This window comes from Vigna umbellata, chromosome 4 (genome assembly GCF_029865625.1).
Source record: "Vigna umbellata cultivar VRB3 chromosome 4, Vumbellata_1.0, whole genome shotgun sequence".
Classification (NCBI taxonomy): domain Eukaryota; kingdom Viridiplantae; phylum Streptophyta; class Magnoliopsida; order Fabales; family Fabaceae; genus Vigna; species Vigna umbellata.
The window spans coordinates 39,369,261-39,511,218 of NC_142168.1; the positions used below are offsets into that span (position 1 = coordinate 39,369,261).

At 32.6% G+C, this 141,958-nt stretch overlaps 9 protein-coding genes and 1 long non-coding RNA gene across 22 annotated transcripts; 8 read left to right on the plus strand and 2 right to left on the minus strand.

Moving 5' to 3' along the window:
- Window positions 1-11,128: 11,128 nt before the first annotated feature.
- LOC124848411 (uncharacterized) lies at window positions 11,129-16,653 on the plus strand. 3 transcript variants are annotated; one of them, XR_015785836.1, is made up of 7 exons: window positions 11,129-11,602; window positions 12,248-12,284; window positions 13,747-13,983; window positions 14,075-14,122; window positions 14,882-15,330; window positions 15,425-15,592; window positions 16,282-16,653. XR_015785836.1 is itself a non-coding variant. In XM_088112375.1 (6 exons), exons 1-6 carry the CDS (start codon window positions 11,304-11,306, stop codon window positions 15,495-15,497), a joined length of 1,143 nt encoding a protein of 380 aa, XP_087968501.1. In that variant the 5' UTR covers window positions 11,129-11,303; the 3' UTR covers window positions 15,498-15,822. The 3 variants fall into 3 exon arrangements, 1 of the variants encoding a protein (XP_087968501.1); XR_015785837.1 differs by having other exon boundaries at window positions 16,311-16,653; XM_088112375.1 differs by lacking the exon at window positions 16,282-16,653 and having other exon boundaries at window positions 15,425-15,822.
- A 5,213-nt stretch (window positions 16,654-21,866) lies between these two features.
- On the plus strand, window positions 21,867-24,062 carry LOC124847958 (S-adenosyl-L-methionine-dependent methyltransferases superfamily protein). The gene is made up of 9 exons (XM_088113963.1): window positions 21,867-22,076; window positions 22,162-22,223; window positions 22,360-22,411; window positions 22,574-22,688; window positions 22,798-22,892; window positions 23,302-23,408; window positions 23,496-23,610; window positions 23,686-23,730; window positions 23,847-24,062. Exons 1-9 carry the CDS (start codon window positions 21,954-21,956, stop codon window positions 23,916-23,918), a joined length of 786 nt encoding a protein of 261 aa, XP_087970089.1. The 5' UTR covers window positions 21,867-21,953; the 3' UTR covers window positions 23,919-24,062.
- Window positions 24,063-25,263: 1,201 nt separating this feature from the next.
- LOC124847959 (cyclin-dependent kinase-activating kinase assembly factor-related / CDK-activating kinase assembly factor-like protein) lies at window positions 25,264-30,485 on the plus strand. Of its 3 annotated transcripts, XM_088111314.1 has the most exons (7): window positions 25,268-25,420; window positions 25,707-25,811; window positions 27,692-27,799; window positions 28,583-28,656; window positions 28,745-28,848; window positions 28,977-29,042; window positions 30,050-30,485. In XM_088111314.1, exons 3-7 carry the CDS (start codon window positions 27,735-27,737, stop codon window positions 30,314-30,316), a joined length of 576 nt encoding a protein of 191 aa, XP_087967440.1. In that variant the 5' UTR covers window positions 25,268-25,420; window positions 25,707-25,811; window positions 27,692-27,734; the 3' UTR covers window positions 30,317-30,485. The 3 variants fall into 3 exon arrangements, with proteins under 3 accessions (XP_087967438.1, XP_087967440.1, XP_087967439.1); XM_088111312.1 differs by lacking the exon at window positions 25,707-25,811 and having other exon boundaries at window positions 25,264-25,420; XM_088111313.1 differs by lacking the exons at window positions 25,268-25,420; window positions 25,707-25,811 and adding an exon at window positions 25,823-26,074.
- Window positions 30,486-33,112: 2,627 nt separating this feature from the next.
- BLOS2 (biogenesis of lysosome organelles complex 1 subunit-like protein) lies at window positions 33,113-38,163 on the plus strand. Of its 8 annotated transcripts, none has more exons than XM_088111284.1 (6): window positions 33,113-33,216; window positions 34,184-34,365; window positions 34,518-34,688; window positions 35,796-36,096; window positions 36,204-36,288; window positions 37,839-38,163. In XM_088111284.1, exons 2-5 carry the CDS (start codon window positions 34,255-34,257, stop codon window positions 36,218-36,220), a joined length of 600 nt encoding a protein of 199 aa, XP_087967410.1. In that variant the 5' UTR covers window positions 33,113-33,216; window positions 34,184-34,254; the 3' UTR covers window positions 36,221-36,288; window positions 37,839-38,163. The 8 variants fall into 8 exon arrangements, with proteins under 8 accessions (XP_087967410.1, XP_087967412.1, XP_087967411.1 ...); XM_088111286.1 differs by having other exon boundaries at window positions 33,116-33,255; window positions 33,368-34,365; window positions 34,518-34,800; XM_088111285.1 differs by having other exon boundaries at window positions 33,116-33,255; window positions 33,368-34,365; window positions 36,186-36,288.
- Window positions 38,164-38,928: 765 nt separating this feature from the next.
- On the plus strand, window positions 38,929-42,515 carry LOC124847870 (receptor-like protein EIX1). The gene is made up of 2 exons (XM_088112052.1): window positions 38,929-42,075; window positions 42,255-42,515. Exons 1-2 carry the CDS (start codon window positions 39,142-39,144, stop codon window positions 42,267-42,269), a joined length of 2,949 nt encoding a protein of 982 aa, XP_087968178.1. The 5' UTR covers window positions 38,929-39,141; the 3' UTR covers window positions 42,270-42,515.
- A 4,735-nt stretch (window positions 42,516-47,250) lies between these two features.
- Window positions 47,251-75,979, plus strand: LOC124833057 (uncharacterized). 2 transcript variants are annotated; one of them, XM_088111352.1, is made up of 17 exons: window positions 47,251-47,578; window positions 47,667-47,785; window positions 48,907-48,952; window positions 49,090-49,162; window positions 49,242-49,299; window positions 52,279-52,374; window positions 53,214-53,331; window positions 53,408-53,674; window positions 53,761-53,862; window positions 62,352-62,709; window positions 62,817-62,930; window positions 65,200-65,828; window positions 65,991-66,187; window positions 69,922-70,129; window positions 71,206-71,325; window positions 71,604-72,374; window positions 72,737-75,979. In XM_088111352.1, the coding sequence occupies exons 1-17, from the start codon at window positions 47,483-47,485 to the stop codon at window positions 75,785-75,787; spliced, it is 6,423 nt and encodes a 2,140-aa protein (XP_087967478.1). In that variant the 5' UTR covers window positions 47,251-47,482; the 3' UTR covers window positions 75,788-75,979. The 2 variants fall into 2 exon arrangements, with proteins under 2 accessions (XP_087967478.1, XP_087967479.1); XM_088111353.1 differs by having other exon boundaries at window positions 62,352-62,679.
- A 1,094-nt stretch (window positions 75,980-77,073) lies between these two features.
- Window positions 77,074-82,250, minus strand: LOC124833058 (amino acid transporter AVT6B-like). Its single transcript, XM_047307430.2, has 5 exons — window positions 81,487-82,250; window positions 81,189-81,341; window positions 80,103-80,306; window positions 78,422-78,887; window positions 77,074-77,541 (listed from the first exon to the last, which is right to left on the minus strand). Exons 1-5 carry the CDS (start codon window positions 81,920-81,922, stop codon window positions 77,406-77,408), a joined length of 1,395 nt encoding a protein of 464 aa, XP_047163386.2. The 5' UTR covers window positions 81,923-82,250; the 3' UTR covers window positions 77,074-77,405.
- Window positions 82,251-90,671: 8,421 nt separating this feature from the next.
- On the minus strand, window positions 90,672-94,765 carry LOC124833060 (amino acid transporter AVT6B-like). Its single transcript, XM_088114331.1, has 6 exons — window positions 94,561-94,765; window positions 93,976-94,462; window positions 93,481-93,633; window positions 92,790-92,993; window positions 91,584-92,049; window positions 90,672-91,256 (listed from the first exon to the last, which is right to left on the minus strand). Exons 2-6 carry the CDS (start codon window positions 94,406-94,408, stop codon window positions 91,109-91,111), a joined length of 1,404 nt encoding a protein of 467 aa, XP_087970457.1. The 5' UTR covers window positions 94,409-94,462; window positions 94,561-94,765; the 3' UTR covers window positions 90,672-91,108.
- Window positions 94,766-96,419: 1,654 nt separating this feature from the next.
- LOC148200144 (uncharacterized) lies at window positions 96,420-99,179 on the plus strand. Its single transcript, XR_015785770.1, has 2 exons — window positions 96,420-96,952; window positions 98,983-99,179. It is a non-coding gene; the product is annotated as an uncharacterized LOC148200144 (long non-coding RNA).
- Window positions 99,180-127,810: 28,631 nt separating this feature from the next.
- On the plus strand, window positions 127,811-132,043 carry LOC124834523 (ATP sulfurylase 2-like). The gene is made up of 5 exons (XM_088113935.1): window positions 127,811-128,569; window positions 129,816-130,221; window positions 130,396-130,656; window positions 131,086-131,172; window positions 131,621-132,043. Exons 1-5 carry the CDS (start codon window positions 128,004-128,006, stop codon window positions 131,753-131,755), a joined length of 1,455 nt encoding a protein of 484 aa, XP_087970061.1. The 5' UTR covers window positions 127,811-128,003; the 3' UTR covers window positions 131,756-132,043.
- Window positions 132,044-141,958: the final 9,915 nt, after the last annotated feature.

Genomic DNA, 141,958 nt, shown 5'->3' on the forward strand with positions numbered 1-141,958 from the left:
ATCAACATTACTTGAGGGGTTGACTGATAAAGTTAATTTATAATAAATAAAATCTATATATTTAAAATGTGTCATTTTATTGTAAACTCAATCCGTCATTATTAGATTAGTTTGTGTTTATCAAATTATTTAGATTTGAATATTTAAATTTATTTTAAAATATTTTATAAAATGGTTTTTAACACCCAACATTATATCAGAGTTAAATATGGTAGAAATACATTCCACGCTTTTTTCTTCTCACGTTGCATCCCCGTAACTTTCTTCCTGCACTTTTATAACTTTTTTTATTTTAATTCTTTTTAGATTTTACATTCCTATATTATAAATAAGGTTTAAATTGTATAATTCAAAAACTAACTTTTAAATTATATAATTTGAATTTTTTTCTTTAAAAGATTTTCTGAATTGCATAATTTAAAAGATAAAAAATAATTTTAAGTTAGGCAATTCAAAAATTATTTTTGACTTCTGAATTTCACAGCACAATCCAAAAAAATTACATTATACTATTCAAAAAGACAAAATAGGATAAAAAAATTTAGATGCCGAAAGAAAATTATAGGTGCAAGAAGAAACTGCCAGTACATTTTCTTCAGTTTTGTAATTTTTCTTTTTGGGCCTTGAGCTCTTGATTAGTTTTGAGTGCAGTCTGTTTGCCCTTTATCTAATATTTTATTTTCGTAATTTATATATATATATATATATATATATATAATATTCTTAATAAAATCTTAGGGCATCAATTGGATAATGGATTCAAAAATTAAATATGCTACGTAACTTGTGTATAAACAAGTTTAAAGTTAGTGAAGTTCAAACGTTTTAAAATAAATTAAACCAAACAAATTGAGTTGGTTTTGGTTTATTCAAGTTTGCCACTTATCAAAACACATAAATCCTTTGAAAAATTATCCCATAATACTTTTATTAGTATTAAGTTTGTAATTAACTTTTCATAACTTACTAGGTATTAAGTTCGTAATTAACTTTTATAACTAGAAAAACTTTTAGATAATACTCTGCTAAACTTGTGAGCTAAAGTTTTCTTTTGTTTATAGACAAATATGATTTTCTTGTTATTAAATTTTAAAATTATGTTTATAGGCAAGTCGTGCAATCCTCACATGAATCAAATGAAGAAGTCATGTAGGAATGTACAACTTCAGGTTAGGATAATTTTAAAAGATAAAGTCATACACTCTCCAAACATTTTTTTGACATTTTTAATCAATTACATAATGTTGAAATCATCAGAGATGCACGACTTCAGTGTAATTAATTACAATAATGTTATAATTGATATTGTAATCAATTATGAGTGAAAAAAATGGCTATAACAGAGTTTATGTAGTTATTGATAATGTGATTTTTCATATGTGGTTTGTACCTTATTAATACTCTTATTAATTTATAAAAGTCAGTAGAAAAACTTAATAATAAAAGAAAAACATAATACAATTAAATTTTAGAGGGTCCTAGCGGCCCAAAGTGACGACCAAGATAATTCATGTTGCCTTCGAGATGTGCAACTTGAGCATTAATGTTGTCAAATTTGTTCCCAACAAATGCCCAAATATCACGAATCACGTTCATTATTTTAGTCAGCATAATTGAAGAAATTGTCGGGTTGGAGATCATGGGCATTCATTATGAATTGGCTGAGCATCATCTCGTTTATGAACCTATTGTCAATATGTGTTTTTAACAAAACCAAATGAACATATAACTCCAACCCTAATTTTGAAAGACCTTTTAACTGGTACATAAGGCTCATTGTCAAAAGGAACTTCAAAGTGCTCCATAAATATGGTAATGAGTTGGGAATATAGTAGAGAAGCATTGTCCTGTAACGCCTTTTTTATTCGATGTCTGGTGAGATGAGCTCGATTCATGTCCCTTGTAGTAGAAAGTGTCCACACCAAAATTAGATATTCTTTTGTTGTCTGTGCAAGGTTAGTTGTGTGAGGAACCAAAATGCGACATATAATATAGTGGATTATTCTACTATCAACCTTCATCATCTCGACAAGTATTCTACCCATAATGTTTACATTCGAGTTACAAATCATTGTCCTAGCATCTAAAGTAAAGTAATTATCTCTCCACTCATCGGACATATTTCCTTCAAAAGAGATTCATTGAGAAGATATGTTTGTCAAAGAATAAAATATTGATGGAGTTATTGTCAATTTGAATTTTTTTTACTTCAGTGTGAATTACTCCATCATAAAAAATATGCATGTCGTTGTAGAAGACTCAAACTAATTTTGGATAATAATGTTTTTTATGAGTGGTAAAATTAACCAAACCAATATTTGTCAAATTTCATAATTCAATCAAATTTCACAAATAAATCATCACATCATCGTACAAGCATCAAATATAACATGTCTACCAATCCAAATCAAATAAACTAGTTTTTTCTATTTGACAGATGACCAAACAGCTCTAAGGGTCCTAAAACAACTCCAAAAGCCAAGGAAGTTCTATATGCTTCTACGAATAACAAAAATACATTCAAGATATACATGTTAGAACCACAAGTAACTAGAGACTTAAACTGAAAACTCAAAGGACGCATGCAAACTAAGCGGGTCCTACATGTAATCAGTACAAGAAAAGACCAAGAAAAACAGTTAAAAACTCAACTTATTCAAACGGAGAAACTGATCAAGCTATATTAAAGAACTCGCCGCAAAAGATCAATCCTACCGTCTCGGTTCTTTAATCAGACTAGCAGGACAGAAGAACCATTAGATAGAAGTTAGAAAACTCTAGAAAAATGATTTCTAAAAAGATTGTGTGTTTTAAAATCATGAAACTCGTTTATAAAAAAAACTGTTTATATTAAAATTATATAATATTAAAATAACTGGGTTTTATTACTTTTTAAACTATTATCATTTATAAAATATCATTTTCTAAGTTTTTACAAAATGGTTAAATGATTCTTTTATCATTAAAATGGTAAACTGGTACTAAATTAGCTATTCAGAAAAAAAATCATCTTTAAATATATAAATAAATATAAATTGATTCTTGAACTTTATAAATATTAAATTAATCCTTGGAAAGCATAGTTTAGTATCTAATTGATACTTAAGTTTAATGATAAATATTGTTACAAAAGTTAAATTAAATTGACCGCATATTCTAATAGTTTAATATAAATATGACTAACTAAAACTGAAATTTAAATATATAGAAAAATAAATATATTTTACTAAAAAAGTTAAGAAAAATAACTTATAAAAGTATTAATTGACTTTACATGTTTTTAGTTTGGATTGGCATTTGAAACCGTGTTTGGGTCATGTCGGTACAACACGTGACAGCACAACGTAGAATCTGCAACAAAATTATTAAAGTTGGAAAAGGAAACAAACAAAGTTGCATTCAAAATCCACTGCGAAATTACAGACCAAACAAAACACAAAGTGACAACTTTCATATATTAGTTTATTTAAAAAGGAAAAGAAAAAACAGCAAAAATAGTTATTAATTAATATACATTATGAGAAAAGGGAGCGTTTCCATTTTCAATCGGACCACAGAAAACCTCTAATATCACACACAAATACACACATATATATTCCAAATACATTTTAGTTTGTTTTTCTATACATTTTTTCTTTTATGAAAAATCATCATATGTTACACTCTATTATGACTTATTGCATGGAAATAAATTGATATCATAAGTAATCTACATCCATCTTCTTTTACTATATGTCAACTGGAGAAAAATATTAACACATGTGCTTTTACAATATGTCTGAACGGGAGAAAATATTAAAATATGAATTGTTATGATTTTTTTATTTAGTGAAATAAAAAAATTGTTCAATTTTAAAATTAAAAATTTTAATTTATCCTTAATATCTTCTCTTTAGTTATAATTTTGGAAAAAAAGATAGCTTCTTTCATGTTTTATTTCTCTCACAGAAGCAGAGGATTAATTTCATGCTTTTGGGATTGTCTTAATAATTAACAAATATTTGTTTACATACCTTAATTTTGAATCTTTATTTTTTTTAAACCATACTATAATTATTTATTGTGTATAAGTTCATATAATTGTCTATTTATTTAACTTTTCCAAGAAATAAAAGTTAGAAAAAATTCATCATATCAATTTACCTATAATTTGCTTCATATGAATAAATAAACAAGTACAAATTATATAATCTTAAATTTTTAATTAAAGAATTAATTTGATATCTATACCTATCCAACTGTAAACAAATAAATTTTATATGAATTTTAGGTAAACTTATATATTCTCTAGTTTTAGTTATAAGAATTTAGAAAATAGAGTATTAGTGTTGATACATATTTTAAAATAATGACATCAAATATTTTAAACTTAAAATAATTCAATAATATAAATAAAATTTTATAAACAGGTTTCATTATCTAAAACACTAATCATCTTTCGCGAATTCTTTCTTTGAGTTTCCTTTTTTTTCTCTCTAAGATTTCTTACTCCTCGATCATCCGTTTGACAGTCAGGAGGCTTCTAGGAGATCACAACAATGTAATCTTCATTATCATCCGATCAAATTTCATTCTAAAGCAAGTAAGTTTCAACTCCTTCTTTCTTTTCATTCTTATTAGTCTAAGACCATGCTTAGAAATTTCTTTGCATGTGTTGTGTTCTTTTCCTGATTCTTTGTTAATCTGAGGTCCCAAGGATGTACTCCGATTATAATTCGGTGATTTGTAGGCGTTACTAGAGTTCTTTGTACTTGAAGAAACAATTGTGTGTGTCTAGAGCTCAGTAGTGTTTCTATTAAGGTAAGGGAATCTAGTGACCTTTCTTGACGTTCTTTTAATTGATGATTTCAGTTAGGTTATGTTGAATTTGGTTAAATGTGGAAATTTGTATATGTCCTAGTATAAGTTGTGATTTGAATGGTTTTAGATAGTTAATTGATGTTTGGTATTGTAATGGATGTGTTAAACTGTAATGAATCTATTTGGAGTTGATCTTAACTGTGATTTAGGTGTGATTGTGAAGTTAGTTATGATATTTGATTGAGATGTTGGGAATAAAAGGGTTAAGCATGGTTGTAAGTCAATTTTTGGTCTAAAATGAGGGTTTTAATAGGTAAATTTTAAAAGTAATGGTCTAATTAGAGATATAGTAATTTAGGAACTGATATGTAGCTGTTGAAACTTGTTTGGATGGTAAATTAACAGAAAATTGATCTAAAAGTGGATGAAAGATAATGAGATGTGTTTAGAACGAATTTTGGTACATTATAGAGGTGTTCGATAGTAAGATTTTGTTTTGGATGGTTTAAGTCAAAGTGGAATGTTTAGGGACTGTTCTTGAGTCATTTAGGACTCGTTCAGTCTCCTTAAGTTGCTACATTGTGCATTAGAAAAGGTAGAAATGAATTAAGGTCTATGAGATGGAATTTTAGTTGCAATGAATAGGATTTTTTGTGATATTGTGAGTTTAAACTATGTTTGGGATGGGTTATATACTCTAGGATAGGTCATTGGCAGCTTAGAACACAAAATGGAAGTAGTAGAAGTTGACAAAAGTACCAAAGATAGGTTATGCTAGGTTGAAGGGTGCAAACTTTGTAGAAATATGCACTGGAGCTAAGTGAGCAGAGAGCTCGTTGGGTGAGTATATAAGAGTTATGGCAATGAGTTTTAGTGGCTAGGCGAACCAGCTTACTAGGCTTATCGAGCTCACTATTTTGGCTCTTGCTGAGTGAGTAAAGACTTCTTGCGGAACAAGTTTTGGTGGGGTTTTGACAGTAAGTTTCAGGGGCTGGGCAAACTCCCTTGCTGGACTGAAGAAGACATTTGTTTAGGCGAGTGGGTTGTGCTCGTTGGTCGATTTTATGCTTGTTGGATGCCATATTTTAGGCGTTGGGCGAGTGAGTTTAAGTTGTTTTATTTTTTTTTTCTATACTTAGTGTTGAGATGGTAATATGTTACATGTTAATATTTAGTGATGTGATCTGAAATGATTTGATGGTATGGAAAATGTGATTAAACTCGTGAATGGTTTGTAAGGAATTTATAGGGTGAAATTCTTAGTGATGGTTTCAAGTAAGCAATGTATTGATGTAGGGACTCAGTCTTGGAAGTTATCTTGACACTCTAATAATCGCGTCATCTCAAATAGAGAAGGGGACTATGTGGTGAGGAGTAACATAAGATCCTAGCCTATTGTCTGGTGTTCTTTGTCCATAGGTGGTACACAGATTAACCTTGTATGGTAGCTTGGGGGACAACTATTTCACCACTACAAGTGAAAAACTTGTCACAGTCCGACATCAATGCATTTTTCTGGATGATTCTATCTAGGTCAATGACATGATTAGGATGATTGATTTATTTTGATTGGAATGAAATGTATAATGAAATCTTATTTGCAATAATCTTTTATTCTTTTTATCATTAGCTTACAAGGATTACTACTTAGAAGTAGTAATGAGTTAGAAATTAGGGTTTTCTAAGTTTTTCCCTTTTCCCTTTGCCTATTTAAGGTTATGGTTTCATTTTCTTCCATGTAAGTAAGAATAATTAGACACAATACACAATAATAGAAAGTAATTTGTCGTTTCTTATCTCTTTTTCGTCTTTCTTTTTTATCCCTTCTTTCCCTCCTTCTAACAACCATGAGAGAGCTTTCTCCTTTTACAACGGGTCTCAAACATTCTCTCTCTATCTCTCTCGGATACCAATTCTAATATGGTATCAGAGAAATTAATGAACCTGCTCTAACCATGTTTCTACTACTTTCTCTTGTTTAAACCAAAATTGGTAGATTCTTGACTTGTTTTGATGGAACAATTATATCAGTCAACTAATCTATTCAACCCCTTTACCTACATCTTGGAGAAAATACAGACCTTACTCTTATCTCTTAGGTTCTAAATGAGACCAATTATTCCTCTTGGAGTAGAAACATGAAAAAAACTTTCCTTTCCAAGAACAAGATCAAACATAGATGGAAGTATAAAAAAACCCTAAAGAACCAATCATTTGTTTAATGCTTGGGAGAGATGCAACATGATGGTTTTGTCATGGATCATCAAGACTCTTTCTCCATAAATTGCAGAAAGTTTGATATACGTTGAAAATGCTAAAGATTCGTGGGATGGACTAAAAGAAAGATTTTCCAAAGGAGATTACTTCAAGATTTCATATTTGCTTCAAGATATTCATTCCATTAAACAAGGAGAGAGGACAGCGAGTCAATACTTTATTGACTTGAAAATTCTTTAGGAAGAATTAGATTCTCTCGAACCCATACCATGTTACACTTGCCAAGTCCCTTGTAATTGTGATTTACAAAGAAGTGGAACATATTATTTGCTTTTTAAAAGGCTTAAATGACACATAGGATACTGTGGTAACAAAAATTCTCTTGATGAAACTCCTTCCCAACATCAACCGGATCTTCTCCGTTCTTATGTTGTAAGAAAGACAACTTATTGGAGTCACAAATTACAATGATATTGTCAAAATTTTAGTCAACACCACTAATAAATAAAACTGGAAATTTCAAGGGTGTGGTACTAACTCATGCATACAAGGAAGAGGAAAAGGGAGAAATCCCAACTATAAAAGATAATTTTTCGCTCACGTAGTATTTTTGACTTTTTATTTTTGGAATATTACACTAGTTAGACAATATAGATGAAATTTTAAAATATTTAAATTTGTTTAAAGAAAGTAGTACTTGTTATCAGATTTTTTTTTATTCAATCACTTATTTTGAAAATTATAATTATACATAATCTTATTTTTCTCTCCTTATTTCTTTTTTAAAAATTTTAAAAAAATACTCTAAATTTTTATTGAATATTTATAACTAAAAAAATTATGGAAATAATTTTTTAAATATATTTTAATTTATCCTTTTGTCTTTATTCAATATAAAAGATACTAAAAATAAAAATTAAATAAAACATTTTAAGAAAAAATATTTTGTGTGTCTTATACTTAGAAATATAATTACAAGTAAGAGAAATTTTAGAGAAAAAAATGTATGTTATAAATTATCCTAGCATGATTTTGATGCTGCTGTCAAAATTTATGTGTTATTGACTAGCTTCTTTTTTATAAGTTGTATTTCCATAGCTTAATATTTTAATTTTATTTAGCTTTGACATTTCATTCTATTTTATATTTTATAAGTAAATGATAATAATCTTAACAAAACTATATTTTTATACACAATAATGCCTGCATTAAAAAATACGAAAAAACCACCGATGAATAATTGTAAAAACACCACTTTAGAGATAACATTAACTATTTTTTTCAAAAGATAATTACTAATTTTATTTTGGTTCAATCACTCATAAAACTGTACAGTTATATACATTGTCTTTTAATTTGGGCAATACAAATTACTAGTTAATTTGTATACATACTATTTATTATTATTTTTATTCTTTATAAAGTAAAACAATAAATATTGGAAATGTTGTATATATTTACATATGTATAATTTTTTTTTCTGGAAGCGAACATATGTAAAAATAAAAAAAAATTTCCCATTTGATAAACTTCTTAAAGAAAAATAAAAAGCTTAAATTAACTTACATACAAAGTAATATAAAACAATACCGGATATCATTTTTAAAACTTTTATTTTAAATGAGAAAGCTATTCTTTTTAATTTAAAATAAAAGTTATATATATATATATAATATATATATATATATATATATATATATATATATATATATTATATATATATATATTTATATATATATATATATATTTATATATATATATATATATATATATATATATATAACTAAAGCTCATTAACTCATTTAAATTTATTTTAAAATAAAAAAATATAACTTTTTAATTTAAATCTAAATAAATGTCACACTGAAATAATTTTAAATTTCAAAAATAATTTTAAATAAAAACAAAAATATCATATAATTCAAGCATAATATAAAAATATGTATAAAATAAGTTTTTAATATTAATAATTTTTGTATCACTTATCCATTTATAATATTAGAGTTTTGAATAAATAAATCTATAATATTCCTTTCTAATATTTTTCTCAACTTACCACGGATTTAACCAAGTGAGTCGAGTTGAAAACTAACTGCATAAAAAATTATATTTTCTTTAAACCCAACTTGAGTCAAACTTATAACGAATTGAATTGACTCACCAGTTTCAATCCCAACACAATATATTATATATATATATATATATATATATATATATATATTAAATACATAAATAAAAAAATAAAAATTTTAAAAAAAGAGAAATTAAATTACTAACTAAATTTGTATTCATAGATAAGAAGAAAAAAAACTAAAGTTATGTGTTAAGTCATAATATGAAGATGATGGTTAACAGGTAGTAATGATTTAAGCAAAAGCTGTAGAATCTTTTATTCGAATCAACTTTCGAAAACAACCAAATTCAAAAATGGACACGTGGCCAACATAGAAGAACTATGGTCATTAATCTCTGAAACATCGCCATTCCACCCAATCATTCCCTCCTTTCTCACGTGCCAGCTTCTTCATCAGTGCCAGAAATCCCTCCCTCCTCAAAATCGACGTTACCCTGAATACAGCTCGCATTCAACATCAAAATCTTTATATAATATATATATATATATATATATATATATATATATATATTAACTTTAATATTGTTTTATCTATCATTTTAGCTTTTAATATTCATCATCATATTATTGCCAAACTCTATTACTTTTCATATTTTTATTATGGGAAACATTATTTATGGACAAGCATTTCAAATTTTCACCTTAGATTCGGTCAAACCATAATTAAATTCTGGTCAAAGTTTATTTGATTAAGATCAAACTCTGTATTTATTGTGACTTTATTTCTTAAAAGCAGTAACTAACTTACTGCTATTTTAATACACAAATTTATGACTTGATGTTAAATTAGGAATGCCAATTAGTAACTAGTTTAAGGAACTTAAATATGAATTTCTGAATATTAGAAAGTACGTTATGTTTTTTTAATTCTGAAATGCTGAAATTACATTTAATGCATTTTTATGAATATATTTAGGAAGTAAAAAAGAAAAAAAAAGTGATATAACATTTTCTAGAAGATAACATTAATCTGTACACAAAGTTTTATAATAATTTTATTTTAATATTAATTAATTTTGAACTGGACTTTTCTTTTTTAAATTACTCACAATTTTCTTGTTCAAAAATATAATATATTTAATTCAATTTATAATAAATTTAGATATTTTTAATCAAATTTTTAAAATTTTATAAAAAAATATATTAAGTTTTCCAAATAATTTTTCATATATTATAAAATATGATGTTTTGTATTAATATAAAATAGAATTAAATGTGTCTTAAATTTTGATAAATTTGTCTCTTTTCCAAATTTTCATATAATTTAGATATATCTTTCTAATCTAAATGAATTAAATTTTTATAATACATCAAATTACGTTTTAAATTAGCTTTTGATTTGTTTTTCAGGTTGAATACGTTTTATGTTAAATATTAATTTAATATACCTTTAACATGAGAAAAAAATAATATAGTTAAATTAAAATTTTTAATTCATTTATTTTATAAATTTTGAAACTAAAATGTGATAAAGATGAATTTAACCCTATAAAATAATATTCTATTAACATAAAATGTTGAATATTCTTTATAGTTTTCACCTAAAAAGTATTAAATAATAAGAATAATCTCATCAATTAAGATGAGTTTCATCAATTTCATCAATTAATACATGAAAACAAAGATAAAATATCATAATAAAATAACACTTATCTCACCTACTTTATGAAAGGAAATTAAACAAAAAATTAATTAAAAGTATAAAATATTTAAATATTTAATAAACTAACAAGTCTAATAAAAAAATAAATTCAAAATAATCAAATATATCAAAATTTAACTAAGGTTAATTTAAAATAGAAGAGAAATATTTAATTCTTACGTTGTTAACATGTAACTAAAGAAGAAAAAGTGTTTTTGAGTTTTGATACTTTTAAGAAATTTAAGTAATAATGAATTAATTTTTTATAAGAAGAAAAGTGAGTGATTATTCAAAAAGAAAAACCCTAAAATAAAACGTTAAATGGCTACTTTCCTTTTGTGTTTGTCTCTCCAACCAAACACTCCCTAGCTCACCACATGAATATAATCACCTCCATTCACTCCAGAACCTTCCGTTGTTTCAGTCTTTCAAAATTAGCCTAACATTTAATCTTCAATTTTACTTTCTTATTTTTAAAATATTCTCTTTATTTACTTTTTCTGTGTTTCAATGGGAGCTGTGACCTCCTCCATGGCGGCCAAGTTTGCATTCTTTCCGCCGGATCCGCCGTCGTACACTGTGACGGAGGAGACTGATGGGAAGGCGAAGATGGTGGAGGTGGCAACGAGGGAAAACGTCGACGTTTTGAAGGTTCGGACTGAGAGAGGAAACAGTGTTGTGGCTTTGTATATTAAGAACCCGACGGCTTCGTTGACTTTGCTTTACTCGCACGGTAACGCCGCTGATCTGGGTCAGATGTACGAGTTGTTCAGCGAGCTGAGTCTTCACCTCCGAGTTAACCTCATGGGGTTACTTTCTCAAACCTCTCATTTTTTTTTTCTTTTACCCATTTGTTCATTCAATTATAATGCTATTTTGGTTATTTGTTGGTGTGAATTTGTTTCCATATTTAGATTATGTTTATCATTTTAGATTTTTTTTTTTGTTCCTTACTTACATCTTCAGTGCAAACAATTCAAGTTTATTTTTTCCATCCACATGTTTGGAATGAAATTTTGTTTAAGGAAACTGAAGCTAGTTTTGGAGGGGGGGCTGTCGGGGGAGGCGGAAATAACTTCTACTTTTTATGTTTAAAGTTCGGTCTTTGAATTATTCAAATTTGTTCTTTCACTAAATTGGCAAAAAGACCGAATAGTTTCTTAAATGGAAAAATTAGGTATTGTATTGTTAGAGAGATAACATAGTTTTCTTAATTTTCCTGAGAAATAGAATTTATCACATGCTTTCTTGAAATAGTATTTGTTGGTCGAGTTATACCTTTGATTAATTGTATTTGGGGACCTAATTTTCTTTTTTAAGGATTGAATTTTAGACTACAACACCCATTCCTCATTTTAGAGAGGCTGAAATGGGATTTTCTTTTTGTTCTATTTGTGCGCCTGACTGGAAACCTATAGAAATTTCTGAAAAGATGGTTGTTTTCCTCTATGTAGTTATGACTATTCTGGATATGGACAGTCATCTGGGAAGGTATGTATGTATACTTTTATTATCTATTTATATTAGTAAGTTTATCACGTATATTAGTAGTGAATATGAGATACATTTTTTTTTGTATAAATAAAATTCAAAATAAATAAACATTTTAATAATATAATTCTAGTGATTACTCTTAAATATATAAAACTATATTTTAAATTTAGAATATCTAATTTAATTTTAAACTGTGATATAAGTATATTTTTCACTGTTGGTACTTTTATTTAAAAAGTATTGAAAATTAATTTAGAAATAGGCATATGTAAGTTAAAAATTAATGTTAATAAAATAAAAGAAGAGGACTCTTGTATGGGAGAAAAAAAGGAAAGTAGGTTGAGATGACTGAAAGATTATTTTTTTGTTTAGGTGCTGGCATTCGAAAGAAAAAATATTGAAAATATCTCACCTGAGAGTCAGAGTATTACTTTCCGAGTTGTGTATCTTTATTTATAATATAAGAATATTTTTTGAGGCAGATTTTAAGAATTTTAAAAGTACTATATTCCTTAGTGTGTGTTAGATACTAGCCAGAAAGTTGACATGAGTTGAACTGACTGGGAGTTAAGAGAAAACAACTCATTGTAACGTTTAATTAAATTAAAGTTTGGGCTGAATTTTTCTTTTTGCTTCTAACTGGATGGAGAAAAAGGAAATGTTAAATATGGTTGACGTAACGTACGATGGAAGATTAAAGTTCGTTTGGGGCTACCAATTGCTATCCAAACGCACCTGTATTTCATTTGAACTTCAAATAGTAACCGTCGTATTAACTATAATTTTAATTTTATAGTAAGCTTTAATTTAAATAAATGCAGTAAATTATTTTTTTATCACTGATGTTTGCATGACTGTTTAATGAATTCTTTATATTACTAACATTTTACTCAGATTTTACAAATAACTTAACAATAAATTGTTTTCTACTCCCTCAAAGATGTTTATATTACATTCTCTTCCCGTTTTATTTTAGAATACACAGCTGAAAGTCAAATATTTGTTATATTTTGAGTTCATTTTAAGGTAATTAGTTTTCCAGAGATTTTACCCCTAATGTCGATTCCTGATACGATGAATAATAAATAGTCTTGAACAGCTACCATCAATTTTTGTGATTGTAGAACTAGTTGTCGAATAGGATCAAATGTCATTAGGAGAACTATTATTCATAATCATTCACTTCTTTCTAAGAAGTTCGAATATATTGAAAAGAATTAATAAGTTTAACTCAGTCATCTCTTAGGGGGACAGTATATTTAAAGGAAGAGAAGGGGCAGTATAATTTTAGAATCTTAGGGAAGAGATGAGTAATTTATTTTAAATTTAAGAAAGATATTTCTACTGAAAAAAATTAATAAAGATAAAAGGGAAAAGGGGAGGAAAGAAATCAGGGGTAGAGATTGCTTCCTGCAGGGTAGCTTGGGTTAACAATTTGATATTTTTTCTTTCTGGACAGCCTAGTGAGCAGAACACTTATGCAGATATAGAAGCTGTTTATAAGTGCCTGCAGGAGAAGTATGGGGCAAAAGAAGAAGATATTGTTCTTTATGGGCAATCTGTTGGTAGTGGACCAACTATAGATTTGGCTTCTCGTTTACCAAACCTTAGGGCTGTGATTCTCCACAGTCCAATCTTATCAGGCCTTCGTGTCATGTATCCTGTGAAGCGCACATACTGGTTTGACATTTATAAGGTTCTACCTTTATCAATGCTAATGGGTGAATCATAATCGACAATGTTCAATTTTTGTCCATTTTAATTTTATTGATCTGCTTTTGATGCAGAACATCGATAAAATTCCCTTGGTGAATTGTCCCGTTCTTGTGATTCACGTGAGTATTCTTCTCATCTCTGACGGTACTTATATTTATAGTTAGAAAGTAGATATATCATTATATAGAAGATGCTGCAATATTGAAGTAATTATATGACTTCTTTTCTATAGTTTCTTGTCAAATACTTCTTTGGTCAGTGAATATTTTTCTTACGTCTACTCTCCTCAGACCTCAATAGAAAAGGAGCCTTGTGCACTAGGTCACTTCCTCCTCCTCCTTCTCCCTAACTTATATTAGTCTCTGGTGTTTATAATTTTGGTTTGGTTTCTGTACATGCTCTTATCATTTCCACTTAATAAATTCATTGGACCATATGAACTAAAATTAGGTTTTTAATTGCTGATTCTCGACCATTGTTGTTGCTGATCACTGATTGAGCTTCCTATATGCATTGTCCATCCACAATTAACTTGTCTGTCTCAAATATGCCAACGTATTTGAAATTCTTGCACCAATTAGTATGCTAGTATCATATGTCATTGGTCAGTATTTCAGCCAGTCTTTGTATTTAGATATTTTTGAAATATTTATGGGTTAGAATGTTTTTTCAACTTTGATGTGAGTGCACCAACTCACGCATATGGTCAGTATTTATTAGATATTTGGTAACATTTATGGGTTGGATTATTTCTTTCATTGCTCAACTATATTTGTAAGTGAGCATACGAATTACGAGATGCAACTAAAGTTTGTGTTTGAACTTTCAGTTACGTTTATAGAGTGTGATTGTTCTTTGTGTTGCCTTTTATATTTTAGGGAACAGCTGATGATGTAGTGGATTGCTCCCATGGGAAGCAACTTTGGGAAAATTGTAAACAAAAGTATGAACCCTTGTGGATTAAAGGAGGAAATCACTGTGATTTGGAACTTTACCCTCAATATATAAAGCACCTCAAGAAATTCGTTACTGTCATCGAGAAGTCACTACATCAAAAAACAGGATCTGGTCATATACCTGATCCACAGGACAAACCTAGGAACAGCATAGATTTTCGGGAGAAATCCAGACCGAGCATGGATCTTAGGGAGAATTTGAAGAGTATTGATCAAAAAGAAAAGCCTGGTGCAAGCACAGTCACAGACCATAAAGAGAAGTCAAGAGCCAGCATAGACAGGAGAGATAAATCAAGAAAGAGTATAGATCGCCCTGAGAAGGCATATCATGGAGCAGATATACCTGAAAAAGCTAGAAATAGTATTGACCGGTCAGATACAAACCTTGTTCAGTGTATTTTAGTGTATTAAAATGATGCATTTGATGATGTTTTTTGACCTCACTTTTCTGTTTTGTGGTTGCAGCTTTGGGGAGATGGTGAGATCTGTTGGATTGTGCAACATCGATTGTTTCAGGCCCACAGCCACTCATGCATAAAGAAGATGGTGGAGCGTATGCATAGCTTGTATTTTTCTCATTAATTATTTCATTGGTTGCCTTTGCCAAGGTCCGTGCCCTTGCCTTGGAAAGAGGTAGCCAACCCTGGCCTTTAACTTTTTCTCTTCCCAATATATATATGATTGGTTGGTGGGTTGTCTGGGGTTAGGTAAATGTTTCATTGTGTCTGATTGATAGGAAAGTAATTTAACCAAGTAGAGATTGTAGCCCAAAAATCACCTTCGAGTTCAACTTAATAATCTAACCTTTGTGGACATGCTAACATAGATGCATTGAGTTTGATTCTATTATTGGTTTATGGCTCTATGAACTTGTTAAGCTTGCCACCATTTTAGTCTTTGTAGTTTACCACGATGATTTTGGCTGTCTGACCAACCGAAGGCCCATATGGGGGATCATCAAAATCTTATAGCAGGGGGATGTTCTACCCAGGTGTTTTAGTTTAGGGAAATTGTGTTTATCAGGTTGGTTTTGTTTAAAGAAAATTTTCAAATCATATGTTATATCCAAAAGGTTTTTTCTATCATAAGAAAAAAAAAATAAAGCTAATCCAAACATAATGCTGTTTGTCATAAGGAAGGAATATGTTTATCAGCTAAGTCTACAAATTAAAAATGTTAATAATCTCAATCCGTGACACCTGCACTGGTCAAGCACTATGATGTTTTATCTCTATAGAATATTTAATATTAATGCACACGCTCAAAGATGTTGCCACTTTGGTTTGGTGAAGCACTAAGAATCCTCATTTCCATTCACACAGTGTAATACAAATCTATGATATATCCTCAGCTGCCAGGAGTCAACAAAGATGACCCGTTTTTTATATCAACTCAAGAGTCAATAAATGAACTGAGAAAACTAGCAGATGGTACTATTTACCTTTGTTCGTATACTGATTTGAGGACTGACATACATACTACAACTACATGTTCTTGTTCTGGTTTTGCCTTTGGCGATGAGGACAAAGAAGAGAGACAGTGAGGGGCATGAAAGTTGTGTCTATTTCAATCGGTATAAAGTTGGTTTCTCCAACAAAGCTTGTATTTACCTGACTTGAACACTTTGGAGTGGCCTTTAATTTCGTTGTTTTATGTTTTTCATTACGATAATGATGAAAAGTGTTTTGCATTTACGAATTAGTTATATTTTATGTATTTATTAAAAAATTTAGAGATTAAGGAAATAGATAGTAAATATTTAAGTTTATAATTAAGTTTTGAATACAATAAACTTGAAAAATAATTTGTAGGTTTAGAAAGTTAATATTTACGTAAAGATATATAAATAATAGATTTTGTAAAAATATAAAAAATAAAAATGTGTAAATATAAAATATATTTTTTAAAAATAAAATATATAAAAAAATATGTAGAATAAATTTGTTAAAAAATAAATTGATTTAATATATATTGTTAGATTAATTTAATTAATATATTGATAAATTCGTCTAGATGTTGTTAGATTCCTAATCAGTATATTAACATATATATTCGACTAATATTGTTCACCTATGAAAAACAACTCTTCTCTCAAAATGAATCTTTTAAAGATATAGAAAGATATAGATAGAACATGTATTTTACATCGGTCTAATAAAAAAAATGTGAAATTTTTAAATCATGGCGGTCAAGAGGATTTGTGAGAGATGCAAAAGGAAAATGAATGTTTCTTTCTACACCTTTCCACATTTTTATAAAATTTAAAACTATCCTTTACATTTCAAAAATCCTACATTATATTTTTTTTCTTTAATGAATTTTAAAATATGTTGAAAAAAGAATTTAACAAATTTTTAAATTTGTTAAAAAATATTTTAAGATTTTGAAATTTGTTAAAGTTTTTAAAAAATCTTTTAACAAAATTTTGAAATATGTTGAATGATTTTTTTTAATGGATTTTAAAATTTGTTGGAAGATTTTTTTCTTCAACTTATTTTAAAATTTATTAAAGGATTTTTTGAAAATTTTAATGAATTTTTAAAATTTCAAAATTCATTGAAAATTATTATTTTTAGGATGTGAAAGTACAGGAGAAATGTGAAAAGATGCAAAGTGAAATATTTAAAGAAAATATAGATGTGAGAATATAACAACCGGCCCAAAATTCTAAAAGTTGTGAAGAATAAAAGTAAAGAGTGTGAATGTTAAGAAAAACGGGTTGAACCATTTCTAGTAGTAAAACAAAATAGGGTGTATAAAAATGAAAATGAGTGGTGTTAAAATCATGAATTAGACCTAAAAATATTGTAAAAATGAACGCTATGTTTTCCTTTCTTTTTTTTCTCTTATCATTATTTAGTTTTTTACCTTTTTCATTGAAATTTGCTATTATTATTTAAAATATTTTTTAAATTTAATTTTTTAATTATCACTTATTTTCAAAAATAAAATTTATTCATTTTGGACAAAATTGATAATCTTTAGGGAGAAGTCCTTTTAACAACACGTTTTTCACAAAAGTAAAATACCACTGGAGAATTGGTACAACACCCTATATGAGTTGTGAAAATGATAAAGATCTTCTTGTGTTTTAATTTGAAAATATGTTTAGAAAAAAATTCCTGAACTTTTCTTAGGATTTGAAATGGAAGACACACTTTAAGATGGTTACCACTAAACATGAATTAATCCAAGTGGATTATATAAGAATGAAGGTTTGCATCCAAAAGAAAAACATGCTTATGTAAATAAAATAAAGAATTTGAAGAATATAGGTAAAGATTGGCATAAACAAAGAATTTAGAAGAAGTGGAATAGAAGATAACAAAAACTAAGTAAACAAAATGGAGGAGATTTACGTAAGATGGAAGAAGGAAAGTGTCACTTGAAGATAGCAAGAACTTGTATTTTCATGATAAACATCCTTTAATTGTATGATCTTAACTCAAATACAAATAAAATTGTTATTTATACCAATTTTATAAGTAAAAGAAAATATAATAAAAGGAAGAATAATTCTAAAAATTACAATAAAATTAATTTCTATTTTACAAACAAGCATTTTTATTTACTTAAATCCAATAAAGATCCTACTTATCCCACAAAATTATCAACCTGATATTAAATACTTAAAAATGTGGATTTGGTTAACTAAAATAATATTGTCTAATTCTTATCAAAGAAAAATAAATTAAAAGACTTTTAATTTTACACCATGTAGAATATATATTGCCTTGTAACTTTATTTTATTTTATGGAATTAAGAAAGCATGGAATGATGGTCACATGGTTTGCAAGAATGATTCAAAATCTTCATGGGAGATGGTTGATAAAAAAAATTAGCAACTTTCATACATGGAGCTACCCATCGCGAGGAAGATGTGTCTTTGATACCATTGGTCACATTACCCTTTTACCATAGCTTATACTGTGCTTGGAGTCACTCACTCACATTAGGTCTTTAGAATATATGTATGAAAGACTTTAATAAGAATATATATATATATATATATATATATATATATATATATATATATATATATATATATATGGGTTTGTTCACAAAAAAAACAAGAAACCCTAAACCCTTACTCACCTCTCTCTCATTCCTTATTTCTCTCAACCCTTTCTCTTTCATCTCTCTCATTCCAACATTCTCTATATCATTCTTACCATAGCTCTAAACGAAAAAATCAGAAATACTCACATAACCCTAATTCACCTTCCTTGCTTATTTAATTTGTTTCTCTCTCATCTCCGCCCTCTCTCACATCTACACACCAATCCACAACAACGCAATTTGTTGTTCTTGCACTGTTCGTCCATTTGTTTTCCACTTTAATAATAAAATAATTGATGATGTTGATTTTTTATTAGAGGACTGTGTTATATCTTTTTTTCTTTTGATTGTTATTAAATTTGTAAAAAATTAAAGTCTACAATAATTTCAAAACTACAAAAAACCAACAAAAAACCCCCACGAAAAGGACGTTAGCATCAACCCACAAATAGTTGCAAAACATTTAGTTTATACAATTTTGATAAAATCATAAAAATGAAAAAAAAGTAGAAGTTATTAAGTTAAACTATGAGCCTAATTTATTCAGTTTAAATTCCAAATTTGAAATTCAGTGTGTTTTGTTTTTCTTAATTTCACTTATGCGGCAAATGATAAATGAGAATGATAACATCATGTTCATATTGACCAAACAAGTTGGAGATGTGTATTGTTTAAAATAAACTTACATGATGTGATATATATCTATGCGGTTTTTCTTGGAAAGTGCTTAATATTCTACAATTTGCTCAAATCTAGAAGATGAGTAATTTGTTAGAATATTTTTCTTTTTATAAAAATGAAATGAAAATATGCTTATCAATATGACACATTCGAAAGGGAGCGAACATTGGTCTCTTTTCTGAATAAGGGAACATAGTCAACAACAACAATTTCTGTGTTTATAACTCTCTTCAATAACTTGTTCCTGTTAAATCATTTAGTACGATGTGTAGGAGTTTCATTTTTTGATGTGTTTTGACTTTGGTTATGTGCAAAGAGGTGAAAAGTATAGTCCAAAATATTGTTTTCAGCGGAAAATATGTTTTTAGAATTATTTTTAAAAAGACTTCAGGAATCGATTTTTTGGACAATGACTTATCCCTTCCGGAATCCCCTAGTAACGGGTTTTCTCTTCTGAAAAATATTTTCGGACAACTTAATAGTCAAAATATCAAACCTCTCTATAGATAAACTACTAATTCTAAAATTTAAAAAGAAATTTAATAACAATCACACAACCTTCCAATCAAAAATCAACATCAACATCAATTATTTTATTTTGTTATTAAAGTGAAAAACAAATGAACAAACATATTTTGTTATGTAAGCCACACACGTGTATATATATATGTATATATGTATATATATACATATATATATATACATATATATATATACATATATATATATGTATATATATATATATATGTATATATGTATATATATATGTATATATGTATATATGTATATATATATGTATATATGTATATATGTATATATATATATGTATATATGTATATATATATATATATATATATATATATATATATATATATATATATATATCATGGATTCTAAGTTTTAATGTTAAGGGTATTTTAATGATTTTCATTCTCAAAACTAAAAAAAAAAACTCCAAACCCTTACTCACCTCTCTCATTCCTCTCAACCATTTCTCTTTCATCTCTCTCACTCCAACCTTTTCTCTGTCATCCCTACTGTAGCCCCAATTGAAAAAATCAGAAACACTTGCCTTTAAACAATTTGCTTTTGTAAAGAGTTGAGTCATTGACATATTCACCTCAATTTCACCATCTTCACTAACCTCTCAACCCTCCCGGCCAATTATCAATATGTCATTATGTTTGTGAAAATTAAATAAAATTTTATACGACAAAAATTATAAAATGAAAACTCATTATAAAATCATTTTTTGAAAGAAATTGTTTAAATACGAATGTTTTTTTATTTTTTCCAGGCCAATTATCAATTCCTTTTTGATGTCATTATGCTTGTAAAAATTATATAAAATTAGATAAGACAAAAATTATAATATGAAAACTCATTATAAAATCATTTTTTGTAAGAAATTGTTTAACAACGAGTATTTCTGATTTTTTTCAGGTCAATTACCAATTCCTTTATGCTTGTGAAAATTTGATAAAATTAGATAAGACAAAATTTATAAAATGAAAACTCATTATAAAATCATATAATTTTTTGTAAGATTCTTTAACGGCAACTGTTTCTGATTTTTTCAATTGGAACTACATACCCTGAACCTTAAAACTTAGAATTCATAATATACAAAGGTGTTTTTGTCTACTAAAACTAAAATCCAGTACACATTTACAAAACGTACCAACTAAAAACAAGCCTACAATGTATTAGAAAACTCCATATATATATATATATATATTATTTTAAAAATATTATAATTTTAGTTCAATAATATATGAATAAAGATATATTTCAAAGACTTATTGATTTATTTAGTCGATTAATGTTTAACCTGATTTTAGTTTTTTTTTAATAGATTGTTACAAAGTTGTGATATAAAAATTATAAAATTCATAAAATCAATATCGGTTTTATTTAAAAGGTTTAATTCATTAATTTAATTGCAGATACATTTATTATAAATGTTTTCCATTATATTATATTTTTATGAATTAAAAATTGTTAAGATATAGATAAAAAAGTAAATTTTGAAGAAGATGCATGATATAATTCATTTTTACAGTAAATATATATATCCGTTAACAAAATTAAGTGAAAAAAAAAACAAATTTGATAATGATAAATCAAGGAACTTTTATTTTTAATAAAAGATAGTAAATTTTTATTTTCAATCAAAGAACCCTAGCACCAGTTTGATAAGCAGAGAAAAAGTGACAGAAAAAGGATTTGCAGAGCTAAATCAAAATCTAAGCAATGGGTGAGAATAAGAAACGAAAGAGACGAGGAGGGAAAAAGGGTAAGGAGGAACAACAGGCTATTCCTTCCCCTTCTGCGAAGCGCACAAAGTTGAAGGAACCCTCCACCTTTCTGGAAAAGGTACTGCATAATCAAAACACAACCTTTTATTTGTAAATTTATGTTTTTTTTTCTTGATTTGATGGGAATGGTTTGTTTGTCGCAGATGCGAGCGAGGTTGTCTGGTGGGCATTTCAGGATGATCAACGAGAAGCTCTACACTTGCACGTATGTTATGTTGTGTTGTCTGTTCGCCTGTTTTATTTTCTTCATTGGTTTCTGCACCTCAAACTTAGATTTTCTGTTATATGTTGTCTGTTCGCCTGTTTTATTTTCTTCATTGGTTTGTGTCATGTCTTTTCAGTGGAAAGGAGGCTCTAGATTATTTCAAGGAAGAACCATCGTTATTTGACATGGTAAGGGTTCTTTTAACTCACATTCTTTAGATATAAAAAGGAACTCATGATTTCTTGTGTGATTGAACCAAATTTTGTTTCGATTTTTCTGGCATGGATTTTAGTGGTTTCTATCTCCATTCTTATTGTCTGTCTCAATTTGTCTTTCATTTATCTGGCTAGTATCATGCAGGATACAAATCGCAGATGTCAAATTGGCCTGAACAGCCGGTTAATGTAATTATCAAGTGGCTGAAAAAACAGAGCCCTTCTTTTGTTATTGCTGATTTTGGTTGTGGTGAGAAGTTACTCTGATCCTATTGCAAATTTTCACTTTTACATGATGCCTAATGCCTAATGCCTAAGTTCTTTTGCTCATTTTTAGTGCCTTCATGTTTCTATTCCAGGGGAAGCACTCATTGCTAAAACTTTGAAGAATAAAGTCTTCTCTCTGGATCTTGTCTCTAGTGATCCAAATGTAATTGCTTGTGACATGGCAAATGTATGTTTTCCTTCTTGTAAGCCTGTGCACATTGGAAGTTACTTTTAGAGCATCAGTAGTAATTTTATTTGTCATCCATCCTTGTCATTATTCATCATAATATGTGAAAAGTCAGTTTATGATTGGTCAGTTTTTGGCATTCATTTCACAAAAGTGTAATGTTTCATGTATTTGGAAAATAAACATTATGTGATCATGAATATTTTTATTGATATGAATATTATGATATGCTATTATTACTGGTAACATTGCAAAGCAAATGCAACTGGTCAGGCTTCAGGTTTGCATTTTTTGTTAGTTTCAAAATAAACGAAGTAGAGTCCTAAACTGAGAACTGTCTCAACTCAAAGCACTTGTTTGAAGGTTATAAACCAGATTACTTACAAGTGCTTCTGTGAAATATTGGCAGACTCCCCTTGCCTCCTCATCTGTTAACGTTGCTGTGTTCTGTCTTTCATTGATGGGAACCAACTACCAAAGTTACATTGAAGAATCAAATAGGGTGCTAAAGCCAGGGTTTGTTTCCTTTTGCATGATCTTAACTTCTCTTGGTGGACATTGTATCCCTACTGAGAATCTGACTTGTATAGTTTTCTTTAACAGTGGCTGGCTTTTGATAGCAGAAGTTAAGAGTAGGTTTGATCCAAATACTGGAGGAGCAGACCCTGAAAAGTTTTCAAATGCTATTTCTGAGCTAGGTTTCAAATCTGTAAAGAAGGTGTGGATATGTTCATTTCGTTACTGTAATTAACTTGGATTTGAGTTTTGCTAACTGGTGTTTACACCCATGCAGGACTTCTCAAATAAAATGTTTATTTTGTTTTACTTTACAAAAAAGGTATGCAGCAAATTGCAGTGAATATATATGATTTCATTTTTTTTTTCTCTTTTGTTCTTTATATATTTGCAGGATATAATCATCTCTACTGATTCATCTTACTGTTATGTGTGTAGGATAAGCAAATTTCTAAGAGGAAGGAGATTGAATGGCCAACACTTAAACCTTGTTTGTATAAGCGTAGATGATGTTATAACATTTATTTTTTTCCTTTTCTCTGTACTCAAATGTTATCTGTATCAGTTAAATCGTTCATCTTTTTTAATTTTAGCATACTGTACCATTTTTTATAATTTTAAACGTAATAAACAATTATTATTACAATTTTCCAACTTATATTTGTATGAATAAATGTATAAATTAGTTATTTGTTAAAAATAATTATAGTTTGTAAATATATTGGTATGTATAGTATCAAATTGTAATTTAAACGGTTATTACTTAGGCAAAAGAATATTTAGTGTGAATGGGAAAAGAAATATTCAATGTAAATGAAAACAACTTTAAATAAAAATTAAACAATTTTTTAGTATGAAAAAGCTTAATAATAATATGTATATCACAAAACAACTTGATTTCGGGTAAAAAATAACACCTAGTTAGGTAATTTAATTTAATTTAAATAAAAAATTATTTGTAACAAACCTGTAAAATATAATTTAATAATAATAATGATTAAATTTTTAAATTAATAACAATGTTTATCATAATATTTTTAACATTGATATTAATAATGCACATTTAATACTATAATTGAATTTAGCTTAATGATAACAACTTTATAAAATAATTTGAATAAATAACAGCTACAATGCCATTTTTTTTTATTTAAGCATAAATTCTAAATTCTTTAAGTATATTAAAACTTCTAGTTCTACTTTTTAATTTAACATTTTACATTTTAATTCTATATGTCCATAACTTTATAATAATAACTAATTTAAAAAAATATTTATCAGCCATATAAAAATTAATTAAATCAATAATTATGTCAATAATTTTAAAATAGTTAAGTCAATAATCCTTATTCAACATAAAATAATTACTATATAAATATGATTATATAATAATACTCTATATCTATATGTAACAAATTTTTTTCATTTTTTGTGTTTATATTTATTTTTCAATTTTATCTTTTAAATAATTTTTTAAAATAAAAATTAATTATTTTATCATTTTTTATTTAACCACTTTTTAAAGTTAATTATTTTTTAAATTAAAAAATTACGTACAAAATAAAAAACTATTTATAATAAAATTATAAATTTATTTACATTTAATTTTATAAATATAATAATAATAATGATGATGTTTAAAATTCTGAACACTAACATTATATGAAAAAAATATCTATTTACAAAATGTATTATTATAACTTCTTAATGTTAATTAAATTAAATTAAACTATTCTAATAATTCAACTACATTAACTAATTTTTTTTAAATTTTATTTCAGACATAATGATGAATATTAAAAATCAATAAGTTTATTCAAAGTTAATTCAGTTTAAAATCTAGCTGAGAAAAAGAAAGAGGTGAATTGAGTAAATCTGGGTTTGGGGGAACTTTTTGAAGAAAAAGGTTTATCTGAGAGAAAAATTCGAGGGTTTAATGTGGCAGATGCCTAAGTGTTGATTTTGCAGGATCTAATCATCTCTTCTCCCTCTGTCCGAGTCTTCTTTTTTAGGTTTGTTTCCGTCTATGCTTGTTTCTGTAATTCCCAATAAACATGGATAATATACTGAAATGATTGGCAGTAGCAGTATATGGTTTTCTGGTGGTATCATGGTTATATTCTTACATTATAGAATTTGTATGTCAAATTTCTTCTTTTACTTCATTGTTTGCTGCTTCTTGTGTTGTTGTACACTTTAAACATGTGTGTGTGGTGGGGGAATGGATCCCCGAATGCTCAAGTTGATTGAATTGTTTTTTTTTTCTCTGTTTGTGCCTATGTATTAATTTTTTTTCAGGTGAGGGCAAAAAACTCAGGCTGGATAAGATGCTGGCGGATATTTTGTAGTGTGGGTGCAGATGCATTTTTTTCAAGGGAAAAAACCTGAGATAAATCAGGAAGGGTTAGGACAAGGATTTGTTAGTGCGTTGTTTAATTTTGTAAACCATGCGTCTGGTGGCAGTGGACAGTGGAACTTGTCGGACTTTGACAAATTTCTGAAAGGAGAGGCATGGGTGGGATAACTGCGAATAACCTCCTGTAAACGCCCATGAGGCATTAGAATCCATGAAGTGCGGTGGGGTACTTGGGGTGAGGTCCGGTGGTGAATGCTGAGATCTTTTCTGGGTCGAGGGACACTCTCCCATCTTAGGTGATGTGGCCTAGGTAGGTAACTTCTGAAACTCCAAAGATACAATACTTAGATAAAAAAACTTGTTAGAAACAAGTGCGTCTAAAACTAAGCCGAAATGTGTTTTATGTTCAGGGAGATAAGAACTGCTATAGGAATATTATCTAAGAAACCAAGGGCAAATTGTTGGTTGAAATTAATGAACCAAGTAATTCGTTATTGATTTGAAGGTGGATAGAAAATTAGTAAACCCAAAAGATATTGATTAGAAGTTGATCCACATTAGGAATATGGAATTGGGAATTTATCCTTGACTTAACAACATATAAGGCCCTATAGTTAACACAAAATTGCCATGACCTACCTATCTTTCTTCTTAACAAGGAGAATAGGGGAGGAGGAGTAGGGGTTGTGGGTAAGAATTGTGATTCCTTCTTGTAACATTTTGTGGATGGTGGTGGTAATGGCCTCTTTATGGGACTGGGATAGCAATAGGGTTTGACTATCATGGGAGGGGTGTAGTAGGTGCGATAGGGTTTGTTTTGTTTGTTTTCGCAAATGTTCTAGTGTTTCACTTTCAATTGTCATTACCGTTGTTTATTTTGTATTGCTGATATTTTTATCATATTTTCTTTAGAATGTCAGCTTCCCATCTCCCTATTTATTTCTATGGTGGGAATTATGAATATGAATTCCCTTTTGTCAACTCAAAATGGGAATGTGTACGCATAAAATAATGATAAAAAATTTAAGGTAGAAAACCCTCTCAGTGTGAGTAAGGAAAATCCTATATGCATCAATGGAATTACCTGCATGTGATTCCTTCTAGCTCCTCAGAACTCAGTACATCTTTGCAAGTCCTATGCATTAACAAGTGTATTTAATTGTGTTGTGGCTGCTGTTATGGAGGAATCTCCAAGATTTAGCAGTCACAGATCACAGTCATAGATTCACAAGCTAACTGATCATGTTATGGATCTGTTAGTAAACCAAAATAGTGAACATTTTTATTCATTAACCTCAGTATACACGTTCAAGAAACAAGTGAGGCTCCCTGAATTATTTGGTTGAAGCTTTAACAATTTGCAGTCAGATGACTGCAGAAACAAAAGACTTCATTCACTAGCATTTGAAAGTATGAATTCTACTATTAAGTGAGATTTTTCAATTTGAGTTGTTTTTCTGAAACTAGGTTTTTTATGCGTACAATTTCAAATTTTGCACCAACCTTTTGCACCCTGTCCATTCTCAAAGCTCATTTCTTCTACAAAGACATGGAGAAAATGTCAATCAATTTTTTAGTGTACAAGACATAAGCAAACTCAGAACCAGCCTGAGTATCGGGTATCATAGGATGAATAAGTATACGTTCCCCGTGAACTTTACCCATATAATTTCACAATTCCTAAATCCATCGTGGGCTTTTGAACATCACAAATTTGATTCTGGAAGGTATGTAATGGGAGGAAGGGGAGTTATTCGGGATTGTATGGCCTGATTTAGTTGTCAATGTATTGTGCTCTCCTTTTTTGTTAAATAGTTGAGGCCTTTGTTATCTATATTATTATATCTTGATTATTTTCATTTCATTTTAATAGACAGAAAAAAGTATTTCTATTTCACTAGCAAATTTTTTAATGCTTAATATTCAGGTGAGAAATATAAAGTTGGCAACAAGAAGTTCACAGTAACAGTATGGTGGTCTCCAGTACAAATCCCCACAGCAAGGAGATAGCCATCAGAAGGAGGATTTCTAGCATGTAATTTTTTTACTTTTTTTTAATCTTTTATTGTATTGTAATGAATGTATCTTTGCTTGTTTTGTATATCTGACATGCGGAATAATAATCATCATCGTATGTGATGTGTCTTTTTGGTTTTCATCTGGTAGTATGAAAATCATGCAAATACATCTAATTTAAACTAAAATAATCCTGCAGAATTTGCAGGATAAATTGTGCCTTTTTTATGAAAAAAATATTGAAGCTGCAGTAGTTGGAGAAGTTAATATTCGGCACATTACTATAATGTCATCGTTAGTGGGTAGTATTGCATTAGTTAATATAGGGTACATTACTATAATATGCTGCACTACTTCCCCACCAATTTTCACATCAAATAATTCCAATTAAATTTTGCAATTCAAATAGAAAAACCTGGGTAGTATTACAGAATATGTTTACTCATTGCTGAAGGGTCCAATTGAGCAAGGCATTGGACCATATGTTTAGTTTCTTTGGTTGGTTTTGTGGCTGGGAAAAGAAGAGCTGGGATGTTGGCACGAAGTGTAGAGTTTTTTGGTTTCTTTCGAGAGCCATGCCCTCTAATCCACATTATACTAGCAAGTGTAGCTGCGATATAATGTCAATTATATTTAGAGTTCTTAATGAATACGTATACTAAATTACACATGTTTTGTGCAATAGAAATAAGTATCATGATCATTGCACTATATTCGGCACTTTAATTCTTAGCGTGTTTGGCCGTTTTATTTCAAATTCAGTCAGTTATATAATTTTGCTAACTAAACTGTAAATTTATAGATTTAACAAACGTGAAGACGATTTCCCATCTTTGAGGGAATATAATGATTACTTGGAGGAAGTAGAGGACATGAGTAAGCTTTTATTGTCTTGTTAAGAGCTGTTTCACTTGATAACTTTTGCTTTCTTTTCGTGATTTACCTACCTTTTCCCCCATTGCAGCATTTAACTTGATTGAAGGAATAGATATTTCAGCCATTGAAGAAAAAATTGCTAAATACCAGGAAGAAAATGCCGAACAAATAATGATTAATCGAGCTAGGAAGGTACATTTCAGTAATAGACTTTTCATTCATGGTCTCAATCACAAAAAGAGTGCAACTTAAGTGTGTTATATAAGTACAAGTTTCCTGTCATTTTTTAATCTGTTTTTATGCTGATATTAATTAATCAGGCTGAAGAGTTGGCTGCTGCTCTGGCAGCAAGTAAGGGACAGCCTGCACTAACTGACAACGATGCGGTGAGCATTGGACTTTTATAAATTGATTGCTATTACTTTCTGGCACAGTATTCAAACTTTATTTAGTTTAGACTGTTATGTGATATTGGGCTTTAGTCTTATCATGTTACTGCCTCTATTATTATTATTATTATTATTATTATTATTATTATTATTATATATTTATTTATTACATGCACAAACTGATTATTAATACAACTACTTATGTTTCATTTGTGAAAATTGTTGATTGTTTTTCCTTAAGTCAGCATTTGATATCTTTTTGATCCACATTTGACTGAAAAAAAAATATGAATCCTTGAAATCCAAAATAAATTAATAAATCGTAATCAGATTCTCTTCAAAAGAAAAGGATACGGCTGTAAAGTTAAGAAGGACAAATGAGCCAAAAGTTTCACTACATAACAAGCTATGGGGCATAAATGGGCCAGTAGTTGCGTAACAAACTCTTGGACATTTGATGGTTGATGGGTTGCTTGTGTCTGTCTATATATGAAGCAACTGTGAAGATGTGGATTCATTGTAGATGCAATTGTGTAGAACAATAACATACATGATAACTGTGGTTTTTCTGGCAGTTTGTGATACTTCAGCTGTGAGATTTTTAATTTGAGACTTTTATAATAACCAGTATGATTAAAGTTTTGATTGCCTTAGCCTTCAATACCAATAAAACTTTGCTTGAAGCCTTTTTCTTTCTTTTAGCAGTTTTATTTTGGTTGGGATTTAACTATGTTTGAATTAGCCAATACAATTTGCACGTTAAAGTGTTTTCTCTGTTTTGTTCCAATATCTAGTTTGTGCTACAAAGTCATGGAGCACCCTTTCCAAATATAATATAAATATATGAAAGATTCTAAGAGTGTTTGTGTTGTAGTTACATTGAAGGTAAACCTAATCTAGCACTACTCTGGCCTCAACTCTTTTGCATTGAAAAGAGGAAAATGTCCTTTCAACGGTTTTAAGAACACGCCTAACTTTCTCTATTCTCTATACTCTTGATGCAGGCCACAAACCAAAATTCTCAAACAGGATTTGGAGCTGTTCCTCAGGGACAGTATGCACCTACATTTGCAGGAGGACAGCCAAGACCCACAGGCATGGCTCCACAACCTTTACCACTTGGAGGAGGTGACATGCTGGGCTTTGCAGGTGATGATGAGGAATCAAAGAAGCTACGAGATGAGAGAGGAGCAAGAGCTGGAGGATGGAGTGTAGAAATAAGTCGGAAACGGGCATATGAAGAAGCCCTTGGAAGCCTCTGGGTTTGTTGAGACAATACTAATAATATTCATATAAGGTAGGACTTGTCTATTGCTGTTCATGCTAATTCCAGTGTCATGAAAGCTATTTTTTTTGCATGGATATTTGATGTATATTATGTAGAATGTAAGATTTATTGCATTTTTGTTTCGTCTAACTATAATGAATCATGTTTCAAGAGACCTTGTCTATGATTGGCAAAAACTAGCTGCAAAGTTTGTTCAAAACTAAAATGTTGATATGCGGCAAGTAATTTTGGTATATTTGTTTGGATGTTATATATATGTTAAAGTAGCTGGAAAATATAAAATGATGTAAATAAATGTATTGATTTTAAATTTTATGTAATTTTCATTTACGAATATATTATATACTTTTTATTTTTATTCTACTATTCATGTTAAACTATATATATATATATATATATATATATATATATATATATTATCGGTAAAAAATGAACATAATAAAAATAAAGCACTAGTGGTGCTCAAACACTTTTACAAAAAAAAATGTACAAGATACTAGTACTAAGAAAACAAAACCTGAATCGTGTTTCCAAATTGAAAACAAAACATAGAAGAGATAAAATCATGAAAAGCTTAATAGTACTAAGAAAATAGAACAACAAGATAAGCTTTTAGCATAAGTCGTCTAATAGCTTCAGCAAAAAATCTTAAACTATATATTAAGATAATTTTCTTTCAAATTTGAAGCAAAGCATAATGCCATACTACTGCATAGACATAATATTTTCCTCATGTTAATTAATGTAACAGTTAAAAGAATGTAATATAAAAAAGTGCTGGTATATCAATATCTACAAGTTTAATGCCAAACAATAAACCATAGTAAATGGTTTAAATATTAAGATAAGAAATGTTATGTAGAAAACTATTTATTATTTATCCTTATAAACATTAGTGTGATAAAAAGTGAAAATATAATATTGTCATAAAAAATGATAAGTTTATCTTATGGGAAAATATTATAACAATAATAAGAACAGAATACCCTTTACATAGAAAATATTAGGAACTAACATTTTAGAGTAGGTTTGCGAAGCAAATACTTCTCTTGTAAGCTGAATTCAGCTAGTAAAAAAGTTAAAAGATAACTGAAAAGTTCCCTTTGGCTCATCTTTTCATTTTGAATTGTTTCTCTCTTATTCTTTCAGGATGTTAATTGTTCAAAGAAAGAATTTAATTTAAAGTGAAGGATTTGGAAATAACAAAAGAAAATTGCCATAGTTTCCAAGAATAAAGATAACTCTGAACCATAATAAAAATAAAAAGAGAGTTTAATTGATTTTTGTAAGATATACTATTTTTATCTTTAATTAATTTATTATTATTTTTATTAAGGTTATATTTTTTTATTATAAATATAAGGAAGATTAATCTTGTTTTTAGTATATTTAATCATTTATTTCTTAAATTCAAAAGTGTAAGATGTAATAGTTTTTTTTTTCTTATTCTCTTTTGCTTTATTATATTTTAATTTCTATATTGTGAACTTTTATTATAGCTTTAAAAATGTTATTAAAGATTAAATAAATAAACAATCTGTATATATCATTAATTATTTTATTTATATTTTGTTTTTAAATAAATAAGAAAAATCTAAAGATGTTTAACTTAGTTGATTGAATGTCATGACTGAATTGTTATGAACTCCTGTCAGTCTCTAAAAATATAAAGAGTTACACGAAATGCGTAAATAAAAATCATGTATATATTTTAAAACTAAAATTATTTTAATAAAATTGTTTCAATATAACGATAGCTGATTTATATCGAAAAAATTCTTAAACTTTAATGATTTTGCAAGTAAAACTATAATTTTCAGCCTGGTATAAAAACATCCATTAAAGACTTTTTTTTTTAATTTTATTTGCTGAAACAACCTATCTTTTTGTTTTGAACATACAATTCAATGATCTTCTTATTCTTAACATTGAACATTTAGATAAAAATTTTGTGTTTTTTTATCATGTGTGTGGCATTAATGTCAATTTTGATTTTTACTTAAATTGGAGACAACTATTTGATTTATAACTTAAAGTGGATGTTAATGGTTATTTTTGTGACCTCTTTACAATTTCAATAATCTAATACTTGAATAACCTTGTAAAACAATTTAATTGAATAAAAGAAAATGTAAATTGAACAATGTTCTAAAATTAAATTTATAAATAAAATCATCATTAAAACTTTTCATGATGATAAGAAGTTAGATAAATTTATAATATTGAAAGTTTTAAAATAACTTATTTGTTTAAAAATATTATAATTTTTAGAGTAGATATTCAATAGTCAGTTCATCGAGTTAACTCGTGCTATTCAAAAGGAAATTGGAACTCTACGTAATCATATATTCAGCATTAGTTAAATATTTACTTTTCAAATAGCTGACTTCTCATTGCATAGAATATATTGTAGTTTCATAATTTATTTTAAAGATATAGAGTATTTCAGTAAATAAAAATATAAAATAGAATGTTCAAAAAAAGTCCAAAAATAAATGAAATATATTTTCTTTGAAAAGATAATTAGTGAATCCTTTCTGATTTCTAATCTGCAATTTAATAATAATGAGATTCACGATGATGAGAAATCTATTTTCCAAGTAATCGATTTTTCACCTTCAAACTATATATGTTACTTTTGAAAATTAATTCAAAACTAGGTTATATTCAGTAAATAGAATTAAAAACAATATATATATATATATATATATATATATATATATATATATATATATATTTTAAATAGTCTCCATTAAATCATCACTAAAAACCCCACATACTAAAAAGTAAAAATTTATAATAAAATAGAAAACGCCAACAAGGGTGGACAAAAAGGAACAAAGGAAAAATTAGCTTACTGATTGAACAAAACCTGCAAACAACGTAAGTCTCCTTCCAATTGCACTGTGTTCATCCCATTCTGTGAGTGTTCCTTTTCCCTGCATTTCATAGTATAATCAATTTTCTCTTTTTCTGAGACTGATTTAATTGATTTCTGCTATATGCACGTTCATTTCTGATATCATCGTTTTAGGGAATGAATTTCCTTCAGTTTGATCTATTGGGTTGGAAGCGAAGCCTTTGTGGATCACTGATTGGATTTCAAAGATCTGTTTTTTAAACAATTTTAATCGAATTCCTTCCTCTTTTCTCCATGTATCCCTCACTCCCCCTCCGTCGCGACAGGCCTGCCGCCGACCGCCCCCTCGCCGCCATGGCCAATTCCCCAACTCAGATTTGGGTTTTTAATGGTTTTCAAATTTGAGTTCCTCTCCTACTTTTTTTTATCCTCGTTCTTTTATTATTTCAGTTAAAGAAGTTATAATCGGCAGTGAGATGTGTTTTATACTGTTACCAATATATATGAAATATTATTATTATTATTGTACTGATTAATATTTTTTATTATGTATATTTAGTATGAGATATGCTACAGCATTATTGTCACAATTCCAAGGAGTAAAGTTTACAGGTTCCATAAATATCTAATATTGGTATTGATAGTTGCAAGGCTATATAAAATATATGTAGTTGTTTTCAATTTGTTAGTTTTGTTTTTTTGTTGATGGTGTCAGGCTATATAATCTTTTTAGCTATGCTTGACTTACTTCCTTTGCATCTTATTAATCACTGAACTTAAATGTTTCCTTAACTTTTCTCTGGTGTTGTCTTTCTGAATGCTGCTTAAATTTAAGGTAAGAAAAATAAGGGGAAACTGGATAATTTTTAGAGGCGGAATGGGGGTCTTTGGTGCAATATGGAAACTCTTCATCCAATTTATGAGAAGAACGTTAGTGTTTGATTTCTGAGCTTGCAATTACATTGGGTTGTTGTTTTCAAATTACTGCAGTTTGGACCTGAAAACCAGCTCTTGGTTGATTGTGACCTTGTCAATTGGTGAAATATATATGCTCTCCAATTATGGATAACATGAAGAAAGATGAACCTCAAGATGAGAAGCCAGATGAGCTTGCTGAATCTCTGGATGATCTATTCTGTAGCATTTCCACCATGATCAAATCCGAGCTTCAGGTGAAACTCCAAATTCTTTCTTCCTTCCCTCTGACATCCTATTTTTATATGTTCAATGAACACTCGGTGAATCGTAATGTAGCATTGCTTGAAAAGTTGATTGTGATTTTTATTTACTTGTTTTGTTATAATGTGATGAGATTTTGTGTTAGGGGACAAATAATCACCTAGAACTGTTGGAGAAGATGAATGTAAGAGTGGCAGAAGAATACAAAGGGTTTGGTGACTTGGCTTCAGGGTTGAGGGTTTTTGTGGAGCAGCTGAAATGCAAGAGCGGTAGCTTCAATGAATATGTTGAGCAGATTGATAACATAGAGAAGCAGGTGACTGAGTTTGAAGCTGTTGTGTCTATGCTTGATAAGTATGTTGCTCTGTTGGAATCAAGAGTGCAATATGTGTACCTTCCCAAAATCCATCTTCCTAATCAACAATAGTGTAAAACTTTTACTTTTCATTATTAACATTTACATTATTTCCTCATCTCAAGTGAATGAATTGCTAGATTTACCATCTTGTAGATTTACATATGTTCTCCTTTGTCAAAACAAAGGGTATTGAAAGGCCTACCATGATTTCTATGCATAAATCTTTAAACTCATTCAATCAGCATCATAATTAAATACTTCAAGAAAATCATGTTTATATATCAATTAATGTAGGTCACCAGACCAAAATTGTACACTGGTTAGTCAAACCATGTATTACAATCTTTCATTTTTTTTTCTTCCTCCACTAGTGGTCATCCTTGCAAAAACAGTTAAACTCTTAGAAGATGAATAGACTAACATATGTACATTTGAAACAAAAAAAATAAAAAATTGATATCAAATTAATAAATCTCTTACATTATAGTGAATACACCAATATTTGTAAACTTTTGATTCAAAACTTTGTTGTGAACTTTTGTAATGTAAGATTGATCTCAGTTTGAACCCTTCTTTTTTCTTCTAGTAAAGCTAGTAAAATTTATAATGAAAATATAGCTCAAAATAAATTTAAAATGAGGAATAAAATTTTTACAACAATATATAATATAAAAGAAAAACATCAAAAACATGTGTCGACATCATAGTACTGATGCCAACTTTGTAATTGTAGTCATATCACTAAGCATGTGTCGACATCGCTAGTGAGTTTAATATAGATGTCGATGAGAAAGAATGTTGACTGAGCTATATTTTTGTAATCTCACATTGATTATATATTCATCAAATTATAATTTTGCAAATGTGAATGCAAATCATATTTTACAAATTGGATGGTATGATTAAATTAGATTTAAGGTATACTCTTTAAGATAACAGTGAAGTCTATATGCTCATTTATTAGAAAATTTTTATGAGTTTATGTGTCAGGCCTCAGAAATTTAACCCAAAATCTCTGCTCAGATTCATTTAAAACGCACCTAAAACTCTGTAAATTGATGCCAGGTGTCAAGAATGGAAGATTCGAAAATCAGTAGTGGAAGACAGATGTCTACAGGAGAGTGTACGTTCGTTGGACGTGGGGTAGACAAAAATGATTTTTCTGAAGAACCCTGCTCACTCTCCTCTGCATGCACCTTCTCCTTCCAAACTCTAACTTTCCATTTCTCCTTCTTCTCTCTAGAAACTTCCCTTCTCTCTACTGTAACTCATCTTTCTCTTCTCCGATCATCATTCAAAAATCGTAGAAGCGTTCCCAGCGTCGTGAGCTTCATTCTGAACCGAACAGCTCCAGATCTTGAAACTGGTAAGTTTCTCGTCCCTAGCTGTTCGTTCGTATGAACATACAAACCAAGCCCTGGTTGCATGCAATCACCTTGTCTGAATCAATCTTAGTTCTGTAACTTGTTTTAGTTGGAAGAGTTAAGTGACCGTGAGGGTAGAAGTTGTAGTTGACGAACCAAGTTGCAGTCTGTAGGACGTTCTTTCACAGATCCAGGTAAGGGAAGCTTATTAATTTAATTCATATGACTATGTGTTGCATGAACGTTCGTTGAATTGAGTTGGATATGAAAATTGATGGTGCTATGTTATGATGCATGAAATGTATGAGATTTCTGTGATTTGATGATATAAGATATGATAAATTGAATATGGTATGAATGTAGATGGGTGAGACTATATGTTAAGAACTGAAATTTAATAATATTGACTATGATAAGAAATTCCCCTTATGAGTGTGTACGTACGTTGCTGGACGGTCCTCGACCGTTCGGTTTTCTAGTGAAATTGAATTGGTAGTGGATTCTTTCATTTGGGAAGGATTCTAGTTGAGGACGAACGTCCACACTTCGGAGTACTATGTATGAGCGTTCGGCCAAACACAGTTGGGTATTGCCGTTCGTCCACACTTCGGAGTACTTCTAAGTATATAAGTAATTGTATATTTTGTTGTTCGTAATCACTACATCAATAGTATCGTATTATATTTATCAAACCTTTTATTATAAATTTATCAGTGCTCGGTCTTACACCAAGAGCTCGTGCTGAGTAGTGTTTGGTCGTACACCAGGCACTCGTCCTATCTCTTTAAGTTAAATTTCTTGATATGAGCGTTCGTTCAGACCCTCCAGGGTCACTCACTGTAGTGTCCAGTATTAAACCCAATTAAACTAAGCATTCACAAACGTTCGGTTTCTTCATATGAGACAATTCTAAGTATTAACCTTCGTGTTTTGGAATATTCCTATTCATTGGTTTCACCCTAGAGTCCACATCCTTGGTTTGGTCTTTTATTGTTCTGAGTGTGTTCTCAAGAGTCAGTTGACTTAAATTGACTCAACTTGAAATGTACGTTCGTCCCATTTGTCCTTGGAATATTTTGCTTGCTATCTTCCTTAAAATCCAATGTCAACCCTTGGTCTCAAACCATTCTCAACTTTGAAGATCCCCGGACTCGCTCTATGTGTTCTGCCCAATTTTAAGTTCGGGTTGAACGTTCGTCCTTTTAACGTTTGTTGAAATCGATGTAAGAGATAAGATCACCGAGATGTTTAATTACGAATGATGAATGAAATGTGAATTTGGACGAGTGTTCCGGGGAGGAACGACTCATGTATGAATATTGGAAATGGGTAAAGTATGACTGTGGGCATGCTAATGCTGGCTGTTCATCCTGATGTTTCGTGGGTACTCGTCCTCACGTAGAGGAGGGTAGGTCATGTGTGGAAACGGCAGGAGGTCCCGTCCTTAGGGGTACTTTGGATGAATAGGACTAACCTCGGGTGGCAGCTGATGAGAGCATTCCAGTTACTACACCACCCGGGTGCACGAACGCCTGTAGCTACGCAGATTTCATACAGTCCGAACAGTCAGTCTAGTAATAGGCTTTGTGTGATACATATGTTGAATTTCTCTTGTGTGTTGAATTGTTTAACTTATATGTTGAAGCATGAATTAAATTACATAAGCTTACCCTGTGTTTCCTTGTGTTGTCTTGTTGTACGTCCGTCTTGTCTTTGCAATGATCATCCGTGTGGATGTGAGCAGATGGAAGCGCGCTACTTGAAGAGGCGCTGGAAGAAGAAAATTTGGAAGATGCGAACCTCGTAGACGTTGAAGTAAAGGCCGAACCGTAGGACGTTCGGTCTGTAGTTAGTAGTTTAGCGTGAAGTGACCGTTCGGTCACTCCCTTTCCCCTTTTTGTAATTTGACCGATCGGTAATTTGACTTTTGTAAGACCGTTCGGTCATGTTTCTCTAAATCTTATTCAGTTTACTTTTGGTAACTCTATGTAGGCCGTTCGGCCAAAGATTGTTAGTTTGTTTAATATAAAACTGAACTGATTTATTATTAAATGTAATTAATTCTATTATATGGTTTTTAGTGTATTTTTGGGATGTTAGATTATGATTGAGGAAAACATTAATAATACACAAAAAGAAGGCATGTGAAATTGGGGCGAAGACTGCAAATCTTCCTGCCACTAGTACCAAGGCTAGCTATAGCAGAAGGCATGTGAAATTGCTTACAATACTTTAGCCATATTTCAAAGGAAAAATAACAGTTCACACACTTTTGTAGAGAGGTGATCATGACAGGTTTTAAAGAAACTTAGTATTTGAGCCACAAACTTATAGAATCCACAAATCAAATATGAAAAAGGACAAAATAAAGCGACAAATTTAATTTCATTAAAATATTTTTGTGCGGACGTTTCTTTTATTTGCTCTATCTATGTAAATGGTCCAAACTACCTTAATTAAATTTTGTTTTAAAAAGAGATCCTGCATTTAAATAATTTTCTGACTGGGTAGTGAATAAAAAAAATGATTTGATATAGTTACAAAATTATCAAAATTAAAAAAAAATGGTAACCAAAAGAATTAACTTCAATTGAAGGTGTGATCTTATATTTCAACTGTTTTCATTGAAGTATTTTCTAATAGGTCATTATTTCATGACATATGATTCCTCTGTTCATTTCAATGTTATTATAGAAAAAATCGAAGTAAATGCAGTTTTTTTCTTAGTACTTTTTAAAACGAGGATTAAACTTTTTACCACAATATACAATATAAAAAGAAAAGTGGTCTGAAACATCCTCATCGATAATAAATGCAACGTGTTTTTTTGTCACCTATCAATGTGTTGCAGAAAAGTCTTGACCCTCAGCTCAAGTTTGGATTTGTATTATAATTAAGTAGACTTGGAAAATACTAGGAATGAGCTTTTGCCATGGACTTGAAGTCTTCTAATTGTTATCTATAAATGTTTTAACTTCATATCTCCTTCTTACATTCTTCACATTTAATATCCCAAAACATTTTCAAAAAAGGTAGAGTTCATCACCATGCTTCGCAGCAGACTCTATCAGCTTTGTGTGACCACCTTTTTATGCATCTTTTTATGTCATGGAAGTTTGCATGCAGAGATGTGTGCGGAGGCAGAAAAGCAAGCTCTTCTCAAGTTAAAGGAAGGCTTTGTTCATAGAATGGAACTTCTGTCTTCCTGGAACGGTGATGATTGTTGCATATGGAAAGGAGTTTCATGCAATAATTTAACAGGTCATGTAACCTCTCTTCGTCTCAGATTTTCAAATTCTACACGTGTTGAAGATTTAAACTATCTTTTAGACACAATGCCAGAGATGGAATTTTTCGGTGCCCCTACAGAATTGGGAGGTAAGATAGATTCTTCAATATGTGAGCTGCAGCATCTCACTTTCTTAGATCTCAGTCATAATTACTTACAGGGAGACATCCCAAAATGTATTGGTTCACTTGGTCAATTGACACATTTAAAACTTGCATGGAATGGTTTGAATTACATTCCTTATGCTCTGTCAAATCTTTCCAATTTACAACATCTTGACCTTGGGAAAAATAATCTTGTTGCAAGAGACCTTGATTGGCTTTCTCACCTTTCTACTTTGAGATACCTTGATCTCTCAAGAAACAATCTTGGTGCTGTTACTGATTGGCCGTCATCAATAAGTAAAGTCCCTTTTCTATCTGAACTATATGTAAATGATTGTGGACTCCCTCAAGTCAAACCTAAATCAATCTCCCACATCAATTCTTCCACTTACCTCCAAATCCTCAGTCTATCAGGAAATCACTTTGACTCTTCAATCATGTCATGGGTGTTGAATGTCAGCAAAGTCGTCAGAGTTCTTGATCTCTCACATAATGAACTTGATAATGGCATCATAAAGACCTTTAACACTTTGTGTCAACTTAAGAAGTTGTACCTCGGTTCCAATAAATTGTCTGAACAGCTCAGTGATTACTTACCAGAATTTTGTTCTGCAAAAGATTTAGAGGTGTTGAATCTTGACCATAACCCATTTGGTAAAGGGTTGCTTCCTGATTTTTCATTATTTTCATCCTTGGAAAGACTTTCACTTCAGAATACCAGTACTGTGGGGCCTTTATTATTTGGTCACTTGCCTCGTCTTAAAGCTTTGGATCTCAGTTTAAACAATTTGAATGGATCATTGCCTGTATTCGAAGTGACGAAATTTGCCTCATTGCATTTTCTGGATCTTTCTCACAACAAATTGAGTGGGAGACTTCCATATAGTATTGGACAACTTTCTAATCTCTGGTTTTTGTCCATTTCTTCAAATGAGTTGAATGGGGACATTAGTCAAGAGCATGTATCAAACCTATCTAGATTGAAGATCTTTGATGTGAGTAAAAATTCTCTTTCGTTTAACTTGAATCCAGATTTGGTTCCACCTTTTCAATTGGTGGCATTATATGCATCATCGTGCATTTTGGGGCATCAATTTCCATTGTGGCTTAAACATCAAAAGAAACTTCAGGTGCTTCAAATCTCTAATACATCCATTATGGGTTCGTTTCCTGAATGGTTAGGGGACATATCATCAAGTTTGTTATACATAAATGTTTCCCATAATAAACTTAGCGGAGTCTTACCAAAATCACTATCACAAATTAAGACAGGGCTTATGAGTACATGGGATTTTAGTTTCAACAATTTGTCTGGCCCATTGCTTCCTTTTCCTCCAAGTGTATTTGAGCTCTTTCTCTCAAATAATAGGTTCTCAGGGTTTGCATCTTCCTTTTGTGAAACATCCTCAGTAACTTATCTTGACCTGTCTAGTAATGCACTCAAAGGACCCCTTCCAAATTGTTGGGAGAAATTTCAAAGATTGGAAGTTCTAAATTTGGCAAATAACAGTTTATCAGGGAGAGTGCCAGAGTCGTTTGGCAATTTACAAAGTATTTTGTCGATGCATCTAAATAACAATCACTTCTCCGGTGGGATACCATCTCTGACTCTTTGCAAAGGAAGCTTGAGATACGTTGATTTTGGGGATAATAATCTTGAAGGAACATTACAAACATGGTTAGACTTGGATAATTTGATTGTATTACGTCTACGAGGTAACAGGATCCAAGGAAGCATACCCACAAGTCTATGTAATATATTATCTCTTCAAATATTGGATATCTCGTCAAACAACATTACAGGGGAAATACCACAATGCATTGGTCACATAAGTGCAATGTCAGATATGGAATTTCGAATTGAAACCGTGTTCTATGGAACATCTGCACCTTTAGTATTTCATGACAGTGGAATTGGGCTTTATTTTGAGGAAATATCATTGACATGGAAAGGAAGAAACCTCGAATTCAAGAGATTTTTAGGACTTTTGAAAGCCATTGATATTTCTAATAACAACTTAAGAGGAGAGATACCGAGAAGTATAACATCACTAGATGGTTTAATAAGCTTAAATCTTTCGGGAAATAATCTTACAGGATTCATTCCCGACAACATTGATCGTTTGGGGATCTTGGAATCACTTGACTTGTCAAGAAACCATCTTCATGGTAGGATTCCAACAAGCTTTCCAAAATTATGTTTTCTAGAAGTGATGAACTTGTCTTTCAACAACTTATCAGGAATGATTCCGACAGGCGGCCAACTAAATTTCTTCGATACGACTTCTTATGTTGGGAACATTGGGCTTTGTGGCTTCCCACTTGAAAGCCGATGCCCACATGTGAGTCCAGAGAGAGGAAGAAGAGGTCACAAAAAAGAGGATGAACTCTTAAGCTTTGAGTTTTGTCTGAGCATGGGGTTGGGATTTTTTGTTGGATTTTGGAGTGTTTGTGGAACTTTAATAGTAAAAAGTTCATGGAGATATGCTTATTTTAAGTGGTTCATCAATGTAACAGATTGGATGTATGTCACAATCCTTGTCTTTACTGTCAGAATGAAAAGAAGATTCCGAATTCAAGACCTCAAGGTAAAGTTTTTGGCATCTCTTATTATGTTATCATACCATCTTGTTTATTAATTTTCTACCGCCAACCGTTCAAATTATTTTTGAAAAGCTTAAAATGAAGTTGTAAACTTGCTCATCATGAGTGATGCTTGTTTAGAATTTGAATTTATGACATTCCATTTGTTTTTATTATTTGGTAGGGAAATCTATGGTGAGAGTAATATGATGCAATGCTTTGCTTAATTTGAAGGACAACATCAAATTCCATTTCAAGTTCGTTTGGATTATAAATTAAATTTTAGTTGTGGCAACTCTTTCATTGTTGAGAGAGAATATATATATTGATAAGGTTTAAGTATATCATTCTTACTTTTATGAATGAATACTCAAATATTTCTAATGTACTTGTTATTATCTATGTGGTTAAAGCATTTTTAATGTAATTTCTTTTTATTATTTGATATTAAGGAGAGAGAGTAAAATATGAATAATTTCAATACTAAATTCTCCGTAATAAAGCCATTCTTATTTTTTTTAAAAAATATTCAATGATTTAGACGAATAGGAACATAAATACAAATATATATGTTATTTTGAGAGTGAGGATTAGTATAGATTTTTATATAAAAAAAACGAAAATAAATATTGTGAAATTCACAAATGTTATATCCTCGTCTTCTCATTGTAAACATTTATTTATAATCCTACATTCTCATATATTGCTAAAATAATAAATTTATTTTATGATTAAAATATACGTTGTATTGTTAAAAATGGTTAAAGATGTTTTCAAAATAATATATCTTGTTGTTGGCCATTGTTTTAATCAATACTTATTATACTAGTGCAACTTCAATTTGGAAAAGGGATTGTTTAAACAAAATTGATTTATTTAAATTATTAAAAAAATCTAAGCCTATTTAAAGATTTTCACCCTGTTATACATATCATAATTTTGTTTAAGATGAACTCTCTATTATTGGCCAAATGAAAAAAAAAATTAATATCTATTTTGTTCTTCGCTTAGTTTTGTTTAAGATGACCTCTCTATTTTTTAGTGGTTCAAAGTGATTCCTTTTTTTATAAAAATGGTTCAATTAAGTCTTTTTTACTAACAACATTTAAAACGTTAAGGTGTTCACCTTAACCAATACTTAATGAGTTGTCCAGTTTTAAAATAAGTGTCAAGATCAACCAAGTGACATGACAATGTTAAAAGTCATTTGCCTTACTTAAACTCTTTCTATTACAATTAAATTTATTTTACCTTAATTAAATTCTCAATTCACTATCATGAAACTCTTGATAGAAACTTCTTTTCCTTACTCTTTTCTGGTTGAACTCGTGAATCCCGGTGGTTAGGTAGGAGGTTTCGTCTTCTCCTTTTCTAGTTAGGAGTCGTGATTGACTATGTTGAATTTGGGTTCTGTTATTTGGGGTTTTTGTTCTTGATTCTTCTCTACATGTTTTAATCTCGCAATTTGGGACTAGGGTTTTGATTTGGGTTCTGTTATTTAGGATTTTTGTTCTTGATTATTCTCTACAAGTTTTGATCTTGCATTTGGAGCTAAGATTTAGATTTAGATTATGTTATATGGGGTTTATGTTCTTGATTTTTCTCTACAGCTTTGATCTCGCAATTTGGAGCTAGGGTTTTGATTTGGGCTTTGTTATTTGAGGTTTATGTTCTTGATTCTTCTCTACAAGTTTTTTATCTCACGATTTGAGACTAGGATTTTGATTTGGGATTCTAAAGTTTTTTCTGTCTAAAGGGTGATGGTTGTGGTTTGTGGTTTTTCGATGGTGGTTTGATTTCGGGTTTTCGGTGATAGTTTGGGTGCGAGCAATTGTGGCTGGCAATGTGTTTAACTAGAAGAAGATGATAATATATTAAGAACAAAATAAAAAAATATAAAAAGTAAAATAAAAAATTTTAACATTCTAATGTCAATGATTAGGTATTTTAAAACTAGACAAATTGGCTAAGGTGAACTTTACACCATTAGCGTTTTAAACGCGGTCAACAAAAAATACCAAATTGAACCATTTTTATAAAAGAATGACCATTTTAATAACTCAAAAGTATAAATATTATTTTAAACAAAACTAACTAATAAGAAGACCAAAGTATTAAATAAAAAAATTGTAAAATATACCAATATACATCACTCAAATTATTCATCAGTTTAACCTTCATAACTACACTTTGACTGAAAATTTTGTGAAAAACAAATGCTTGAAATAATTTTAGAAAAGACAAAAATGTTCAATTGGTATTTATTTTTTAAAATAGAAATATTTAATTATTTTTAAATATTTTTGTATTTAATTTAGTGTGAATTTTATTTAATATTGTATAATATTAATCTTTCTATTAAGTTCATGTTAATGCTATTGGAAGAATATTAGGTATCAATATCTTAAATTTTTAATTGCTTCATCTCATTCCTCAATATCTTAAATTCTTCCTAATTTTCTTTTGGAGTTGTTTTTAATTGCTTCATCTCATTCCTCAAAATCATCAAAATATAATTTAATGTGTATATATTTACTTTAACTTTGAAAAGGTTAGAGACAAATTGTAAAATATTTCTTTATTTTTTATGTACAATATCTTACTATGATGTATGAAAAATATATTTTAGTTATAATTTGGTTGTGTAAATTTAATTGAGCTTTGATTTGGTTACGTTAATAAAAATATTTTTTTTATCATATTTTAAATAATTCATTGAAAATGGATAGATTGATTTAGACATGGTAAGATATACTAAAATAAAATATAATTAGATAATGTTATATATATTCAGTTATTTAGTTTTTTCTTTAATTATTGAGTTTTGCTAATGGAGTTAATTTTCTTTTGTTAGAAAATCACTAAGAGAAGCTCTTTTATATAGTTGGATCTGAAATTAGCCATTTGAAAAAACAAAAGTTTTATAATATTAACAATTTCATACTATTTATGAATAAAAATATTTAACTAAGGGAAAATTTGGAGGATCAAAAGTAAATTCAGGATACATTAAACTAAAGGTTTTCTATCTCTCATCATTCCTTAAATGTTTTATAAACTCATTCTTATTATTTAAAGAATATCATTTCATATGCTCCATAGTCACATCATAAATAATCTTTGCAATCTTGGTTTCAATAAAACTAACACAACTTTTGTAGGTTGTTTCGTTTTTCTTCTTTGAATTCCATCTAGGTATACCAAAATGTTTGTATATTTGCAAGTTTTTTCATCATCTCTTAAATATAACATACAATCAGGTTTGAGCGAACTAGTATAAAAATACTTATGTTATTATTTTTTTTATTAAATGTTTTCCTAAAAGCTTATTTGAAAACACAAGCGTCTAATAACTATTGCATATTATCTAACACCTACAATAGTCATTAAACGTTATCTTACAAAAATATTTTAAAACATTATTCGAACCCCATCACTTTATAATGTTTTCATGTATTTCACATTTTTTTGCTCCGTGTGACAGTATATACATGCTCCTATCCAACAATGACAATTAACACTGATATCACCTCTTTCTCCTATTTCAGGATTTGTGCTTCTTATCTTGATTAGAAAACCTTAGATTTTTAGGGTTTTTCACTCTCCTAGTCATCTATGGCTTATTCCGTTGTTGTTTTGTCCATTTTTGTTATATGGAACTAATTAGGCGACTTGGGTATCAAACGTTAAACTTTGGCTTGAGAATTAAGGGTATTTTGATGATATTATTCAAAAAGTGTTTGTTATTGCTTTTGTTGATCTTCCTTGTTGCAAGAAAATTGATGCTAAGTTATGTATCATTCTCAAGGGTACCATTCATTATTCTTTAAAATAAATGTTTCTTGCCTACAAAATGTGTTTTAAAGTCTAGAAACAAGCCAAATTATTATACAATGACACTCGACATCTTTATGTTGTTTGTCGCGATCTTTTTAGTGTTGTTTTTCAACAAAATCAAGGCTCCATGAATGATTAGTTGGGTTAAAGTCATCCTCTTTTTTATGAATTTAGTGAGTTATTACCTCTTGCCTATACTTCTACCCAAGAAATAAAGCAGTTGTTAAAGTTCTTCATGGTATTGACATTACACGGACTTGGTGATACATATTCCTATGTCTGTAAACAGATTTTTAGTTCACCTGTTGTCCCCAATTTGACTTCTACTTGTTCTACTTTTTTTGCATGTACCAAATACACCCATCAATGATACACCTATTTTTGTTGATGATTCCTTTGTGTTGACATCTCAAGTGATGATCGCAATCGCTTTAACAAGCATAGAAAAAGACATCACAAATGTAATACTATGGCAAGTTAGGTTGTAAGATTGACCAGTATTATACATTACATGGACATTCTCCTTGATCTGCTACCGTTGTTCAGACTAATCCTCCTTCACAATCACCTACTATGAATCCTTCTTCATGTGATACTATATATAAGTCTATTACGATTAATTTTCTCAAATAGTTTGAGGATCAACAACCTTACAGTTTCGTTACATATGTAATTTTTGTTCATAACTCAATCTTTTTCTCTGGGTCTGTGGGCATATTATGTAATATTTAATTTATATTTAAATTAATTTCAATCAATTTACTTGAGAAAGAAAAACCACAAAGTTTAATTTATTTTATAATATATGATTTTCGATTCAATTTTTTAATTCTATTTTGAACATCGAATTACTTTCTAAGAAAAAATCTCCTATAAGTTATGACATTTTTTCACATTAAAAAAACTCTTTTTTAAAGTATCCAATAATTTGAAAAATTTAAGGAACTAAATTAAACTTTTAAAATTTTGAAAACCAAAATTAATATAAATAAATTAAAAGGCTAAAACTATAATTAAACCTTTTGATAAGGTTATAAATAAAGAATCATATTACTAATGTATAAACTACTCTTATAATTTTTAGTGATATAAATGTTTTTATTTATTTTAAAATGAACGAGAGAGAACACGGATGCGGTTGAAATTAAAATTGTTTGAATGAAGACATATTAGAGTAAAAAGTTATATTACGAAAACTTTTAATTATTACTATTTATTGATATTAATAATAAGACTGAATAGTTATTTTTGTTAAATGATTTTTCCAATTTTATTTTACTATTTATTTTTTAAAAACAGACAATACCATCTCTTCATCAAATCTTCCGATAACAATTATAATAATTTGGTTTTGGCGTAGGCTCACAGCGATGGTCACGTCACAGAAGCCATTACCTTCTCTTCTCACAATTCAGATCCTTATTTTTGAACCCTCAAACCCTTCCCTCAAATTCACCCTTTCGTTTCCCTCTTTCTTCAATAGCCCTTCTTTCTTTCTGGTCGCAATCTCAATTGGTATGTGATTCAGAATCAGAAGAAAATCGAATGGTCCTTTTCTTCCTCTAATCGATTAAAATGAAGGCAGGGAGTGCTGCCAAGTTGATCGTCGACGCTCTGCTTCAGCGCTTCCTCCCCCTCGCACGGCGTCGTATCGAAACCGCTCAAGCACAGGTATTTGCGTCAACACCTCTTTTCGCTCTGAAACCAACTTTCCAATTTCGTGGTTTGAATTAACGGCTGTGATGGGGATTCACCGTAGGATGGGCAATACCTGCGACCATCTGATCCGGCCTACGAGCAGGTCCTTGATTCCCTCGCAATGGTCGCGCGCCACACTCCTGTTCCTCTGTTGGAAGCTTTGTTGAAGTGGAGGGAGAGGTTAGGATAATTAACTCTTCCTCTTTTTTTATTTTTGTTTTTCACTTCATCTTAATTAATTAGCCCTTTTTTATTTTTGTTTTCAGTATGTTTTTTAACATAGCTGGTATAGTTTAGTTTAGGCTGAACTGCATTGTTGCTCACCCTTTGATAACTTAAGTTTAGAAAGTTTTTCTTTTGGTTCTAAGGTGTCTGTGACCAAATGGGTTTTACACCGACGTTTCCTAGACTATGTTTGGATAAAAGTTAGGTTCGTCTTAAACTACATTCATATTAATAGACAAAGAGTATGCTTGAATGGATTTCTGAAGTCCTTGCAGGAGAATAAAATAAGAAAAGAAATTAACTCATGTGTCATTTGTAAACTAATTTCTGGAAGCTCAAGTTTTAACTCATGCTTAGACTAATTTTATGGAGAAACTTGTTTCGCCTTTTCTTTTCTTTGTCCTAGAAGTGTTTACGGAAAAAATTGCCGAAAATATTTATGGAGAAACTTTTTCTCTTAGTTTGTGCATTGGAGTGTGTGTGTGTCTCCATTTGATAAGCTTCAGACTGCAATGCAAGAACTTTCAGACTTTACCATATGTCACCAAGTTAGGGTGTGTCATGAAACTCATTTGATTGATATCAATTTTTACACTTTCAAGGCATAAACGGATAAACAATGTATAGTTTAGTTTAAAATAAAGTTTTGGTTCTTCATCTTAAGTTTTTGGTTTCATTTTGATTTCAATTGGTTTAAAAAGTGTTTTTTGGTCTTTTGAAGTTTCTAGCTGAGACTGTACAGGTCATTCTGACAGTCTATTTTACACTGATGCTATCAATTTTACTTGACATGGCAAACGTGCCTGTGATGTAACATCTATCACATTCACTTTGGCAAGTGTCACCAAGTAAGTGTTTGTGTGGACTGGTGGAGCGGATCTTGGTCTGACCTAGGCGCTTTAAAAGACCAAATTGATAATCTTTAAACTTAAGGGACCAGACTAAAACAAAAAAATGTACAAGTGTATTCTAGTCTTTGGTCTATGATGTGAAACTTTGCTTATACTTGTACGTTTTCAACCCTGTTGTAGTTAAATTACTCACTGAAATAATTAGTTTTTTTTTTTAACTTGTAGTGAATCTCCCAAGGGTGCCAATGATGCATCGACATTCCAAAGAAAGGTTTGTGTGCAAGAATTTTGATAGGCTAATTAATGCTTGTATAATTTAGAGTTTTGGCATATTTGCTTTGGTTTTGTTTTCAGAACAGTGGTCAGTTGGTTTGGAGGTTTATGTAGCATATTTTTTGTTGATTTCAGCTTGCAGTGGAGTGCATATTTTGCTCAGCATGCATACGCTTTGTGGAGTGTTGTCCACAAGAAGGACTTACTGGTTTGTATTATGTATATGTGATTGTGTTTCTTTTGTTTTGAACATATGATGGACATTAATTATTCGTTTGTTGTTACAGAGAAACTGTGGTCTGGGCTCGAAAATTTTGTTTTTGACTGGTTAATTAATGCTGACAGGTATTTCTGTTGTCGATGATAATAGGAACATTGTAGTATGTTCATAGTTGGTGAAAATATTTTTTTAATAAAGCAAATGATTGATGTCTGAATTATAAGATATAGGGTTCTCCTAAGAATTACTTTTCCACTTTTTTCAGTTCATAATGTGGTTGTCAATTTTAGGTTCTTAATTGCTTAAGACTTTCAGTATTCAAGATTATTTCAATCTAAATCCTCAAAAGGTTTAAACTTTTGCTGCATTGAGGCTCACATTTATGTAGAATGCTTCAGTAGTGTGAAAAGAAAGAAAAGTCAGATACATAAGCTTTTGTTTCTCTCCAATGATTGTTAACCATTGATTCTGGGAAGTTATCTGAGCATTTAGATGGCTGGAGTCATTCTAAAACTTTGTAGCCTAAGATAAATGGCACATTCACTCAAGGATCAATCAAACTTATGTAAAAATGCATTTTTGATGTCAAGCTGAAACAAAGTTCAGTGGTGAATAGTTGCAATGGAAAAGAGAAGTTGAATAGATGTTAGTTTGACAACAAGAGAGAGAGAGAGAGTCAATATAAGGTCACAGATTTGTGTGTTACCATTAGGTCCTCTTTTAAGTGTATACAACTATCAAAACCCAACAATTGATTTGACAATTAGGAGAGGAACCAGCTCCCGAGTACCACTACTTTGAAGGACATACATCTCATCTCTAGGTGAGATAAAGCTTCACATGGAGACTTAGGAATAGGAATAGAAGATAACGAGGACAAACAAGTATATTATATGGGGGAAAGTCTATGATAACTAAAGTTTGATGAAAGATTCCATTGGATTGCAGGAATAGCTGAGACAAATATTCACAAGCATTGTCACTACATAAAGCATGTATGGAACTAAATTGTGTTTTGATTTCATTTAAAAATGTCTGAAATACAGAAAACACTCCTGATTGATTCTTTATTAACCAAATCCAAGTATATCTAAAAAAAATCATTAATAATGGTAACAAAATATTTAAAACCAATGGTAGTGCTACTCTTGCAAGCTTGTGTTTGTGAACCATTGACAACAATTATAAAAGACAAATTAGCTACTATTACTAGATATTTTGTCAATTGCACCCTAGTCAATAACCTAGGGATCAAGAGATGGAGATTGATACAGACAAGCAGATGAATTACGGCGTGTCACTGAAATTGTGTTACTAGAGGATTGACACGTCAGACACCATTGGATGAATTCTTCAAATGTTGCTAGATCAGCCGATCATGTAGGAGCAACAAGTGACTCAATAGCAAGAATATAACTAGAAAAGATGGGACAATCTATTTTGGAGGTTGATGTAGTGTTGGAAGACATTTCTTTAATAATACAACAGAAATATTTATAATGATATCATTGATCCGCTATTCCTATACTTGTTTATCCATTCATGTAGGTGGAGGATCAATGTGCAAGTCCCATGTCTTGCATTGCAACCTTACATCCAACTACAACCCAAAGCCGAGCACCCATGTGAACTCGCATGTAAAGGAAACTGGAAGCTAGAGTTGAAAGGGCTTCATCTCCCCAAAGTTCTAGGTAAAACAATGGATACACTTTTCAAAGTTGTACCTTGACAAGTTGCACAATGCTTTTGGTAGTCATTATTGCAAGAACAAAAGGAGATTCTCTAAAACAACTTTGCACCAACCCACTATCAGAGGACAAGGGGTTTTGCTTGTTGGCCTGTCAAGTTCATTAGACCTCTGTTGATGAATGATATGAATAATTCAAAGCAAAGGAAGTGGTCGCACTCTGGAATAGGCGATGCTATAAGAAGATAAGCCCCTTGGACTAGTACTTATTATCTCACAAGCAAGTAGGTGACGACCCTAAATCACATTGATCCTTGTATCAGCCAAAAACCAATAGGTCTTCTTTCCTACAAGGGCAAGGTTTGGAATGCTTACAAAATGGAAAACTGTTCTGGTAGGGCATTGAACATTGCAATGTTGGTATCACCATGTGTTTGCAGATGGTAAACATGGTGGAAGTCCATGATATCAATCAATAAAATCTTGAGAGAAGCACACCACAAAAGCTAGCTATTGTAGTTGGAGAGCCAAAGACCTTATAAACCCTGGACTATAATCCTATACTTCCTATGTGGGACTCAAGTTCCATCCCTTGCAACTGAATCCTAACATAAAGCAAACATAGCTGAAATGTCCATGTGGTGTCTTATGTCTAATAATTTTAAAATCTCAGGAAACTCTTCTTTTTTATTTGATTTTTGGAATGCTTAACATTGGATGTGTTTTAATATAGTTAAGCTGAACTATAGATAGAAGTGTATATGAATTGACCGAGTTGAGCATTTGAAGCTTGAGTTTGGCTTGTGAAAAGAATTGGATATTCAAGCTTAGGTCATCTATTTAAATGAGCTTAATTGAAAGCTTGAGTTGGACTAGCATAAAATGTGAGCTGTCCGTTTCAACTCATTTATAACTTAATTATTTTTTACTATTTTCTTTAACATTAAGCGATAAATAATAAATGAAAGGTAGTTTTATAAAAATTATTAGTAGAATAATATATGTAAAACTGTTTTCATAAAAATTATATTTGTTATATATTGTGTATATGCATATAATATATATATATATATATATATATATGTATGTATGTATGTATATATATGTATGTATGTATGTATGTTTGTATGGACTCTTCAACTTGAGCTTTTAAAGCTTGAACTCCACTCATTTAAATATTCAATCCAATTATCAAGTTTGGGTTTGTTTATAAACATAACTTGAATGAGTAATTGATGAGTTGAGTCCAAATATTTCATGAATATTTTTAAAGTGTTGTTAAATCAATTATTATTCAGACTAGAATGTGGTTTCTTAGTAGCAAAACATAAAGATTAATTATTAGGTTTCCATAAACTTTTTAATTCTCTTATTCTTCTGTTAACTTTGGTGTGAACTTAGTGAACTCTTGTTGCAGGGTTGTTAGCCAGGTTGAATATCCCTCACTGGTTGATCTGAGGGGGCTTCTTCTGGACTTAGTTGCTCAACTCTTAGGTGCTCTGTCCCGTATCAGGTATATCTGATTTATCAGGGTTGTGTATAAATTATCCAGTATGATTGAAAATTATTTGACAATTATATTGTTGACACATTTAGTAAATACTTCTTCATATCAGTCACATGTATTATTCTTTCTTTAGGAATTTAGGTATCGTCCTGTCTTGTGCCTTTTAAGGGTATGTATTGTTCTCAGTCCTGAAAAATGTAGACTGACGGGGCTATAGGAGAAATTCAATTGTTTTATTATCTAATTCTTGGTTGGTGCCTTATACCTTTATCGTTTTTCTCTGATTTCTTAGTTGGCGCCTTTAGTACTAGTTTTGAATAAAACAAGGCAATGTATAGATTCTATACAAAAAGCAAATCACTAGCACTTAAATTTTCTAGAGATGTGTATCTGCTTCTAGTGTGCTTGGTGCTGGCTTTCCTCGTTCAAATATATTTTCCTTGTGACTTTGTATTGACATAACTAATGTTCTATCTGTTCCTGCTTTCATTTGTTGAGTTAGTTGCAGTACCACAACAAAAAGTGTATGGAGATACTTTTAGAATCTATTTACCAATTTAGAAAAATGAATTTTACACTTCAGTTCTCCATTTCAGGTGGAATTCTGTCTCCCTAACTATTAAAGTTTTGTTAGTTTGAGATGATTAACTTTGGTAGTGTTTGTGTGTTAAGTTTTAAAATTTGATGGGTGATTCTGGTTCAGTCAAGTGGGATAGGGATGATGTTGTTGGGTGATTCTGCCTCATCCCTTTACACTATTGTTCAGTTAGCCATAATTGTGTTGCCTTTGTATCTCAACTTTTTTTTATTATTATTTCACGGTATTGCTTTTCTTGTTTTTATAGGTTTAGTTCTGTTACTGAGCGTTTTTTCATGGAACTCAACACCCGTCGAATTGATACAAGTGCTGCTAGAAGTGAGACACTTAGTATCATTAATGGGATGCGCTACCTGAAGCTTGGGGTATGTGTAAAACTTAAATATTTCATGTAAGGTATTATATGGTACTAGTATTATTTAAATATAAGCTTCATCTCAGGTTAAAACAGAAGGTGGATTAAATGCCTCGGCATCCTTTGTTGCAAAAGCAAATCCTTTAAACCGTGCTCCTCATAAACGGAAAAGTGAGCTTCATCATGCTCTATGCAATATGCTCTCAAACATCCTAGCACCTCTTGCAGATGGTGGGAAAAGTCAATGGCCACCTTCTGGTGTAGAGCCCGCACTTACATTATGGTATGAAGCTGTTGGACGTATAAGAGTTCAGCTAATGCATTGGATGGATAAACAAAGCAAACACATTGCGGTAAGCTGTTCTCTTACCAATTTCAGTATTTTTCCTTGTTTATTAATGTTAATTTTGCTAAGTTTTTATTTTGTGTTATCATCTAGGTTGGGTATCCATTGGTAACTCTTCTTTTATGCCTTGGTGATCCTCAAATATTTCACAACAACTTAAGTCCTCACATGGATCAACTCTACAAACTTCTTAAGGTATGTTTAAATTCAATTGGCTCATTCTTGGATTCCATTGGAATTGTGGGTAGGCAAACAATATACTATACATGGTAAAATGCTCATGTTTCAGCTAAGTATTACTCATGATTGCTAAACTTTTTGCGGTAGAATCTTTTTCTTTTTTAAATTGTTTTGTTTATGTTCTTTTGTGGTGGAGACCCCACACTTACTAGAGATATGACCAAAGTATAGTATATAAGTAGGTACAACCCACACTATATAGACCAATTTTGTAAGGTTTAGTTAAATTTAAAGTCCACTTTCTAAGATGGTATTAAAGTCTATGCTAACAAGTTTTATTAGACCTATTATATCACCGACTATCTTATCACTATTGAACTACCCACAAATATCTTGTTCCATGTTTGATATATCTAGTTCTCAACGTGAGGGGTGTGTTGGATAATTCACATCGATTAGGGATATGACTAAATTATAATATATAGTTGAATGTAAAACTTACTTTACAAGCTAGTTTTGTGAAAGCTAGTTTTGTGAAAGGTTGGGTTATGTTTAATTTTCACTTTCCAAGACTTTGCTTAGTGTGTGTGTTTGTGGCACTTTTCTATTTAGATATTTATAATCTAAATAGAAAAGTTTTTGTGAACCTTTTGTATATTATTTAACAGACAACTAGACCAATTTATAAGTTACAAGAATACCTAACTAATGGGTAGCTGACTAATTAACACTGAGTTGACTGGTAGGACTTGAGCATTATTGGGAAGCAAGTTTAAATCTAACTTGTCCTCACATAATCGGCTTGAAATGTTAGGTTTGTCCGCATTTATACATTATAAATTGGTCTTATCTCTGGTCGACGTGATATTTCCAACTCATATGTCATATGAAGGAATTGATATCTTGTGTGTAGGATTAGATATTTGTGGGTGGTTCGATAAAGGGGATATGATAGACTCACAAAATCTTACTAGGATAAGTTTTGATACCAACTTGAGATGAATTCAAAAGAATAGAAAATGAATTAGAGAGGTTGATTCCCCTCTCTTAGGTCCTCATATTTATAATGACATTGGTAATTTAGATTCAATGGATGAGAGGAAAGAGAAAAGAATAAGAAATGTAATATTTAGAGACTAGGTACAATACAAAGCACATAATAGCTTTTCAATAAAGTCTAGTTAAGATGACCTATTCTAACAAGCACCAACTTCTAGTCCAACCTAGAAGACTAGTCCACCATGTGGGAGAACGACAAGTCTTAAGTACTACACCAAATTCCTCATCTTACTCCATTTGAGACACCTTCATTGCCACTCCTTTTAAGGATTGGTGTCCACAACAACTTCATTCTATGGACAAAGACCTGGTGGTAGCCCTTTTCACTTTGATAACTATCAGTATTCAGTTTACACCTAAATTCAGCCTATATGTAGCCTTTTATGTGGCTCAATTCTCAATGAAAGTATCAATTGTTAGGACTTATGAACATGATACAAAGACTTGTCCATTTGGTAGGAGAGCCTCAAGGCTTAAGTGCCACATCAAGTAGCTCATCCTACCGGTTAAGAAGTGGACTTTAAGCCTAACTCAACCCCACAAAACCGGCTTGTAAGGTGAGGTTTGCACCCATTTATATATATTATAAATTGGTCTTATCTCTAGTTGATGTGGGACTTTCAACACCCCCGTCATGTTGAGGTATAGACATCATCTCGAGCGTGAGACTAGACATTAATGGGTGGTCCGATAATGGCCCGATAGTGGGTGAAATAACATGTCCAACAAACAACAAATATCGCTAGGATAGGCTATAACCATAACTTTGACCATATTTGAAAGTGTGCATTTCCCTCTCTTAGGATTTCATATTTATAATAACTTTGGATACATAAGATTCAATGTATGTGTTAGAAATGGAGAGGATTGGGAGAAAATATCCCCTTGTGTTTTGAATACACATAGGGTAGTTTTATTTATAGTGAAATATAAGGGCCAATGCCCTTAATACAGAATGGGCTAAGCCCAACTAACAGAAAATAAATCCTTAACATCTAACACTCCCCCTCAAGCTGGAGTATATAAATCATATGTTCCAAGCTTGTTACAAAGATAATCAATTCTAGGTCCTCGTAAGGACTTAGTGAATATGTCTGCCAACTGGTTGCTTGAGTTAACAAACTCAGTCTTGATGTCTCCGGATATGATCTTTTCTCGAATAAAGTGACAATCAACTTCAATGTGCTTGGTTCTCTCATGAAAGACAGGGTTAGAGCTGATATGGAGAGCAGCTTGATTATCACATATAAGTGTCATTTGAGTGACATCTCCAAATTTCAATTCACTGAGTAATTGTTTAAGCCACACGAGCTCGCAAGTAGCTGATGCCATAGCTCTATATTCTGCTTCTGCGCTGGACCTTGCCACAACACTTTGCTTCTTACTTTTCCATGATATTAGGTTGCCACCAACAGAGACACAATATCCAGAAGTAGATCTCCTATCAGAAGGGGAACCAGCCCAGTCAGCATCTGAATAACAAACGATTTTTGTATCGTTGTTAGGACCATATAGCAAACCTTTTCCAGGTGATCCTTTAATATACTTCAGTATGCGAACAACCGCATCCCAATGGTCTTCACATGGGGAGTTTAGGAATTGACTCACAACGCTAACTGCGAAGGAAATGTCAGGACGTGTAACAGTAAGATAGTTTAATTTGCCAACTAGTCTTCTGTACCGTTCAGGATCTGAGAAAGGCTCCCCCTGATTTGGTAGGAGTTTGATGTTAGGATCCATAGGTGTCTCAACAGATTTAGAGTTCATTAACCCTGTTTCCTCCAAGATGTCTAACGCATACTTCCTCTGAGATATGACAATACCGGTGTTGGATTGTGCTACTTCAATACCCAAAAAATACCGGAGTTTGCCAAGATCTTTGGTTTGAAAATGATGGCAAAGGTGTTGTTTCATCTTAGAGATGCCAAGATAGTCACTTCCTGTGAGAACAATATCATCGACATACACTATTAAGTAGATACATCCAGCATTTGAGTGGCGATAGAACACTGAATGATCCGCTTCACTGCGAGACATACCAAATTGTTGAACAACACAGCTAAATTTACCAAACCAGGCCCGAGGAGATTGTTTTAGGCCATATAAGGATTTGCGAAGACGACATACCAATCCAGATGACTCCCCCTGAGCAACAAAGCCCGGCGGTTGCTCCATATAAATTTCTTCATGCAAATCACCATTAAGGAAAGCATTTTTGACATCAAGTTGGTGAAGAGGCCATTGGCGAAGAGCGGCCATGGCAATGAATAGGCGAACATAGGTCATTTTTGCCACTGGAGAAAAGGTATCACCATAATCCAAACCAAAAATCTGTGTGTAGCCTTTGGCAACCAGTCGAGCTTTGAGACGATCAATAGTGCCATCAGGACCAACCTTGATAGCATACACCCACCTGCAACCAACAACAGACTTTCCAGATGGTAATTGGACAAGCTCCCAAGTTCCACTTTTCTGTAAAGCACTTAATTCATCCAGCATAGCTTGACGCTAGCCAGGATGAGTTAAGGCATCACCCACAGAGTGGGGAATTGACACAGAAGAAATGGATGAGAGACATGTGTAAAAAGATGGTGATAATCTGTGGTAACTAAGAACAGTATAATGGGGAGAAGTGTTACGGGTAGAGCGTATACCTTTACGAAGGGCAATGGGCAGGTCAGACTCATTTGCTGGAGCCGGAGGAGACACAGGAACCGGCACTGGAAGTGAGTCATGAGGGAGACGATTGCGACGACTATACACCTGAAGGGGTGGTGGTGAAGGACGATCTTGTGGTGAATGAGAGTCTAAAGAAGGAGGAGACAAAATGGGTGGAGCATCACAGAAAATAGGAATATCAACAGTAGCAGGTGGAGGTTCAAAACTCGAAGATAGATGTGAAAAATAGAAAGAAGATTCATCAAAAGTAACATCAGCAGAGATAAAATGACGATTGAGGGAAGGGGAAAAACACTTATAGCCCTTTTGTGACCGTGGAAATCCTAAGAAGACACATTTGTGAGACCTAGGAGATAACTTATCAAGACCAGGACTAAAATCATGAACAAAACAAGTAGACCCAAAAACTCTAAGAGGTAAAGGATGTAGAGGATCTTGAGGAAATAAGATAGAATGAGGGATTTTGTTATCTAAGACGGAAGATGGCATGCGGTTTATAAGATAACATGCCGTGAGAACGGCGTCACCCCAAAAACGTGAGGGTACTTGACCATGAATTAGAAGAGTACGAGTTGTCTCAATAAGGTGTCTATTCTTGCGCTCAGCCACCCCATTTTGTTGAGGGGTATAAGCACATGAGGTTTGGTGAAGAATGCCATGAGAAGCCATAAAATGTGTAAACGATTGAGAAAGGTATTCACGACCATTATCACTACGTAAAGTTCGAATAGAAACCCCAAACTGTGTTTTTATTTCATTGAAAAATGATTGGAAAATAGGAAACAACTCAGAACGATTCTTCATTAAAAACAACCAAGTACATCTGGAGTAGTCATCAATAAAAGTAACAAAATACTGAAAACCTAAATTGGACTTAACACGACTAGGTCCCCAAATGTCAGAATGAACCAATGAAAAAGGGGACGATGCCCGTTGTGAGACACTACGAGGAAAGGAACTACGAGTATGCTTTCCTAACTGACAAGATTCACACGACAAACTTGATAATTGTGACAATCTCGGGACAAGTTGTTGTAGTTTGGCAAGACTAGGATGACCTAACTGAGCATGAAGAAGGGATGGTGACTCCATGATTACGCCAACATGTGGAGAAGGGCGGAGATGGTATAGGCCATGAGACTCACATCCTGTGCCAATCATGTGTTTCGAACTCCGGTCCTGCAACCAAACAGAATCTTTAGTAAATGAGATAACACAATTAAGGGTACGAGTTAGACGACTTATGGACAATAAGTTGAAAGGAGACCCGGGAACATAAAGTACATGATCAATGGATATGGACGGAAAAATATCAACAGTACCAACACCATGAGATGAGACTCTAGACCCATCAGCCATTGTTACCGAGGGTAAATTATCCGGACATGACAAAGAAGAAAATAAGGACTTGTTACCAGTGATATGATCGGTGGCGCCTGAGTCAAGGACCCAAGATCCGAGGGAGTGAAAGTGAGTCAGACCAACAAAAGGTGTACCTGTACGTGCAACAGATGCAGATGTACTGGAACTAGAGTGCTGACGATCCTCATACCATCTGAGAAATTCGTTAAAGATTGCAGGTTTCTCTACGATATTAGATGAAGTAGGAGGGTCTCCAGATGGATCAGAATTGGCCATTGCTACAGGTCGAGGAGGTCGTCCATGAAGTGCATAACATTGATCAATTTTGTGACCTAACTTGCCACAGTGGTCACATTTTGTAACACGTCCTTTATTTTGCCTGCGAGGCCGACTTCGATCATTACGTTGGATAGCCATAACTGAGGAGTCATCAATATGAGGAGATGTCTCAGTGACTGGTTTGCTCGGTATACGCAGAAGAGCTGAACAAGTAGAAGTAAAGTTGGGTATGACAGGAGAACCCAAAATCTGATCACGGACATGAGAGACATCATCAGAGAGTCCGTATAAAGCCAACAACATGAAGAACTTTGATCGTTGTTCCAATTCTTCAGCAGGAGTGGGAGCAGGAGGTAATATATCATTAAAATCATGAAGAAGGGCATGAATTTTACCCAAATATTCGGCCATGGGACCATGATTGCGTGGACCAATAACAGTTAATAGGTCCTGACAAACACCATACAGGCGTTGAGTGTCATTTGTGTACAACAACTTCGCCTGTGCCCAAACTTCTGAACATGTTTCATATGATCGAAACATTTGTTTCAACGAGGAGTGAATGGTGGATTTTATGACAATGCATAGCTGAGCATCAATTTTCATCCAGCGGGAAGTGTCATCCGTTGTAGCAGTAGTCACATCTTGAGTAAGGTGATCTAAGTACCCCTGACTCTTCAACCAAAGTTTGATGTCAGACGCCCATGTTGCATGATTTGTGCCATCTAACTTGTCAATAGACAAGTGTACATTCACATAATTGGTGTATATTGAAGGATCAGAAGAAGAGCCACCAACATAAGTGTTCGTAGAAGAGGAAGATGCCATGGAGAAGGAGAAACCCTAAAAATCCAAAGTGCTCCGATTGACGCAACGACCACAGATCCAGAAAGAGGACGAGGAAGCGATCACGGCGGTTCAGATCGGCGACGGAACTCTCCGGCGACGCGCCGTCACGCGCGGTGGGAAGCGGCGGCTCCGGCGATTCTGGCGGCGGCGCGTGGAGGCGCGTGACTGGTCCGTTGGCTGCGATATTTGTACCACGGTGGTCGCCCGGGCGAGACGATGCCGATGGTGTGGTCGTCGGTCAATTCTGGAACTCCGGCGACGGCGGCGGCGGCGACGGCGGCGGTGGCGACAGCGGCGGCGGCGGCGACAGCAGCGGCGGCGATGAGTTGTGCCGGAAACTAGAGTTGGCTGGACCTAATCCTATGCTCTAGATACCATGTTAGAAATGGAGAGGATTGGGAGAAAATATCCCCTTGTGTTTTGAATACACATAGGGTAGTTTTATTTATAGTGAAATATAAGGGCCAATGCCCTTAATACAGAATGGGCTAAGCCCAACTAACAGAAAATAAATCCTTAACATCTAACAGTATGAAAGGGAAAAGAAGAGAATTCGAAAAGATACATCTAGGAACTAGGTCCAGCAAAAAACACAACACCTTCCAATAAATCCTATTAAGACTATTTATTCTAACAAAGATAACTAACTATGCTGATGTGGCAGAGAGCCAATCAACTTACATAGCAAAGGAGAACTCTAATACCCTAGTACTTCCCTAGAAACTAAGGATTGTGAAGAACTCAAAATCTTGAGTTTGACTTTGAGATGAGTGAACTGAGTTATGGCGAGGAGCTTGGCTAGAATATTAGCAACCTGAGCTTGAGGAAGCACATAAGAGACAACTAGAGACTTGTCGAGAATTTTTTTCATCTTCTAAGAAAATGTCCAGCAGCTCCATGTTTTGTTATGTAGTGCAAAACTGGACTGTGACTTAAAGTAATGGTGCTTTGGTTGTTACAGTAGATGACTGGTGTTGGAATGCTAATTTGAAGCTCATGAAAAAAGAGTCTCTACCCTTAGAACATCAGAAGCAGTCATAGCTAAGCTCCTCTACTCAGTTTCAGCAGTTGGTGTTGCAACTAAGTTTGCTTTTTCTTTGACTATCAAGAAATCAAGTTAGGGCAGAAAAATTAGATATGCCCCTGAAGTGCTCTTTTGTCATCTACATCATATGCCCAATCAACAATTGAAAACACTTGTCAGCTTATTGTGCCACCAATTATAAGCACAAATATCTAGTCTCACATTTGAGATATTCATTGTCCAGCTTGACGAGAAGTATTGGAGATTCCACATCAACTAGAGATGAAAAAAAATGGCACAAATCTCACCATAAAAGCAGGTTCTTGTGAGGTTGAGATAAATTTAAAATCCATTTTCTGAATAAATAATATATATATATATAATATTGTATTTAGACTTCATAACAGAGGTCATCTTGCTATAGTGTTTTTGGGGTTGCCAGCTCCGTGCTGCTATATGTGATTGACTACTTAGCTGCCTGAATCTTGAAATCCTGAGTATAATGTTTGCTTGTATTGAGATAATTAAGTACGATAATTAGGTGACCATATTAATGGTACATGTTTGTATTTATCATATGCCAATAGTTGGTCCTTCTTTATAGGAATTAGCTCGAGTTATGAGAAGATATTATTAGATGCCATATTTATCATACCTAAATAATTGATCCTTATTTATTATAAGAATCAGCTCTTTTGAGTTACAGGAAGATTTTTTTAGACAGTGTAGTAATTGGTATTAGGATATTGTAGGGATACGAAGAGTTGTTATTTTATTGCTGTGAGTATTATTTCTAGGATGATGGAGTTCTATATAAAGTAAGCTCTTGTACTCTCTTTTTTTTTATCAGCGTAAGCTCTTCTACTTGTTTAAAACTAAGAAATAATAAATATTAAAATAGACAAGCCATGTGAGATACCAATGGATAACCTCTAAAATCAAGGCTTTTTATTACCAAAATGATATGATCCATATTAATACTTTTATTACATGTATTGTAAATATTCCTAATCTGTCTGACATAATCCTCATTTAGCGATGCATTTAGTCCAAGGAATAGGCAAGTCAGAGAAGGGTGGGTAAAATATCCTTTTTTTCCCTAGTGAAACACAGATAGTTTTTTGCTACTCTTTAACTCCTAATATCTATAAATGGCGAACAAGAGCTCGTAGTTACTTCATTATTTATGCGGTTTAGGTTTTTTCAATTATTTTAACTATACAAAGAATCCATTCTATTGTTGGTCATGCAGGATAAGAATCATCGGTTCATGGCTTTAGATTGTCTTCATCGTGTTTTAAGATTTTACTTGAGTGTCCATGCGGCGAACCAGGCCCCAAACCGGATATGGGACAACTTAGACAGTGTAACTTCACAACTTTTAGCAGTTCTAAGAAAAGGATTGCTTACTCAGGATGTTCAACATGATAAACTGGTTGAATTCTGTGTAACTATAGCTGAACATAACCTTGATTTTACCATGAACCATATGATACTAGAATTACTCAAGCAAGACAGTCCCAGTGAAGCAAAGGTTATTGGTCTTCGTGCATTGCTTGCCATTGTCATGTCACCTTCAAGTAAGCATTTTGGTTTGGATATATTTAAAGGTATAATTAATTACATGTCTAGAATAATTGTACATTGTTATGTTTAATTGAAGTACATTTTCAGAGCTTTATTTTCTTCAGTAATGACAATTTTGTTGAATGAGCAGGTCCTGATATTAACCACTATATTCCAAAAGTGAAAGCTGCAATTGAGTCTATATTAAGGTCATGCCATAAAACTTATAGTCAAGCACTTTTGACATCATCACGTACCACAATAGGTAATTACTTCTATTATATGCTAGCTGGATTGAAGGTGTTTAAGTATAAGAATTACAGTTTAAAAGCTGAATCAAACCTCTATATTTTGTGGAAAACATATTTGTCTATTATGCACTGATATTTCAATTTGTGTCACGTATATATATGCAACAAGTATCCATATCTGATATGGTAGGAGACTTTACCGATACTTATTAATGAAGTGTCTAATTTATAAAATACTAACACTTTTATGATGATAATAATTTATAGTTTTTTGTTTTGATAATATTTAATACATGTTATTATTAGTTTGGATTCACACTAACAATCAAATATTTATCATGTTTTTAAGAATTTTTGTACATTTTTTCAATATGCAAATAATATGTATCATATCCTATTATTTTCAAATTAAACATATTGTCATATAAAATGGGTGTCACATCTGATACACTTATTTATCCGTGCATCATAGATATTTGTTAACTATGTAATGTTATGTGGATTTATTTAATAAAGAATTTTGTTTCAAGCATGCTTTATGTGTTTAAAAATCTACTAAAATTTTAACTTGTTTTATGATGTACAAATAAGCTTCTTTGTGCATTCAAAGTATTGTTTGATAGATTAGTTTTTGTAAAAAATGTATGAAAGGATGAAGGTAGCGACAATATTTAGCATTAACAAAAAATATATTTTTATACATTACAGTTAACAATAACATCACAATATTTATTTGATTAACATTGAAGTGGTATACATAACACATGTTGAACTGCTGAGACTTTTAAGAGGTGATTTCTTGTATGGTATATAAAGTGCATATGATCAAATTTGAAGAGTCGAATCCTTACTAGCCAATTAAATTATGCCACCTATTCTTCACAATTAAATTAACATTTAAAATTAGCACAAGGTAAATTGACTCTATGCATGGGTTCATCAAGCCTTGGGATGTTTTTTGGAGCTGAGTTCCCAGGGAAAGGGAAGAGGGTAAAATTTTCATTTTTAATGAACATTAACTAATTGATAACTTTTCAAAATAGAAGAAATATAATGGTACAATACTTTTGAAAGTAATAACATTTTTTCTCCTCTAAGAGTACTATTTATCTACTTTTTTGTTTTGATTGTTTCCTAAATCTTTTAAAGTGAAATGAAAGTTGTAACTTAATTCTCCCCTTGGTCTTATGTTTTAAGAATATTTTTGATACTTTTTTTAATGTTGTAAAACCTTTTCAAAATGATGTGTACTTTTCTATTCTGAAAGCACACTTCTTTACAGATGTGTATATTTGAAGGGTTTCCTTGGCTATTTTACCATTCACGACTAATGTGTTTAGTTACTCAAATAGATTTACTGAGGTTGGGGAAAATAAGTGTCTATTTCTTCCACTTTTTATTTTATTTTATTTATTTATTTTTTATTTTTATTTATTTCATGTGCTACATTTTATTATCTGCTTCTCCAACTTTCTTCTGTCTCCAAACTACTTTTATGGCAGTTAGTGGAGTCTGTTAGAAAAATTTAGAGTCTGTAGGCTTTTACAGCTGATGAGTAGCTAAGAAGTTAAACGGTTAACATTTCCTAATTATAAATATATTTCTGATCTTCCCTTCGAAATTAGCCATTTAATTTACTTACCACCTTAGTTATAGAACACACAAATTCTTTTAATTCTTGCACAATATTTTTCTCGCACTTTTCTTCTTTTTCTTGCAAGTACTTTGGAACACTGCTGGACTTGATAAAGTACAAACAAAATTTGAATAATAAATATTTAGATTTGACGACTTGAAGTCATTTAGTCTTTTCACAAAGTCTGAGTAAATTGTATGTGAAATAAAGATATTTTCAGACTGGTCTGCCTTTCAGTACGTTCATGCCTATAGGTATTACAAAATATAATAGGATTGAAATGATGCAAACTGGAAAGTACTACTCATTTCCTTAGGATGGGTGTTCCTTTTGTAATTAATTTACTTTTTTCAAATTTAGATTTTGTATTTTGTTAACTTTTGAAATTCTGCTTGCCATCATGACACCGTGATGTGTGAAGAGAAAGTATTTTCAGATTGGTCTGTCTTTCAGTATATTTCTATGCTCACTGGTATTCCAAAATATGATAGGATTGAAACTATAAAAACTATTTATTTGTATAGGATGGGAATTTCTTTGTATTTGTAGTTTTTAATTTTTTGAAGTTGAAATGTGCATTTTGTTAATTAGTTTAGTATTGAATTTCTGCTTGCCATCATGATGACACCATAAGAATTCTTTTGTAGATGCTGTAACCAAGGAAAAGTCTCAAGGGTATCTATTCCGGTCTGTGCTGAAGTGCATCCCAGATCTAATAGAAGAAGTTGGGCGAACTGATAAAATTACTGAAATAATACCACAACATGGCATAAGTATTGACCCTGGTGTTCGAGAAGAAGCAGTGCAAGTGCTAAACCGAATTGTGAAGTACCTACCCCATCGTCGTTTTGCTGTAATGAAGGGAATGGCCAATTTCATATTAAAACTTCCTGATGAATTTCCTCTTCTCATTCAAACATCGTTAGGACGCCTATTGGAACTCATGCGCTTTTGGAGATCTTGTCTAATAGATGATAGGATACTACTTGATGCCGATTCAACATCTTTAGGGCATGAAACTGAGAGATTGAGAAAGTCTTCCATTCAACAATCAGGCGAAGCAATTGAGTTTCGTGCATCCGAAATTGATGCAGTTGGCCTCATATTCCTTAGTTCTGTTGATAGTCAAATTAGGCATACAGCATTAGAGTTATTGCGTTGTGTTCGTGCATTGAGGAATGATATTCGGGACCTGAGGATACACGAGCAATCAAATCTCATGTTAAAATATGAAGCTGAACCAATATTTATTATTGATGTTCTGGAAGAACATGGGGTACACTTTTGCCTATATTATTCAATTTTGTTTGAATGATATTTTTTCCTGTTATCTGCTACACTAATATTTTATGCATTTTTCATTTGTGTATTTTTTGAATTTTATCTTGTCATAATAAGCCTTGGTCCCCTTAAAGATGTAAATACCTTGGCATTGCAGGATGAGATTGTTCAGAACTGCTATTGGGACTCCGGGAGACCATTCGATTTAAAACGAGAACCTGATGCCATTCCTTCGGAAGTGACACTTCAATCTATAATATTTGAGAGCCCTGACAAGAACAGATGGGCTCGGTGTCTTAGTGAGCTAGTGAAATATGCTGCTGAACTTTGTCCAAGTTCTGTTCAGGAAGCAAGGTAAGTTTCTATATCTTTTACCTTTTTCTGTATTCACTGAAGTCCAAACATTGTGGAGCTAAATATATTTAGTAGAAAGATACAGAAATGATTGATTGTAAACCAATGGATTGTCTTATGAATCCAAATTAGAAATTAATGCCAGAACAGTGAGAAGTTTCCTCTGACAGAAATATATGGAAGACTGATTAGAAAACTTATTTATCTCGCTATTACTAGGCCATATTTGTCTTTTGCAATTGGCATTGAGTCAATTCGTGCAAAATCCTTGTATTGATCATTGGAATGCTATCATTCCTACTGAGATACCTTAAAAAGGCTCCAAGACTAGAACTACTTAATGAAGGGAATGCCCAAATCTTTGGATATTGCGACACTGATTGTGTTAGTTTTCTTATGGATAGACGCTCTAGCATAGGATGTTGTATTTTTCTAGGAGGAAATATTATCTCTTAGAAAAGTAAGAAATACAATATTGTTTGTTAGCCATCTGCTGAAGTTGAGTATGGAGCAACGACATCCCTCACCTCTGAGCTTATATGGGTAAAATAAGTCTTCCAAGAATATAAATTTTTGTGATAACCAAGTTGTTCTCCACATTATTTCCAGTCTAGTGTTCATCAGAGGAATAAATATATTGAAATTGATAGTCATTTAATTCTAAAGAAGTTGTTGTCCAAGGAAATTTGCATCTAGTTTGTCAGATCAAGTGATTAAGTTCTAGATGTACTAATAAAAATCCATGAGAGAATCTCAAATTGAATATATTTGTTCCAAGTTTGACACATACAATTTGTATGCTTCATCTTGAGGGGAAGTGTTAGAATAAATAGTCTTAAATACAATTTATCTATGTCCATTGTGTTGCACCTAGTTCTTAGATATATCGTTTCAAATTCTCTTCTCTTCTGCCTCATATATTGTATCTGATGTATCTAAAGTTGTTATAAACATGAGATCCTAACAGAGAGAAATTCACACTCTAAGATTCGTTGTAAATCCTTTGTATTATTCTCAGGTATGAGCATTATGTCCCAACTAAATGCCCATATAGTAGCATAGATGTACATTGCCATGAAAGTTTAGCCTCTCCCCTGTAACAAAACTACTGCCCTATTATGTATGTAGGCAGTAGACAAACATTGTAGGAAGGCACGAGGAACCAATTCTGAACCAGGACCACAAACCACACATCTGGATGTGGATTGTGAAGAGGCAAGATATTAAAGAAAGTTTTTTGAAAAGTTAATTTTGTTAATTTTTCTACTCTTTTTGCTTGAAATTCCAACTTTAAATAAATTTTAACCAAAGAAAAAAAAACTAAATTACCAAATCGACTTAACTTTAATTTTGAAGTTCTTATTTCTGTAAAGAAAAAAAGTTGGGCAAAACACAGGAAGATAATAAAGTCTTAGATAAATCATAACTGTAATTAAATATTACATAGTAGATAAATTGTAATTAAGTATTGTTACATTGTAGATTAACTGTAATTAAATTTACTAGCCTTCAAAGTAATGATGTTAAGTAATAGGGAATTCTAAAATTGCATTTGTAAACTATTATAATCATAGAAATAAGGAGCTGTTCCTATATAATTCGGAGAATATTGAAATAGGGAGTTGATCCTATATAATTAGGAATATCTAGATTATATATGTATTATTAGGATTCTTTTTTTTGTTTATTCATGTATCATATATTTGCTGTTAGAGGATATCAAATCTCCTCCACTTATTGTATTGATTTTTTTTTCTCAATATAAATAAAAACACCCATCCTGTCTTAGAAAAACACGGTTCCATCTTAGTGCTTTTCTCTTCCCTAGAGTTTCACTTGGTATCAAAGACATTCAAAGCCTATCCTAGTCAAGCTTGAGATGTCGAGTCCTCAATGCAAAGTGGTTGTGTTTGGGATCTTACACCAACTACAAGTATGATCAAATTATAATATATGATTGTAAATCTTATCTTATCCGGTTTTGTAGAGCTGGGTTATGATTAAATTTTACTTTCTTAATATGGTACAAGAGCATCTTCATCCCCTTGTTCAAGAACTTGCATTTAAACGGTTAGTACTAGATTTATTGGAAAGGGTCACCCACCATGTTATCCACGTAGTTGACCTAATAGTGTTGGGTATGCAGAGGTGTATATGAAAAGCTCCAAATTCCATCTTGGTTAGAGAAAGAGCCTGAATAGAATATTGAACTGGAGACAATCTCACTTTATGAACCAGTTCTTTGGAATTGAATGCATAAACTCACATTTTAAGAAGTAAACATATTTTCCAAAGAGGTCCAGCAAGAAAAAAAATCTATACCCCCATTGCTAATTGATGGAAAGGGATAAGAAATCTTAAATTTTATGACATACATAGAAATTTAGACAGTGAATGAAGCGTGACAGTGGGCTAAAAAAAAGACAGTAGAGAATGAAGCATGGTAGCAAGAGTACAATTAATACCTTAAGTTGATGTTGAATGAAAACACCATAAAAGGACCAAGAGTGTATATCCTTTTATGCTGTTGCAGGGCAAATGAAGGGAGTTGATGAAATCCAATAATGCTCCAATTCAAATAATTCCCTGTCATTTAAATATTAAGTATGAGAAAAGTGACTTTTAGGAAAATGGAACATTGAAGGTTATAAAAATTATGGCAAGAGACCCATGTACAAAACTGGAAGATAGAGGCTTGGGAAAACTTCCCTCAAAAGGCATTCTTCTACAATCTTAGTCCTATCCAGTTTTCTTCACAAAAGTTAATACGAGAAACATTACTGCCTCAAAGGGAAGCAAAGATGTAAAGGACATATTTAGAAGAAGGTTAGACAAGGCATGGACACTAACATAATTTTTGCATTTTCATGGAACAAGATGGTGTCACTTGATATATGTAGCCTACAACCTCTAATTGGAAAAGGCATTGCTTTATATAATCTTAAAATATTCATAATATTTATTTTGGAACTTTTAGTACTTGACTTGCCAGGCTAACAGTGCAAGGTCATATTAATCTCATCAGTAACAATTTTGCATGGGATCAACGGTATGTTGGTGAAGTCATGAGAGATTGCACGCGAGCCAAATCAGAAGAGGCCATCAAGTTATACAGTGTCAAATAGTGCCAAAAGATGCCTAATAGTGGTTTGCCAGAGAAGTAGAAGCATGGTGGGGAGGTCACTGGGGCTGGATTGCCAAAAAACAGTGTGTCCAGTGGTGATCTGAGATGGGCACACCAAAGAGAGGCAGTGCATGTGGTGGAGTTAGGCATAGATTTGTGCATGGTTGGTGGTTGCAGGGAGACTGTGACTCTGGTGGTGTCTGCTCTTCCAAGAAAGGAGGGCTCAATGGTGGTAAATGGAGGATTACAGTGGTTTGCCTGAACAGGCTGCATGTACATTACACTGCGGATATAAAAAAGACAAGAAAAGGAAAAGGAAACTTTAGCTCTAATACCATTAAGAGTTTTTCTATTGTTTTGAATTGTGTAGTAAACATGTAAATCCCTTATAATCATTATAATTAAGGAAACATAGTAATGGAGAATATCCTAATTACTAAAGATCAAATCATATCTTTCACAGAAAGTTTCATGGAGTGATTTATCATTATCATTTTGAAGAAGAGGAAAAAATATTTTTACTCACGTGCTTTGCTCCCCCTACCCCTCTTCATTCAGTCTGTTTTAAATTTCTATCTAAAACTTGGTAATATCACTCAAATTTGGGCAGGAAAGAGGTCATGCAACGTCTTACTCATATCACACCTGCTGAATTGGGTGGAAAAGCTCATCAGTCGCAGGATATTGATAATAAACTGGACCAGTGGCTTATGTATGCCATGTTTGTCTGTTCATGTCCGCCAGTTGCTCGAGAGTCTACCAAAGATCTTTACTCTCTAATTTTCCCTTCACTAAAATCTGGATCTGATGCTCATGTTGTAAGAGCGCCTCTCTTAACTTGTCAATTAGTCTATCTTTTCAAGCAGTCTATGTCAAAGGATGAAGAGTTGCATGCGTGCTTGATGTATTGTTTGTATGTTTCCATGTTTTCTAAACCAAAATCATTAAAAAACAATCTGAGAATAGTTTTTGTTCTTTGTCGTTTTTACAATATTCTAATATTTTTCGTATGAAAAACTATTTTTAGTTCCTCAAGTGACTGAATGGTAAGAAAAACCAATGAAGTCTGTAATTTGAATGAAGAAATTCAAGATAAAGTCGGATGCAAGATATGCAGGCTAAAGGCTACTCTGTCATAATGTTTGTTTGTTTAACTTATAAATATGATTTCTTGGTTACAGGTTTAAAAACATTTTACTTTTAAATATTAATTACCAATTCTTCATTTAACCTATGTTGAGATCTCACTGTTTTCTTTTGTATTTCTTATTGATGTAGGAGGTTAGGAGATGTATTTAGAATGGTAACTGTCTAAAGTTTGACCTAATTTACCGGGTCCACATCATGATTAAACACTTATAAACTATTCTCTATCTTTGTAAAGGAAGTTTATGCTTTAATTTTGTTTTTTCTCCTAAGAAATTATGTGTTATGAACCAACGATCTCAAAAGCTTAATCTGTCAAGGGATAAATGAAGGATTTTACATTATGTCTGGTTGATTATTATGTTGACCTTTGTGCATTTCCAACAAAAACTGTTTTTATTTATTCCCATTATATGCTTAATGGAAATAGAAATAGGATTCGTGTTCTCATTTGATTTTTGGTTGGTGCATAATGTTTTGTATATTTTGTGGATAATATTAAAGTCAGAATTTTGATTTCATTTCTTTTATTGGTTCCTGTTGAAAAACAATTTTTGTGAGGTTTGACAAAAGGTCTCTTTACATTTGCGAGTTTCGAGTCCATTGTTATGTGGAAGAGGTATAAGGAAGATTATTGACTGTTAATAACAACAATTTCATTTATAAAGACATTTAAATTTCTGCTGCAAAACATTTTGGTCATCACTTTTGGTGTCTTTGTTTATTGCTGACAAGGTTTCTGATATAGCATGCAGCGACCATGGCTCTTGGCCGCTCACACTTGGAAGCATGTGAAATCATGTTCAGCGAACTTTCATCTTTTATTGATGAAGTTTCTTCTGAGACAGAAGGAAAACCAAAGTGGAAGGTATAGTTTTGAATCGGTGAAATTTTATCAGCCATTGAGGACTTGAAGTGGGTAGTTATCATAAATTATGAGTGATAAGGACAATATGATAGTGACAGAAATTAGATAATGAATTCTTAAAACCTTTCCAGCACATTTGAACAATATTATAGATAATAATTCATATTTACGTTGTGAAATTATCAAAGCTTTTGTTACACTATTGTTTTAGTTGTTTTTTCTCCTGGATGGTTGAATTATAGTTTGGCATTTACAATATATATGTATATTTTATTCAGAGTCAAAAGGCTCGTCGGGAAGAGCTTCGTGTCCACATTGCAAATATTTATCGTACTGTTGCAGAAAATATATGGCCTGGCATGCTAGCACGGAAGCCAGTGTTCCGTCTGCACTATCTTAAATTCATTGATGAGACAACTAGACTAATCTCAACAACTCCTGAAAGTTTTCAAGACATGCAACCATTCCGCTATGCACTTGCTTGTGTTCTAAGATCATTAGCCCCAGAATTTGTTGATTCGAAATCTGAGAAATTTGATGTTAGAACTAGAAAGCGACTCTTTGATCTTCTTCTCTCCTGGTCTGATGATACATGCAGTACATGGAGTGTAGATGGTGTGAGTGATTATAGACGTGAAGTTGATCGTTACAAGTCTTCTCAACATGCAAGATCAAAAGATTCGGTGGATAAAATATCATTTGACAAAGAACTGAATGAACAGGTTGAGGCAATCCAGTGGGCATCCATGAATGCAATAGCATCACTTTTATACGGACCGTGTTTTGATGACAATGCAAGGAAAATGAGTGGCCGTGTGATATCTTGGATTAATGGTTTGTTTTTGGAGCCTACACCAAGGGCTCCATTTGGTTTCTCACCAGCTGATCCTAGAACTCCATCATATACCAAGTACCAGGGGGAGGGTGGTCGAGGAGCTGCTGGTCGTGACAGGATCAAGGGTGGCCATCACCGTGTTTCTTTAGCAAAATTGGCTTTGAAAAATCTTTTGCTTACAAATTTGGACTTGTTTCCTTCCTGTATTGATCAGGTAATATTTCAATGCTGTATTGTGCGTTGCATCCTAGGACATATTGTTCTCCAACTAAAGAATTAGCAATGAAGTCTATTCATATACAAATCGTGATAGGGTGAAGAATAGTAATATTGACTATCTAATAATCATATATATACACTGATAGGAGGCTGAGAGTTGATTGAAACCTAACATACACACAGAGAGGACGCTGTTTACAGAACAATAATATATTGATACTTGCACTGCAAGCTATTTACACTTTTAGATAATTTCTTTTTATATAAATTAGTATTTATTACATAATCTTTTGGATCATGCTTGTTTGTTTTGTCACACTGGTATTATAGCTTATTCAACTGAATTGATCTGTGCAGTGCTACTACTCTAATTCTTCTGTAGCTGATGGATACTTCAGTGTACTGGCTGAGGTCTACATGCGTCAGGAGATACCAAACTGTGAAATACAAAGATTATTGAGTCTGATCCTTTACAAGGTGGTAGACCCATCAAGACAAATTCGTGACGATGCACTTCAGATGCTGGAGACACTTTCTGTTCGTGAATGGGCTGAGGATGGCATTGAGGGTTCAGGAAGTTATCGAGCTGCCGTTGTTGGTAATCTTCCTGATTCCTATCAACAATTCCAATACAAGCTTTCCTGTAAGCTTGCCAAAGATCATCCTGAATTAAGCCAACTTCTTTGTGAGGAGATTATGCAGAGGCAGTTAGATGCTGTTGATATAATTGCACAACATCAGGTCTTAACATGCATGGCTCCTTGGATTGAGAACCTTAATTTCTGGAAACTCAAGGAAGGCTGGAGTGAAAGGTTACTAAAAAGTCTCTACTATGTAACATGGCGGCATGGAGACCAATTTCCTGATGAAATTGAGAAGCTTTGGAGCACAATTGCTAGCAAAAATAGGAATATCAGCCCTGTTTTAGATTTCTTGATAACAAAAGGCATTGAAGATTGTGATTCAAATGCATCAACTGAAATAAGTGGTGCATTTGCTACATACTTCAGTGTTGCAAAACGGGTAAGTCTATATTTAGCACGAATATGCCCTCAGCGGACTATAGATCACCTAGTTTTCCAATTGTCTCAACGACTACTAGAGGATAGCATGGAGCCAGTTGCAAGTAAGGGTGATACTAGTGCAAATTTTGTGCTAGAATTCTCACAAGGTCCTGCTGTGGCCCAAATGACGTCAGTTTTGGATAACCAACCACACATGTCCCCATTGCTTGTAAGAGGTTCCCTTGATGGTCCACTAAGAAATGTTAGTGGGAGCTTGAGCTGGAGAACAGCAGGTATGACAGGCCGGAGTGTATCAGGTCCATTAAGTCCAATGCCTCCAGAGTTGAATGTTGTCCCAGTAACTGCTGGGCGATCTGGACAGCTTCTTCCAGCCTTGGTTAATATGTCAGGACCCTTGATGGGTGTTAGAAGCTCAACAGGGAGTTTACGGAGCCGCCATGTTTCACGAGACAGTGGGGATTATCTTGTTGACACTCCAAACTCAGGTGAAGATGGACTGCATGGTGGGAGTGCTATGCATGCTGTGAATGCAAAAGAACTTCAATCAGCCTTACAGGGTCATCAGCAGCACTCACTTACGCATGCAGATATAGCTCTGATTCTTCTTGCTGAAATTGCATATGAAAATGATGAAGATTTCCGCCAATACTTGCCTCTACTCTTTCACGTTATCTTTGTTTCAATGGATAGCTCAGAAGACATTGTACTAGAGCATTGTCAGCATTTACTCGTTAATCTATTATATTCCCTAGCAGGACGCCACTTAGAGCAATATGAGGTGGAAAATAATGATAGGGAGAACAAACAGCAAGTTGTGAGCTTAATTAAATATGTACAATCTAAGCGAGGAAGCATGATGTGGGAGAATGAAGATCCAACAGTTGTCAGAACTGAGCTTCCAAGTGCAGCACTTCTTTCTGCCCTGGTTCAGAGCATGGTGGATGCTATCTTCTTCCAAGGAGATCTTCGGGAAACTTGGGGAGAAGAAGCTCTTAGATGGGCTATGGAGTGTACATCAAGACACCTTGCCTGTCGGTCACATCAGATCTACCGTGCACTTCGACCAAGTGTAACAAGTGATGCTTGTGTGTCCCTTCTTCGCTGCCTCCATAGATGTCTGGGAAATCCAGTACCTCAAGTTTTGGGATTTGTTATGGAAATTTTGATGACATTGCAAGTTATGGTGGAGAATATGGAGCCAGAGAAGGTGATACTCTACCCACAGCTGTTTTGGGGTTGTGTTGCTATGATGCACACAGATTTTGTCCATGTCTACCGCCAGGTTCTAGAACTGTTCTCTCATGTGATTGACCGTTTATCTTTCCGTGATCGGACAACAGAAAATGTACTCCTTTCAAGTATGCCCAGAGATGAACTTGATAGTAGTGTTTTAGGAGAATTTCAGCGCACAGAATCTAAAAGTGGCTACGAACCTCTACAAGAGGGGAGTTTACCTGCTTTTGAAGGGGTTCAGCCCCTTGTTCTTAAAGGACTTATGTCGAGTGTCAGCCACAGTGTTGCTATTGATGTTCTCTCTCGTACAACAGTTCATTCATGCGATTCTATATTTGGTGATGCCGAGACAAGACTCCTGATGCACATCATAGGATTACTCCCTTGGCTCTGTCTTCAACTTAGTAAAGACATAGTGATAGGTCCAGTTTCACCACTCCAACATCAATATCAAAAGGCATGCTCTGTTGCTGTCAATATAGCAATTTGGTGTCGAGCAAAATCTTTGGATGAATTAGCTACTGTATTTATGATTTACTCTCGAGGAGAGATTAAGAGTATTGATAATTTTCTGGCTTGTGTTTCACCACTTCTATGTAATGAATGGTTTCCAAAACATTCAACTTTGGCCTTTGGACACTTGCTAAGGCTACTGGAAAAAGGACCAGTTGAGTATCAACGTGTCATTCTACTCATGCTCAAAGCTCTCCTCCAGCACACACCAATGGACGCTACCCAGAGTCCTCATATTTATGCAATTGTGTCCCAATTGGTGGAAAGCACTTTGTGTTGGGAGGCACTAAGTGTGTTAGAAGCCCTTCTACAAAGTTGCAGCTCATTGACTAGTACTCATGCATATGAACAAGGTTCATTTGAGAACGGAATTGGCGGACCTGAAGAAAAGTTGCTTGCTCCACAAACCTCATTCAAGGCCCGAAGTGGCCCTCTACAGTATGGCTTGGGATCAGGACTAAGCTCGGCTTTTACACATGGACAATTTGGTTCAACTGAGTCTGGGATGACACCAAGAGAGGTAGCTCTGCAGAATACTCGTCTGATTCTTGGTCGAGTATTAGACAGAAGTGCGTTAGGAAAGAGAAAGGACCAGAAAAAGCTAGTCCCTTTTGTGCCCAATGTTGGTAACCCGTGATTGTATAATTCATTTTCTGTATATATTCTGTCCAAAGTTGAAAGTAGGGATTGCTACAGGATAGACGTTGTACATACTACATAGGCTGGGATGAGAGTTTTGTAACATTCTGTGTAGTTGTAGACAGATCATTTTCTTGTCAAATAGCATGCATAATTTAACTTCGATTGTAACACTGCAATGTTGTTTTCAGCTGTTCCTTCCTGCCCTATACCATTTTTCTTCATTTATATTTATTCCTTTCTTATCTTTATAGTTATGAGGCTCATAAATTCAGAGAAGTGCGCATAATTGGGAAACGAAAGTATGTTTCTATTTGACTCTGCCATAAAAGAAACCCTGGATATAATTTGATTAGTTGTTGCACAGTAGTTATTAAACATTCACACTAGATCGGATAATCCATTTGGAACAACGTAATCGATTAGTTTTCCTTGATTCTTTTTAACGAGTTAATTAAAGCTAACTTCGTGTTGAATTTATGGTTTTTATGTATTCTCACATTTAATTCAATGTGATTACAAGAATATCGGACATACCTAACCCAATCAAATGTTAAACCTCACGGAAGAGTTTGCCAGTTATAATAATTATTTAAGGTGTATATTATTTGAGTGATGCAATGATACATAAAAAAGATCTTACATATACACATGGGTTTAGGGTAACCATTGTTGAGATTTAATGGTGTCTTTCCACAAGTTTATGGAAAGAATCTTTGCGTGCTTAATGGTGACTTTAGCTCTGGTTGATAGTTGGGCTGCTGGTCGAATATGCTGATGAGTGAGATGGGTTTATTAGGGATGAAGGATTTCAAGGAGAAAGAGGCATCACTAACATGTCAAACTATATCTATGAGTACTATTTGTTCACTCAAAGAGTTTTTTGAGCAGGTTTTATTTATAAACTCTATCAATCACATGTCAACATTCTATCAGTTTTTAATGAAATATTAAAAGAAAAAGTTGTATCATTTGTGAGAAACTTCGGTATCGAAATAAACTTTTCGAGTGGCTAAGACCAAATCCCCTATGATCCTAAGTTTTAGGTGCTGATATATTTTTACTTTAAACTAATTTAGTTCTTGAAACATAAAACGTGACATTTCGATAATCTTTATGTTAAAGTTTGATCTTATCTTATACCAAAGTTTACCTGACACGTTAAGTGTTCTTGTAGCATGTGTTTGGCTTGACTTTAAACCAACTTCAAACGCTGTGTTTGGAACCACATGGGAGAGAAAAACACAAAAACTATACTAAGATACAAATGGAAGCTCGTGTACATAAGCTCAAATATGAATTTTATATTTGGATAGATGAAGCCCAGGAAATAGAGTCACAAAAAGTAAACTATTTACAACAACAAAGATCAAACTACAATAACCGGTATAAAGTATTTATTAAATAAAAACTGAGAGAAAAAAAAATAGTCAGTCATTTTATATAGACTGATTTTGCAAAATCCTTTAAACTTGAAGATCATTAATTAAAACTCTTATTTACACACTTTTGAACATGTTACCAGCACTTAGTGGCTTATTCCATGGTCCACCCTTGTGAAAGTATGAATGTGCTTGTGCTATGGGCTTCAAAGAAAGTTTCAAGAAAAAAAGAATTCATGTATAAGTTTTGTTCTTCTTGATCAAGGCATAAGTATCACTGTATAAAGCCACAGCATTTGACAAGACAGCCAAGAATATCATAAAGACTGATAGAATCTTGTCCCTTTTAGTTGCTATGCTGTGTCGATCCCTGAAATTGAAACATTAATACAAAGCGATAATTGTTAATTAATTTTCAGCAATAGAATATATCAAATCATTTTTCTGTTAGACACAACAAATAAACAACTAAAAAGAACTTTTCAATAAAGAACCTACTCTTCTAAAGTGAGCCACTCACTTTAAAAACTAAATAATCAATATCAAGTGCTGATGAGAAAATCAACTGCTAATATTACATCTAACATGCTTAAAAATCGAGAAGTTATTTAAGTGTAAATAGTTTATTAAATTATTTACTTTATTGTTGGTCATTAAAAATAAAGTAAAATTAAAAAAAAAACAGTACTATCTTAACATATTGAAGACCTATTTTACCACTCTTACTTGATACTCCTTTTGTATTGTACTCCATGCCTCTTTGACATTTGTAGCATCAATTATTGAAAAAAATTGCAACAACCATTCCTTGTAGAAAAAATAAATTTGTTTGAACTTTCTAGATATATATTTATATCACAATTTAACACAAATGATAATATGTTCAATTCCAATAACTGGGTGTAAGGAAGATTTTATATCTTAGTAAAAATATAATATACAAATAGAAAATTAAAAAATAGATTTTAAGTGTAGTTCAATTGTCTTATATCTTATCGATGTATAATGTCTAACCTAATAACTTTCAATTTATAAAAAAAGCTTAATAGAATTGAGGTAAACACAAAACTAAAATTGGAAGATATAATCATAAAAAGTAGGTTGATACTAAGCTAGTTATCTCCTCTATGCAAGTTAAAAGAACAAAATCATAATCAAACATGTATTTCTAATATGGTGTTATGCTTTTTCATATAAGTATATCGATTGGAGTGGAACAGAAAATAAGAGAATTTGGGTATGAAACTCACCGTAGAATGATGGCAGCTGGAAATATGAATGCTATGCAAACAGCAGCTGTTGCTCCAGTAAACTGGAAAATATCCCAAATGCTGGGTATGAAATTTGCTCCAAGGAAGATAACAGCAACAAGTGTAACAGTAATTGAAGCAAATCTAATGTTATCTTGAGTCAAAGGCCTGGATGATGGAAATAAAAGAGAATCTAGGTTGACACGCATTCCATAGAAGACAACTGGAAATACAAGCACGAGATGTGCAGCATAGCTGAAACGAACTGCATCATTGAGCACAGAACCCAAAGGAATTCCAAGATCAGTGTCAAAATTTGCAAGCACATCATCAAGTGTTGCTTCACCAAATAGGAGGAACCCAAAGAAGCTTGTCAGCAAGTACACTGAAGCACTCAGAGCAAGGGATGTACGTACAACGCCATGCATCTGAGAGCAGTCCTCCAGTTCATTGTCTATGGGGTGTACTGCAACAACAGTGCATGCAATGCAACCATCAGAGTGTTATTGTAATTTGAAATATAGAAGTTTGTAGAATGACTCTTGAATTTTTGCACAACTCATGGAATTCATTGTCCATTGGCTGTTCCTAGATCACACAAAAATTGGAGTTCGAAAGAAAAAAAGAACTATTCTTAACATGGTGAAATGCAGATATCTTCCGAAAGCCACTAAAGTTTGAAGAGTTTCAAATGTTAAGAGTAAAGAATGACTCTGAAATTTTTATAAGTAAGATCTAAAAAGTTTAGGAAGTTTTTAATTAAGAAAGGTGTAAAATATGTTATAGTAAAATTTTAATAAGTGAAACTTGAAGAGAGTCTATATCTCTCATAAAACACCTATAAAATATCTTATTATATTTGATATTTTTCAAGAAAAAAAATTGAATTTTCTAATTTACTTCTCACCTTTTAACACAAAATATATGTTCATTAATACAACACAATATTGATTTTATTATTTACAAAATAAAAATTACTTATCAATTATTACCCTAAAATACTAAGCGATTGTAACGTTATAAAAGTTAATATCAAATATTTATTTTTATAATTGTTTTTCATAACTTGAATATAAATTTTAGTAATTTTTTATTTTAATATATAATTTTTAATTATAAATTTATTTTGTATTATCATAAAATCGGTATATAACTGATTATATATCTTAAATTAATAATTGATTTTGGGGAAAAAACTTAAAAAAAAGTCAATTTTAATTAGATATGGCCCAATTGTCAATGTGTAAAATCGGTTGTAACAATTTCTTAAATATTAAAAAATATTTTAAAATCAATTATATATCCAGAAAACAAAAACAATCAATTATATATACATAATATAATTATATAACTGTTTTTTCATCACCTGCTATGTGGCCATGATTATGGTTAGATTACTCAAATAATCTAATGTTAGGAAGCAAAATGTGCATTGTCATTCATCATTTTATTGAAAAGAAATGAATATAACATGAATAGGTAATTTGAAGTCATGTTGTGCTTCCAGAAACAGACAAAAACAACAATGATGTTTTGTTTCAGAATTTCTACCTGTCAGGTGGACCTCAACATTTTTTGAGCAAATTATTAACTGGCTTATAGTTATATATGTATGATCTTCATAAGAACATTAAGAAAAGGGAAATGAAATTTGCAGAAAGGCCTAAAAAGATTCTCATACCATTGGGGTGGCAGATATAGGCAGTCACAAGAACAGGAACTACAGTGAACAGTTCCAAAATTGATGCCATATCAGTTATGATTGGAAAGAGTCTGGGCATTCCAATGCCTCCGACTATGATCTTGAAGACTGAGATTCCAACAGCAATCACTAGAAAAACTACTGCTAGCCCAACTGATAATGCAGACGTGAATTTCAATGAATCTGCAACACCCACAGATATATTCATCTAAAATTTTGAATTAAATAATATAAATTTCTTATATAAATGGTGTTAAAATCATATTTATGTAATTTATTCCGAGAAAAATAACAATAATGGCAATCGGTTATATTTCATTTCACCCATTTTCGATGTTGGAAATCTAGAATACCTATTAATTGCATGCTACAATAGTTCTCATATTTCGTATCTACTATTTTGTCCCCGAATTGAATTTTTTTTTTTATATAGAAACTTGGTGACAAAAGGCTGAAATTGGGAAATCTATGTTATTATATTGTTGGATATGCAACTATGTTACAAATATAGTGCCTTTATACACAATTACAAGTGGGTCCCACCTTAAGTTGTTATGTCACACATTACATTTTAGTAAGGTGATTCATGCTTAGTATTATCCAACTAAGTAAAATTTGCATTAGTAATTGGACTACATCTCTAGTTTGATATGGAATCTTCTTAGTCATGCTTCTTTCTACATTTATTCAAATCCTGTTTTCAGGTTAAATTATAGGTTTTTTTCTTATATAGCATAGTGTTGAATTTTATATTTTTACTTACTGAAAACTTAGACTTACATATGATTTTTCAAAACCTTCCTACCTACTGTTCAAGTAATTTGAAATGACAGAAACCTTTATCACAACCCCACAGCATTTGTAACAAACAGCCATTGGTAGTCAAAACTAGAACTTAGAAAGTTCATTCCTAAACATGAATCACAGTGCTTCGGTGATTTTGCTGTCACTGTTTACTAATTTATTGCCAGTCATTTTCATTGATTTGCAATTTAACAAGTGAGCAGCTAATAGTAATTCACCAGTCATTATTTTTTTACTTGAATTAGTGAAAAAAAAACTAACCAATCCTCTTAAAACTGACCAAAGGTGCAAACACAGCAACTGTTGTAAACGCAACAACAAACGTTCTTCCAGTCCACCAATGAACTCCAAACCAGCCTTCAAGGAGACCAGAATGGTGAGTTCCACCAGAAGATGTTCCAGAAATCACATCCCCTTGAACAACAACAACACAAAAAACCTGAATCAGACAACATTAATGACTAAAGAAGAAGAACCAAAACCAGTGTAACAATTCAAGTTCAACAAAACACTTACGAAATTTAATGTATATGGCTTAGGATTAAACTAAAGTCCTTACCAAGTATAATCGTGTAAATAATCAACACACCAATGTTGTTGACTATAACAAATATCTCCACCAAAGCTTTTCCAAATTTTCCAAAAGCATCCCTCATGAGACTCCCATAAGAGGGAAGATTCCCTGCCCCAGAACTCCTAATCAGGAACTCAATTGACTTCTCTGTCAAGAAACCTGTTAAGATTATAGCAAGAAGCCCAGGCACCATCCCCAACTTTTTCACACATGCTGGCAACCCCATGATTCCAGCACCAATAATTGTGGTTGACAAGTTGAAAACTGCCCCAGAAAATGAAGCTCCATTAAACTCTTCAAACCCTGAAACATCATCACTCCCCTGAACCTTTGCTAACAAGGGAACATTCTCATCAACAACTCCGTTGTTCCTTCTAGAGTTTTGCTCCACTGCTTCAGCTGCAACACTTGCATTCCTCATCTTCCCCTTTTAAATTCTTTTCTGATTTTCTAAAATCAGCTAACTGTTTTTTTCGATTTCAAAAACACCCATTTTTCAAGTTGAAGAAAAGCATCAAACTTTGAATAAAAAATTTCAGTGGAATTCACAGGCTCGGAGATGCAGAGCTGAACAATGATAATTCAAGACACCCCAGAAGCCGACAATGTTTTGAACAAAATAAAGATTCAAAATTTGAAAGGCTTTGTACCTTAGGACGCTGGTCTTGTGTTTCATAATAACCTCTTGTAACTTTGACAATGTTTCTTCTAGTTCAGTAAGAGAGAAATGAATGGAGCAAAGTGAAGGTCTAAATTGTTTTCATACATATATTATTATATATGTAATTTACATACATATAATATATATGTTTTACCTATGTTTAGTTAAATATAAAGGTGAAAAAAGTAATATTCTTTCAAAGAATATGTTCTTATGGTTAATTATTTTTTTCAGAAAAAATGTTCTTATGGTTATGTTCAGTTTTTCCTCTTACATGGTTTGCAAATTTCTTCTCTCTTTATGATTGAAAAGAATAAACAACTTAACTTTCACCAAAGAGTTAACTATCTATCATTTTTAGAAAAACATTTTGATGAAAATTACGCTAATGGAATCACGTTTTGAATTGAGCTTTTTTTTTTGTTCTTATGAAAAAATGAATAGAAAAGTCACTTTTTCATTCATAATCCCAACAACTTTAAATTTTAAATGATTATAAATCATGAAAAATTATTTTTCAAAATTATAATTTTAAAATTCTGTTTGTCATTAACCATATAGCAAGAAAGTGTGATTGCCATATCAAATGAGATGTTTAAAATTCTGTTTGTCATTAACCTTACTTGGTTAATAATGTTGTAATTTAGAAAATTATAATAAAATGAAAGTTTATAAGAAACTAAAACTGAAATATAAATTTTGTTTAAAATTTTAAAATATTTTAAAAAATTATCTATTAAAAACAAAATTAATTTATAATATATAAATAAATCCAAATCTAACTATTGAGATGTAAATATTTCCAAGAAAGTTACGTCTAGACCATAAAATTTAGAATCTACACGTTTCCATAACGTATAAACTTCAAATTTAACCATAAATGTAGGAAAATGCCAAGATATTTTCTAATATACATTTCATTGCATGTTAGTCATATCACAATAAATTAATATCACGTTGAGCACGTCCTTATACTTTTCCTTCTTATATTATATTGAGAAATGTCAAAACACTCCTTCATGCACTTTCATTAAGGGGATTTTGGGATTGATGAAGCTTTTAGTATCTTGAAATACTTTCTAGAAAAACTAATGTGAAAGTTAAAACAAAATGAATTTAATGTTATAGATGGAGAAATCCAACAAAATGTTATGAAGTATTCGAATTAGAAATTCGCTAAATCTTTTGCTTTATCATTTATTTTAAAACACATAAATTAGAAGTGTAATTACGAACGTTTTATTTACATTATGAAATACAAGTTTTTAGTTTCATAGATAATAATCCAATTTTATATTTTGTTTATACGCATATTTCAATTGATCGTGGATCAATAAGAAACACGACCGTGTCAAGGACAGTTGTGAATAATTACGGTGGGCCTCCTAATCTTCGATACACGGACAAAGTTGGCTCAATTTTTTTTAAATAAAACACCTTTAGAAATAAGAATAAAAAAGTTTTTTTGTTTCAAAAAATCTTTATACACATTAAAAAAAGTATTAATTGCTCTTTTTTTTTCTACTCACTACATAAAAATAAAGTCAAATTCATATTTCTAAAATTAAATCTAATCTAATAAATTACATTTGGATATACTCATTATAAATAAGATAATTTTGTGAATTTCAAAAATATAAAATTAATAAATTTAAGTCGTCCAAGGTAGGTTATATTTTAAGACATGATTGAATTGAGTTAAGTGAAATTAATTTAAGGTAAGTTAGATTTTAAGATATGATTGAATTGAGGTAAGTGAAATTCGAGTTAAATTAGGTTTGAGTTATATATAATTGGATCGGACCTAAAACTAGATTAAATCGAGCTAAGTCTAGTTCAAACTAGCTTAGGTTCGAGTTATGTATGATTAGGTTGGTCCTAAGATAAGCTCAAGCAATATTTTTATGGGTGCAGTTAAAACGGGTCCAAGTTAAGGTATGTTGGGTTGGAGTCATATCAAGTTGGTCAAGCTAAGCTCGGATCTTATCATTAATTTGAGTTAGACTTATGTCGTGTTAAGTCAAGTCAAACTAATTCCAAATGAGTCAAGTCAAATTGGGTCGAGATAAATGTAACTCAAGTTGAGCCATGTTAGGTTAAGTCAAGCTGAATATGGTTAGGCTAGCATTGGCTAGGTTGAGTTAGATCCGAATTGGGCTAAATTGGTCGAGTTGAGATAAGCCTAGTTTAGTTCAAGCATGTTAGGTTAGACCATGGCCAACTTGAGTTAATTCAAGCTAAAATCAAGTCAAGCCAGACTAAGCCAAATCAAGGCAGATCAAGATTAGGAGTAGTTGGTTCGAGCCTAAGTCAGATTAAGTTAGATTGGACACAATTCATGTTAGGTCTCAACTAGGAAAGGTTAGGTTATGTAAGCTCAAGTTATGCAAGCTCAAGTTATGCAAGGTTGGTCTGGATGAGTCCAATTCTTAAGTTGGTCCCAACTAAGTTAGGTTGATTTAGACCCAAGTCAAGTTAAGTGGATTAGGCCTAAGTCAAGTTTAAATGAGCTTTGTTATGTCCAAGTAGTGTTAAGTCAGATCAAACTTAAGTTAATATGGGTCGAGCTAGGGCTTATCCATGTTAAGTTAAGTTGGGTCTATCTAAGATCATGATGGATTAGATTAAGTTAAGTTTAGGTCAACCTTAATCGATTTAGGTTGAATATATGTTAAGCTAAACGTGAAACCTAAGTCAAGTCAACTTGGTTTGAACTTAAGATCAAGTTGAGTCGTGTTGGGCTCAATCAAGATTGGTTTAAATAAAGAAAGGTTAGGTTAGAGTGGGTTCAAGTAATGTATGGTTAAGTAGGACATAGTTGAGCCCAAGTCAAGTTGGATGGAGTCTTACTTAGACAAGTTGAGTTACACACCAACCTTGCAATTAAATTATAAATAATAAAAATTTATGTAAGAATCATTTTACATTTACTATAAAATATTAAAGGGTTAAATATGTTTTTAGTCCCTAAACTATCAAGCGATTTTGGGTTTCATCCCTTTTTGAAAGGTTTGTTCATTTTAGTCCTCTTAGTTTTGAAACTCTTATGTTTAGTCCTTAAAATAAAATGATGTTAAGTTTTATTTGATGTGGCAAACAACGAGCCACTTGTGATGCCACCTTCCCTCATTACTGTGTGCCACCTTGCTTTTCCTTTTAGAAATCATATTAAGTGATTGCCACGTTTTGGTTTATGAAATCAGATTAGGTTTTTAACTTTTTTTTTTCAATTAGGGAATTGCAGTTTTACTCGAAGCAAAGTAGTTTTACTCAAAGCAAAGCAAGGAGTTTATGCAAGGTGGTCCTTGCGGTGGCCGTGAAAGAAACTGTGGCTGTGAACACGAACAACGATTACCCCAATCTCAATTCAAAAATTTCCCTATTTCATAGAAACAAGAACTCAATAATCAAACAACAAAATTGTATTCGAACCCCACTCAACCACATAAATCCAAAACCTGCAAGAAAGAATAGAGGAACAACCCACAATTTTCCTAACTCAGCAAATCCCAAATTCCCAATTCACGACTCTCCTCTGCTTCACGCTTCAAGACCACCATTCTACCAACCATAACGGAGAAAAAGAAGGAAAAGAAATTTCTCCACAGCACCGTGAGCAAGTTCCATGGCGGAAAAGGAAAAGAAACTCTCCCGGAGTTATGCGATGAAGAACTCTACCTAGATCGCGCCTCAACCTCGTCGTCGCAATCGGAGAAGCCAGAGTCCCTTGTAGAGGCGTCGATGTTGCAGAACGTCCTTGTCGCACCTCGTCGTGCCTCGCCACCAACGAAGGCGAGATCATGCCTAAGTCGCGCCTCCTACAGTGTCGCTATTGCTACTCCACCAGCTATGCTCTCGCCGCACTATCGCTCCGTCATCGTCGCGTTGTCGCTACGCCATAGATGTTCTCCCCAAGGTTGGGTGGTCCGCGAGAGTGGTAGATGGAAAAGAAGCTCGAAGCTGCTGGTTAGGATGCGAAAGAAGAAGAACCCAATTTTCTTTTTAGGGTTCGCTTTCACGAGAAAGAAAAGAAAACTTAGGAAAGTTTTCTCGTTAGGGTAATTGGGAGAATAAAATGAAACATATGATGTAAGAACTGAGAAATTCAGAGAAAGTGTGAAGACAAGTGTATGCATTTGAGTGGACAATCGGTTTTTTACGGTAGTATATAAGTGAAAGTTTCAAAATTTTGCTCCATTCTCTGCATGCACTCTCTCTCTCTCTCCAAAGTTCTGATATCTTCTTTTCTCCTCCTTCTCTCTAAAAATCTCTCATCTTCATCTACTTTCTAATCAGACCAAGCTTAAGTCATCTTGGAGTCCAAAACAACCTTTTTCCACCGATCAAAGTCTTGTTTAGAGCTGGTAAGTTTCGATTTCTTGAGTTCTTGTGAAATTCCAAAACTTGACACATGCAAGTCAATTTTCTAGTTGCATGTGTTCATCCACTTCCTCTTTCCATTTCTGATCATAAATCTGATCTTTTGGTGGATTTATTCTTATGAGTCGGTGAATTTTAGGTTCTTAGGAATTCTAGTGGTGATCAGGTTTTGCTGTTGTTTAGATTTTGGTTTAGTAAAAAAGGTAAGGGAAGTTAGTTAATTTAATTGCTTAGTTTATGATGTATGAAAATTTTGTGTCTTGGAGATGCATGTGTGTGAAACTGAATTATTGTGTGCTTGATATGGTTATTGAAGAATGTTATATGTTGTATTCATGTTAATTGTGGTTCTGCATAAAGCTGGTTCAGTGACCGAGTGGTATTGGAAGGAATTATGGTAGTAAAAGTGGAGAATTTGGGTTCGGTGTGAGTTGATCTGTATGAGGAATGTTTAGATGTTCTTTATAAACATATAGGTTTGTATAATATAAATTGGGAGGATTAGAAGTTGAGAAGAATGAAAGAAACTGGTAAAGATTTGGTGTTGATCATAATTCTGTAGTTATTCTGCAGAATTATGCAGTTCGCTGAGGGTCCTTCGTTGATCGTTCGGCCTTCTCCTTGTGTTCGGTCTTAACTAAGATCTGCTTATGTGGAACTTCAGTTAATGATCGATCGGTCTTGTACTGGTAGTTAATTTTAAAATAGTGTTCGGTCTAGTGTCAATATTGGTATTCAGTGTTAACTATGTTCGGTCTCTTATGGGCCTTACCAATTAATGACTGTTCGATTTGAGTTGGTGTTTGTTTTATTATACCGTTCGGTCATACTGTTGTACCGTTTGGTTCTACACTAGAGTTCGGTCCCTTAGTATAGCTCGATTTTCTTTTAGAATTCGATCTACATTAGTACTCGGTTTCGTTGGGGTGTTTGGTTTAATAATATTTCTTTTAGCCATGCTATAGAATCAGAATAGTATAGTATTATATCTCACTTCTAGTAGTCGGTCAGTAAGCATGTTCGGCCACTTCTTCAACATTATCTAGTATGGATTGTTCGGTCTTGGACAGTGAAAGATCGTTCGGTCTTACACTAAGTGTTCAGTTTTAGTTATAAGCATTCGGTATAAACTCTAAGTGTTCAATTGATCTAATGTTTGCATCCCAAACCATATTTGGCTCAGGTTGAGCCTTATTCTTCTAATTGACCGTTCAGTCATATTCATGGGTGGTAGTCATCATCGTTTAGTTCTATATTACTAATAAGTTTTCGATTTGTAAACGATTATGATTATATTGTATTGTGAGTGTTTATTTCAGTGCTTAAATGTGTTATGTATGAGAAATAATGTTGATATTGTAATCTGGCATGAGATTTCTAAAGGTAGTTATGAAAGAGAATTCCAAGGAGGAATGTCTCGGTGGTCGGTTTTCAAGGTAATAGTATGGTATGAATATGGATAGTGGAATTCATGGCGTTCATCTTGACATTCTAATGGTTACCAAATCTCAAGTAGAGATGGGTAATTCATGTAGTCAGAATAGCAGGAGGTCCTAGTATAAAGGAGAAGACCTTAGGTGAGGTATGACGGGCTAACCTCGTGTGGCAACTGATGGGTTTCCAATTACTACACCCACGAGTGTACGAACGGTCATAGCTACATATTTATACCAGTCCGTACAATCAAAGTAGAGTGGTTGGTCAATATGTCTGTATGTGTTTTATGTATATGTATGAGTATTTGATTTGTTTAGTGAATCGTATGTTAATCTGATTGTTAAATTACACTAGCTTACCCTACTTTTCTGTTTTTGCCATGGTTACCGTTCGGTTTATCCTTTGCAATGATCATCCGATGGATGTGAGCAGAAGTAGAAGAAGTTTCAGTGGAGCAAGTTTTGGAAGGAGAAGATCCAATAGTTTAGTACAGACTGTTCGGTCTTATACATAGTCTTGAGTAGAATAGGTCTCTGATTCAAAGTTTTAAATTTTATAGATATTTTGGGATAACTGTATTAGTAACTCTTTATTACTAAGTGGATAACTGGTCTAACATATTGATTTATGTAAATATTTTATTATGTAGTTTATACTATATTTTAGGATGTTACATATGATGTTTAGAATTAATGTCTCAGAAACCAAAACGTAACACACAGTAACAGGGAAAGTGACATCACATGTTGTTTGCCACATCAAATAAAACTTAACACCATACACCATTCAATTTTAAGGTCTAAATATAAGAATTTTAAAACTAAAAAACTAAAATAAATAATTTTTTCGGACGAAACTCAAAAGAAACTAAAAACATATTTAATTCAATATTAAATAATCAATTTTGAATTTAAATTATTTTAGAGACCTGTACAATTTTACTGTGTGATTAAATATACAAAATTTTTGATGTGTACGGTAACATTCCTTCATTTTAAATAACTATATTATTTATTTTATCCTTATTTAAAAATAAAAATTAAAAAATCTTGCATTTTATTTATGTTTTGTAGTTTATATATATCGTTTGAATAATGAAAACTAAATCAAATAGTTTTAAAAGAATATTGCAACTAAGTAAAATAGAAATAATAGTGAAAATAAGTGATAGAAAAAGAATAATAGAATTAGTTATATATATGTTAATTATTGAAAAAGTAATAATAATTAAATGAAGATTATAATCTTAAATATAAGAGATAAGAAAGGATAAAAAGAAAGAATAAAGAAAATAGAAAAAGAAAGAAATAAGAAGAAAAGAAGATAAAGAAATAGGATGAGATAAGATCACATTTAATGTTTACTTGAAACTTTGGATTATAAATAGGTGCAAATGTGATAGGAAGAAGCAAAAGAAAGAAGAAAATGTAAGTTAGGTGAGAAAATGAAAAGAGATCAGATGAGATATACTACATTAAATGCACATGTTGCATGATAATAAGAGAGAAAGAGAAGAGAAAAGTGTTTAGGAGTCCTGTTTATTTATTTTATTTTATTTACTATGTTTATTATTTCATTTCATTTATTTCGACTTATGCCTTTATCCTTTATATTAGTTTATATTTGTTTATAATATTATAATCAATATATAGTTATTTATTTAAAGTTTTTGTTTTTTATTTTCATTTTGCTTTATTTTGTATTATTTTTAAAAATCATTATTTTATATTCAATATATATTATTAATGTTATCTCAAAGAAAATCTTACTGTAAAAAAAGTAATTTTATTTTCTTTAATCAAATAGTAATTATTTATATAATAATAGAGGAGTTAGATGTACCATTATTCATATAAAAGAAACAGTAGGAAAGAAATGATAACATAGGACCAAACTAAATCCCACTTTGTAGGATTAAGCAAGAGAAATTGGGATTTGGTGAATATCTTCTACAAATCCGTAAAAGAAGGAAAGAATTCTTTTACACAGCTAAATTTTTTATCTTTATTTGACATTAACTTTATTTATAACTCTCTTTTTTCTTAAAAAATATAAAATTTATTTTTTAAATTATTTTACCTTATATCCTATATTAAATGAACGTAAAAGTGTTTCATGCCACCGTAATTTATAAAAGAATCCTTCGATGTGACACTGTAACTAGAAAGCAAAGTTAAAGCTACTGCTTCTTCTTGCATCCCACAATTATTAAATGCACCCTCCCAATAATACGAATTCAAACACCTTTCATTACTACGTCACACTATCAATGTTACTATCGTCGTTGCTACTGCTGTCATCCCACTACTATTGTAAAGGAAGAAGAAAAAAAAAGGGGAAGAATGTTACATAGAAAGAAGAGAGAAATGCATAAAAGAACTTATTCCGAAAAGTTCTTTCCGAAACGCAAAATCAAGGTTCTGAAATAGAATACCCAGAACTTGGAATCATGTGGTAAGAAAAACAATTTTGAGAGTTGGAAAGGGCACTATTATCTTTTTTGTCAAATTCTGAAAGCTTAATAATTGTAGACTACATTATTTTATTTAGTGATAGTTATGCAGAGTGAAATTTTATACGCCTCTCATTCTTCATCCTCATCCATATCTTGAATAGAAGTGGAGTTCGTGTTCTTTCCTAACTCATTATTGACCTATATAGTATTGCTGGAACCTTATAACGATGTAGTCAATTTTTCTTTAACATATGACAGCTTGTGTTCAAATAGATTTCATGAAACTCTAAGCCACAACATCGAAAAGTGTTCTATAGGGGAGAATTTACAACACAATATATTACAAGCACGCTCACAGTTCTCTCACCTAAATCATTATTTCATAATTCATAGCACGTCCCTTCAATCATTCAGCCAACATTCTATGTTACATTGACAATCAAGAAGAGCCTCTAGAACTACAATACCATATAGAGCAAATTCCAAAGGAGGATGAACATGTTGCAGGCCTTTACACAATTTTGAAGAACAACACATTGGGTTGCTTCTTTATCTTACAATCAACCCATCATTCGTACCTCTCAGAAAACATCAATTTTCTACTTGGCCAATAACCCTGTCACTCCTGTTTCTGCAAGTATGAACATATTGCGTGTGGACTTCTAAAGAAAGTTTCATGAAATCACTCCCATTGAGCTAAGACTAGTCTTGATCAAGGCAAGTGCATCACTGTATATAGCCACAACGTTTGCAAAGACTGCGAGGACTATCATGAAGACAGATAGAATCTTGTCCCTATTAGTTGCAATGTTGAACCGATCCCTGTAGTAATAAAACAAACTTTTAATGATAATGTTGAGTTAATTAATCAATAGAAAGAGCACAGAGATCAAGAAGTTTTCCATGCATGGCAAGGTGGCTGTTAGGCAGAACCAGTACAATACACAAGACAACTTCATCCAGGATTTTTATACCTTTTTAACCAACATGAATTTGCCTCTCTTTACAATACCATTATTCAACTGTTACTTTCATTTTTCTCATCCCTTCCATGGTGAGTACTTAATACTTATCTAAACACAACTTAAAATATAACATTTTGAAAACCTCATGCATTACTAAACCGAATAAATCCAGAACCAAACTTACTTAAGGATGATGGCAGCTGGAAATATGAATGCTAAACATGCTGCAGCAGTTGCTCCAGTGAACTGGAAAATATCCCAAATGCTGGGTATGAAATTTGCTCCCCAAAAGGAAAAAACAATAAGGGCCACAGTAATCATTGAAAATCTGATGTTATCTAGAACCAAAGGCCTAGATGATGGAAACAAAAGACCATCAAGGTTGATCCGCACTGCATAGAAGACAACTGGAAACACAAGCATAAGATGTGCAGCATAGGTAGCACGAACAGCATCGTTGAGCACAGAACCAAAAGGAATCCCAAGATCAGTGTCAAAATTTGCAAGCACATCATCCAGAGTTCCTTCACCAAATAGAAGGAACCCAAAGAAGCTTGTCAATAAGTACACTGAAGCACATAGAGCAAGGGAAGCACGCACAACCCCACGAATCTGTGATGAGTCCTCTAGTTCATTGTCTATGGGGTGTACTGCAAAAGAAGAGTGCACACAATACAAATATCAAACTATATCCATGAAGTAAACACGTAAAATCAGTATAGCTAACTGCAGTCATGTTATGCTTCCATTCCCACATAACTGAAACTTTTGCAAGTGCCTAATAGCACTTGAGGCATCTGCTAGTAATTTCTACCATGACTTTAAGCAACCAAGCATAGGATACGAAAGGCATATTACCATTCATCATGTTATCAACACAGAATGAAGTATATGATTAACAAGATGGAGAGATTTTAGGATCTATTTGGGTTGAGAAAACGTTTGTGGTTTAACACTTTGTTCCTGTTTTCTAAAGTTTATACAAGAAACTGTGAAAACAGAAACAATAAAAGTTCTTTTTTGTATAAACTTTAAAAAACAGGAAATCGAATGAGAACAAAATTAAATAGAAAATATATTTTCTCAAACTAAAACGGCTCTACTGTTCCAGTTTTGTATCATGATGAACACTCAAAAAAAACCAAAATAACTTTAGCCAGGCATAAATCAATATTCATTTACCAAACCACTTTACCCTCAGTTTTCTTTTCAAATTAGTTGGACATGAACTGGAGTGAGGCTTATGAAAGAAACTGTAAGAATGACCTCACAAGTCACAATATTTTTGAAATTAATTATTGACAAACTTATATCTACACATGTCTGTTTTCAATAAAAACATTAAAACAAGGGTAAAGAGCTCGAAACAATGGTCGAGAAACTTTCATACCATTGAAGTGGCATAGGTAGGCTGTGACAACCACAGGAGTAACTGTAAACAGTTCAAAAACTGAGGAAACATCAGTAATGATAGGGAATAATCTAGGCATCTCAATGCCTCCAATTACAATCTTGAAAATTGAAATTCCCACAGCAATGACGAGAAAGACAACTGCTAAACCAAATGATAATGCAGAAGTGTATCTCAACGAATCTGCAAAAAGCACATTATGAAAAAAAAATCATGAGTTTTTTGTTATAGAAATAACTTAAGCCAAAGTATTTAAGACATTATTAGTTCATGTCTAGTATGTGATGTCACTAAGGTGTCATACTCACAACACAACATCTATGGCAACAAAACAACAAAAAGTTTTTATAAAGTTTCAGTTACTTGTTTGCTCAATTTCTACCATAAACATATTATATTTCAATTCAAACCATAAAAAAAACTGAGAAATATAAAAATTAAAGCAGTTAACATCAAGAAAATAGGTAGTCCCATTTTATGTCAAGCCTTATTTCTAATTCATCTTGCCTGTCAACACTTCAAATAAATACTTGAGTATTTTGAGATGAAAACTGACATGTTAACAACACCTAAGCATTGTCACAATCACAACAATTGGCGGTCAATCCCAAAATTGTGATAATATCATGTTTTTAATTTTCACTTTAACACAAGAAAGAAGAACACTTACCAATGCGCTTGAAGCAGGACAAAGGTGCAAACACAGAGAGTGTTATAACAAGAAGAACAAATGTACGTCCTGTCCACCAGTAAACTCCAAACCATCCTTCAAGTAAACCAGAATGATGAACTCCACTAGAAGATGTTCCAGAAATCACATCACCTTCAATATAAACAACACAAAGCTGAATCACAACCCAAAAGTTTTCATCTAAACACATTTAAGTGTCCACGTTCAACTAAAATATTAACCCTAAAATATTAACCCATGAACTAGATAACAAGTCCACCAAAATAATATTTGAGTTAGATTTCATACGCGATAAGGGCAAAATTCTGCGTACAGCGAACTAATTAGAAACCACACTAGACATGACTTTTACCGCATAAGACAATTAATGATCAGATGACAACACTGCATAAAAAATTAAATATTTACCCTGTCAAAGCATTCCAATTAAGTTCATAGAATCTAAGGTATTAATCTTAAGAATATAGTTTTTACCGATAATAATCATGTAAATGATCAGCATTCCAATGTTGTTGACTACGACACATATCTGCACCAGGGCTTTTCCAAATTTTCCAAATGTATCCCCCACTAGAGTGGCATAAGAAGAAAGATTCCCTGCCCGGGAAATCCTAATCATGAACCCAATTGACTTCTCTGTCAAAAAAGCAATCAAGATTATAGAAAGAAGACCAGGTATCATTCCCAATTTTTTAACACATGCGGGCAACCCCATGATCCCAGCGCCAATAATTGTGGTGGACAAGTTGAAAACTGCCCCAGAAAATGAAGCACCATTGAAATCATCAAACCCTGAAGAATCAGCCTCGAGAGTTTTAGGTATCAAAGGTGCCTTCTCATCAGCCACTGCTTTGTTCTTCCTTGATTTTGTCTTCTTTGCCCTGGGTTCTAGGTTCACGATAGTCATTTTCAGCTTTCAAGTTTTCTCTTTTCCTTGAAATTTAATACCAGCTCAAATAATCTGTCAGAAACCAAATACACCCATTTTTCAAGTTGAAGCAAACATTCAAACTATGAAGCAATTAATTCAGAAAATTTTGCGCGCTCAGTTAAACAAACCTGAAAGTAAAATTAAGGCACCAAGAAGAAAACAACAATCAAGATTAAATATTGAGGATCAAACGAACCCAGATCACCAAAATGCTCAGAAAGAATTCAGAATCCAAATCTCTCTAACCAACCAATCCAGAAGTCAGAGAGATTTTGGGCTTGTTGGAAATATGTAACCAGAGAAGAAAACAAAAACAAGGGCAGAAAGATTAGATTTCAGAGGGCAATGATGATTATTTATTTACTACAATTTGAGTAATATTCCAAAATAAAGATAAAATAGAATAAAGAAAAAACTAACGTACAATAGTTGCTCACCAAACTACTGCACGTAATTCACATTACGATTAAGGTAGGACTCTCCCTATTGGTTTGTATTTCTAAGACATGCATGCAAACTTTTTATTTTTAATAGAAAGTGATGATTTCTCTCTCTCTAAATATATATATATATATATATATATATATATATATATATATATATATATATAAAGTGTTAATAATATGTTATGTCTATGACTCATTTTTCTTATTTAAATGAGTTTGATATTCTAATGTTTAAGAAATTTTTGAATGTGTATGAAGTTTATTTAGGGTTTAGGATAAAAAGAAGAGGAGGATAAAGAGTATTTCATATTAGTCTTTTCAATTTTACTTCTATCTAAACATAAATTGTAATATTTAATTTAGTGTTATTTAATCTTTAAATTTTACTCTTTTGTAAATAAATATCTCAAATTAATTTTATTTTTCAAACAAAAATATTTCACTTCAATTTTTAGTTTTGGTTCCCAAGGTGCTTTACATAATTAATCATCAGTAATTTTTTTTAAAATTTTAAGTCTAATATTTGTAGTGTTTTGTTGCTTTGAACATATCACAAACAGAGAAAAAAAATGCATGACATTTCTGTCTTTTTCACGAAAATTGGAAATGATTTGTTACCAAATTAAATTCAACATATTTTTAAAGACCAAAATCTAAACAAAGTTTAAATAATTAAAAATTAAAGGATAAAAAACGCGTAAAAAAAATTAAAGAACCAAAGTTAGGGATAATTAAAAAGTAAATGACTAAAATTGATAAAAATAAATTATGAATTAAAATTAAAGATTTTAAAAAATAAATAAACCAAGAAAAAGTATTTTAAAATTATTAAAGCACAAAACAAATTAAGCCACTAAAGTTGAAACGTGTTATTTATAGAATGTATATTAAAGCATTAAATACATTGTAATTGATAATTAAATATAGAAATGTATTGAATTATATATATATATATATATATATATATATCATCAATTAATATTTTAAACTAGGATTAATTAGAGATGTAAAAAAATCTGGATCCATTTCGGATAAAATCAACAATGTGTAAAAAATGATACTATAAATAGATACTTTGAGTACATGTATTTTTTATACTCACATATTAACGGAATGGATGTAAGTATCATAATCATATTTAATAATCCTTAATTTATCAAAATACCATTATATATATATATATATATATATATATATATTTTTTTTTTTTTCTTTATAGTTACGTATCTCATTTTCATTCTTCTAGTAACCTTTTTTTCTCCTGTGTCATTTTTCCACATATGTATATATTTTGTATGTAAATTTCAAGGAAAACAATTGATTCTGCCTTTTTCCATTTACGTCCATCTCTCCGATTATATTTGATTGAATATTTAAAATCCAGTTTTATGTATAGATCTTTTATAGATTTTTATATAGATTTTTTTAAATTCTTTTTATAAATTTTTATGATTAAAATATTTTTAGAATTTGTTTTGTAAATATCTACAATATTAAATTAATATGCAAATACCCACATAACGGATACTGTAAGACCCGTGTTTGTTTTGAATGGTGGGGGACATGGTGTGACATGGTGGTCACCCACCATTCCTTATTTTAGGGTGGTTTGTTGGGGTGCATCATTGAGGCAGAGAAGAAAAGGGGGGGCGGCTGGTTTTAGTTTTAGGAAAGGGGGAATGGAGTTTTGAGTTTTGGCCGTGAGAAGGAGAGGGAGAGTAGCTGAGTCTCAGCTTTGGGAGTGTGTTTCGGTTTTATGGGGTGGCAGTGAAAGGGAGTGTGTTTCGTTCTTTTTGGCAGAGAAAGGGGAAGCGTTTTCATTCTTTTGGTGGGCAGGAAGAGAGAGCAGGAGGGAGAGGGAGCAGTAGGAGGGAGGGAGCCTTCCTTCCTCCCATTTTCCAGTTGTCCAAACAGCCACCGTGAAATGCTGTATCAAATTTAGAAGGGCTGAGAGGAAGAGCTGGGATGTACATCTAGTGAGAGGGGAGTCCTTGCAGGGAGAAGAAGTGAAGAACTCTTAAAGATTAGAAGAAGATCAAACCTTCTGGAAGTGATTCAAGGAGGTCTTCGAGAGGCAAGGGGAGTTGGATTTTCTGGATGTTGATAGTGGTTGCATGAGTAGGATGCTGGAAAATTGTGGTTGTATGTATGGTTGGATTGAAATTGATGTGTTGATTCATGTATGTAATCTTGTATGCTTTGGAATTGAAGGAAATTGGAATTTCATAGCTTTTTAGTCATTTGGAGAGGAAGTGAGGTAGTGATTTTGAGCATTTGGGGTCTAGAGTGTTATTGAGCCTTTGGAACAGTTTCACCCACTGTATTATGACTTGTTAGAACCATCAAATTGATCAAAATAGGTGTAAAGTGGTAGAATTGGATTTTGAGTATCAAAGTTATGAAAATTGGTGTTTTATGGTTGAATTTGAGTATGAATCCCTTAAGAATTGAATAAGGAACGGTTATAATCAATTAGGTAAGTTCAATCTAGTATAAAACATGAATTAAGGGTGTTAGAAGTTAATTAAAAAGGGTTGAAAATGGTGAGAGAGGTTCTGACCTCAAATCTGCAGAATTCTGCATTCTGCATCAGGTCGCGCCCGGGCGCCCCACTGTCGCGCCCAGGCGCAAGTGGCATTGGAAATGCCGCGCCCAGCATGTCGCGTTCGAGCGCGAGAGGCTGCGGAGCGCGTTCGTCCGAGCCAAATTGGACGTTCGTCCAATTTGCTCGACTAAGCGTTCGGCCTTAAATTTCAGTGAGCGAGCGTTCGACCTTACTTGGCGCGTTCGTCCAACTGTGCGCTCGTCCGCGTTCGTCAGCGTTCGTCCAGATTACGAGCGTTCGTCCAGACTGCTCAGCATCGAGCGTTCGTCCAAACTTCTAAGTAATGAGCGTTCGTCCTTAGAGCGTTCGTCCTTTCGTATGAGTGTAGCGTTCGTCCTTAAATATGTCTGAGCGTTCGTCCTAAATATAGAAGTGAGCGTTCGTCCTTTAATAAATAGTATGAGCGTTCGTCCTTAAGTTGCATGTTGAGCGTTCGTCCAAATGGTTGAGCGTTCGTCCTAGAGAGTGTAGTGTTCGTCCTGGTGTACGGATCTGACGTACGTCCAAATTAGGGTTCGGTTTAAATGCTTAGAAAACGACGTTCGTCCAGTAACGTTCGTTCTAGAATGGGTTAAGTGAATAGTGATCTTCCAAATAGTATTTTACAAATATGTTGAATTTTAAGTTCCTTTGCTTTCGGATTGAATTATGTGTACTAATGTTTGGAATATTATCTATGACACGAATTATGTGAATGTATGAAATGTGTTGGAATTGTTGGGATAATATGGTGGTATCTGATTATTCATAATTGAGGTTAAAAGTAAGAGTAAGTTATGTTATCTAAATATTTCGGTTGCAATTTATGAATGCATGTTCATGTAATCCAGATTGGTTGAAAGGGTATGGTTATAAGTGGTTTATGATGTACATTGTTGATCCAAAAGAAATATCATGAGATTTAAAATGGTCGGATTGAATCGGAAATTTAGATCTCTCGGTGGGATCAGTTGGTGTATTGAATGAATGTAAGAGGCTTCCATATGGGGGGTTATCCCTACACTCCAACGGTCTTTCATTCTCACTTAGAGAGGATTGACGCGTGTGGTGGGAGTAGAGGGAGGTCCCAGGGTAGGCGCTATCACTGGAGGTCTATTCCGCGGTAACGGACTAACCTTGTGTATGGTCGGGTGAAACCCCTCGGCAATGGCTTTGCAAAGCAGTAGAGGCCATCACAAGTGCACAACCCGCCCCAGCTCTACATACATTCTAGTCCGGACGAGTCGGTCTATAAAGTAACAAGTCGGGGTATAAAGTAACAAGTATTGTAATGTTAGTCTACCATGTTTGAGTGACTTTTGCATGTCGTGTAAGTAGGTGAATTGTGGTTTAATGAGTATGCTCTAATTGTTCTTTTATACGAATCTAAGTATGATTATATGAAATACCTATGTTATATGTATAACATGCTTTTATATCTAGCTCACCCTTGCATTGTTTTGTTATGTGCTGGTTGGGTATGTTTCTTTGGCGATGATCATCCACTTGGATGGGAGCAGACGTTGTTGAAGAGGTTTCCCTTGAAGCAAGAGCTGGAAGTTGCTGATGTTGCGGAGTAGTCTTCTTATAGTTTCCTGATTAAACACTTGTAGTGTTTAATCATTTCCACTGTTCAAGTTTAAATTTTCAGTTTCTGTAATTGGTGAATGACTGTAATTTCATATTTAATTACACGTCATACTTCGACTGTTCTCTATATTTGGATGTTAACGTCTTGAATATATAATATTGGTTATTATGTAATCGGGATGTTACAGATACCACACGAATATTAAAATGGTACGAGACAAATATTTATTCAATGAAGAAGGTAACATATATTTATTCAATGAAGAGGATAGTAAATATTTATCCGACGGAGAAGGTAGCTCGAAACTACTACTCATACTCGTTCGTTGACAATCCTAAAATGGACTATTCAATTTGATAAATATAAAATTAGTATTATGATGAAGCCATGAAACCTATGAGACTATTAAAAAAGAATTAAAAAATAAACATTAAAATGGTTAATTTCATCGTTATACTAAATAGAAGTCTTTTATGTCAAATAAGCCTTATAAAATAAAACTAAATATTTCTTCTTTACTGATGTAGTATAGAGATCAATCTAGTTCAGTCTAAGAAACAATGTCATATAAGTTTATTGATTAAAATTTATTTGTTATTTTGAAGATTGAGGGATTGCATTGAGTTTGAAAAAGTTAAAAATTAGTAAGATACTTTGAAAAAAAAAATGCAGAACAAGAAAATTTAAAATGCATGGAAACTAAAGTGCAGAATATGGAAATAGAAGATGATGAAAACATGAACTAAATTCATAACGGTGAGCTGGAAAACAAAAACAAGAAATCAAGTAAATGATGCAATATATAAGTAGTTGATAGAAAAATACAAGAGAAAATAGAAACTAAATTCAAAACAAAAAAGACAATAAAATGATAAAGTTGAAACTGAAATTAGAAAAAGAAGAAGATTAGTCTAATAATATTCGAAGCACACTAAAAACTCGAATTAATGTTTTAAGGTTTAAACCCTCATTTAGTCTTTATATCTGTGTCAATCTCAAGTGGGTCATCATTTTTTTTTGATATCAATCGGTCCATAAACTTGTTAAAATGAGCCAATTAAGCTATCTCTATTAAGTTTTCATTACCGTCGTTTGCACATGTTGAAGTGTAATATTTTTAGATCTCGTGGCATGCTGAGGTGTATTAAATTTTTTTGAATGGCTTATTTGTACAATTAAGCATGAGACTCCTCCTCGCCCACCGCCCACCATGCCGCGCAATCTGGAGTCGCCACCAAGACAATGTTGTCGTTGTCGTACGACCGAGCATTATCACCGGAGCACCGTCAGGGGTTGTTGCTCCTCACCTCCACTGGCACCACCACCAACAACCACCACTCACAAATTCAATTAAACCTAACAGTTTCAAGCTCACAAATGGGAACACAAAATCAAAATCCCAATTCAACTCCAACTTCCAAAATTGTGATAAAAAACCTGCATAGAAAATCCAATGAACCATCCCAGAAATCCCAATTTCAAGACCGCAATACACTAATAGGAAATCCCAAGAGAACCCAATAAAAAATCAGAGAAAGATGGAGAGGAAAGGAAGCTTGCCCTTGCACCATTGTCAAGAACAGATTGGAACCCTAGTAAGATAAGAAATCAAGAAAATTGAAAAAGAATGGGAAACAATCATAACAGTAAAATGGTTCTCTTCTACTACCCACTTCACTATAGTCACAACAGTGCTCCCACTGCAGAAGCAATCCACATAGAGTTCAGTTTATCCTCTGTGGAGGAATCCTTCTCAAATTCTACACTATCAGATTTCACATTCCCTTTGAAGCAAGTTTTACCGTGCGGACCATGCCCATCAAAAACACCACAAAAGATCATATCTTCAGACATGAAATCCTGCACATATACAAATCCAAAACATGATTAGAGAGCATTCATCGTCGGTGGGGCAGATGAATGCGAAGATCTTCCCGGAGGGGTAGATGTTCCCGGTGGAAAGAACATTCATCGCCGGCGAAGTAGTAGTCTGGGCGGAGTATATCAGCGGCGTCGACGCGGATCCAGAGTCGAATCTCTTATGGCCCAGTTTGAAACCACACACCTCTTTCCCTCAACTCATCCATCTCCGCCGTGCAAACCAGAACCTTGAGAAAGGAAAAGGCTCAAAAGGAAAGACGAAGACAGTGAAGAATGATGAAGACTCTGAAAAAACATATCCCTAGTGCAAATTCAGGAAAAAAATCCCTAATTTCTTGCCACATCAAAAACTATTTTTTTAAATATAAATATCCACGTAATTTAATCCTTATAACTGAGCCAATAATATGTGCACCACGTCATCAGAGTTAAGGCGTTACTGATAAATTAACGAAGAGGACTTAATTGGCTCATTTTAACAAGTTTATGGACCCGATTGAGACCGAAAAAACACGATGGCCCACTTGAGATTGACAGACAAATACGAGGATCAAATGAAGGTTTAAACCATGTCTTAACGTTCATACTCATACCTTGTTAATATTCTCTTGGTTTTGTTTGTTTGATAATTGACACCCCAACTCTTTTTCTTAAGCTCTTAGAAATGCATATTCACATTTATATAACATCTTAATTATTTTAATAATGTTTCGTGAAAATATTTCTTGTAACTTTCTTAATCCAACACTTTTCGCTCTTAACTATATAAGATTAACTCTTATCACCAAAAATGCTATCGAGTTTTCTCAAATTTAATTCGAATAGAAAATTATGTAAATTTACCTTTTATTATGCAATATATAATTCTTTAGAGATAACAACGTAAAGCATAGATTGATTAAGTAGCATGCAAAAGAAATGTACAACAAAACTATATCCTAAAAAACTCTTTTACCATTTTTTATTTTTTTTATTTTCTTTATCATAGTGTATTTCTAATTTTCTTGTCTTAGGAATGACAGTGTGAGTTGAATTGTCCCTTTTTTGACTCACCTCACGTAATAATTGCACACAAATTTTATAAATAAAATTTAAGAAATTTCAAGATAGACTTTAATCGTAATTTAATATATTAAATACACTATTCTTGAAAAAATTAATTAATTAAATTTATATTTTCTTTCAAACACGGTTTGAGAGTCTTTTCGGAGTTTGTCGTTATATAACATATTGATAATATGTTACCACAATATGTACAAAATAAACTATAAAATAGAAATAAAGACAATGGAATTCTAAAATTAATCCATTTTAATAATAGAAGTCACAGTCCAAAAGCCTATCATCTCTTTAAGAATTATGTATTGATTTAGAGTAACCATGTCAAAACATCATTTTATAAAGCAGTGGGCGTTGTTAGGCATGATAAAATGGGTTATTTTTTTTAATATAATATCTTAGCCAGAACACAGGTTTTTTTCTCATAAAAGTTAAATTAATTTTAAAATATATTTTTATTTATTTTCTCTATTTGTTCTATATATGAAATATTATTAGTAAAACAATTATTAAAAATAGTTATGGGTTACTTGCCTTTTACGCATGATACAGAAAAATTATTTACACCACATATAAAATGTCATTTATTTATTACTGGCAGAAATATATGCATGTATGTTCACATATTTATTGTATTAATATATTTTAGTATTTAAAATTATTTTGTAAAGATAAGATTTAAGGATACATGTGATTTTTTAATATATATATAGTTATAGTCAAGTCAAAGAGTAGTTGCCTATTTTTGGACCGAAAGATTACAAGATTATATAGTTTATTAAGTAATAAAATTATATTAATTAAATAAAGAAAAAAATGGTATAACTAAAAAAAATGAAAAGAAACAAAAAATGAAAAAACATATCTTGATACCATAACACACCAATCAAATCATGAATTATAAACAAAATTTTCTTTAAGATTAAATATAACTATAGTTCTTAAACATGAAATTAAAATTTATTTTTATTCTAAATTTTGACATTGGTTCTTAAATTTTAAAAAATAAATAGATATAGTTTTTAAATTTACACTGATTAACATGTTCGCGTTCAAATATCAGTCTGGAACACAATTTAACAAGTCCACAAAAATTAACTTTGTTGGAATACAAAGACTATATATATTCATTTTCAAAGTTGGGAGACTAGGGTGTATCAAAGTTTAGAACAAGAACGAATTCTAATTTCGTTTCCAAAAACTAAAAACATATTTAACCATTTTCTTTATGTGTAAATATTAAATATATATACCTAAAAATTTATTGAAGATGTTAAGAAGTGGACTTTAAGCCTAACTCAACCCTAGAAAGCCAGCTTGTAAGGTGAGGTTTGCACCCACTTATATACTTTAAATTGGCTTTATCTCTAGTCGATGTGAAACTTTCAACAGAAGATAACATATCTTAATTAGTTGGATTAGTATTTTTTAACGTTTTTATATTTAGCAAACGAAATATATCATACATGGATCTTTGAAAATGATATATTAAAAAGTGAACTTTAAACTTAACTTTTACAAAATCAACTTATAAGATGAGATTTGTGTTCACTTATATGATGTGAATTTATCTTATCTTTAATGATGAGGACATCTCCAACACATACACTCATGTCAAGACATATACATATCGAGCATGAGACTATACATTAATAGATTGTTCGATAGTAGTCCAATAGCAGATGATATAGTAAACCCATTAAACAATAAATCTCTCAATAACGGATGCATAATAGGCTAACAAAATAATAAATATTGCTATGATAGATTTTATATGACTCTGATATCATCTTAAGAAGTGAACTTTAAGCTTAATTCAATCTTACATAACCAACTTGTAAGGTGAGGTTTGTACCTACTTGTATAGTATGAATTTATCGTATAGTAATGTGGTGTCTCCAACATGATTATTATAATATCATCTCTTAATCATATCTTAAATGTTTCTTACTTTTATCAAAAGCTTGTAACATTTTAATTGAAGTCTTTGAATTACACACAGATATAGCTGTCATTTTTTAAAATTTATCTTTGTTGGTTAAGAGCTTTGCCAAATTTTTTAAGAACAAAAAGACAATAATGTAACTTATAAAGAGGTATTACAACTACTAAATATTTTTTTTTCACCTAATTAAACTTGTTTCGATTGTCAAAAATAGAAACATAAAGGAGTTAAAAGTCCAAATTCAAATTCTCAAAAAGAAAAATTAGTACGTTGAGAAGAAGAGTGAAAACCATGAAAAATCCAAGATAACGAAGTGGAGGCAAATTTGTATTAATTGCCTGACTAAGAAGTGAATTTCAATTGAGGTTGATATCATGATAAGCTTTTAAATGCCTTTAATGAGGTGTGAGGCTTTATTTGAATAATAGAGTGAAATGGGTGAATACTTTTTTTTAAATTTTTTTTATAAATCAAATTTAATTATTTAAAATCTAACAACACAACTAATAATTTTTATAAATCAATTTCTTGTAGTTCGGTTTTATTTTTATTAAATATAGTAAAAATTATGTATGAAATTAATCTCTCTTGTGTTAAATATACACATAGGGTATTGTATTTATAATAGAAAAAATATTGACTAAGTCCAAAATACAAATAAGAAATTATAACAAACTAACTAAAAATAAATATAAAGATAATATATCTAACACTCCTCTCAAACTAGTGCATACAAATGGTGTGTACCAAGTTTGTTACTAATATAATCAACAAAGACTTGGTGAAAATATATGTTTATACACTTAAGTAATACCAAATTGTTGATGATTTGTGAAGATGACATAGAAGACGAAATACCAATCCAAAAAAATTACCCTAAGCAACAAATCTGGGAGGTTGCTCCATATAAATCTCTTATTGCAAATTGTCGTTGAGGAATGCATTATTGACATCCAATTGATAAAGAATATGAACAGATGTCGATGAACAACTAACAACAGTGGAGAATAATATTAAATAACAGTGGACTACAATGAAATTTCAACTATGATGACTTTGACAAAGAAGATTACCATCAGTAGTGAATGATGGCCAGCAATGGCGGACAACGACAAATTGCAAGGGCTAGATTGCCATCAATAATTGATGGGGGCCTGCAATGACAAACAATGACAAATTGTAGAGACTAGATTGCAATCAGTAATTGAGGGGAGCTGCAATAGTGGACAATGACAAACTGTAGGGACTAGATTATCATTAGTAACGGATGATGACCTGTAGTGGTTGACAACTATAGACTATAGAGACTAGATTGGACCATATATAAACAGACTCCCCCTCACGGTGAACAACAAAAATGACGGTGTGTCGATGACAGACAAAGAAGGTAAAAGATCTGACTCTTCAAAAGAATGGTCTCCTTTATTCATCAAAGAACCTAGAAACAGACTCTCCCCCACGAAGAACGATAATGGACAACGATAGTGGGCAATGGAGAACAATGAAAAAGACACTATAGAGAGCTAAATTCTTATGGTGATTGTTGACTACACGATGGTCAGTTGCCCGAGATGATCACAATTCTTAGAGTGAGAACTTTCACTAACTATGTCTTAAGTGATTGGGTGTTGCTATTGTTTTTAGGAAAGTTGTTCATCCTTTGTGTCAAAGGAGGTGTTGTCATCTCTTGTGTCTTCAAGAGAGTGTTTTCTAACACAAACTTTATTCTCTCTGATTGAAAGTTATGGTTGTTTGTTAGATATTAGTTAATCCCTCTTTAGAGAGATTAACAACTAGACGTAGGGTCTTTTTATCCGAACCAATATGAAACTACTTATGCAATTTTCTCTTTCCCTACACTCTTTATCTTTATAGTTATTATTTATAAAGAATCAATTTCTGTTATAAAATTAGTTTATGAAAAAGGAAAGTTTTTAAAAGGCACAATTTTATTAAGTAAACCAATTCACGCCTCTTTTGTTTTTGTCCATACGTGAATATTTTGTTATGCGATTCTAACATGTCTAACAACAACTCAACTCCAAGCTCTTCTACAACATTGTCTGTTCTCTGTATTTGTAGTGTTGGAAGTGATTCTGGTGCCACTTAGCGTGAGTATTTGCCCAAAAATCCATCTTTTATTGTTCAATCATGCTTTCTTGAGGTCTAATTTGTTATCATCCACCATAATGGATTCTTATTCACTTATTTCAAACACTAAAAAAAAATATTACAGGTTAAACAATCATAAAATAATTAAACATTAAAATGATACAAAAATAAAATAAATTAGAAGATAAATAAAGTAAAAACTAGAAAGAGTTGATTTTATTCACTAAAAAAACACATATCAAACACAAATTTTACAAAAATACTCACATTGTCTAATAATCATCCCAATACTAGCTAATAGTCATACATTAATATTTTAAATTTCTCAATAATCATATACAATTGTATACCATCCATGTTCATCATGCATATATTATACTTATTTCACTATTATGTTTTTCATACATCCAAACATTAAAGAAAAATATTTAATGCTAGAATTAACTCTCGTTAGTCATATGTAACATGTCCGCTAGTAAAATATTGTATATATACTTCAAGAATCCAATTAAGCCTCTTATATTAAAATGTCATAACTTACTATGACAATATCTCTCCTTAATCAAAAATTGAAAGAGAAGAAGAAAATATGATTTAATCTTTAAAAGTGAATAAACTATTTATCCAAAAAAAATAATTTGATAAACTTATCTTAATGTTAATAACACGTATTTTTATTATCTTTTTACTCTAAAGTGTTTACAGAAAAGAAATTTAGGGAGTTGAAATTTCCAATAAAATAAAGCATCTATAATCTATTTATTGATTTATATTATGCAACCATTTAAAAATTTAAGTCTTACAAAAATGAGTAAAATTTGAATAAGAAAAAATACAATTGAAATTGATTTTTTTCCTTTGTAATACTATTTTTCGGACTATAATAAACTAAACTTTAAATAAAGGCGTAACAAAAATAAACATATCGAACACATTGAAATACAAATAAAATATTAATATTTTTATTAATTAATATAATTAAGGAAATAAGTTAGAACGATTCAACATTATTTATTTGCTTTACTTTTCAGAATAAAAATAAAATAGCAGAATCCCACAAAATGTGTTTTGTCATTTTCATTTATCATTTTCAACTATGAAGAATATATGCTAGACATCGTTTTCACACAACCCACGTGAAGCGGTGAGAAGGGTGAAAAAAAGATAAAGAAGAACATAGAAGAAAAAGTGAAAGAGAATGAAAGAATAAAATAAAAATAAGAGACTATAAAATGAATGTAATTAAATATATCGATAAGTCTTATATGAAAAAAAATACAGAAATATATTTTCTATTAATTTAAATGATGATTAAAATTTGTCTCGTAAAAAATAACGCTAAGAAAAATAATAATTAAAACCGTAAACTGTATAATTAGGTATACCCAACGGCAAATAATTTCGTGATTCTTTTTGAAAAATAAATAGTTTATAATATATAATGAAATTCTCTATTTATTATACAGATTTTTTTAAATTATTTTTAGTTTAATTATTTTTCAACACGTGGTAAATAATTTTCAACTAAATTTTAGTTTACAATTGCATCATAACAACTAACTTTGTTGTCATATTCTTATTTGATTTATTTTTTAAAATAGCCCACATAAAATACATACATATGATAAATTAAAATTTATTTTAAAATTTATTTCTTTTATAACATTTTAATTACAACATTTAATAATAATTCAAATTAGTTTTTCAAATTTTAAAAAATACAAATACACATTATCGAGAAATCAACGTGTTTAATAACAAATTACAACTCATTAAAGTAAATCCAATGAATTATAGTGGAATTTGATGATAGTTTATATGAAATTCTAAATTAATTTTCATCATCCTTATTGTAAGAGAAATGGCAATAGGAAAATCAAATCATGGGTAATTACCCATCATTCAGTCACTCACAGAATTTTAATAGTTCCTTATTTTTATGGATTTTTATCTTTTAACAAAAGTTGTTTATGTATTTTAAGAAACCTTAGATAAAAAAAGTGTTTTGGCTAAGTTTTTCCCCTTTTTCTTTAAGAAAAAGGTAGCAATAAGATAAGTAAAACATTATCTTAATATACATTTATTTAAGACTTAATATCCTCTTTGGTCCCCAGATATGGTGAGTTATGTCAATTAAGTTCCTTCTTTTAAAAAAGTGTTAATTGTATCCCCATTTAGTAAAATTTGCCTCAATCAAGTCCTTTCCGTTAAATACTTATAAACGGTGTTAAATTTTTTTTCTCTCTCTTTTACTTTTGTGTGCAAAGCTGATTGTCAGTACTTCTTTCTGTTCACGTCTGATACAGTTACTTTTTCTTCATCATTTTCCTTATTCTCACTTCTCCCACTCTAAATCTCTCTGCAAGTTATGATAATTTATTCCGGCGACAGCTCCTCCTTGGACCCCATGTTTTCCAGCACCAGTCTACAGTCACTCCTCTCTCTCAACCCTTCCCTTTTCGCAGATGGCTTCCCCACCTTGGCTTCCCTAACCGACGACCCAACCCTAAGCCCGCAAACCGCAGAGCCTCCAAAAATCCTTGTCCCTAAAATCGAACCCTCTCAACCTTTCAAATTCTTCCCCAATACCATCCCACCCCCTTTCTCCGCCTCCCACAGTTCCACTCCCCGGAGCAGCCCTAGCCGAAACGACAGTATTTGGAGTACCCGGTGATCCCATAGAGCAACCTGGCTCGGCAACTTGTTAGTGGTGGCTCGCGATGTTTGCTTGAGGATTAAGAATAAGATATGTCCCACAACAACCCATTTTAGAAATATGAAACAGAGTGGTGATGGCAGGTTGCTTGGTTCCAACAAAGACAGGAACATGAGAAGTTACTAGTGAAAGAGTAGAGTGTGGCAAAAGAGAAAGAGAAAGTGGAAGGATTGCTCCATTATATATGTTGCAATATTGTAGTGAGAAGTAGCAGTAGTTGAAGAGGGAGAGAACGAGAGAAGAAACATAAAATGATGAAATGAAGAGCGAAGATTTGCAGAGGTCAATGGAAAGACATTTATTGAAAATTAATGATAAGTTTAATTTATAATAATTTTTATATATGTTTATTAAGTAAAAAGTTAATGATAATATAATTATTTTTGAGAGTTCTCTCCTCTGTATGTTTTTTAAATAAATTTATAATTCTCTGTAGTTATTTTAATTATATATTAACGTGTTAATTTTTTATTTAATAAGTTTATGCATGTAAAATTATTAAAAATTGAATCTGTTTAGTTATATTAATAATTAATAGAATTAAAATTACAATCTTAAAAGTGTAAATGATGAAGAAAAAGTAACTTTTTTACTAATGAGAATATTCAGATGCTAAATGATAAAGAAAAAGTAATTGTATCACTTTATTCAGATGTGCATAGAAAAAAGCACTGACAATCAGCTTTGCACAGAAAAGTAGAAGAGAGAAAAAAAAAATTTAACACCGTTTGTAAGTATTTAACGGAAGGAACTTGATTGAGACAAATTTTACCAAATGGGGATACAATTGACACTTTTTTAAAAAAAGGAACTTAATTGACACAACTTGTAACATCCCAATTATTATAGCATTAAACTATAATAGAGTTCTTACATCATTGATACAATAGAACAGTTGATAGGAGGAGGAATAACAGTTTTCCTCATTATTATACAACCCTCACTCAAATTTTCAAACTAAAATACAGTTCACACTTAAAACATAGACTAAAATTATAAGGCTCATTCTTAAAACTAAGCTTCCGTCGATCCTCCATCTAAAGCTTGCTCCACCGGCATATCAGCAACTTCTGCTCCCATCCACCGGATGATCATCGCCAGACAAAATACATAACACAAAATAGCAACCACACAACAGACAAAGCAAGGGTGAGCTAATGCAACATAAAAGGTTATGGTAAATTACATAAATAACTAATTTTCCAACTTACAAGTTAAATTACTCAATAATACAATAAACATACCATACTCATCGTAAATTCACTCATCCAGATATTCGTATGAATATTGAACTCTTAGCTAGTTCTATACTTACAGTGGTACTTTACTCAGCTACATCATATCCTACTCTGTCCCCAAACTGGATCTTCGGACATGGATGTACTTATTCGCTAGCTCAATTATTCTATCCTACTCTGTCCTCCAAACTGGATCTTCGGATACGAATATCACCACTGAAGCTACATCCTTCCTACTCTGTCCACTCACACTGTGGATCTTCGGTAAGGATTTTCCACTCTCCACCACATAGCTTTCTCTCTAAGTGAGATTGAGACTATTGATAGCATAAGAATGAACCCCTAAGTCGGAGTTCCTATATTCATACGTATAGTACTTGACACAAAATCAATAAGGAGTTCCTCCTTGGAACTCTATCCACACTCTCCATTCATAAATACGCATGTCAACATATTATCATCTTATTCATATCTCAAAAACATAACTCGTACATACTCAGACATTTCAGTTCATCACAGAAACATCACTTATTAACACATATATCTATGTGATCTATTACTTCGAACATTTAAGTAGTTCAAACATCTTGGAAACCCTCACCAATGGCTCCGGAAGGGTCAAAAACCCCCAGAACGACCTAAAGAACGTCCAAAACGAACATCCAGAACTCCCAAAATATCAAAAACACTAAATTTGTCACTCATAACTCGCTCCAGCGAGTTGACTAACTCGCTCCAGCGAGTTTACCATTCCAGAATCACGAAAATTCAATTTCCGAACTATACCGACTATTCCTTTCATCATACAGGCCTTCTAAACATACAAAAACTCATCCTTAATCATCACAGATACCAAAAATACTCCCAACATCAAAGATTCATGTCTTAACTCTATAAACTTCATTTTTCCTCATAAGATTTCTTTCTAAATCAATACTTAAAATTTTTTATAAAGTCTTCACTCATCTCATATTAACAACCCAGATTCATCCAAATCTTATAAACATCTAAAGTCAATATATTAATGGAAGACAGCGGATAAACGGATAAATAGTACAATTTCAACATTTCATATCAAAAACCTAGTCTCCTTTTAAATCCATAAACCGATTCAAAATCTTCAAACCATACATATACCTAAAAACTTCCACCGATTCAAATTACCAAAATCTCATCAAAATCATCAAAACAGAAGCATATCCCAATTCCAAACCGTACATCAATTCAAAAGATACAACAGAAGCAGAATTTCATTCTAAAATCATAAAGAGAATCAAAATCCTAAACATATACCAAATTTAAGATCATACAGAAACATAAAGACTCAAGGTTAGCTCCCCTTACGGTTTTCTCCTCAGCTAATCTTCCAAAAACTCTTTGCGAACGTTCCCCCGACTCAAAACAGAACTCCAAAGTCTCTCTGCTTCAAAACCTTCGTGCTCTGACCTCCGGTTCAACTTAGGAACTTCTCTCAGCCCCAAAACACTCTTAAATAACCATAAAAACGTGTTTAAATAGTAAAAACGCGTTTAAATAGTAAAAACGCGTTTACCCAGTCAAAAACGCGTTCAAAACGCGTCAAAAACGTGTTCACTCACTGGGACAACTTTGTCAGTCTGGTTGAACCCCTTCCCGATGTCGGAATTATGCGTATGAGTACTCGAATCGAAGCTATTCGAATCTACTTTCTAATGGAAGAAGAATCAACTCAATATCTAATTTATAAAAAAATTTATAATTGAAATACTAAACCTTGTCAAAGTCGACAGCATTGTATTTTGTAATATATTTCGTACTTTTGTTACAACTTGTTACATCTTGAGTTTTCTTAGTCTCCTAATGACCCAAACTTACTATTTCTTCTAATTTTCAGGGTCTTACATTCTTCCCACCTTTAAAATTTTTCGTCCTCGAAAAATGCACTTGTTAATCAAACAGATGAGGATAGAAGGTCTTCATTTCTTCTTCCAATTCCCAAGTCATCTCTTGGGTCTTCTCATTCCACAATACTTTGACTGTACGAATATCCTTTCCTCTTAGTTGCTTCGCCTGAACATCAAGAATTCGTACTGGTTTTGCGTCTAATGACAAATCTTCTCTGACTTGAACGTCATCCACTTCGAGTACATGATCAGGACTTGACACATATTTCCTCAATTGAGATACGTGAAATACATTGTGCAAGTTTTCCAGTTGAGGAGGTAGTGCAATCTCATATGCTACTGGTCCAATTCTCTTGATGACTTGGAATGGACCAAGAAACTTCGGAGATAACTTCTTGGATCTGATAGCTCTCCCTACTCCAGTCATCTGAGAAACTCGTAGAAACACGTGACTTCCCACTTCAAACTCAAGAGGCCTTCGCCTATGGTCTGCATAAGACTTCTGTCTGCTCTGTGATGCCTTCATCCTTTCCTGTATCAGTTTCACCTTTTCTGTTGTTTGCTGAATCAATTCTGGTCCTAACATCACTGTTTCTCCTTCTTGGTACCAACATAGGGGTGTCTTACATCTCCTACCATACAGTGCTTCATATGGTGCCATGCCAATGCTTGCATGATAACTGTTATTGTAAGTGAATTCAATCAATGGTAAGACCTCATCCCAAATACCCAAGTGATCTAAAACACAAGTCCTCAACAGGTCTTCTAAGGATTGAATCGTCCTCTCAGACTGTCCATCAGTTTGTGGATGATACGCAGAGCTCATATGTAATTTGCTACCCAACTCACGTTGTAAAGACTGCCAGAATTTCGATGTAAATCGCGGATCCCTGTCTGACACTATGCTCGATGGTATTCCATGTAGTCTCACTACTTCTTTTATATACAGTTGGGCAAGCTTCACCATAGACATCCTCAGATTCATCGCCAAGAAGTGAGCGCTCTTTGTCAACCTATCTATCACAACCCAGATAGCATCATGCCCCTTACCTGTCCGTGGTAAATGTGTTACAAAATCCATGGCAATACTGTCCCATTCCACTCAGGTACCTCAAGCGGTTGCAACATACCCCCAGGTCGTTGATGTTCCACTTTAGCCTTTTGACATGTCAAACATGTTGATACAAATTGTGCCACATCTCTTTTCATTCCAGACCACCAGAAAGACTCCTTGAGATCTTGATACATTTTGGTCATACCAGGATGCATGCTAAGACGACTTTTATGTCCTTCTTCGAGAATCAACTTTTTCAGCTCAATATCATCTGGAATACAAACTCTGCCTCTAAATCTCAAAATACCATCAGCTCCTAACATAAATTCTCTGGCTTGATCTGTACCCAATAAACCTACCGTCTTTTGTAGCTCGGCATCTAATAATTGTTTATCTCTGACCAAACTCAACAAATCACTTGATATCACTAAGTTATTACAACTGATGAAATCGGACTTCAACTCAACATACAACTTCATATCCCTGAATTTCTCGATCAATTCTAACTCCTTTACCATCATAGTGGATACATGCACCGTCTTTCTGCTCAGAGCATCTGCTACTACATTAGCCTTACCGGGATGATATAGAAGTTCAAACTCATAATCCTTCAAAAACTCCATCCATCTTCTCTGTCTCATGTTCAATTCCTTTTGATCAAAAAGATATTTCAAACTTTTATGATCGCTGAACACTTGGAACTGTGCGCCATAAAGGTAATGCCTCCAAATCTTCAAAGCAAAAACGACAGCTGCCAACTCTAAATCATGAGTGGGGTAATTCTTCTCATGATTCTTAAGTTGTCTCGAAGCATAAGCTACCGCTTTCTTTTCCTGCATAAGTACACAGCCGAGTCCTTGATATGAAGCATCACAATATACTTCGAAAGATCTTCTTGGGTCAGGGATCACTAATACAGGAGCACTTGTCAACCTCTGCTTTAGTTCCTGAAAACTGGCTTCACATCGGTTTGTCCAAGCAAATGGATGATCTTTACGAGTTAATTGCGTCAATGGTGACACAATCTTGGAGAATCCTTCTATGAATCTACGGTAGTACCCTGCTAATCCTACGAAGCTCCTGATCTCAGTTACAGACTTAGGTCTCTCCCATTGAAGTACAGCTTCGACCTTAGCCGGATCTACCGATATTCCACCATCCGATATGACATGTCCCAAAAATTGCACCTCTTTCATCCAAAACTCACATTTGGACAACTTGGCATACAACTTTTTATCTCTTAACACCTTAAGAACTGTTCGAAGGTGATCCACATGTTCTTCCCGAGTCTTGGAGTATATAAGAATGTCGTCTATGAAGACCACGACAAACTTATCTAAGAAAGGTCTGAATATCCTATTCATATAGTCCATGAATACAGCAGGAGCATTGGTTACACCAAAAGGCATAACCACGTATTCATAATGTCCATATCTAGACCTGAAAGCAGTCTTTTGTACATCTTCTGCCTTTACTAAAATCTGATGATAACCTGATCGTAGATCAATTTTCGAAAACACTTTCGCTCCATGTAACTGATCCATTAAGTCGTCGATTCTTGGCAACGGGTACTTGTTCTTGATAGTTAACTTATTCAGTTGTCTGTAATCCACACACAATCTGGAGCTCCCATCTTTCTTCTTGACCAACAACACTGGCGCACCCCAAGGTGAAACACTTGGTCTGATAAATTGCTTCTCCAGCAAGTCTTCTATCTGCTTTTTCAATTCTGTTAATTCCGCTGGAGCCATCCGATACGGAGCAATTGATACTGGTCCGGTGCCTGGTATCAGATCAATTGAGAACTCAGTCTCTCTTTGAGGAGGCAGTCCCGGTACATCTTCAGGAAACACATCCATGAAATCACTCACCACTAAGTGATCTATGCTCCCTCCACTCTGGTTAACCTCCATGTGTGTCAACACTATGAAGCAACACGACCCTTCTTGTACTTCGCGCCACAATTTCCCTGAAGATAATATCTTCGACTCTTCCTCTTGAGGAAATAACAATCTTTTTGCACCGCAGTCTAAGAGAATGTGATTGGAAGTTAGCCAATCCATTCCTAAAATTACCTCTAAACCTTGTAGAGGTAAGCAGATAAGATTAACTCTAAAATGACGTCCTTCTACTACCACAGGACATCTAGTACATGCTAGAGATGTCTTAACTAAGCCAGAAGCTGGAGTAGATACTATTAGGTCATATTGTAGCTCACTCACAGTCAGTCCCAACTTTCTCACACAATCATCAGAAACAAAGGAGTGCGTAGCTCCAGAATCAAACAAAACACAACAAGCTTTTCCAAACAATAAACAATTGCCGATGATAAGATTACCTGGCCCAGTTGCTTCTGCTCCGGTCATTGCATATACTCTGCCCACAGCCTGAGGTTTGACATCTGCCGTCTGTTGAGACTGACTAGTCGGTTGCTGAACCCTTGGTCTTCCAGATGTGGGACAATTCCTGGCAAAGTGTCCCTCCTTCCCGCAGGCATTACACTTCATATGACCAACTAACTGAGGGCAAACGGACCTATAATGTGGTCCTCCACAATTAAAGCACTTCACCACTCCAGGTTGTCCTGCTTGGCCAGATTGATGAAATGAAGGTCCTTTAAGCCCCTGGAAAGGAGGTTTAGAATAGGGCTTTCTCTTGTCTCCAGGCCGGAATTTGGACCCAGATGGTCCACCAATCCTCTGGGGTGGTCTCTGCTGAAATTGCATTTCATTCTTTGTCTTTTCTAACACTTTAGCTCTCTCCACCAATGTAGGGAACTCCTTGATACATAAACCTTTGACCAGCAATTTGATATCTCCTCTCAGTCCATTTTCAAACTTCCTACACTGCCATTCTTCATCCATATCCAGAGTATGGAAGCGACTAAGATGCTTAAATTTATCGGCATATTCTGTCACAGTCATTCCCCTTTGCACTAACTGGAGAAATTCTACTTCTTTGGTATACCTTACACTGTCCGGAAAGTACTCAGCATAGAACTTATTCTGGAATAAGTTCCAAGTGATCGGTTTACCACTCCTTTCCAACAGTGTTCTCGTACTGGTCCACCAATGACTGGCTTCTCCTGACAACAAATATTCAGTATAAGCCAATCTATTATCGTCTGGGCAGTTTTTGGCATTGAAAATTCTCTCCATATCTCTAAACCATTGGTCTGCTTCGTCGGCACTGGTATTGTCACAAAATTTAGCTGGATGATGTTGAAGAAAATTCTCTAGACTCCACTCTTGAATAGGAGTAGGCGGAATATAGAATGGGTCAGCGGGAGCTCTTGCACCACCGTTTATTAGTTCCACAAATTGCCTCTGGTGTGCCTCAGCTGACACCCTAGCAGCCTCCAATTGTTGTAATGCAACTGTGTTTTGTTGTATCAACGATGCATTCTGCTGTTGCATCGCCACCACAAAAGATTCCATTACTCTCACCAAATTAGAAACATCAGACTGTGCAGGTGAAGGAGAAGGAGGAGGAGGAGGTGATCTGCGTGCCATGGTTCTGGCCAAAGAGAAGAACCATTAGTCTAAAATTCAATTCCTATAATAGGAATACGCAACTAAGATCACACAACTAAGACATGATATCTTCATAACCTACAGGATTCCTAGGGAAAAGGAACTGCTCTGATACGATTAATGTAACATCCCAATTATTATAGCATTAAACTATAATAGAGTTCTTACATCATTGATACAATAGAACAGTTGATAGGAGGAGGAATAACAGTTTTCCTCATTATTATACAACCCTCACTCAAATTTTCAAACTAAAATACAGTTCACACTTAAAACATAGACTAAAATTATAAGGCTCATTCTTAAAACTAAGCTTCCGTCGATCCTCCATCTAAAGCTTGCTCCACCGGCATATCAGCAACTTCTGCTCCCATCCACCGGATGATCATCGCCAGACAAAATACATAACACAAAATAGCAACCACACAACAGACAAAGCAAGGGTGAGCTAATGCAACATAAAAGGTTATGGTAAATTACATAAATAACTAATTTTCCAACTTACAAGTTAAATTACTCAATAATACAATAAACATACCATACTCATCGTAAATTCACTCATCCAGATATTCGTATGAATATTGAACTCTTAGCTAGTTCTATACTTACAGTGGTACTTTACTCAGCTACATCATATCCTACTCTGTCCCCAAACTGGATCTTCGGACATGGATGTACTTATTCGCTAGCTCAATTATTCTATCCTACTCTGTCCTCCAAACTGGATCTTCGGATACGAATATCACCACTGAAGCTACATCCTTCCTACTCTGTCCACTCACACTGTGGATCTTCGGTAAGGATTTTCCACTCTCCACCACATAGCTTTCTCTCTAAGTGAGATTGAGACTATTGAGAGCATAAGAATGAACCCCTAAGTCGGAGTTCCTATATTCATACGTATAGTACTTGACACAAAATCAATAAGGAGTTCCTCCTTGGAACTCTATCCACACTCTCCATTCATAAATACGCATGTCAACATATTATCATCTTATTCATATCTCAAAAACATAACTCGTACATACTCAGACATTTCAGTTCATCACAGAAACATCACTTATTAACACATATATCTATGTGATCTATTACTTCGAACATTTAAGTAGTTCAAACATCTTGGAAACCCTCACCAATGGCTCCGGAAGGGTCAAAAACCCCCAGAACGACCTAAAGAACGTCCAAAACGAACATCCAGAACTCCCAAAATATCAAAAACACTAAATTTGTCACTCATAACTCGCTCCAGCGAGTTGACTAACTCGCTCCAGCGAGTTTACCATTCCAGAATCACGAAAATTCAATTTCCGAACTATACCGACTATTCCTTTCATCATACAGGCCTTCTAAACATACAAAAACTCATCCTTAATCATCACAGATACCAAAAATACTCCCAACATCAAAGATTCATGTCTTAACTCTATAAACTTCATTTTTCCTCATAAGATTTCTTTCTAAATCAATACTTAAAATTTTTTATAAAGTCTTCACTCATCTCATATTAACAACCCAGATTCATCCAAATCTTATAAACATCTAAAGTCAATATATTAATGGAAGACAGCGGATAAACGGATAAATAGTACAATTTCAACATTTCATATCAAAAACCTAGTCTCCTTTTAAATCCATAAACCGATTCAAAATCTTCAAACCATACATATACCTAAAAACTTCCACCGATTCAAATTACCAAAATCTCATCAAAATCATCAAAACAGAAGCATATCCCAATTCCAAACCGTACATCAATTCAAAAGATACAACAGAAGCAGAATTTCATTCTAAAATCATAAAGAGAATCAAAATCCTAAACATATACCAAATTTAAGATCATACAGAAACATAAAGACTCAAGGTTAGCTCCCCTTACGGTTTTCTCCTCAGCTAATCTTCCAAAAACTCTTTGCGAACGTTCCCCCGACTCAAAACAGAACTCCAAAGTCTCTCTGCTTCAAAACCTTCGTGCTCTGACCTCCGGTTCAACTTAGGAACTTCTCTCAGCCCCAAAACACTCTTAAATAACCATAAAAACGTGTTTAAATAGTAAAAACGCGTTTAAATAGTAAAAACGCGTTTACCCAGTCAAAAACGCGTTCAAAACGCGTCAAAAACGTGTTCACTCACTGGGACAACTTTGTCAGTCTGGTTGAACCCCTTCCCGATGTCGGAATTATGCGTATGAGTACTCGAATCGAAGCTATTCGAATCTACTTTCTAATGGAAGAAGAATCAACTCAATATCTAATTTATAAAAAAATTTATAATTGAAATACTAAACCTTGTCAAAGTCGACAGCATTGTATTTTGTAATATATTTCGTACTTTTGTTACAACTTGTTACATCTTGAGTTTTCTTAGTCTCCTAATGACCAAACTTACTATTTCTTCTAATTTTCAGGGTCTTACACAACTCACCGTATTTGGGGACCAAAGAGGGTATTAAGCCTTTATTTAAAAAGGTATATTAAATAAATAATTTATTCCTGTATTGTACCTTAAAGTAAACGTAAAGAGTAACACGAAAATAGAAGTCTAAAATTACATTTATTTAATCAAAGGATAAAATGTTTTACACCTTGCAAAAAGTTTTCATATTTATTAAAACAAAATATCAACTATCATCAAATAAACTATTTTTTATCCTGCTTTCATTATCTTACTCTAAAAGAACATTTGGGTGTCATCATTAATGTTTGTCATTCTTAAATTAGATTGAATAAGTTAGTTTAAAAAAAGTAATTATTTATTTGATGAATTTAAAATTTATTGAATTAAAATTATTGTTTGAAACCAATATTGAAATTAACATTAGGTAAATCAAAACTATAACAACTGACATATCATTTTGATTACACAAGTATAAAATTAACAATTATTACCCTGTCATCGTTATTGTACCCTGTTGAAGTGTGACTTATACATGTTAAAGTTAAACTTAATTTCATTTGTCCGTATTGAAGATGTATTACGTGCATTGATTCTATATTTCTTGAAAACTATATGAGAACAAACATAATTTTGAGAAATTGTCATTTGATTTTACAATTTAGATTAAATAAGGTTTGCATTTGTCCACAACTTTTCTTGTTGCAGTAGTTATTTCCTTTCAAGTATTCAAGAAATATAATTTCATTTAACTAGTATTTTATTCTTATTAATACAAAGACAGTTTACCTACATCATAAATTTACGTTTAACATATAAATAACATATGTAAAAAATGTTTAATGATATTTTTGTAATTAAATAGTTAATATTCATGTCTGACATACATACAACAAACCTAAGTTTATGATTGATCTATAAGCATCAAACATAAAAACATTCTTTTACGTTTGATGTTTATAGGTCAGACGTAAACGTGTTTAAAAAAAAGTGTAGCCTCAGTTCCCTCTCCACAATAACTACTATTTTGTACAAGTTAAAGTTTTTATTGGTGATCAAAAGTTTTATTTTTAACCATTCTTGTGTATGATTTATTAGAAAACATCTTTTCCTCCAAATATGTTTTTTACCTTGAGGTTACTCATCCTCTTGCTATAGTGTCATGCATAATTGATTTTGGAGGAAATCAATCATTTTTAGATAAGAATGTCCTTGTTTATCTTCAATGTGAATTTTATGATTTTTTTATTTATATTAGATGTTTGATTAATTTTAAATTTAGTAGATGTTTTATGTTTATATAATATTATATTTAAGAAGAAGAAATTTGGTGTAGATACGAGGATAAAGAGATAAAATAAAAAGATAGAAAAAAATATGTATGTTATAAATGCAAGATACCTAAATGTATATATGTTATTAAACCAACATAAGTAACTTTACCTAGACATAAAAATATTTTTTTTATTAGAATCATCTTTCTTATGAGTCCTATTAACGAAAAACACATCAAGGATCTCTTTGAATGAATGTCTTCATGATAATAATTATGTTTTTAATGATAAAATAAATGCACACCATAACATTAACACTATCTTCTAAGATTTAACCAACCTTAAATCAAGTGTATTAAAGCATGATATTAATATGAAATTTCAATGGTTCAGGACAATTTTGATTTGTAAGTTCACCTAAATTTAATGAGAAAGTAAAATAATTAGTTATTGAACTATCTTTTTGACATGTTCTTCTTATACAAGATATATAAATTTTTTTTTGAGGACTTATTAATACGAGAAAAAGGATAAAAAGATTTTTCACTTAAAAGACTTGTATATGTTATCTAAGATGTTTATGATAATAAATATAATTGGAAAGACGTCGAAATTGGATGTTTGATGAGGTTTGGAACTCACTACTATTGAAGTGAAATTTTTCTTCATATTGTGCAAACTATTCACAAGTCCAACAAAATCCAATATTTAGAATATGTGATAATTTATACACAAACGAAAAATTAGTATATGTGAGCATGTGATTCACATGGTAAGTACATAAAAAAGAGAAATTGTATTTTTTCTTATAACATCTTATATTACTGATGTTGTTTGTAAAAGAAAAACTTGAGTTACCTACCACATTAATGAAGTTTTAAAGTAAACTCATATGTGAATGTTTAGTAATAAATTTGTTGATGAATGATCTAGAAAGACACATATAAGTCTAATATTTTTTTTTAATATTATACACATGTAAGTAAACACACATAATTCTTTCATAGAAAGAAAGAATAAGAGAAATAGTTCTTTTTGTAAGTAAAAAGTCAAATATGCAAAGATAAAAAACTTGTTCATGCTTTTAAATACGAATAGAAAGTCACATTATCAAGAAAGTTTAAGTCTCCTTTATACTTCACATGTTCAACTAAAATAAGAAATTCATTATAAAATATAACGAGTTTTTAAGTCTCTAATTACAAGAGTATTGTCCCTCTTTTCCTTCCATCTTGATGTACATACCATATTTCAACAATAAAAACAACCTCAACAATATAAAAAGGAACCACAACAAAATAATAATAAAAAAAACACCAAGACCATCACTAATATAGACCTAATTACTCTAATTATTAGGCATTTAGTTTTAATTTTGAACTTTTTAAATAGTGTTAGCATTAAGATTATGTTTTGTTAGAACTTGATTTATATTATATTTTCTTATAGCTTAATTTTGTATTATCAATTGTTGGCACTTGATTATAGATTATATGTTTTTAGCTCTTGGTTTGGATTATACGTCGTTATAACTTGATTTAGATTACCTGATATTAGTTAAATTATGTTTTGTTAGAGTTTCATTGGATTCTGACATGTGGACAAACTTTATTTGAATTAGTTACATGTTGGTAAAATTTGAATGTCATTACATTGGTGATGCGTTGATAAAATTTTATTTTATTGCAATTGAATCTTAAAAATATATTCGAATCCCCAAACAAAAATAAATATATTTTTTTTCTAATTAACCGATGTTATACCGACAAATATTTTTTTTTACCAAGGAATTATTGCTAAGTGTTTTAATATTCCTCAAATATTTTGCTATACATACAGATTTATTTTCGGTAATCTACGTGTTTGTTACATATTGGTGATATTTTCGTACATACAGATGTTTACAATATTTTATATGCCCTTTGATGCTGGAAAATACTCCTGGTCATTACCCGTGGATTATTCCATATATAGTAGTGACAAAATTATTTCTATGTGTAAATGTACTTATATGTAATTACTTAGTAATATCTAATTTTGAGACGAATTTAATATTTTATCTACAATTTTTTTCCTTAAAAATTGATTTTTTTTAAATATTTAATAAATAAATAAATATAATAAAGACACAATTAAAAATATCACAATTAGTCATACTTTAAACTTAGTTAAACTTTTAATATATTAACAAAAATTAAAAAAAAAAGTTATAATATTTAAGGACATATTCCCCACATTTCACGATCAAGAAAGAAGTTACCATTTTTATATGAAAAATAATTAATATACATTTATGATCATTTAAGATGAAAATTAATTCTTATTTAATTAAGGAGGTTCTCTGTATATATATAAATTAACAAAAAAAATCAATTTAAACCTTTTGTGCACCGCTTGTATAGAATGAAAAAATAAGGGCAATAGAGCAAAAGTATTTATTTTATTATCACAGTAAATATTATTAGTAATTTAACATGCCTTTTTATTTGATAACGTAACTAATGATTGGAAAAAGTTAACAATTAAAAGCTTTAAATATTTTTATTATCATCGTTATGATTTTATTTAAATTACACTAATTTCATATTACCAACCAAACAATTAATATTACATAAAACTAATTTTTAAAATTTTATTTTTATTATTAATATTAATATTTTTTGTAACATCTTCTCTTCCAATTTTTACTTTTTATTTTCTTAGAATAGTCAAACAAATCTTTGGATAATAATAAGTTGTTTATCATAAATCTTAAATAGTTTATGTTTGCAAATATTTATTCATCACAAAATTTAAAATGTCTATCAACCTAAGAATGTGTATTAGTAATTACACATATTTTTATATTGTTATTATTATTATTATTTTATGCATAATATAATTCGATATTAAAAAAAAACAGCATAGTATATTTCTAAAAAGGACCGCAATATTCCAACAACGCATATTTAACACTGTTTTGACAACGCCACGTGTCGTTGTTTGATTGGTTTGTTTAAAAATAATTTTTTTTTAAAACCTACGAAACGGAAGTCCGTAACCCTTATTTTTACTGAAATTCCGAAAATAGCCCTTTCTCTGTTCCATTCGAAACGAAGGTGCGTTCTCTTGGAAGGTCGAAGGTCGCGTTTCGTGGCGCTTCACTTTGTTCTGTGTGCGTGGTGTTGTCTCCGTCCAGTTTCGTTTTCTGTTATGGTGCGGAATGGCAAGTTCCGGTGACGATTGTCCGACGACGAAGGTAAGTGGTTTTCCATTCCATGTCGTAGCGTAGTTATTCGGTTTGGGCATCTCGTAGCATGGTTATTTGGTTTGGGTTAAGGTTTGGGGTTCGTATCCTTGTGTTGTGGTTCTTGGGTTATTGGGTTTCGTTGTTTTGATGAATTTATTTTGGTTTATGCAGTTGAGTGTTCATCACTCTTTTTCGACAAAGTATATATGTACTTTGAACGAACGCTTGACAGACGAGAAAGGATGTTAAACCAAGAGGAAAGAAGAAACAAAAAAGAATTCGCAGAGAAACTTTTATGCGTGCCTTAGAGGAACAAGAATTTCTAATTGAAGAACTTAAAAGGAGGGTTGCAAATTTGGAGGCACAATTGGCTGAAGAGAAGGCAAGAAGGCAAAATAAAGATGACGTTGGACAAAGTGTGCCTCGTACAGAACCATCCGTGAACACTAGTTTTGTATCCCCTACTGACATTGACGGAAATGAACAACCTTTGAAGACGTATGTTAGGGTTGGATCACGAAGGCGTTACAAGGGAAGAGCACTTAGGACTCCATACACCGGAACCGTAGTGCTTAGAATAAAAAATGAGTGATCTGTGTATTTTAGTTGATGGAAAATGTTATTTGGAAAGTAATGATAATTGTAATAATTGTAAATAGATTAAGAAAACAAAGTTTAATGTATCCGATTTAGTGCAATGAAATAAAATTTGAGTTTTGGTTTGAATTGGTCTCATATTTTATTTATTCACTACCATTGTTATTATGAGTTGTGAGTTTGTGGATTTCAGAATGTGGTCATTTTTTTTGTCTCGTAAGTTGCAGGCTTGTTTGTAAGATGTTGGTGTTTGAGTGGTCATTTTGGATAACATGGTGACCAATGTCAAAACCAGTTAATTTGAAGGACAATTTCAGTGGTAGGAGAGGGTGGTTGGTGATGTGATGTGAGTCCAAGGAGTGTGGGGTGACCCCTGATCAGTTGGAGGAGCAAGCTCTGCAAGGGATGAGTGAGGGTGTTGAAAAAAGGGTCTGGTAATCGTTTACAGCATCCCTGTAAACGATTACCCGAGACAAAACTGGATTTTGTACAGAAAGTCCAACACAGGTAGTCAGTCAGGTGAACAGGGGTCACCATTGGCCAAAAAGTTAACTTTTAAGAAGTTCTGCACCTGTCTGAGGCTGGTCCAGGTGTTTCAGTGGTGGGAGAGGGTGGTTGGTGATGTGATGTGTGTCCAAGGAGTGTGGGGTGACCCCTCATCAGTTGGAGGAGCAACCTCTGCAAGGGATGAGTGAGGGTGTTGAAAAAAGGGTCTGGTAATCGTTTACAGCATCCCTGTAAACGATTACCCGAGACAAAACTGGATTTTGTACAGAAAGTCCAACACAGGTAGTCAGTCAGGTGAACAGGGGTCACCATTGGCCAAAAAGGTGACTTTTAAGCAGTTCTGCACCTGTCTGAGGCTGATCCAGGTGTTTCAGTGGTGGGAGAGGGTGGTTGGTGATGTGATGTGTGTCCAAGGAGTGTGGGGTGACCCCTCATCAGTTGGAGGAGCAACCTCTGCAAGGGATGAGTTAGGGTGTTGAAAAAAGGGTCTGGTAATCGTTTACAGCATCCCTGTAAACGATTACCCGAGACAAAACTGGATTTTGTACAGAAAGTCCAACACAGGTACTCAGTCAGGTGAACTGGGGTCACCATTGGCCAAAACGGTGAGTTTTAAGCACTTTTGCACTTTTCCTAGGCTGGTCCTGGTGTTTCAATGGTGGGAAGTGATGTTTTGGCACCCCATGATGGAGGAAAAAAACAATGTTTATGAGATGAGCAACTTGGGTGAGATAACATGCTGTCAACTTTGACCTTTGCTGGCTATTTTACTGATAACTTTTCCCACCGACGTCCAAATGATGTGATTCTTTTTTTATTAGAAACTAGACTCAAAAATCTTTCCAATGACTACTAATTTGTAATTTTTGGACATCTGAGTTGGTACAGTTTATTCTTTCAAGTTAGCGTTTCATATATTTTTGCCAACTTTGACCTTTGCTTGTTCTTTTGCTCATAACTTTCTCCACCGAACTCCAAATGAGTTGATTCTTGTTTTGTTGGAATCTATACTCAAAGACCTTTCCAATTATGCCTTAGAAATCAAGTTTACACCTTTTTTGACACTGTAATCGATTACAAGGACACTGTAAACGATTACCCGAGACAAAACTGGATTTTGTACAGAAAGTCCAACACAGGTACTCAGTCAGGTGAACTAGGGTCACCATTGGCCAAAAAGGTGAGTTTTAAGCACTTTTGCACTTTTCTTAGGCTGGTCCTGGTGTTTCAATGGTGGGAAGTGATGTTTTGGCACCCCATGATGGAGGAAAAAAACAATGTTTATGAGATGAGCAACTTGGGTGAGATAACATGCTGTCAACTTTGACCTTTGCTGGCTATTTTACTGATAACTTTTCCCACCGACGTCCAAATGATGTGATTCTTTTTTTATTAGAAACTAGACTCAAAACTCTTTCCAATGACTACTAATTTGTAATTTTTGGACATCTGAGTTGGTACAGTTTATTCTTTCAAGTTAGCGTTTCATATATTTTTGCCAACTCTCACCTTTGCTTGTTCTTTTGCTCATAACTTTCTCCACCGAACTCCAAATGAGTTGATTCTTGTTTTGTTGTAATCTATACTCAAAGACCTTTCAAATTATGCCTTAGAAATCAAGTTTACACCTTTTTTGACACTGTAATCGATTACAAGGATACTGTAAACGATTACCATAGTGTTTATTCTGCAGATTGGGTCTGCACTTGTCCAACTTGGTCCCTTCAGTAAGAATGGCTTCTTTCCCACTTCTTGGGGTCACCTCCCATCACCTACCACCCTCTACCACCAGTCAAACACCAACACCAAGTAAATACAAGTGGACTTGTGCTTTAAATTAACAGGTTTTGCCAATGATCACCGAGGACACTACAACTGACTACTTCAGTTCAACTTTCTGTACAAAACAGTGATTTCTCTCGTGTAAACGATTACGACAATGTTTTTTCTGCAGATTAGCTCTGCACTTGTCCAACTTGGTCCCCTCAGTAAGAATGACTTCTTCCCCACTTCTTGGGGTCATCAAACATAACCTCCCAACCAGTAATGACCCTTAAATTCACTTGTATGGTTTTTTGGTCAACAAATCCCTTGCAGAGCTTGCTCCTCCAACTGATGAGGGGTCACCCCACAGTCCTTGGACTCACATCACATCACCAACCACCCTCTCCCACCACACTGAAACACCTGTACCAGCCTCAGACAGGTGCATATTTGCATAAAAGTCACCTTTTTTTCCAATGGTGACCCCTGTTCACCTGACTGACTACTTGTGTTGGATTTTCTGTACAAAATCCAGTTTTGTCTCGGGTAATCGTTTACCAGGATGCTGTAAACGATTACCATACCCTTTTTTGAACACCCTCACTCATCCCTTGCAGAGCTTGCTCCTCCAACTCATGAGGGGTGACCCCACACTCCTTGGACTCACATCACATCACCAACCACCCTCTCCCACCACTGAAACACCTGGACCAGCCTCAGACAGGTGCACAACTGCCTAAAACTGAGCTTTTTTTCCAATGGTGACCCTTGTTCACCTGGCTGACTACCTGTGTTGGACTGTATGTACAAAATCCACTTTTCTCTCGGGTAATCGATTACCAGGATTCTGTAAACGATTACCAGACCATTTTTTCAACACTCTGACTCATCCCTTGCACTACTTCGTCTCCCTACTCATCACGGGTCACTCCACACTTCTTGCGTTTACATCAATGACCAACACCCATCTCCCCACTCAGAATTTGATCAACTCCTTCCCATTAATTACCATTAATTTTATTGAAAATGGTCTTGTACTTTTCAAATTCGCCTTATAATGCTGCGTTCATTTTTCAATCACTACTTTTGTCATTATAAGTGAGATTAACACAAAGTAAAAATGATAGAGCGAGAGAGCGAGACACAATATGGAAGGGTTGAACGAACTTCTTTCCCACCCTAAACCGCCCAAACCCAATTCTTTAAATTTTACCCTGGAAATCCCAAAATACCCCTCGCCCCGTAACCCTTTCTCTGTTTTATTTTCAAATTATTTATCCAATGCAGAGCTGACACGTGGCGTTGTTAATTGTGTGTCAAAATTTCGTTGTCCAAATAACATTTTCCTTCTAAAAATATTTAAGTCTAACTTGTTTCTGTTCCTTGTCCTTGTTTTAGTGAGCACATACACAAGTGATTGAATTTTGAGTTTGGTGCGGTTTGAACAAGGAACGGTTCTACCTTTAGCTTTGAGGCTTTTAGTACAAATCATGGTCCCCAGTTGCAGCAGCAATGACTGCCACCATTTTCTCGTCCACACACTCAAAAAGGCATACGAACCCACTTGCGTGGCCTTATCACTCCAACATGTTCGCCATATTCATAGGTAGTGGTTGCCACTGAAACTGTGCCACACCATAATACCATAACACTCCTTGGTTTTGCTTCTGTGTTCCCCACGTTACACGCGTTCGTTTCTCACTTTCCCTTCTCTTCCCAGCCTTACTTCTTTCTCTCTCCAACAAGACTCCATTTTCCTTCTATAGCATGTCTCTAAGTCTAACCATCAAGCTACACTTGGCTTCATCTTCTTCCTCCCACCTCACCCACCACCACCATGCAAAAAAGGTAACAACTTTCGAAACTTGTTGCTACAACGCCAAGATTCGTCCCAAGCCCATTTATAGCACCAACCCTTTGATCATCCCCGCGTGTAGAGTTAGGCCAAGAGTGCAGTGTGGTGCCATGGTCAAGAGTTCTCTGATAGAGCCTGATGGGGGGGCATTGGTGGATCTTGTGGTGCCTGAGAGTGTGAGGGGTGCTAAGATCATTGAGGCCGAGACGCTGCCCAAGGTGCAGCTCACAAGGATTGATCTTGAGTGGGTGCATGTGGTGGGGGAAGGGTGGGCTAGTCCCTTGAGAGGGTTCATGAGGGAGGATGAGTATCTTCAGAGTTTGCATTTCAATTCCCTTAGGGTCAAGGATGGTTCTTTCGTGAACATGTCCCTTCCCATTGTGTTGGCCATTGATGACGAGACCAAAGGGAGAATTGGGTCCTCTTCGCATGTGGCGTTGCTGGGGCCTGATGGAGATTTTGTTGCAATTCTTCGAAGGTTAGTTAGTCTGATGGCGTTTTTTCGTTTCTGGTTGGTGTTTAATTTCTTGTTGATCGTTCAATTGTGGTGTTTTGTATGAATTTTGGTGGGATAGTTTAATGATTAAAATTGTGAAAGGAACAGATACCATTGCAGAAATTTTTTGAAGAAATTACCATTGCAGAAGGGGTTGGTTGAAGAAATTTTTTGAAACCCCCAAGGGGATTGGTCAGCTCCCAGAAATATGCGCTGGTAGATGATTTGTGAACATTAATGTAAATGGCTATTGTAAAACTGAACAGTAAGCTCTACGGAAGGGTGATTTGTGAACATTAATGTAAATGGCTCTAACAGAAATTATATGTTGAACCATCTTAGTCAAATTAAAACTTTTTATCCTCAAATGTTAAAATGTTGAAATGCCAAACTTGCTGAGCTAGGATGGGAATTGCTTCCATTCCGATCCCCTAGTGCAGGTGGCAACAAACTGCAACTGGCATTGTGTTGTGGAGATATCTCCTGTGTTAGAACTTGTTCATAAACAGTGTGGCAATCCATTTCACTGTCTTTGGATGATATGTGGAAAGGGAATTGGGCCTTAAAAAATGGCATGTTTCAATAGGGTTGGAAGTCCAAAAGTATCAAATAGTCTTGGAATGATTTCAAATAGGTGATCTGAAGTATCACTATCTAGTCTCCATTGTTTAGAGACATGAATTTGAGTTTGGAATGGTCTAGCTGAGATGAAAGGTCTTAGGTTCTGCTTCAAATTCCTGAAAGGCAAGAAAGTCTTGCTGAGCCTCCTCTCTTGCTACCAAGTTATGAAGTGGCTCAGTTAAAATCTGAGATGACCATAAATGGAACCAGTTCTTCTCACAAAGTCCTCATCTTTATAAAATTATGTTGTCACAATACCCTGTTAAAAACCAGATTGAGATCTACATTCATTTTTTTCTATGTGTAGGGAAAAAACTATCATGATGAGAAGATCTTGTCTGTGTAGGGGAGACCTTAAATAACTGAGGGAAAGACTTATGAAAATTGTTAAGAAATATTGACCTTTCCTAACTTCTTGTATTTTCATAAGTCTCACATTTTAGTACTTGGATGATTAATGTTCTCTTCAGTTTCAGTCTTCTGGTTTGTTTTAACTGTAAGCCATAAAGTTATTTTGAAAATAAGATTGTTGAAGTACATTAGCTATGTAAGTAAATTTCTGTCATGGCCTCTCTTAGCAATGATTAACCATTAATCTCCTATGCAGTGTTGAAATCTACAAGCATAACAAGGAAGAGAGAATAGCTAGAACTTGGGGAACCACTGCTCCTGGATTACCTTATGTTGAGGAGGTCATCACTCGAGCTGGAAATTGGCTTATTGGAGGAGATTTGGAAGTGCTGAAACCTATCAAATATAATGATGGTCTTGATGACTACAGGCTCTCTCCCAAACAACTCCGAGACGAATTTGACAAGCGTGAAGCCGATGCAGTTTTTGCCTTCCAGTTAAGAAACCCTGTGCACAATGGCCATGCCTTGTTAATGAATGATACTCGCAAACGCCTTCTGGAAATGGGCTACAAAAATCCAATTTTACTGCTTCATCCTCTTGGAGGATTCACAAAGGTTGATGATGTTCCCTTGGATGTTAGGATGGAGCAACATAGTAAGGTAATTCCTAGAGTCACCGTAATGTTAATGTGAATGAGAATGTTCTGTATCAATGTATGCTCAGAAATGACCTTGGAAGTGATTAAACTGTTGTGCATTTTCAGAAATCTATTCATTTTATTATTGAAAAATCCATGGAATTTTATCCTCAAATCTTTTTGTGTTTATGCTTAGGTCCTGGAAGATGGAGTTCTTGATCCCGAGACTACCATAGTTGCCATATTTCCATCGCCTATGCATTATGCTGGTCCAACTGAAGTACAGTGGCATGCCAAGGCACGCATAAATGCAGGTGCAAACTTCTATATTGTTGGTCGTGATCCAGCAGGTATGGGTCACCCAACTGAGAAAAGGGATTTGTATGACCCTGATCATGGAAAGAAGGTTCTTAGCATGGCTCCTGGTTTGGAGAAGCTTAACATTTTGCCATTCAGGGTAAGAAGTATTACTTTTACATGTGCCTATAGCTTCTTAATCCAGTGAGAGTTACCTTCTTTCAATGCTATCTTCTGCATGATGTTTTGCTTAGTATTTTGTACATAGTTTCTTTCAAGCTGATACTTAATTAAATCAAGTAATCAACTTATTAGGCATGCATACCATGACTTGTTTTTGGGATGAGAAATAACATTGTTTTATTCATATATGTAGAAAGTTGTTCACTTAAGCTTAATATACTAACTACCGTTATGATGCTGAATTGTTTGTTTTCTTCTGTGACTGTTTGGACGATAGATATATGTCTGATAATATATACTACCTACCATTATGATGCGGAATTGTTTGTTTTCTTCTGTGACTGTTTGGACCATAGATATATGTCTGATAATACCTGTTTTCTTGTATGCCATTTTTAAATTACAGGTGGCAGCTTATGACACTAAGGTTAATAAGATGGCATTTTTTGACCCAACCCGTGCTAAAGATTTCCTCTTTATTTCTGGAACCAAGGTATTTGATTCCCTGTCCTTCAATAATATGTTTCAGGTTCTACGAACCTTAAGTTGATACTTGTCAACACTACTCTCATCATTACATATTAGGATATTATTAGAAATTCAAATGAGAGATTGAGTAAGAATAAGCGAGATGAGTACTATATAAGAAAGATTTTAGGATTTTCGGTTGAAAGTAGTGTTTTAGTCTCTTATAGAGTCCTCATACTTTCTTGGTAAATGTAAGGACAAAAACCGAACTTTGAAATACTGAGAAATCAAAAATATATTTTACTCATTATAACATGTTAAGTGCAAGATATTGAGATGCTGGTTCTGTGAATAGAATCAAACTTTTACACTCCAATATTATGTATCATCAAGTTTGGTTTCTGAAATCCTTTGACAATTGACAACATTTCTTTACAAATTTTCATGGTTTCTTTGATGATTTATGTTTGTAGATGCGGGCTTTTGCGAGAAGCGGGGAGAAGCCACCAGAAGGTTTCATGTGTCCAAGTGGGTGGAATGTTCTTGTGAAGTACTATGAGAGTTTGCAGGCAGAGGAGCCATCTGAGCAGCCTGTGCTATCTACCTAGACATAACTAGAAGTAGAAGTTTAGCATGAATTGATTCCAAAGGGAGAGTGTTAAAAACACAGTTCTGGGAGTGCCAATTTTTGTGCCTGGTCTTCCAGCTTCATGATGAAGATTTAATCAATGCGCAAGCATATTTGAATTTTTTGTACTATATTGAATCATCCTTTTCGTTTGAAGTTACTATGACTGAGGAATTTGTTGTGGTGCATCAAGCATGATTGCAGATGTAGTCTTCTACTGTAGACTCCTGTAAGACCAGTTTAATAAGAGTTAGGGAAATTCACCACAGCCTTGGTGCTTATGTCCATCATGGGAAACGGTTCATAACTGCAATTGTGGTCACAACTTGAAGGATTTTGAAGTTTGTGATCATCATGATCGTAACTGTGCTGCATTATCTGTGTTTATCAACAATTTTTCACAATATTAAAGATTGTGACCACAATTTAGATGAGTTAAAAATTTGCTGAGATGTGATTACTGGTATGTTACCGTGTTGGGCAAGTGTATCAAGATGTGATTTTATGATAGAAGAAAAGTTTAACAAGTTTGAAGTATTTCATAAATTTATATATTTTCAATTAAACTTTTATTAAATTTTTGGTTTACGAGTACTTTGAATTTTTTATTTTTAATTAAGCTTTTGTAATTTGATTTTTTTGGTTATTATGAGACTATTATTTTGTTTTCTTATCTTTTTTTATTTTATTTTTAGTAAACAAATGTGAGATTTTGTAATTAATATAAAATAATATTAAAGTTAATGTAAAATGAATTAAAAGTGACTCTTACTATTTTTATCCAAAATATGTTGATAATGAGATTGTTACGCTTTCATGATATTTCACATTATCAACTACACTAACCAGGAAACTTTGTCACATTTTAAGTACAAATTCATTTAAAAATATTTAAATTTATCATGAAGCTTAATTAAATTTCAAATAAATTTTGTTATAATGCTGCATTATTTAATTGCTGCTTTCTCAGTGTTGAACCATCTTTGAGAGATAAAAAAGTCTAGGGAAACATAATTTGATGACTATTTATTATATTTAACTAATTTCTTTCTGTAATTTTATTTTATAATGCCAATTTTTCTCTATTAATTACCTAATTTGGTCCCTGCCAAATTTGTGGGTTGGCTATTAGGTTTCTAAAGAAAAATTCATGCATTTGGATCTTTGAAAAATTTCCCTTCTATGAAGTAAATATGAACCATTAAATCTATTAAATGACATTGTGACTTTTTTTTAAGGACTAAAAACCTTCTAACTCTTCTAAGGTTAATAATCTTAACATAATAATATACTGGGCACAGGAGATCGGATATCCCAATCTGGACATTGAATATCGATGTCTTCTAACTAAAATTGATAAGAAGTCATGGATTGGATAGTTTTATTTTAGATTATAACTGATCAGATATAAAATATCCATCAAAATTGACAGGTTTTATCAATTGAACCAGTGAGTTTAAATATAATTTTGAGAACTATATTTAATAAAAAAATCTAACAAACGCACTTCTCTCAAACGAAATTTAAACTTGATTAACCTTATTATATATTGTAGAATATTAGTATCTTTCTTTAGACTCAATTCTAATTTATATATGAAAGTAGTTAATTAGGTCAATTGTTCAAACACTATCTCAGGTTAGTCCTTTATCAAAGTTTTATTTATCTCCTTACCAATATTAGATGAAAGAAAACTATACACTATATAAGAGCTTAGAATAATGAGGTACACCATTAATGTTGTGTAGTCACACGAAACCGTGAACATGGGAGCGAAAAGGAGAGGACAACGTTAGCATGTGATCATGGTATGGTCGGCCATTCGAGAGAGGCTGGAGGTGGTGTTCCATTATTTCAGAACTTCCTTCTTTTTCAGTTTCAAAAGTACTCTATTACCCAACTTTAATAGCATCAATGAATGTCAAATTAATGCAATAAAATTTCATAAGTTGATCCACTTTCCTTCCCTAAAAACAAAAATTTCTCGCAAAATATCCTTTCACAACTTATTCTCAATTGTTACTTCAACGAATGCAAATTTCCCTTCTTTTTTTTTAAGATTAGTAATATATATATATATATATATATATATATATATATATATATATATATATATATATATATATATATATATATATATATATATATAAATGTGGTACCTAAATAGTAACTATTCAAGTCATATGACTGAAGATACTTTTGAAATTGAAAATGTGTTGTTAGTGGAAGGCCTTAAACAAAATTTGTTAAGTGTTAGTCAATTATGTGACAAAGGTTTAAAATTTATCTTTGAAGTAAACTGTTGTTTGATCTGTTGTGCATATGATGAATTAGTTTTTATTGATAAAATATACCAAAACATTTACATGGTTGACTTTGAAAACATATCTTTTTGATTCTATTGTATATTTTCTTGCATGCTTATGACATAAGAGATTATCTCATATTCATATTTCTCACTTAAATAAACTAGTCTCAAATAATCTTGTTCAAGGACTACGTACCTGAAGTCAAGTTTGAACAAGATAGGCTTTGTGATGCATGCCAAAAAGAAAACAAGTAAAAACATCATTAAGTCAAAACAATATATATCCACTACAAAGCCACTAAATTAACACATAAGGACTTGTTTGGCCCATCTAGAATAAGAACTATAGGAGGAAATTACTCTGCATTAGTACTTGTTGATGACTTCCCTAAATTTACTTGGACTTTCTTTATCTTATCTAAACGTGATACCCTAAAGGTTTTTAAGAAATTTGTATCTATTAGTCAAAATGAAAAGAATTGAAAATCAAGTCAATTAGGAGTGATCATGGGGTGAGTTCCAAGCCATGATCTTCAAGTCTTTTGAATTCCAATCTTCATAGAGCATCATGAGTCTGGAGGAGATTTGTTCTTCCAACTGTTTGCTCCTTGACCTAGGTCCTTTGAATTGTAAAGGCTCTTCCTCAAGTTCTTTTTCTATAGGATGAAGGGATAATCCTCTATCACAAGTTCTCTATTTTAATCGATTAAGTTATTTACCTAATCGATTAAAACAGACAATATTGTGTCTTTGCTATATATATGTGTGTGTGTGTGTGTGTGTGTTTGGTTCCTTTTCCATGTAAGAAAAACGTCACAAGAGCATTCATTTGTTGAACAAGAACATCCTTTGAGCATTCTTCGAAAGAAAAACATCAATTGAGGAAAATCAAAGCTACAATTTGCTTGAATAAAGGGAAAGAACTAAGAAGCATCTAGTTTCAGTTTTCTCTATAATACCTACACTAGAGTTAAGAAGCATTTGCTTGAATACTATGTCCTTTGCTATGTAGGCAAGGTTCTTGGTGTGAGTGTGTGTAACCTCATCTTAAGGAGTTAATTCTTTTTGTTAAAGATTTATATTACATAGAAGATCTTGTAAATCTATAATCTTAACATTCTTATATAGTGGATGTCCTTCCAATTTAAGTTGTTGGATGAATATTGGATGTAAACTCTTTAAGAGTTGAACTAGTATAAATTCCTGTGTGGTTTACTTCATTTTATTTTCTTCCTAATCTGTTAAATATTTAAAAGGTTGAGAAGTTCATCTTAAACAGATTTTACACACTAGAACTTTTCAAGAAAGGTAAAACCAATTTTAAACCAATTCACCCCTTTCTTGGTTGAGATATATTAATCCTATAATTCTAACATAATATACATATAAAAGGTCCTATATAGCTAAAGATATTATTATATTAGGTCAAAAGCATAATAATGTTTTCAAAAGATAACATATGCATAGCAAAATCATCCTAAACCTATACTACATCATCGCCATCTTCTTGAACTAGATCAACTACTACCTCATCATCTGCTCATACAATTTAGGTGATCATTGCAAACATGAAAAACACTTAGACAGAAACAAACATCAAAGAAATGATAAGCTAATGTATAGAAAGAACAACCATACAAGAGATTTTAACACATGTAAATCATTTATATGAACAATCCTATCACATATCAATACTCACACTAGTGGTGGTGGAATAGCTCGCCCACCGAAGCTACCATACACAAGGTTAGTCCGTCAACCATCTTTGATTAATGTAAAGCTCCTATACTAGATACTCTTGCACCTTTCACCACGTATCACACTATTCTCTGCTTGAGATTGGATGATTATTAGAGTGACAGAATAACTCTCAATAGTAATATATCAATACATACACTAATGAAACGTTACCATAGAATCTTCCCACAAAATTCATGGAATTACGCCAACACATATACCTTACTCACCATTACCATAATTTCATACATGAATAAACACCATGCACACTTAAACATGCATCAAGTACATTGTAAATTCATTTCAAACAACCACGGAATAACAAAACTCAAACATGTATATTGGCAAACAGAAATGGCACCCAACACTAGTCTTCTCGCAAAAGGTGATGGTTGTAGAAGTTCCTATGCTCAGCTCCAAACCTTTTACAAAATGTGGCGCTTAGTGGCAATCCTAGTGCTTAGCTTCATTCTTCTCGCAAAAAGACTTGCTCAATGAAACCCTCATGTCACTCAATGTCCTGGAACAGAAATGCTTCAGCCTTATAGAAAATGATGCTCAGTGGTGCCTTACTATTGCTCAACGGCAAAACATTCACACTTATGAGCGTTCAGGGGTACCAAACTGACGCTCAATGACTTACAGCTTAAATGCTCATAGATCTACACAATAAACTAGCGCTCAATAGCATTTTGATAGTACAACGCTATATCAGATATCAATAGAGTAAATTCTATGATTTGGGGAAAAAATAACCTGTTTGAATGGTCAAATTAGTATTCCCTACTTCGTACTTTGATAAACGCACATGTAACTGTATATGCTCCTATGAACAACACAAACACGGTCAGGACACACTATTATAACCACACATCAACAAAGAATCTTAAGTAAAGCTTAAACACCATATGCAAACTAAAATAATCTACATTCACAGAAAAACATACCGACTAAGAAAAGAGCGTAAAACTAACTTACTTGCAAAAACTCATTGAATAGAAGTGTAGAACTCGTCTCAAGAATCATCCTAGTAGCCTCCAATTTTCAAACATATAAATTGACAATTATAAAATTTAGAAAGAAGGAAAAAAACTAAAAAAAGAAAGACGTTTAGAGAAATTGTGTGATTTAAGATAATAAAACTCGTCTATAAAAATTATATTTATGTCTTAAACTTTTATTATTAAAATAATTAAGTTTTACTATTTTAAACACACTATTCTAAAACATGATTTTCTAAATTTTTACATAAATAATACTATTTTATGAAATAAAAATAAAATATATTAAATAATCAAGTAATTAGAAATCTATTTTAAATAAATTAATTATTATTTTCTATACTCTATTTTTTTCCTTTTATAATCGTTCATTACTTTGTTATCAATAAGAAAATATATTTGTATTAAATGATGAGGTGATTAGTGAAAAATATAATATAAAAGAATAAATTATTATTTTAAATAACTTTCTAGAGAGACATGTAATAGTAAAAAAAAATTAAAGCGTGAGATGCCTAAAAACAAATAACAATTGCTACTTTTGTCAACAAAATAAACACATGAATAAGAAAGTAATTTCTCTAATATTTTTTTCCTATATTGTAATAGACAATAAATATTTATTAGAAAGAGTAAAATTATACAATAAATATATATAAAAGATCTCAAATTTTGGAATCACTTTTCACAATGATATATATTTTAAAAAGGATAGAAAGAGAAAAAAATATACTACTATTATCAAAACAAAATATCATGATTTAAAATAAAGGTAATTTTATCTTTTAAAAACAAACAATTATACGAACACCAAAATAAGATAATAAACCAGTTTAAGGACTAAATACATTTAAAATTTGTCGTTTTTTTTTATTTTATTCATTTCCAAATGTGTTGTTTATTTATATTTACCAAAAGAATAATAGTGTTGTTTAATTCTTAATTTGAACATAAGAACTTAATTTTTACGTTATAAACACTACCTTAACCTTGATAGAACTTTTTAATATATATATTTTATACAAAGTAACCACAAAATATTTTATATTTTATCGGATAAAACAAGAAAGGAAAAGAAGAAAAAGAGTAAAGCTATTATAATACAAATTAATATTCATTTGAAATAGGTAAAATGGTCTTAAAAAAATAAAATTTTATAATTTTTAAAAAAAGAAGAAAATAAAAAATAAGTAAAAATAGTTTCAAAAAATGTAAAAAAATTATGTATATAAACGTATATTCTTTAAAGAAAAAAGAAATTGTAACATACAAAGGGAAGTTAAATTTACTGTCACCCTAAAAATAATTTAAAGAAAGGATAGCGATAGTCCAACAACGCAAATTTGACAAAAATTTGACAACGCCACGTGTCAATTTTTAAGCGGTCGAAATTTGAATGTTATTTGTAATGAAAAATCTGATTTGGAGGGGCTAGAAGTTAGGATTCCGAAATTGCCCTCTTCATTTTCGAACTGTAAGTTCTGTCCTTATCAAGCTGTTCTCTCTCCATTTTAGGGATTTGAAAATCATTTGAACTTGTGTCTTCATAACAGTGTTGTTCGTCCTCCATTGTAAGGGTTTCGTTTGTTTTCAAGATCTCTCTGTCCCGCTTCCCTGTGACCATTTTTGTTGGTTTGAATGTCTGTGGAGATTGGGTTTGTTTGTTTGAGTTGTAGATCACCGTTGTCTCCTTCGGTGTCTCTGTGAAGTCGTCTTCTTTGTTTGAGTTAGAGATTAACGTTGTGTCGTTGGGTGTGGATTTGGTGGAAGTTGTTAATTTTATTGTGCAATGGGTTCGTCCGGTGACAATGGTTGTTCGAACAAGGTATGAACTTTTTCGTGTCTCCGTATTCGTATTTTGGGGAGGGGATTTTGGTGTTGCATGTGTTGGTAATTTTTTTGGTGTGTGTTGCTTTTGGGTTGTGACTTACGTTGGTTATTTGTACCAAAAAACACTTTTTTTTGCAGCTGTTTGTTCGTCACTCATTGAAAACGAAACGTATTGCTTCTTTGAATGACATATTGAGTGAGGAGCAGAAGTCCATAATCTCCAAGACTCACTTTCGATGGTTTTTAGAATTACATGGTAATATTAAGATTGGAAGGAATATTCTGAGCGATTTACTGATTAGATGGGATGATGACAGAGGTGGTTTTAGTTTTAGAGATAAATTTGTTGAATTCAAGGAAATAGATGTCAGCTTATGCCTAGGGTTGGGTTTGGTTGGTGAGCAGATTAAATTGAATGAAAACAAACTCAGTGAAAGTCATTGTCGCAAGTACTTTGGTGATGGAAAATATGAATTGGATTTGGTATATGAATTTGTTTTTAAGCAACACAAAAAGTTGCCTTCAATAGATGTTTGTAGGTTGTACATTTTGGTAGCAATTAGTGAAGTACTGTTTCCTAATCGCAGCAGAACAATATTCCCAATTTTGTTTGAAATTGTTGATAGAATCAGTGATCTGGGAACTTTTTGTTGGGCTCGTATAGTGTACCATTATCTACTTAGCAGTCTGTGCAAAGCTTGTACAGCATGGAATAGAGGAAAAGGTGCAACCACTGTTTATGTGGATGGTTGTGTATACGTGTTCCAGGTAAATTTGTTCCATGGATTGTTTGCTGTTTGTGAATTGAGATGACTAATTATGACGTCTATGATGTATTTCAGGTATGGTTTTGTGATCGTTTCATTCCTTCCAATGTTTGTGTACATAAATATCCAAGATTTTTGCATTGGATGAATATAAATGTTGGTGACAAGTTCATTAAACGTGCAATGGAGACGGGTGTGGTATGTACTTTATCATTTTATTACATTTGTTTGAATGAATGTTTTATGTAATGGTCATTGTGATGAAATTGCAGATGCTTGATGATTATGGTGCATCAAGGACAGAAAACAGTGAAACATGTGTCAAAGCATCAGTTAATTCAAATGGAGAGGAATTGAATAAAGAAGACAAATCAACAATGAATATGAAACTGATAAAAGGTATTAATGATGCTTTAGAGGAACAAGATGGTGTAATTGAAGAACTTGAAGAAGAGTTATCTAGATTGCAGGCTGAGCTGCTTGAAGGGAATAATAAAGATGAAGGTGGTTACAGTACACCGTGTAACCAACATGATTTTGACATTAACTTTGACTGTGAGGGAGGAGTTTACAGCCATGAAACCGTTATGATGGAAAGAGTACGTCGAAAACGTTACAAAAGCCATGTTTGTAGAACTCCGTACACTGGATATAGTCCGAAACTTGATTGATTAATGTAATTTCTGATTATTCCACTATTAGGATTATGTTTAATTATGGATAGTTGTATTTGGAACAATTTTCTTTGGTATTGTTGATAAAGAAACTGGTTGGTTCAGTTTTGAATGCTATAATAATTCCATTTGTTGTTTGGTAGCACTGGGAAGTTGAAATTGTGGTAGTTATATGAAATGTCCAGGTCTGAGGAAGCTGTAATCGATTACAGGAGAGTTAATCGATTACTAGTCCAGAAATGGGAATGTTTACCAAAAGTATGTCCGCGATACCCAAAAATGGGTAAATAACTCCCCAGTAGTGTTTGGTCGTTATTTTTCAGCGTTCTTAAAAGGTTGTGCACGGTCTTGGTCATTGTGCAAGGTTTTGTGAACCATAATGCGTTTGGAAGAGGAAACGAAGGTGTTACCAGCTTCAGAGTTCCTGGCATGGAAACCTGGGACAGACTAACGGTGTTGTAATGGATTACCCGGGACCCGTAATCGATTAATATAAGATTGAATAACTCCCCAGTAGTGGCTGGAACCGATTTTGAAGTGTTTGGCAGGTTCAGAGATCATGGAAGGGAAACGTGGGAATAACTAAGGGTGGTGTAATCGATTACCAGGGAACCGTAATCGATTAATATAACAACAATCTCATTGTGTACCAAAAGTCTGAGTGGTCTACCCATAGAAAATTGAATAACTCCCCAGTACTTGCTGGAAACGTTTTTTCAGTGTTTGCCAGGTTCAGAGATCATGGAAGGGAAACGTGGGAATAACTAAGGGTGGTGTAATCGATTACCAGGGACCCGTAATCGATTAATATAACAACGATAAAATAGTGTACCAAAAGTCTGACGGGTCTACCCATATAAGATTGCATAACTCCCCAGTATTGTCTGGAACCATTTTTTGAGTGTTTGCCAGGTTCAGAGATCATGGAAGGGAAACGTGGGAATAACTAACGGTGGAGTAATCGATTACCTGGGACCCGTAATCGATTAAAATAACAACGATTAAATAGTGTACCAAAAGTCTGACGGGTCTACCTATATAAGATTGAATAACTCCCCAGTACTTGCTGGAAACGTTTTTTCAGTGTTTTCCAGGTTCAGAGATCATGGAAGGGAAACGTGGGAATAACTAAGGGTGGTGTAATCGATTACCAGGGACCCGTAATCGATTAATATAACAACGATAAAATAGTGTACCAAAAGTCTGACGGGTCTACCCATATAAGATTGCATAACTCCCCAGTATTGTCTGGAACCATTTTTTGAGTGTTTGCCAGGTTCAGAGATCATGGAAGGGAAACGTGGGAATAACTAACGGTGGAGTAATCGATTACCTGGGACCCGTAATCGATTAAAATAACAACGATTAAATAGTGTACCAAAAGTCTGACGGGTCTACCCATATAAGATTGAATAACTCCCCAGTATTGTCTGGAACCATTTTTTGAGTGTATGGCAGGTTCAGAGATCATGGAAGGGAAACGTGGGAATAACTAACGGTGGAGTAATCGATTACCTGGGACCCGTAATCGATTAAAATAACAACGATAAAATAGTGTACCAAAAGTCTGACGGGTCTACCCATATACGATTGAATAACTCCCCAGTATTGTCAGGAACCATTTTTTAGTGTTTGCCAGGTTCAAAGATCATGGAAGGGAAGAGTGGGAATAACTAACGGTGGTGTAATCGATTACCAGGGACCCATAATCGATTAAAATAACAACGATAAAATAGTGTACCAAAAGTCTGACGGGTCTACCCATATACGATTGAATAACTCCCCAGTAAGTCGTAATCGATTAATATAACACCAATAGCATTGTGTACCAGAAGTGTGTCTGGTCTACCCACACAAGGTTCAATA

Bases quoted from the DNA above. Each gene is read 5' to 3' on its own strand.
- LOC124848411 (XM_088112375.1), top strand. From the start codon at position 11,304: ATGGGAGCTGTGACCTCCTCCATGGCGGCCAAGTTTGCATTCTTTCCG. The intron at 12,285-13,746 runs GTATGTATGTAT...CTTTCTGGACAG, and splicing joins ATGGACAGTCATCTGGGAAG to CCTAGTGAGCAGAACACTTA. The intron at 15,331-15,424 runs GTCAGATACAAA...TTGTGGTTGCAG, and splicing joins GCTAGAAATAGTATTGACCG to CTTTGGGGAGATGGTGAGAT.
- LOC124847958 (XM_088113963.1), top strand. From the start codon at position 21,954: ATGGGTGAGAATAAGAAACGAAAGAGACGAGGAGGGAAAAAGGGTAAG. The intron at 22,689-22,797 runs GTGAGAAGTTAC...TTTCTATTCCAG, and splicing joins TATTGCTGATTTTGGTTGTG to GGGAAGCACTCATTGCTAAA. The intron at 23,409-23,495 runs GTTTGTTTCCTT...TTTCTTTAACAG, and splicing joins AATAGGGTGCTAAAGCCAGG to TGGCTGGCTTTTGATAGCAG.
- LOC124847959 (XM_088111312.1), top strand. From the start codon at position 27,735: ATGGTGGTCTCCAGTACAAATCCCCACAGCAAGGAGATAGCCATCAGA. The intron at 27,800-28,582 runs GTAATTTTTTTA...GTAAATTTATAG, and splicing joins AGAAGGAGGATTTCTAGCAT to ATTTAACAAACGTGAAGACG. The intron at 28,657-28,744 runs GTAAGCTTTTAT...CCCCCATTGCAG, and splicing joins GGAGGAAGTAGAGGACATGA to CATTTAACTTGATTGAAGGA.
- BLOS2 (XM_088111284.1), top strand. From the start codon at position 34,255: ATGGATAACATGAAGAAAGATGAACCTCAAGATGAGAAGCCAGATGAG. The intron at 34,366-34,517 runs GTGAAACTCCAA...ATTTTGTGTTAG, and splicing joins TGATCAAATCCGAGCTTCAG to GGGACAAATAATCACCTAGA. The intron at 34,689-35,795 runs GTGACTGAGTTT...AATTGATGCCAG, and splicing joins TTGATAACATAGAGAAGCAG to GTGTCAAGAATGGAAGATTC.
- LOC124847870 (XM_088112052.1), top strand. From the start codon at position 39,142: ATGCTTCGCAGCAGACTCTATCAGCTTTGTGTGACCACCTTTTTATGC.
- LOC124833057 (XM_088111352.1), top strand. From the start codon at position 47,483: ATGAAGGCAGGGAGTGCTGCCAAGTTGATCGTCGACGCTCTGCTTCAG. The intron at 48,953-49,089 runs GTTTGTGTGCAA...TGTTGATTTCAG, and splicing joins CATCGACATTCCAAAGAAAG to CTTGCAGTGGAGTGCATATT. The intron at 62,931-65,199 runs GTAATTACTTCT...ATTCTTTTGTAG, and splicing joins ATCATCACGTACCACAATAG to ATGCTGTAACCAAGGAAAAG.
- LOC124833058 (XM_047307430.2), bottom strand. From the start codon at position 81,922: ATGAGGAATGCAAGTGTTGCAGCTGAAGCAGTGGAGCAAAACTCTAGA. The intron at 78,888-80,102 runs GTATGAGAATCT...CTGTTGTTGCAG, and splicing joins CTATATCTGCCACCCCAATG to TACACCCCATAGACAATGAA. The intron at 77,542-78,421 runs GTGAGTTTCATA...TTTCAATTTCAG, and splicing joins CCAGCTGCCATCATTCTACG to GGATCGACACAGCATAGCAA.
- LOC124833060 (XM_088114331.1), bottom strand. From the start codon at position 94,408: ATGACTATCGTGAACCTAGAACCCAGGGCAAAGAAGACAAAATCAAGG. The intron at 93,634-93,975 runs GTAAAAACTATA...TTTATATTGAAG, and splicing joins CATTTACATGATTATTATCG to GTGATGTGATTTCTGGAACA. The intron at 92,050-92,789 runs GTATGAAAGTTT...CTTCTTTTGCAG, and splicing joins CTACCTATGCCACTTCAATG to TACACCCCATAGACAATGAA.
- LOC124834523 (XM_088113935.1), top strand. From the start codon at position 128,004: ATGTCTCTAAGTCTAACCATCAAGCTACACTTGGCTTCATCTTCTTCC. The intron at 130,222-130,395 runs GTAATTCCTAGA...GTTTATGCTTAG, and splicing joins GGATGGAGCAACATAGTAAG to GTCCTGGAAGATGGAGTTCT. The intron at 130,657-131,085 runs GTAAGAAGTATT...TTTAAATTACAG, and splicing joins TTAACATTTTGCCATTCAGG to GTGGCAGCTTATGACACTAA.